This window comes from Callithrix jacchus, chromosome 7 (assembly GCF_049354715.1).
Source record: "Callithrix jacchus isolate 240 chromosome 7, calJac240_pri, whole genome shotgun sequence".
Taxonomy (NCBI): domain Eukaryota; kingdom Metazoa; phylum Chordata; class Mammalia; order Primates; family Cebidae; genus Callithrix; species Callithrix jacchus.
In genome coordinates this window covers 137,328,928-137,473,106 of record NC_133508.1, presented here as the reverse complement: position 1 = coordinate 137,473,106, position 144,179 = coordinate 137,328,928, and the positions used below count along the sequence as shown (strand labels likewise).

The window sequence follows — 144,179 nt, the reverse complement described above, 5'->3', positions numbered from 1 at the left end:
CCTTTCATAAATGAGATAGATTGCCCAATATCCTTGTTCATCTAATCATTTCATGCTTATGTATGGAATGACTCTGGACTGGGCTGCTTATCTTTCTTAGTTTGACTTTTGCTCTGACTTGTGAACCCTGTTTTGGATTCTAGTGTAAGTGTTATTGACCTCTTGTCTGCTAGTACTCACACGTGAACTATGCTCTGTAGCTAGATTTGATATTTGCTCTTCTCTGTTCAGAATTCTACTTTGTTTTCCCCTTTGATTTCAATCAGGCCTTCAAAAAGTATTTTAATTCCCTAAAGAGAATGATTTTCTGAATCACTGCTATTATGGAGTTGCAGCAATAATTATTTCAGCATTAAATTTTATTTTCTGTACAACAGCATTGCTACATGATCTAAAAGGACCACTTCTTGAAATGATCTTCAAGTCAACCCCATAGAAATGTGGAATCCAGTGGCCTTTACAAGGTGTTAGAATTGTGAAGAAATTTCATTTGTATATTGTTTTTTGAACCAATTCATCAAGCTGGATAAAATAAAGCACAATAATCCAGAAACAGTGTGTACCAAATACATTTTCCCTCCTATGAGTCTGGGAAATGAATATTAGTAAGACAATATTGGTAAAGTTTTACCAATACTGACCTCATCCAACTAGCGAGTAAGTAGTAAATAATTCACTTTTACAGGTAAAGGAATTCTTTCAGATAACTTTGGTGCCAGGGAGTATGCCAGAGACATTCGTTGCTAAATGAGTTTGGCAATTTATAAACAAATTTTCCTCAACTTCAAAAGCTCACACTGCTAAATACTAATCTAATCAAGTTCATTTCATGCTATAATGAATGAATTCAAATGCACCTTAGGTTAATTGGCTCGCACATGAGACATCTTTTGTAGTGCCCAGGGTCTGGAAATTTTTGTAGGCAGCTTTTGGGAGAGAAACTGTATGAAATTTGAACATATTTTAATATTAAAAGTTAGCTTTTACAACTAAAAATTTCCCTGGTCATTGACTTTATCTTCAGGTGATTACTCAATGTCACATCACTAGGCAAAAATTTCCCAGAGTTCAGCTACCTCTCGGTCACATTTATTTTGATAAGAATATTTAACTAAGGAATATATCAAATATTTGCTCTCTTGTTCTTTGAAATTTAAATTATATTTAAAAGCTTACCTAAAGCAATTGTAAGATACTTTTTGCTTTGGATTTTTGTAGGTTAATAAGCATCATATTCACAAATACTAAAGCTATATATATATATATATATTTGAAAAATGTCTGCTCATATCCTTTGCCCACTTTTGGATGGGTTTGTTTGTTTTTTTCTTGTAAATCTGTTTTAGTTCTTTGTAGATTCTGGATATTAGCCCTTTGTCAGATGGGTAGATTGAAAAATTCTTTTCCCATTCTGTTGGTTGCCAGTTCACTATAATGACTGTTTCTTTTGCTGTGCAGAAGCTCTGGAGTTTAATTAGATCCCATTTGTCTATTTTGGCTTTTGTTGCCAGTGCTTTTGGTGTTTTAGTCATGAAGTCCTTGCCTATGCCTATGTCCTGAATGGTTTTGCCTAGGTTTTCTTCTAGAGTTTTTATGGTGTTAGGTCTTCTGTTTAAGTCTTTAATCCATGTGCAGTTAATTTTAGTGTCAGGAAGGGGTCCAGTCGACTGCTGGCAACAGCTGGGTATGGGCGGGATGCTCCAGTACCATCCGTTTTCAGGGCTAGTTGATTTGGCAGGTGAGTTGTTTCTTTTAGTTAAAAGAGAATGACTTTCACAGTTTGCTCCTGAATTTGGGAGAATGGTAGTTAGGTTGCTTATACAATTCTTGGGCCATGACTGAGAATTCTATCATTTTATTTTATTCTGGCCTGGATTGTTGCAGAAAGTACTGCTAAAGCCAGCTGCTTTTTTATTCCTTTGAAAGAGGCTTTCTCTATAACTTTGAAATTCCTTCTTTCTGCCTCATTCACTTTTTGCTTTCCTTTGGGATTTCAAAATTTAGATTTCACAGTATCTTCTGTATCTGTTACTCTCTATTCTGTATTTTGCCTACTTTCATCTCTTCATGCTTCATTTTGATGATTTTATTCCAGTTTTGCTTCCAGTTCACTAATTTTCTCCTCAGCTATGTATGATCTAATTTTAGACTCATTCATTTAATTTCTAATATCAATTATTATATTGTTCATGTCCAGAAAATCTGTTAGGTTTTATTTTATAGTTTCTTTTTTCTTAGTTAAAATTCTTAGTATTTATAGCTCTAGAACTGTTCTCTCTTATTTCTCTTGGTTTTAAAAATACATTGTTGGGTTATTCTTGATTGTGCTGAACAATGAATATGAAAAACTATAAAATTAATTTGAACCACAAAATATGTCATCCTAGACCTTATTAATTGTATGTTTTCTTTTGGCTAGGAGCACCAGGATTCCCAGATTATCTTATTCTAATTATAGAAATTGATACAATATGAAGCTATACTTCAGCCCCTGCAAAGATTGAACCACTTCTGGTTTATGTTTACTCCTAAGGCTCAATCTTTGGAATCCTAATCCAAAATGTGGGGTATTTTACCAGAGCTAGTTTGTTTCTGTAGCCAAAAAGCCGTTTAAATATCTCTGGATAGGTTTCTAAAGATCAAAACATAGGATGAGTGATTTCTTCCAAGCAAGCTTTTTCAGGATTATCTGAAGGAGATTGAGTGTTGCTGGAAATTTGATAATCTTGGCAGGGAAGTCTAGAAACTGAAAATAAAAACAAACATAATAATTTATGATATCTATACACCAGGTCAGAGCTAGACAGAAGTGAAAAAATGTGTGTCTTGATCTATAACCTCTCTTCTTTTATCTTAAGGAAACAGACTATATATGTGATATAGATGTAGCTATAGTTCTGTGAGAATACACAAAATTTTATAGCTTTCTATCGGGTTAGGAGGGACTCACCTCTTACATTTGTCTCTGTTTTCCCACAAGTCTGTTAGTTCTGGAATCTGGAAGAAGGTATGGGATTGTTTTGTAACTGTCTGCTGATGCTAAGGCTATCTCCTTCCCAGCAGACAGTGACCTCACCTTGGCCTGACACTCATTAATTAATTTGAAGACCTTGATTGCTAGTTTTAAAGTCGTCTAGGGAAAGAAAAGTGAGGGTATAAAGTTGGCTCCACATTAGGCACAGATTTTACAAATTTTTTCTCTAAGTATTTATTAAATTCTGAATGATGTATGATTGCTTTCATATTAATTTTCAATAGTGAAATTGAATACAATTCAATGAATTTTAATTTGATGAACTACTTGATAAGCTAATTTAAAAATCAGCAATGCCTGGTGGCTAATGCTGAAGTAATGCCAGTACTTTGTAAGGCAGGAGTGGATGGATCACTTTGAGCTCAGGAGCTGAGACCAGCCTGAGCAACATGGCTAACCCCCGTTTCTACTAAAAATACAAAAATTTGCTGGGCATGGTGGCCTGTAATCCTAGCTACAGGGGAGTCTGTGTCTGGAGAATTGCTTGAAGAAGGGAAGTGGAGGTTGCAGTGAGCTAAGATCAAACCACTGTACTCCAGCCTGGATGACAGAGCAAGACTCCATCAAATATTTTTCTTCAATTTTTACTTTAAGTTCAGGGGTACATGTGCAGGATGTGCAGGTTTGTTACATAGGTAAACGTGTGCCATGGTGGTTTGATGCACAGATTAACCCATCACCTAGGTATTAAGCCCAGCATCCATTAGCTATTCTTCCTGCTGCTCTCCCTCTCCCCACTCCACCCTCTGACAGGCCCCAGTGTATGTTGTTCCGCACCATGTGTCTCTGTGTTCTCATCATTCAGCTCCCACTTGCAAGTGAGAACATGCGGTGTGCTTGGTTTTCTGTTCCTGCGTTGGTTTGCTGAGGATAACGGCTTCAGGCTCCATCCATGTCTCTGCAAAGAACATAATCTCATTCCCTTTTATGGCTGCATAGTATTCCATGGTGTATATGTACCACCTTTTCTTTATCCAGTCTATCATTGATGGGCATTTGGGTTGATTTAATGTCTTTGCTGTTATGAACAGAAGCACAGATTTTTTTGTAAGCAGGATAATAATTTTTTTTTCTTTTGCTAACCTAATAGAGAAATTAGATTACACGTATTTGTTAAGCATAGTTTTCTTTCTGAAACAGAGCTTCCTATGGTGTTCACGGAATGAAATTTTAGACTATTCTAAAATGTTGATGTGAGAAGAGCAACTTTTCTTCACGGCTTGAAGTGGCTTAGGAGAACAGGCATGCTGAGGGGATTTTGACAAATGTAAAATTGGCTTTTGATTTGTATATTGAAAGAATTCTATGTGCAAGAAATTATACCTTGCAAATAGTTAGAAAATAACTGTATAAAACTTTTCTCCAGTATATATTTTTCACAATGATTTACTTGTGATTTTGAAAGATGAGTTAGAGTTGAGTGGTCTTTTGTAGACTGTGGAGTATTAAAATGGCCTAATCCCCTCATTTTATAAATCTCAAGACTCATTCGTATTTGAGGAAATACAAAATTGTCCATGCCAAAAAGTAATCAGGGCCTGAAATGATCTTTGTAGTGAAGCCCAATTTAAAACTAAGCTGTAGGTTTTGCTAAATCTATTGGCTGATCTATTGATACCCACTTCACAGTGTTGCTGAGGCCAACACAGTATAAGAACATGATAACACAATATTGAGGATTAAATCTGATCCTATTCTTTTTGTTTGTTTGTGTTTTTGTTTTTCAATGACTCTCTAAAGGAAGATAATATAAGTTCACCTCATTTTATGCAATTGGAATGGTACTTGGTAATACACTTAAAATATGTTAAACATATTTTAAAGTACCTTTTGGAAATCTTTACAAGATTATGCTAATGTTTTGTAAAATAAAGGAATATATGAAAAACATTTCTCATGATTACTATAAGTTCAATTATTTTCTATTTCTTAAAATTTCTTTAATTTGGACATATCTGTGTAATAATGTGAATGTCACTGGAAGGGACTGTTAGGTAAGAGAAGGGCGAGGAGGTAGCTAATAGGGGAAGAAGGCAAGATAATATTTGGATGTAGAACTCTTCACTGCAGGCCTTTAGAAAAAGGAAGAACGTAGCTCACAAAGCAGTGATGAAGGCGAGCAATTTTAAGGTATGGCATAGAAAGTGAACAAACAATGCTGTTATGATAAAACCTTGTCCTTCGTGAGAGTGAGATTAGGAACTATGTCTATCTGGTAAGTCAGGTTTATCAGCCACTCTTCTTGTAGGTGTAAGCAAAACAAGTTTGCTAGTAATGCACAATTAACATTGCCCTTCTAGTACCACAAACAGCCATTGCTGATGGCACTTCATAGCAGTGTTTATTTTTTAAGAGTTCAAAGCACTTCATTAACATTTTCTCTATTTCTTTAGATCCCTTATCCTTTCAGATCAGCTCACACTGCATCTATACTGAGTCAGCCCACAATGGGAGTTTCACCAGAGTTTTTGACTAACAGACTCAGTCTATGAAGCTCCCTTAGCCCCGCCTAATGACGGATTTGTAGCTAGCAAGAGGTGCTTTTGGGTGTTCTGCTGAGATATTCCCACTCGTCTCTCTAGAGCCTGCCTTCATTTGCTCATACCACCTGCCAACATCTATGCTAAGCCACACAGCTGGAAAGGCTGAAATCAATTTCAGTTTTGTGCAAGACCCGTGATACACCTTACCCTTATCTCCTCCCTTCCCAGTCTCACTGGCTTCCTCGGAAGGCAGTGAAAATGTCTGTTTACAGGAGGAAACTGGAAGTCCTAGAGAGTATTTGCTATATCTCCTGGTCATTGAATAACTATGAAAGAAGAATCAGAATTCCCTCTGTCCTCCTTGTGTGTCCTAACTGCTAGATCACTCTCCTTCTTTATAGATGGCTAATTTTCAGGAAAAGCAGAAAGCGTTTTCTATGAAGACACTGAAAAAGCATGAAATACTGAAATGAACAAGGAATTTGGGTTCAGAGGTCTAATAGTTGAGTTACATAATACTTCCAGCATTGTTGCTTTCTTACACTTTGGTTTCTTAAACTTAAAAATAAGATTAATTTTAATCTTAATCTTAAATTTGAAATAATAAAGTCTAGCTCATGGAGGCTAGGCTTTATTGCAAGAATAATGAATAGTGGAAGTACTCTGTGTACCATGAAGATTCACAAAATTATTTGAATATTTGAATCTGTGAATGTATGTTCTTATAAAAATGCAGAAAATTTGGGATTTTCTAATTTTACAGTAATATTGAATGACTGAAAGATCAGACACTTTTTACCATTTGCCTTTGGAGCAGCGCAGGGTAGAAGAAATTTTGCTTTGCCCTAGTTTGTCATTCAAACGATTGCAATTGACAGCACCAAAAATTTAGATTATGGAAGAATACGGGTTTGACGAGCAGCTCCTGTTGATCTTGCTGCATTTCATTCTTGCATCGGTCCATAAGGAAGTTAAAAGCAGTGATAACATTAAAGGTCAGATGAATTATTGCTGTAATTTTGAGGCCAAAATTTCTGATGGAGCTTTCCAAAAGTGTATAAAGAATTATTCTTACAGGGCTGATCTCAATGAATTGTTCTTTATTTACCATGCAGAACTTTGTAAATTTTTAACTTTCTCCAGGGTTTGGGATGCACAAGAGTAATTTATTATTCTAATGATTGGAAACAGTCTTGGTATCTGCAAATAAAAGATATGAGTTGAAAGAGAAAGAAAATATATTTCGTTGTAGGTAGTAGGCGGAACAGCATATAAAGAGGAAAAAAAAAAAAGGAATGGCTTATCCCTCAGCAATGCACAGAGGTAGTCTTTAAAGTAATAGTAGCTTTTATTCATGGAGTGCTTAGTATGTATGTCCAGGATTCTATTTGGGCTAAGTGCTTTATGTGAGTTCTGTTTTTTGCAACAGAACACTTCCTAATAGAGAATGTGAATTCAGTTGTGTTGACAATGTTATTCGCCTGTGTTGGTATGTTATAATATTATTTTTAAATTCTTTTAAATAATAAATTCAAAGACCCTTGAGAAAGAGGAAGAGAGACAGATCACAGACAGTCACTCAGGAGAAACAGAGAGAGAGAGAGAGAGAGAGAGAGGAGAGAGAGAGAGATTGAGACACATTAGTTTCGAGATTCAGACCTTTTAGGAAAAACATGACTCATGACATGTAGTATAAACACAACTTCATTATTGTCTCCCCCAGCCCTATTTCAGACATCCAATGAAAGGAATGTTCTCTTGCTGCTGAGTCAGAACTTGGATAGGTTTCATAACTTTTCTGCTGACACTTAAGTATTAGCATCTCCTACTTTCTCTCTCTCTTTTTTTTAATTGTACTTTTAAGTTTTGGGGTACATATACAGATCTTGCAGGATTGTTGCACAGGTACACACATGGCAAGGTGGTTGGCTGCCTCCATCCCCCTGTCACCTACATCAGGCATTTCTCCCAGGAATCCCTCCCCAACCTCCCCACCCCACTCTGTCCCTCCCCAGCCCCCCACCCCCCAATAGACCCCAGTGTGTGATGTTCCCCTCCCTGTGCCCATGTGTTCTCATTGTTCAACACCCATCTATGAGTGAGAACATGTGGTGTTTGCTTTTCTGTTCTTGTGTCAGTTTGCTGAGAATAATGGTTTCCAGATTCATCCATGTCCCTCCAAAGACATGAACTCATCCTTTTTATGGCTGCATAGTATTCCATAGTATATATCTGCCACATTTTCTTTGTCCAGTCTATCATTGATGGGCATTTGGGTTGGTTCCAGGTCTTTGCTATTGTAAACAGTGCTGCAGTGAACATACATGTGCATGTGTCTTTATAATAGAATGATTTATAATCCTTTGGGTATATACCCAGTAATGGAATTGCTGGCTCCAGTGGAATTTCTATTTCTAGATCCTTGAGGAATTGCTGTACTGCTTTCCATAATGGTGGTACTAATCTACACTCCCACCAACAGTGTAAAAGTGTTCCCATTTCTCAACATCCTCTCCAGCATCTGTTGTTTCCAGATTTTTTCTTCTCTTTTAAGAAACAAACCTAGCCAGGCATGGTGGCTCATACCTGTAATCCTAGCACTTTGGGAGGCTGAGATGGGGGGAATCACTTAGGCTCAGGAGTTTGAGACCAGCCTAGGCAACATGATGAAACCCTGTCTCAACAAAAAATACAAAAGTAAGCTGAGTGTGGTGGCACGGGCCTGTAATGCCAGCTAATCAGGAGGCTGATGTTGGAAGATGGCTTGAGCCTGGGAGGTGGAGGTGAGCTGAGATCATGTCACTGCACTCCAGCTTGGGTGACAGAGTCAGACCCTGTGTCAAAAGAAAAAAAAAAATGAAACAGAAAGAAGCACAAAAACAAAAACAAATTTAGTTTCAATGAATAAATCAGAGTTGCCAAGAGTAAGATGTTAATATAAACTGAACTTGATTCAATGCCATATGCATTCATTTTCCTGACTCAGGCCTTCTTCTGGCTGATATGATTCATGGGGGCATCGCAAGAGTATTGAATAGAGGAAGTGCTCTGTATACCACAAAGATTCATAAAATTATGAATCATTATGTGGATGTTTGAATCTGTGAATGTATGTTCTCATAAAAATACAGAAAATTCAGGATTTTCTAATTCAATGGTAATATTGGTTGGCTGAAAAACTGGGCAATTTTTACCATTTGCCTTTGGAGCAGGGAAGGGCAGAAGAAAAACTCCACATGATGAGATTGCTATGGTTGGCTTCTGTTTTTCTATGCTTTGGGCTTTCATTCTCTTCAGCAATCTTCTCATCCCAGCTTTTGAGCATGTTTCTGATGCTGTTGAAGTTTGGAAGGGTAGGGGTGTAGAGAAGGTTATGAATTGGTTCTTATGGGTTGGGTTCATTCCTAAGGTGACTCTCTCTAGTGGGCATTTTGTGAGTTCTTTTGGCGTTTTCATTTCTGGACACCTCTGACCTTGAGGTTTGTTGACCTTGTCAGAGTCATCTCTATATTGCACAGTCACTATGACTCCCTTCCACAGTCCTCAGGAGGAATCCAATGTCTTCTAGTTTCTTGATCCTGGGATTCCTCTGTTATTCCAGGGAGCTCTACCTCACGGGACCCTATTCAACTCTCATGACAGTTTGCTCTACCAAGGGACCCAGGTCTGATCCACCAGACCCGCTCACACAACCCTTGTTCCCTAAAAGATCACTTTAGGTAGCCCAGGTTGCAGTCTTCCATGCCTATCAACCGCCTGCTCTTCAACTGGTGCCTTTGAAAGAAAGTCCAGTCACTACGGCAGAGAGAAGTGAGGTAATGCCAGAAACTCCTGTTCTGGGTAAGTGGGAGGAACTTAGAGCATGGCTCTTTCTGCAGAAATCTCAAATTATTTTTCATTTTCATTTTTTCTCTCCCTCTAACCCATTTATATGTCCAAAGTGAGTGAGATGACTTAGCCATTTCTCTAACTATTTGGTAGGGACAAATTCTGTATCTGGTGATCTGTCTCACACTCAATTTGGCATATGATATAGATCATACTGGGGCCTCAGGGGAAATTAAGGCAGGAGAAATCCCCCTATACTTTAGTAGCAATCTGCTTTGCAGTTCAAATAAGCATGACAAGGAAATAAACAAATCAAGTAATTCCAGTGGCCTTATTACTTATACTCTCAGAGCCTAGTACAGTTCTGGATACATGGAAAATAGCCAGCAAATGTTTATTTACAGTAGGAAGGGAAGAAGAATGGCAGACAGGTCACCTTTTATAATCTGGTGCGTGCACCCATATTCCAAAGCCCTGCTTCTGTTCCCTTAGCTTTTACCAGCTTTGATCTAGATTTTGCTCTTAGCCCCACTGGTCATGTTTATTGTGCTTGTTATCTGCTATTTCTCCTTTGGGTAACTCAATATCTGACCTTAATCATTTCTCTGAATACATTTTCTATGAAACCTGGTCGTGATGTAGGCTTGCACTTCTTTGATAATGAATATTATCTACTTTGTGGTCATTAATTCATCAAACAGTTATCTAGAACTGCCATAAGCCAAGCATTAAGTAGGCACTGGGAATACAAAGCTTAAAAAGATAGTCTTTGTGTATTAACACAAATAAATGATGTAAGTGGCAGACACTAAATGTTTTGTGAGGATTATCTCATTCAATCCTCACAATAGCCCTGCAAGTAGATGTCATTATCATCATTTCCATTTTTCAGATGGGAAAATCAAACACAAGAAGGCTAAACAAATGGCCCAGGTTTCCATAGCAGTAAAATGGAGCTGGCAGTCCAATTCTTAACCAACTTGCTATACAACTTCATCTACTTAGTTTTCTCTGTTATGTTCAATAACTTCTGTTTGCTTCTAGGGTAGAAGTAGTAGGCTGGCAATGGGGCTAAAACTGGGCTCGTGATGGAAGTGAAGTTCCCAATGAAAAAGATGGAGATGCGGCCGGGTGCGGTGGCTCACGCCTGTAATCCCAGCACTTTGGGAGGCCGAGGCAGGTGGATCACGAGGTCAACAGATCGAGACCAACCTGGTCAACATGGTGAAACCCTGTCTCTACTAAAAATGCAAAAAATTAGCTGGGCATGGTGGCATGTGCCTGTAATCCCAGCTACTCAGGAGGCTGAGGCGGGAGAACTGCCTGAACCCAGGAGGTGGAGGTTGCGGTGAGCTGAGATCGTGCCATTGCACTCCAGCCTGGGTAACAAGAGTGAAACTCCGTCTCAAAAAAAAAAAAAATGGAGATGCAATAGTATGTAATGATAAAGAGCATTGGATCAAATCATGACTTCAATATTCTCTAGTTTAATGTGTGTGTGTGTGTGTGTGTTTCCCAACTTTATTAATGCATAATTGTATGTATTTATAGTGTATAACATGATGTTTTGATCTAGGTATATGTTATGAAATAATTAAATCAAGCTAATTAACATATTCATCACCACATATATTTAACCTTTTTTGTGTGTGTGTGGTGAGACAGTTAAGATCTCTCCTGTCTTAGCAATTTTGTAGTATATAGTAAATTATTATTAACTGTATCTCCATGTTGTTCAATATAGCTCCAGAAATTACTCATCCTGTCTAACTGAAAGTTTTGACCCTTTGACCAACATTTCTCCATTACCAAACCCCCATGACATGTACTGTATATCTTCTTGATGCCTTAATTTTCTAATTTGTAAATACAGATAATAATAGTATCTACTCATAGTGCTGTAGAATGAATGAAACAACACATGTTTAGTAAATGACATTCAGCAAGCTTTCAATAATTTCTAACTTTTGTTGAAATAATTTTTTCTAGCTCCCACTTATAAGTGAGAGTATATGGTATATGCCATTCGTTTTTATGGCTGAATAGTATTCTATGGTATATATATCTCACATATTCATTATCCATTCATGGATTGATAGGCACTTAGGTTGGTTTAATATCTTTGCAGTTGTGAATTGTGCTGCAATAAACATACATGTGCAGGTGTCTTTCTGATGTAATGACTTCTTTTCCTTTGGGTAGATACCCAGTAGTAGGATTGGTGGATTGAATGATAGATTTACTTTTAGTTCTTCAAGAAATCTTCATACTGTTTTCCATAGTGTTTGTACTAATTTACACTTCCACTGGCAGTGAGTAAGCACTCCCCACCCCCACCGCCCCCTTTTTTTCCCATATCCACACCAAGGTCTATTGTTTTTTAACTTTTTAATCATGGCCATTCTGGCTGGGGTAAGGTGGTATCTCATTGTAGTTTAATTTGCATATCCCTGTTGATTAGTGATGTTGAGCATTTTTTTCATGTTTGTTGGCTATTTATATATCATCTTTAGAGAAATGTCTATTCATGTCATTTGCCCACTCTTTGATGGAATTATCATTATTATTCTTTCTTTCTGAATTTTTTGAGTTCCTTGTAGATTTTTGGATATTAGCTTTTGTCAGATGCATAGTTGGAGATATTTTCTACTATTCTGTGGGTTGTCTGTTGATTCTGATGATTATTTCTTTTGCTGTGCAGAAGCTTTTTAGTTTAATTAGGTTCCATTTATTTATTCTTGTTTTTGTTGCATTTGCTTTTGGAATCTTAGTCATAAATTCTTTGACTAGGCCAATGTCCACCAGATTTTTCCTTGGGTTCTCTTCTAGAATTGTTATGGTTTCAGGTCTTAGATTTGTCTTTTATCTATATTGAGTTGTTTTGTGTATATGGTGGGAGATAGGGATCCAGTTTTATTCTTCTACATGTGGCTATCTAGTTTTCCCAGCACCATTTATTGAATAGGATATCCTTTTCCCAATTTATGATTTTGTGTGCTTTGACAAAGATCAGTTGGTTATAAGTATTTGGCCTTATTTCTGGGTTCTCTATTCTGTTCCATTGGTCTATAAATGTATTTTCATACTAATATCATGCTGTTTTGGTAACCATAACCTTGTAGTATAATTTGAAGTCAGGTAATGAGATGCCTTTCGATTTGTTCTTTTTGTTTAGGATTACTTTGGCTATTTGGCCTCCTTTTTGGTTTTATTCAAATTTTAGAATTGTTTTTTCTAATTCTGTGAACAATTATGTTGGTAATTTGATAAGAATTACATTGAATCTGTAGATAGCTTTGGGCAGTGTGGCCATTTCTATGACATTTATGATTCTTCCAATGTATGAGCATTTTCATTTGTTTTGTGTCATCTGTGATTTCTTTCAGTAGTGTTTTTAGTTCTTATAGACATCTTTCACTTTCTTGGTTAAGTATATTGCTAGGTATTTTGTTTTTCTTTTTGCAGCTGTCACAAAAGGGATTGAGTTCTTGATTCGATTCTCATTTTGGTCATTGTTGGTGTATAGCAGTGCTACTGATTTGTGTGGATTGATTTTGTAACCTGAGACTTTACTGAATTCATCTAACAAATCTAGGCGTCTTTTGGAGGAGTGTTTAGGCTTTTCTAGGTATATGATCATATCACTGGCATACAGTGACAGCTTGATTTCCTCTTTTGCAATTTGGATGCCCTTTATTTCTTTGTCTTGCCTGATTGCTCTGGCTAGGACTTCTATTGTTTCTAATTCAGAAGAAGAGGAAAATAATGCACAAAAACTGCCAAAGATTTGATTAAATTTGCTTAATAATTTGATCTCCCAGAAAAGAGTTTGTTATCCCCAATCCCATAGCACTAGCAGACTTGTGAAATCCATGTACTTTGTACATAATTCGTAACTTTAAGATGGCAGGGCTGCTGCATAATGAGGCCTCGCTCCATGTGGGGCTATCAAAGGTGCTGATGAGAGATGACGACCTCCACAAAGATGTCAAGACATGTGTGGGATGTGAGGGGAAACTCACATGGGTGGTCCTTAAGCTCCTGAAAGACAGTAAGGTAATGGACGACATGGGCTTGTTTTGGCTGTGAATAAAAGTCTGTTTTAGGACTGAGTGGTCTATTTGGAATTATGCTTGGCTGTCTGTGATCATCTCATAGTGTAGCATTTTTTCTCAGTATAAGCATTGGCTAAGTAGAAGATTATGTCATCAAAATAAATAGAATGCTACTCTGTGATAATGAAGGACACAAAAAGTGTGCAAAAGCCTTTTTACAAAACGACATAAGGCCCAATTATCATTGTTTGGGGTTACATTAACTCTAAAAAGAAAGTCCGTAGCTTTGAATTTAAAACTATTTTGTCTAAATTAAAATCTTTTGTTTTAACTTTAGAAAATGAAAAATCATCTTTCAAAACATAGAACAAAGTTTAATTACCTAGATCTCTACTATTCAACTTAGCCAGTTTATTTTGAAATGTCCATAGGAAGTAAATCCTCAGACATGGAAACCTCCTTTAGCTTGATGGCTTCTTAGTGCTGTGAATCTTCGATAAAGTCTGTTGACTCTCAGGATATTCTTGATAAAGCAGAGTGGAGAGTTGTCTCTTCTTTCTTGTCTTCTGCAGTTGAATAAGGAAAAATTCAGTGGGGTAGAACTTTTCTTCCATTTATCCACACAAAGTAGTGTGGGAAAGACACACACACACACACACACACACACAAAGAGAGAGAGAGAGAGAGAGAGAGAGAGAGGCAGAGAGAGACAGGCAGAGAGAGAAAGGCAGTCTTAGAGATGGAAATAAAAGAGAATAAGGAATAAGCCACTTAACTGCTTCTGTATGTCTGAAACATGAAACTATATGTAGTTTATTCTAAAGCAAATTAAAATAATTTACCACACTTGATAATAGAAAATATCTGAACTCATCCATCAGAACTGCAGGCTCCAGGGAGCTAGATACTGTCCATTTTGATCATTGTATTTATAATGCCTGGCTTAGGGTTTGGCTTATAATAGATATGTTAAGATCACATTTCTTCCTCCTAAGATTACTTTCGGTATAAGATGCCGAGGGAATTTTGAATTTAGACATAGCTTCTCTTAGCATTAGGGCAAACCATGCAATCTATCTAACAGTTGTCGAGACTTACAAACCACTTTAGCAAGAGCATTCCTTAGAAAGGATATCTAAACAGTAATGATCCTTATTGTAAACAATTATTTTGAAAAACATTTTAGCTAATTTGAGTAGAGATGATTTCATCCTAGCATGCATATCTAACTAGATCCGCATATTTCTTGTGGTGACTGGTAGGTTTGGTTTAGGTAAGGCCACTCGAAGCAGGATCCTGAAGGTCATTGTTTGGTGTCTCTTCTTATAAGGGCATGTACTTAAATACTTCCAGTCTAAGGTAGATTAAGATATTTATGAAAGAGGTAAAGAGAATGTCTTATGTTAAAGGTAAATGTTGTGGGGGGAAAGGTTGATTTAATATTTGGAAAAATTCTACTTGGAAGAAGTAAGACTTGATATGGTCCTTAAAAAATAGTTGCATTCAACAGATAGAAATGGGAAGGTTATTCCAGAAAGAAGACATAGCATAAGCAAAGGTCTAGAGGTGAGAAAATACAGAAGGCCATAGTCGAGGAAGAAGAGCAAAAAGTTATGCATAGTTATAATGTAAAATTGGTATAGGTATCCTATATGGTTTGGATTTGTGTCCCCACCCAAATCTCATGTCAAATTGTAATTCCCAGTGTTAGAGGTGGTGCTTGGTTGCAAATGATTGGGGGCAGATGACTCCCTTGTTTTTCTGGTCGCAGTGAGTGAATTCTCATGAGATCTGGTTGTTTAAAAGTGTGTGGCACCTCCCTGTCTTCCTCTTACTCTGGCATGTAAGATGTGCTTGCTTCCCTTTTGCCTTCTACCATGATTGAAAGTATGGGCACGGTGGCTCACGCCTATAATCCCAGCACGTTGGGAGGCTGAGTTGGGTGGATCACGAGGTCAAGCGATCGAGACCATCCTGGTCAACATGGTGAAACCCTGTCTCTACTAAAAAACAAAAATTAGCTGGGCATGATGGTGCGCACCTGTAGTCCCAGCTACTCGGGAGGCTGAGGCAGGAGAATTGCTTGAACCCAGGAGGCAGAGGTTGCAGTGAGCCGAGATTGTGCCATTGCACTCCAGTCTGGGTAACAACAGCGAAACTCTGTCTCAAAAAAAAAAAAAAAGAAAATGTCCTGAGGCCTCTCCAGCCATGTTACCTGTACAGCTTGCAGAACTGCAAGCCAATTAAACCTCTTTTCTTTATAAATTACCTAGTCTCAGGACTGACCTTCCTTCCTTCCTTCCTTCCTTCCTTCCTTCCTTCCTTCCTTCCTTCCCTCCCTCCCTCCCTCTCTCTCTCTCTCTCTCTCTCTCTCTCTTTCTTTTTCCCAGGCTGGAGGGCAGTGGCTCAATCTCAGCTCACTGCAACTTTCTACTCCCTGGTTCAAGTGGTTCTCCTGCCTCAGCCTCCTGAGTAGCTGGGATTATAGGCAAGTGCCCAACTAAATTTTGTATTTTTATAGTAGAGTCGGGGTTTCACCATGTTAGCCAGGATGGTCTTGATCTCCTGACTTCAGGATCCACCTGCCTTGGCCTCCCAAAGTGCTGGGATTACAGGTGTGAGCCACCGTGCCCAGCCGCTATTTCTTTTACAGTAGTATAAGAGCAGACTACTACAGCATCTGACCTAAAGATCCTTTTTTTTTCTCACCAGGACAGTATTACCCACAAGAGAGCAAAATATGACTCTTACTTTTTTATGTATAAAGCATATACATATGTGTATATATAAAATAACTAATCAGGTACAAGTATATCCATGGTATTAAATTTGCATGGAAGGGCATTAGGAAAAAAAAATCTTAAAAAGATCCTTAAGGGGATGATGATGAAAAAAAAGTTGAGAAACACTGCTATAGGTGGGTTTGGCCAAACTGTGACTTTTATGGAGCTCCTGAAGAAGTAACTTGTCCCACCTCAGATCCGATTCTGGTTCATTTCACCGAGATAGAGTACTGAGTTGAGGTGAATCTAGGTAATTAGGCTGAAAATATGTTACAAACTCAAATTGGTTGATATAATTTTGAAACTATGTGTGAGGTAAATTACGTAGAAGTTAGTTTTTCCCTGACTCATGGAAAGAATGACTTCCAGGGTAATTTTCTTTCTCCTTGATTTTGGTGGGTTGGCATTGTAGGTCACATGAATTGCAGAATGCTTTCAGAGCCATTGCAGTGATTAAATAATGAACACTCTTCAATCTCTCACCAATTCCATTAAGAATGACATCATCAATTTCTGAATCCAAAGACATGAACCAGCCCTTTTTAATTACAGAACAGTTTGTTGGTAGAGCTGGAATCAGGCTATTATTTTTATTTTAGGAGATTCAGTTTCTTTTAATAATTTTATTAGCAGATTTTTGTGAAAGATGTAATGAATATAAATGTCAGGCCTATGAGGCAAAAGATTTAGGAGATAAGAAGAGAAATTCACTAGTCTACTAGGGAATGGAGAGACAATATAGAAATTCATCAGAATTTAATTTAGAATAAATTCATTTAGTAATCTGATAAGCTAACTTCAGTAAAAACAAAGCAAAACATCTGGTCTTTATATAATGTATATTCTCTTTGCGGCAGTAATATGTTCCATACTTCATAGAACTGGCTGGATGTGGTGGCTCATGCTTGTAATCCCAGGACTTTGGGAGGCCAAGGTGGGTGGATCCCTTGAGGTCAGGAGTTCGAGACCAGCCTGGCCAACATTGTGAAATGCCATCTCTACTAAAAATACAAAAATGATTAGCCGAGTGTCATAGTGCACACCTGTAGTCCCAGCTACTTGAGAGGCTGAGGCAAGATAATCACTTGGATCCAGGAAGTGGAGGTTGCAGTGAGCACAGATCATGCCACAGCACTCCAGCCTGAGTGACAGAGTGAGATTCCATCTAAAAAAAAAAAAACACACACACAGAACTAATCAGGAGTCTCACAGAATTAAGTAGGAAGCATGATCAAGACAATTTACATTTATTTTAGAAAAACAGAATCTACCGATACTCAGGGAAAGAAAGAATCAACAATAGTAGCGAGTAGAGATGTGTGACAAGGCTGGGCTTCATGGCTCACACCTATAATCCTAGAGCTTTAGGGGGCCTAGGCAGGTTGATTGATTGAGCCCAGAAGTTTGAGACAGCCGAGGAAACATAGCGAGACCCTGTTGCTACAAAAATAAAAAAGTAAAAATCAGCTAGGCATGGTGGCATATGCCTATAGTCCCAGCTTCTCAGGAGGCTGAGGCAGGAGGATCACTCGAGCCAAGGAGGTTGAGGCTGCAGTGAACCATGATCTCACCACTGTACTCCCACCTGAGTGGCAGAGTGAGATCCTTCCTCAAAGAAACAATAAAGTGATAGGTTGTATTACTATTGATCAATATCTACTTCCCCATCTTACCCGAGACAGACTTGGTCACGTAACTTGCTTTAGCTAATGAAAGTTGGAAGATCTGATATGAATCACACCCAGACAGAAGCTTGGACAGCAGGTTGAAACTTTCACACCCTCATTTCTTTGCAGCATTGCTCACAATTGTTTCAGAAGTAGGCCATTCCTTCAGGCTAGTCCCAGAATGAGAAGAGACACAGAGCTGCAGTGAACCATGGATGAGAAATGGACTTCAGCTCTTACAAACTAATTTTGTTTGTTACTACAGCCCAGTCTTAGCTGACTGTTACTGAAAGCTAGACTGGCAAGATATCAATGCATAAATGCAATTTTGATAAGGCTGATAAGTGAAACCTGTGGAGAATCCTTCCTTCTAGAGAAAACCAGCTGGATGGAACTCAACAGGAGAGGCAATGTTTATAATCTAATGGTCCTTCAATAGATAAAGCAGTGCAATTATTACTGGTTATATTTTATGTATATATATTTGTACATTCATCTATTTAAGGTAACGGAGGAATAGAACTAATTATTCAAAGGGGAAAAATAAGTAATGGAAAAGGCTGCTGATTGCTTTATTATTTTTTAATCTCTCAATGCAGTTCATATTAATTTGCTTCCCTCAGAAAGTGGGTGGTTTCAGTAGTTTCAGGGAAGAAAAAGCCTAGCAAAATTTGTTTGCCTGTGACCTCAGAGTTGGGTTTTTCTATTATTTTCTCATAAATTTTTCCAGTGCTCTAACTTACTTTTTCTGTTCTGCCACATGAATTATATTGCTTTTTGCCTTTTACCTTCCTTCCTTTGAGTGTGACTGCTATCACGACCCCAGTATCTCTTGAGTGTTCTTGATTCATGGAGGAGAAAGAACCTACCCAAGTAAAATGATGATTAATAGCTGACATTTTTAAAGCACTCGCAATGATCAGACACTCTTGTAACAGATTCCCATGGGTTATCTCATTTAAATCTTCATAACAAGCCTGTTAGTTAGATACTATTATTAGCCCCATTTATCACTATAGGAAATAGACACAGAGAGGTTAAGCAATTTGTTTAAAATTGTACAAGTGGAACAGCCTAGATTTATGAACCTAGAAAGTTGGAATTAAGAGCTATAAAGCACTTTTTACCAGCTCTGGGTCTGCCACTAAGTGGTGCAAATTTGAGCAATTAAAAAAATCTCTGGGCCTCAGTTTTTCATGGTTCTCATAAAAGGATTGACTAGGGAAGTCTTCCAGCTAGAAAATTCTATAAATTTATGGACCACTAAATGAGTACATTTAAATCATTTTTATGATTTTGGTATGACAAAAGCTCTGTGACCTCTGGCAAGTGTTTCAATCTCTCTGAATCTGTTTCCTTATGTGTAATTTGTCTGTAATACCTATCTCAGAGATTTGTTGTCATGTTTAAGTGAGATTATTATAAATTGGTTTTTTGCTCATTTTAAAGAACAATACAAATGTAAGCAATTATCACTGTGTAAAAGATACTATTTATCCATTCTTTCATTGAGCCATCCATTCATCTACCATCCAATAAATACATATTAATTAAATGCCATTTGCAAAGGTGAAAATTATAGTCCTGTCTCCTTAAGGAGATCACAATCTAAGTGGGAGACAGATACACAAATAAGCAACCAGCACACAATATGACACATGCACATGAGAGGCAGGTTTGGAACCGTTTTTCTGAATGACAGAAGGTAGGCTGATGCAGTGAGAGAGGCTTCACATAGGAGGCGGAAGTTAAAAGGAGATCCAAAGATGTAAATCATATAAATATATGTTCATGTGGGTGTCAGTTGATGGGGGATACTCCAGGAGAGAAACAGATTAGGCAAAGACACAGACCTGTGACATAGCAAAGCATATTTGAGGACTTATAAGTAGGTTGTGAAGCTTAAATGCACACTTCAAGGGTTGGGAAGGTGGAGCTAGAGCCTCAAGGGTCTTTTACTTTGTGTTGGGGAGGTTAGATTCTATCCCATAGGAGATGGGATTCTACAGGAAAGTTTTATTTTATTATTTATTATTTGAGACAGAGTCTTGTTCTGTTGCCCAGGGTGGAGTGCTGTGGCATGATCTCGGCTCACTGCAACCTCCGCCTCCCAGGTTCAGGTGTTTCTCCTGCTTCAGCTTCCTGAGTAGCTGGAATTACAGGTGCCCACAGGACGCCGGCTAATTTTTGTACTTTTAGTAGAGACAGGGTTTTGTCATGTTGGCCAGGCTGGTCTTGAACTCCTGACCTCAAGTGATCTGTACTCCTTGGCCTCCCGAAGTGCTGGGATTACAGGAATGAGCTATCATCAGACCCAGCCTACAGGATAATTTTAATGGGAGGAACGTGACTATATTCACAAATGGAAAATACCAGCCTAGCAGCGCTGTGAAGGATAGAGGGTTTGGGAATGAGATGATGAGAGGCAAATTGATGGCAGGGGGCTCCTCTCCTGCTCATTGTCTGAGGCCTCAAACAGTGAATTGGTCATGAGTACTTCTGAAACTGCAGCCATGAGAAAGCTCGAGTCTGTGTAGGGTACCAGCAGGGAAGAGAAAGAGACAACAGAAACAAGTGTCCGTCATCGGCGATTCCCTTGGTACCAGCTTAGAGCCGGACAGCGGAGGGTGCAGAAATTATGTATAGGTGAATTCCCATTAACAACACAATGACAACACAACCCAATAACAACCTTGCTGCCTGGCAAGGTTCACTCAGAGATGGCTAAAATTGTGATGTTATTGGGAATTCACCCATGCACGCACTCTGCACCCTCCACTGTTCAGCTGTAAGCTGGTACCAAGAGAAGCACCTGTGATGACTGGGTGGTTACATAAAACCGAAATTATTTTGACTATTATATTCAGTCTCTTGTTCCTTTAAAACCAACTCCAAGCAGATCTCACTTCAAACTGGAGCAAAATTGCCATGTTTGTGTTTTTCCTTTGTTCTCTTCTGTTTTTCTGATGGAAGCATCAGAAGGTGGGAAAGCCAGAGGCCTGGATAATCCAAGAATTGTTTAATTAATTTCTAATCCTCCCCCTTCATTGACCAGAATAAGTAGACAGATATCCAAGGGCACAATATTTCTATATCTTTATATATATATTTCCACATACATGAATTAAAATTAACACTTGTTCTCAAAATTTGTATTGTAGAATAACATAGACTATTATAAGTGTGCCAACTCTGGAACCAGACTGTCTGGTTTTTTCAAGTCTTGGCTCAACCTTGGATAAGCTACTTAACTCCTCTATGCCTCAGTTTCTTTAACTGTAAAATAGAGAAAATTATGGTTCTTATAAGTTCAAAGGGTTTTAAAGGGTTTGATGACTGTTAAAGGTTTAGAACAGGGTCTGGGGTATAGAAATAGCTTGATTGATGTTACTATTGTTACTAGCCATGATTAATTTTCCTGCTGCTGAGGAAGCAAGTTTGCCTGCTCAGGGGTATTTCTAAAGTCAGGAGAGTAGAATGTAAATATAAGACAAGCAAGAGGCTTGTCTTTACTTAGAAGAGAGGTGAATACAGCCAGAGAACAGTGAGAGAGAACCTTAGAATTGGAAGGTCATGAACTCCTTTCAGACTCATCCTTCTAATTACAACTTCTGCTTACTAGGCATTTGCAAACCACTCTCCTCCAGTAGAATGGGTTCTGGTGGTGGTGTCCTATTCTCTGTTCTCATCCTTCCCCAGGTTTCAGCTAGCCCTGAGCCTGACCCCTCTGACTTATATGTTCACTGGTACAGACCTGCTTTACAAGTGTTAGAACTTCTGGGTCCTCATCATTGGCTGAAAGCCACAGCATAGGAGGTATCTTTGCTGCCTATAAATAGAGCTATGTCTGGGTTGGTGCCAGTTCCTCCTGTACCAAAAATACTTAATAATCTACTGACTGATGGTTTCAAACTGGCTTCCTAGCAGAATAGCAATAATCAGCATACTCAGCCTTCACTTTATTCTAGATTGCCAAATCTTTGAACACAGGGGCCGGTTTTTACTAAAAGAATAAATTGATATATGGATGCAGTAGGAATTCCCTTTACTTAATTCACAAAACATAAAAAGAAAGCAATGGAAGAAAATTTGATTTCAATGGTAAATTTGATTTCAAAAAGCATAAATTTAAAACTCAATATCAAAACTCATGAGCAATGTTACAATGCAGATGGTGAATTTGAAAAATGTTATGAGGAACAATAAAGAAATTAATTTCACTGAAGTATAAATAACACATAAACCAATAAGGAAAATATTGAAATTGGAGCAAGAATGAGAAGAGATCATTCTAGGCAGAGATAATTAAAATCAATAAACATGACAAGTTTTAACTTTACTAATAATCACATATAAAAATAAGGATATATTATTTTTTGCCTGTGAAATTAGTAATGATTTAAATATGTAATAATTCTGACAAGGGTACTGTAATGATGATTCCATCTTACACTGTGTAACTAGTACAATGCTTCAGAAACAGAATTTGACAGTATGTTAGAAAGGAACTCAGAAAACTCCGTATCTTTTGATACAGTGATTTTAGTTTTAGACATTTCCCCTATAGAATCAGAGACTTTTGCATAGATACGTTTGCTACAGTATTGTTATATGGCAAATAAACCCAGAAGCAGCAGCATCATCATCATCATCATCATCATCATCAACAAATAAACCCAAAACAAAAACCTGAGAAAACTTGGGAAAAAGTATTCCTAATGAGTGAAAAATAGGGAATGATCAAATAAATTATAGTTAGCTTGTATGGTGGAATAAAAAATACAGTATATTTTTAAGGCAGCCATCATTAATCATGTTTAGAAATAATGTTTAACAACATGAAAATGCATATATGTAGACATCATACTTGATTATATATTATATATGATGGACTTATACTAAGCTGTTATATGGAAGAACTTTTATTAATCTAGGGTCATATACATACATATGTCATTATATATGCAAGTATAATACATAATTTTACCCTAATACATTATAAAATGTATAAAATGCTATGTGTGATATAAAACACATTTTGTGAAAGTATAATTATAATATATAATTGTATTACAATAAAATTGTTACATTTTAAAAAGTAAATATAGACATACATAAACACATACATATATACTCTAGAAACTAAAGACCAGAAGAAAATAAATGAAAATTTTAATGGTAGTTGTTGCTTGCTAATAGGAGAAAAAGGGCTGCAAGCAACTAAAAATAGCATGAAAAATCCTGCTACTGAGATGTGATTTACACAGCAGTTTTGCATACTTTTCATCTGGATCCTCATTAGAATCCTATGGGTAAGTGCAGGCAGATATTATTTCTTCTCTTTGTAGAAAAGATGCTGAGGCTCAGAGAGATGCTTGGTTTAGTCAAGGTCACAAGGCTAATAATGAAAGGCGGAGCTGAAATTTGAACATGGGTCATTTGACGCCATGTCTGGAGCTACCTTCACTCAACTAAGGTGACTGTAAGATCACGTGGCTAGAAAATCTATAGCTACAGAGAGCCAGGAAATGGTGGAACCTATAGTTCTAATTCCTGAAAGTCTCATGGGCGTTAGTAAGAAATAGATAATGTGTACTGAGATTCTAGATTGTAGTTATATGCAGATGAAATGTTCTGCAGGCATAAAGGAAATTATTTGTTATTGAAAACATTTTACTGTACTGGCTAAATTGAAGAACTTTTTTTACTTTTTACCAATTCACTTTATTTAGTTGACATTGTATTTGAGAAAAAATTTTATAGCAAAATCTTTCTAACTACATGCATGCAGTATTCTTTAAAAAGGCTCCCAAGTATTTCTTTCTACGAAAGTAAAATATAAATTATAACTAATTATTTTAATTAATTTTCTGAGTATTTTCCAGGCTTTTAGAGCTGGGGTTTGGAGCTTCCACTCTCTGATTTGAAAGTTATACCACTTTCTAGTACATGACATTATATCTAACCCTTTTTTATGAGTCATTCCTGAGACCTTCAATGGACAGTAAATGGGATGACCTCATTCTACACAAGGGAAACAAATTCATAAATAAGGGAAGAATACTCTTTATACTCTCACACATTCAAACAGTAGACAAGAGTGAGATAAAGATCACATTTCTGTCTTCCTGTGTTATGTGCTGGCTTCATATTCCTAATGTGCTGAAGAGGGTGTGTTACTGAGGAGGTACTCTCGACCGGTTTAGGGGTGAGTGCACACACGCTGCTTGCTGAGATGCCTGCCTCTCTACTTCAACTCATTTATTTCCATATTCTATTTTATGGTCCCAATTAAGAGCTTGAACATTCTTAGTCAAGAGTTTTGGAATCAGAAAAATGAGCATCAGAGTAATTTCATACACAGTAGGAAGCCACAGTGCCTAACCTTTATTCCTCTATCTGAAAAAAATGATGCTCTGGTTGGTACAGGAAGCTTTGTGGGGTCAGTATCTCCTGCATGCCAACTATTCTTATCTCTTAGAATCAGGTTTGTTTTATTTCATCAATAAGTTCTCATTTATATAATTTACTCTTTCTTCTTAAGGAATTTTCTACTTAAGCAAGCTCTAAAAGTTTTCCCCCTGTTTTCTAAGTTTGTCTTGCAAGGGTGTTTTTCTTTCTGACTTTTCTAAATATTTTTCTTAATTTACCAAATCATGTTGCATAGAAAATTCTTGTGTTCATTATTATTATTACTTTTTGGATTGTATTTTTTGAGATGGAGTCTCACTTTGTTGCCCAGGCTCGTGTGCATTGGCACAATCTCAGCTCACTGCAACCTCTGCCTCCTGGGTTCAAGCGATTCTCCTGTCTTAGCTTCCTAAGTAGCTGAGATTACAGGTGTGTGGCACCACATCCAGCTAATTTTTGTATTTTTAATAGAGACAGAGTTTTGCCATGTTGGCCAGTCTTGTCTTGAACTCCTGACATCAAGTGATTCGCCTGCCTCGGCCTCTCAAAGTGCTGGGATTACAGGCGTGAGCCACCGCATCTGCCTGATTATTTGCGTTCCTAAAGAATGTAAGTGCATTATGTTAGGCACTTTAAATAGTTCTGTGGCTTTAATAGGCTTGTAATATACTTAGGGAAAGAAACAAAACATGTTCATTTTAAATAAGTCACAATATAAAATAGTGATCAAGACTATGTAGCATGTAAAAACATATTTCGGAGGGCAATTTGATTCCAACTGGAGAGAAATTGCTGAACGGTAGAGTCATCAAGAAAGTTTTTGCCCTTCTATGGGAAGAATGACAATGCAGTGCAGTGCATAATAGAATCAGCTTTGGATCAAGATAGGCCTGGGCTTGAATCTCGGTTTTGTGATCTTGGGCAAGTTACTTTACCTCTTTGAGTTTTGATTGTCTTTGACTCAACTTAATGAAACGTATTTTGTAGATATCTTAGAAGAATTATGTAAATGAATACATGAAAAGCATTCAGCTAAGTTCCTGGAATGTGGCAAATCCTGATTAAAGTAGTTGCTATTAATTAAACAGGAACTTGAATGATTTCTGTAATGAGGAGTAGGGATGGAGGGAGAGGGGAGACAGGGAAGAAAAATAAAGGCAGAAGATTTTGCTGGTGAAGCAAAGGCGTGCTCAAGGTTGAGAAGGCCTTATTATGCAGCTATATTTTAGGAGAATATAAGTGAACCACATTGATGGTTTTCTTAAGGGCTGTGGATATTATGTCATTTGTCTTTAACAGAGGCAATTTGCTTCAGATGACAAACCGCTTGACCTTAGCAGGTGGCTTGGCATTTTCTGAGATGTTGCGTTTTGGCAAGGTAAAGATCCTTTCGTTTCTTGTTTCGCAGTACCTTGGAGTGTGTTACCCATTATATAGCCCTTTAATATCACATCTGTGAGGTAGAAAGAGCGTGGAAAAAAATGCCTGACATGAACGGAATGACTCACAGCAGGTGAGTGTGCCATGCAGATGGGCCCGACTTCCAGGTTTTCTCCTTCTCAGAGCCTCTCTGTGAAAGCTCATGTGGCCAATCTCGGCTTTTCTCATCAGGCATCTCTTCTACGGGAGAGAGAAAGGAAAAGAAGAGAGCATTGTCAGGTCTTAAGCAAGAGACTTCAAAGTCTTTTCCAAATGAGTCATGCAAACAGCTTTGCTTAACATATACGGAATATGAATCTATAATTATGAAAACACGTACACAAAACTTCCGCAATAGCGAAGCGTCAATAAGCAGATGTTTCCCGTGTTTACAAAAAAGGCTCATCCCACTTGTAAAGTGTTTATTTTTATAATATGTTTCATGTTAGACTTATGCTTTTCTTTGGACAGCTAAGAGCTGTTTCTCCCTTTCCTCTGATGAATGTCTAGGTGAGCAGAGATGGAAAACATCTTATGAAACAACAGAAACTCTGGAGAACATTTTTATTTACCCAAGTCACAAAGCCAAAGCATAAAAAGAACTCAGTGGATTTGCTTCACAGTTTTATGAGCAGCAAAACAACACTGATGAAAGGGAATTTTTTCATGCAGAATTGAAGAACCTGGATTGGAAGGAATGCTCAGGAATTGTCTAGCTGATGCTCTGATGCTTTATTGTTATGAAAGAGCTGAAGCCAAGAGAACATGTCAGTGATTCGAAAGCTTGGCTACATATGGGAGTCACCTGTGGAGATTTAAAAACCGCTGCTGCCTGGGCCTCATCTCTAGGGTCTCTAATCTAATTGGGTTGGGGTAGGACATCTGGAGATATAAAATCTCTGTAGGTGATTCCGTGCAGCTCAAGACTGAAGACGGTTTTAAATGCAATGTATAATCCCACTTGTACTAATGTACCACTATGCAATCAATGAGATGATAATGCAGACATGAAGATATGTAAACAGGAGTCCAAACTGCTAAATCTGAAGCTGTTTTCTCAAGCCTCCAAGCTTCTTTCTGCAAATTCCTTTGCTCCTCTTCCTCTTTACCTTTCACAACCCACAGTTAAGAGATTCTACTCTCTCAACTATCAAAATAAGTTATCAGAAAAGGAGTCAATAGAAACATCATTCTGAAATGTAACTGACTAATCTGTAATAGCTCTCCTAGATGTACTCTATTTGTATTTTAACCAGAAACAAAGGTCCTGCTAGAAAAAGCCTTCATAGGCCGGGTGCGGTGGCTCATGCCTATAATCCCAGCACTTTGGGAGGCTGAGGCAGGTGAGGGCAGGAGATCGAGACCACCCTGGCCAATATAGTGAAACCCCATCTCTACTAAAAATCCAAAAATTAGCCAGGGGTGGTGGGCACCCGTAATCCCAGCTGCTCGGGAGGCTGAGGCAGGAGAATTGCTTGAACCCGGGAGGCGGAGGTTGCGGTGAGCCCAGATCATGCCACGACACCTCAGCCTGGTGACAGAGTGAGACTTCGTTTAAAAAAAAAAAAAGCCTTCATTAAAAGCTTGAAATAACCTGTAGGCAGTTACTTACTGCCTGTGAAGAGACAACATGGTTTTCTTTATCAGATAGACTAGTTGGCTCATCCAGGAGCATGTCACCGTTTTTAGTTGAAAACAGATGGCTATTCAAACTTACTGGGCAACTGGTATCTGAGAGTAGATGCCAATGACACTCTGATTGCAAATAATAAGACTCTTTCTACACATTGTGGATGTTTCCTCCCTATTCCCAGCCCATCTGTAAATATTAGAAGACAGGAAGTCAGAGTTCATTTCCTCAAACAAAACTGAAGTATGTCTGGTTGTGCTTGGACAAAATGTCTCTTCATGGGATAGGGAATCTGGGAAACACTGTGAATTCTGCTAGCCCCTACCTGCATCTTAATCTCAGAACTCTGTTTATGTCTCCACTGTGTGTTGTTCTTAATGTTTGTCATTAGCCTGATTCTGTCTTTCCATAAAGTTGAATTTAAGAAATTAGACAATTATGAATACACATTTGTTTCATGAGCCTTACAGAAGGAAAGAAGTCTAAACATCAATTTGTTATTAGTTGGAATTCCTATTGGTGCTATGTTATAGATTTTTCTTCTCTAGAATGATAGCATGTCAGTTTTTAAAATAGTGGCATTATAGTTATTTGTGGAAATTATCTGTTAGAAACATGATTTTATTATGTTACAGTTAGTAAGGTGTGGAAAGAGCGGCGTGAGAAGGATATGAAAGAGCAAATAAATGGATCATGAGGACTTCATTCTGTGCATCAGAACTTTATGGGCTTGTGTGGTGGCTCATGTCTGTAATCCCAGCACTTTGGGAGGCTTAGGCAGGTGGATCACTTAAGGGCAGAAGTTTGAGACCAGCCTGGGGAACATATGGAGACCTTGTCTCTACAAAATGTTGAAAAATTTGCTGCATGTCATGGTGCCTGCCTGTAGTCCCAGTTATTCAGGAGGCTGAAGCAGAAGAATCACTTGCACACAGGAGTTCAAAGCTGCAGTGTGCTATGATATGCCACTGCACTCCAGCCTGGGTGACAGAGTTAGACCTTGTCAGTAATAAATAAACAATTAAATAAAATAAAAACACTTTCCACCTGACTTTAAGTTTTGGTCATGATTGAGTAGCTTGTGTTAGACTTCCTGCTCACCAAAACATAGATAAAATATGAAAACAATGTTAACAAATGTTTGCAGAAAGTGAGCAGCAATCAATGCAAGGCTGAGATCCCTGAGATAAGGAAAGCATACGACCTTCACCCTGCATTCACTCTGGATTTCTCCCAAAGTGATATTTTCAAAGCACTGTATGGCAGCATAGAGCCCTAGCAGAAAGCAGAATTCTTGCTCCTGGGAAAAAGAGAGACTGGTGTTAGGAGTTACAATGGTGACTGGGATTTGAGGGATACGGTATTAAGAGAGAGGTCCAGAATCTGCATAAAGATTCACATTGAGTCTTTGATTAATGCATAAAGGTGTGTATTCACATAATGGGATTTCAGAAGCTATAGCAGAGAAAGGATGAGGGGGAGCTGAGAGATAAGCAGAGAGTTCAGAAATTGTACAACTCTGGGGAGACACTGATGTTTGGGTCCAGCTGCTGAAGACCTTGGGCCTGTTGTTGATGTTCTCATGGAAAGATCACATCTCAGAAGGACGGAGCATGCTAGGAGTAAGGGCTAGACTCTAGGAATAAGGGTAAAAGTGAAATAGACCCACTCTAACAAAGACTAAAATCAAGGTTTGGCAGGATAAAGGTGATTTTCTATTATTTAATTTCCTGCTAGATAAAAACTTAATCTCTAGAAGAAGATAACAGCATTTATGATGTATCATTTATAATATCAAGCATATAATAAGCAAGTATTAGATATGCAAACAAGCAGGAAAAGCAACTAATAAGAGAGAGAACAGTAAATAAAGGCAAACTCAGATGATACAAATATGTGACTTGGTAAATAGAGTTCAAAACTAACTGATTAATATGTTGAAAAGAAAGTCAAAATGAATAAAAACATGGAGCACTTCTATAGAAAATTGAAATTTATTAAAATAATATAGATATATAATATGTAAAATAATATTAAGCTCTTTGTGCTTGATAAATGACTCAAAGGTCTGGACTCTCATTGCCATAATATTTATCTGCCACAGAGAATAGAATCCAGGATGTGAATAGAGAAAAGAATAAGTACGAGCTAATGACAATGAAAAAGAAGAGACTGAAGTTGCATATGCAAAAGAGAAAGTTCTTTTTCTGAAGTATACTGATTTGACCAATAAGATGAGAAAATTACAAAAACGACCTAATTGTACATATTTAGTCTATGAATTAGTTTGCTAGGGCTTCTTTAAAAAAGTAACACAAACTGGATAGCTTAAACCAGGAGTCCCCAATCCTTGGGCTATAGACTGGTACCTGTTGGTGGCCTGTTAGGAACTGGGCAGCACAGCAGGAGGTGAGCAGCAGGTGAGTGAGTAAAGCTTCATTTGTATATACAGCTGCTCCCCATCACTTGCATTACTGCCTGAGCTCTGCCTCCTGTCAGACCAGCAGTGGTATTAGATACTCATAGGAGTGTGAACCCTATTGTGAACTGTGCATGGAAGGGATCAAGTTGGGTGATCCCTTATGAGAATCTAATGCCTGATGATCCGTCACTGTCCCCCCATCACCCACAGATGGGACTGAATAGTTGCATGAAGCCAAGTTCAGGACTCTCACTGATTCCACATTATGGTGAGTTGTGTAATTATTTCATTACATATTACAATGTAATAATAATAGAAATAAAGTGCACAATAAACGTAATGTGCTTGAATCATCCCCAAACCAACTCCCATGCCTGGCCGTGGAAAAATTATCTTCTATGAAACATGTCCCTGGTGCCAAAAAGGTTGGGAATGAATTGGCTTAAACAACAGAAATTTAAGCTGGCTTAAATAACAGAAATTTATTGTCTAACAGTTCTGGAGGTATCAGGTATCAGTAGGGTTGGCTACTTCCCAGGTGAGGTAGAAATCAGTTCCATGCATCCCTCTGGTTTCTGGCAGGTTTTGGCAATCTGTCGGCATTCTTTGGCTCTGCTGCATTACCCTGATCCCTGTCTTCATCTTCACATGGAGTTCTCCTGTGTGCATGTCAATGTCTTTTTTTTTTTTGACCATGTTTACTGGAATCAGGTTACTGTCACTTTCGACGAAAAGTCCTAGGCCTTTGAGACTTCAGTAGGTTTGCTAATACAGTTGATAATTGAACAACATGGGTTTAAACTGTGCAGGTCCACTTATATGTGGATTTCTTTTCACCTCTGCTATCTCTGAGGCAGCAAGACCAACCCCTTCTCTTCCTCCATTTCCTCAGGCTACTCAACATGAAGATGATTAGGATGAAGACCTTTATGAAGATCCATTTCCACTTAATGAACAGTAAATGTACTCTCTCTTCCTTATGATTTCCTTAATAACCTTTTCTTTCCTTTAGATTGCTTTATTGTAAAAATATAGCACATAATACATGGAACATACAAAATATGTGTTAACTGTTCATGTTCTTGGCAAGACTTTCTGTCAACAGTAAGCTATTAGTAGGTAAGTTTTTGGGGGGGTCAAAAGTTGTATGTGAATTTTTGACTGTATGGAAGGTCAGCATGCCTAGCTTCATGTTGTTCAAAGATCAACTGTAGTCGGAATGCAGTGAAACTTGGAGATCCAGATCGATAAATCATCTATTTACTTATTTGAGACAGGTTCTCATTCTACTGCCCAGGTTGGAGTATAGTGGCATTATCATGGCTCACTCTCACTTTACCCTTGACCTTCTGAGATCAAAAAGTCCTCCTGCCTCAGCCTCCCCAGTAGGTAGGACTACAAGTGGGCACCAACATGCCCAGCTAATTTTTGTATTTTTTCTGGAGATGGAGTCTCCCTGTGTTGCCCAGGCTGGTCTCAAATCCCTGGGCTCAGGTGATTTCCTCACCTTGGCCTCTCAAAGTGCTGGGATTACAGATGTGAGTCACTGCTCCTGGTCTATTTATTTATCTTCTTGGTAGTCAAAGAAATGAAGAGCAAGGATTCTAGAATGGGCTGTAGGAAAAGATGGTGGAATTAAGATGAGGACTGATTTTCGGAATAACAATGCAGTATAGGCCTGGCTTCAAAGTCTAGTTATTGTGTTGGATGCTAAATTAAGGACACTTTAAAATCTTTCTTCTTATTTAGATTCCCTAATTTGGTCACATGAATTAGCTATAATTGCAGGTTGGTCTCTACTGTAGTTTGATGCTAATCTATTCTTATACTTGTAGAGACACTGAAATAACAGCATGCAAAGAAGATGATGTTCACATTCACATCCTGACCCTGGAGCTATAACCAGACCTCTAGATCTCCTACTTCGGAAAGTATAACAAAATGCAAGTGAAAAGAATGTTTTTGAAAAAAACCTTGGATTTGTTTACATTCTTTGTGGAATAAAGAATTTAATTTTTTCCAAAGAGAGATCTAGCCTTTGCCCTCAGAAGCTTCTGGGAGGTAAGCTCTATGTTCTTGCAATGTCATGCTTGATAGGAGTGTCTTGTTTGGGAATATAGGCTGTGCCAGACAGTCTAACAATGTGATTTACAATGGAAGTTTTCAGTCATGTCAACCAAAATTAAGGCTGTGGAGGCAGAAATAATTTGACAAAGGTTTATTGGAAGCCAATTGTGAGGACTGACTTGGGAAAACATACCCACAGAGTTGGGCATGTTCCAGAGTCCACTACCGGTTGCAAGGCTTTTATGGGAAAGTTTAGAAGAAGGAAGGAGAACACCTCATGCCAGAGTTGTCCTTTTCACTGTGGGGTGTAATACAGAGGTTATAATCATTGGCTACAGATTACAACATACAGGCTAAAATGTTCTACATGCAAGACAGTCAGTAGAAGTTCGTGACTCAGAAACAAATTAGTGTTCTTTTCAGTGTTGGTAGGTTACATATTAATTAGTATGTCAACAATTTGGAGACTCCCAACAAGACCTGAGGAACTCACGACAGGATTCTTTAGTCGGAATCAGAATATAAGCCTTTTAACCTAAACTAACCTGCATCCTAAACTCTCATCGTAAGTATAACAGCATCTGGAGAGTTCTGTGAGTCTTTCTACTGCATTATTAAACCTAAGTATGGTCTTAGAGATCCTAAACTTGAAATGGTGTCAGAAGTGGGGGTAGTGTTGCGGACTACATTTTAACGTAACAACCAAAAAAGTAATCTGTAAATTATATTTCTGTAATTACTAATCATGCTAAATTAACAGTTCTGTGAAGAACTGTTAATGTGAACAGCTGATGTAAGAATAATGCTGATGGTTGTTTGTGGAAAAGAAGAGGATATGGGGTTTAAAGACCTAGCAAGCCCTCTGAGTACTGAAGTATTCTATTCATTCATTCATTCAACAAATATTTGCCCAGTGCCTCACTACATTCCTTAAAGACACAGTCCCTTCAATTGGGATGATCCCTAGTAAAGAAAAATGATAATGACTGACAGAGATATCTGATTCAATTCAAACAAGAGTCAAACAATTCTAACAGAAATAGAGACATAAAAACTGTTGGGTCTGTTTTGTTGTAATAGTTAGAAACGTGATATTTGGAGTCAAGTAAAACTGGGTTGGCTACCTGACTGGTGATGTTCAGTACCGCATGTACTGTGACATTCGTTGTAACTTTAAGCTCTTTCTCACTTTTCTTATTTGTGAAATGGGGATAACGACACCTACTTCATAGAATTGTCATGAGGATTAAATGAGATGATGTATTAAAGGTACTTAAGGTCAGTTATATAATCAATACGTGTTATATATATAATAATTATTAATATGCTCAGATTTATCTTCTAATCAATCTTTTTTAGCTGAATGTGAGAGGGCATTGCTTCCCACCATACCTATGCTAATTTTAGTGGCTACTTATTTCCTTGGTCCCAGGAACTATTATGGCATCAAGAGAGTAGACCCAGTTTTGAACTGTATAGTTTAGCAGAAAATGGCAAATGAACAGGTTTGGGATTTATTTAGTAGCAGTGACTTCAATTACACCTTCTTTTGCTGCCTTTTGTTTTGTCAGTAAAATACCAGAGGGATTTGGGTATTGTATATACAGGGTATAAAAAGCCCCAGAGAAGGTGAAATTAGACTTTGTAATCTCATGGCTTTTAGGCAGGAGAAGGATTATGAAGCAGCTGGTGAGAGTAAAATATTCATTAATTCAGTCTGTAGCAATATGCAAGTGTTTAGATGGTTTCTCGTCTGGGGTAACTCAAGCTCTGCCCCTAAGACATTTTAATTGTGCAGAATATATTGAGCAGGGAGGACTAGCACAAAACCCTGGCAAATTGGTTATTTCTGAGATTTTATTCATTCTCAGGAAAATATGTATTAGACTTTATCTTATCAAATTTACAGGATAAAGGGAAGAGACTACACAACATGAAAACCTAAGCCAACATTTTATAAAATTAAAATGTTTTGTCTTGAGTACGTTAATTTTTAAGGCAGTGTTGTCAAACATGATGCTTTCGGCACAACCCCGTTTTCAAGAGTCTAGCCATTGTTGTTCAGCGTGCATGTTCATCTTCTAGGTAATTATACCTTACACTACTATCACACCTTGGGCTTTGCTCTCTTAATTCTCAAAATTTATTAATCTTGTTGGCTAACTCTTAGATTGTACTCATTTTTAAATAAATTGTTCAAAGTCACAGTGCTAGAGTGTGGCAGAGCTAAAAGATTTTCTGCTAGTTCTGTCAGAAGCATTTGAACCAGAGCTGCTCCATCTTGAATAGGGGCTGGGAAAGATAAGGGAGACATACTGGGCTGCATTCCAGAGATTAGGTGTCCTTAGTCACAGGATGAGATAGGAAGTCAGCACACAGGTAACAAAGACCTCGCTGATAAAATAAGATGCGGTAAAGAAGCTAACCAAGACCCACTAAGATCAATATGGCGACAAAAGTGACCGCTGTTCATCCTCACTGCTCATTCTACACTAATTATAAAATATTAGCATACTCACAGACACTCCCACCGGTGCCATGAGAGTTTACAAATGCCATAGCTACATCAGAAACTTACCCTATATAGTCTAAAAAGGGGAGAAGCCCTCAGTTCTGGGAATTGCCCACCCCTTTCCCAGAAAACTCATGAATAACCCACCCTTTGTTTAGCATATAATCAAGAGATAACTCTAAGTATATGCAGTCTAGCAGCCCGTGCTGCTGCTTTGCCTATGGAGTCGCCATTCTTTATTCCTTTGCTTTCTTAATAAACTTGCTTTCATTGTACTCTATGGACTTGGCTTGAATTCTTTCTTGTACCAGATGCAAGAAGCTCTCTTGTGGTGTGGATCAGGATCCCTTTCCCATAACGATTTCCTCTTCAGTAGACCTATGGTTCCCAAACTCTCATATGTATTAGAATAACATGGGAAACTTGTTGAAAATATATATGCCTGGGCGTGATACACATAAGTGCTGAATCACAATGCCTGGTACAGGGACCAGAAATCTGCATTTTAAACAAGCACACCTAGTGATTCTGAATTAGGTGACTGTAGGACAACACCATAGGGATCACGTATGAAGGCTCTGAGAACAAAGACTGTTAGTTATTTCTGCATCTTTTAAACATAGTGTGCAATTGAGGGTTAATGCCACTCCTATAGGAGAGAAGAAAATAGAACTGGTTTCTGCAAAAGGGAAATGCTATTTTCTTTTTCTCTGCCTGCCTGATGCCACTGCTAGAAGAGGTACGCATCTAACTCTTTGAAGTGTTAAGCTGAAGCTAAGCTTTACTAATGGGAGTCCCAGAAGTGGCTTCTATTTGTGATATTCATATTGCATTAGGGAATGAATGTGAAAATAATAGAAGCAAATCAAAGCCTCAACCATGAAATGTTTCCCTTTCTGGAAAATCCACTGATATCCTCCATAGCCACTATTGAATGCCACGGACCCACCCTATTCCTGCTTTTTGTTTGGTCTCATTGACTCCTATCAACCTCTGCAAGTAGTTACCAGGAAACAAATAACATTCTAACCTTTCCTAAGACCTACTGCTGCTTCCCAGAAATATCTAAGCAAGCCATCTCATGAGAATAAAAAAATTGCCTCTAGGTTCATTCGGGTCGTCAGTCTCTGGAGGATGGCAGTTTCTGTAGCAATTTGACACTCCTACTTTCGGCTGAAATTGGAAACTGCCTCCTTTCTTTATATTAAGTAAAATTCAGCTTTTGGCATGAGCTTATACTGTCTTTTTTTAGCCTCAGGTTTTGCTGTTCCTAATGGGAATTCCTTCCCTTTTTACAGTGCAAGTGCTAGATACATAGTGTCGAATAAAACACCACATTCTGTGGGGCTCCCAGGAACTATAACTGTACCATAGAAACAACAAAACAAACGAATGAAGCAGGTTTTATTTATATCAGTTAATAATCCCCATACACATAAGTCTTCCTGTAAACTAACAAAGATGATACATTAGACAATTTTTTTAGCAGGGTTCTGAATTAAATGGTTGTATTTAATTTTCTCATCAGTAAAATGAAGTGGTTAGACTAGATTAGGGGCCAGATTTGATTAGGCTTTGCAGACCATATGGTCTTTTTCACAGTTACCCAATGCTGCTGTTAAGGAACAAAGGCAACCATGGAGAATACATAGATGAATGGGTGTGGTTCTGTTCCAGTGACTATTTATGAAAACAGGAGGCGGGTTGTATTTATTCTGCGGCGTATAACTTGATGACCGTGGATGCAAAGGTATTTTCTAGCTCCTTGATTTTGTAATTTTATTCAAACAAATTGAAATCCAGCTGTCATTTGGTTACTCTTTGGTTAAGATCTCCAGTTTTGTCTACCAAAGTCTACTGAAATCAGAAAGAATAATGAAAACAGTGTTTCTTAGTGAAACATGAAGGCATTGTAAATCTGGTAAACAGTATTTAGTTGAATCCTCTCAAACAAACCTAAAAAATGGTAATATTATCATCAGTGTTCACAGAGGAGGGAAACTGAGGCTCAGAGAAATTAAAGTAACATGCGGACAGTAAGTGATCGATTGTCTTAGTTCGTTCAGGCTGTTGTGACAAAATATCTTAGACTGAGTAATTTATAAACAACCGAAATTTATTTCTCACAGTTCTAGAGACTGGGAAGTCCAAGCTCAGGTTACCAGCAGATTCGATGTGTGACAAGAGGTCTCTGCTTCATAAATGGTGCCTTGTTGCTGTGTCCTTACGTGATGAAAGAGGCAAGGGGCCTCTGGAGCCTCTTTTATCAGAACATTAATCCCATCTCTGAGGGTGGAGCCCACATGACCAAATCACCTCCCAAAGGCCCCACCTCTTAATACCATCACTGTGGGGGTTAGGTTTCAAGACAAGAATTTTGGTGGGACACACACATTCAGACCATAGCAGTGGTACAGTGGGAGTCAGGTTCAGATACGTCAACTTTGCGAACATTCTTTGAGAGCCTATTTGATTCTTAAATACCATCCTCTCTACTGATTTCATGAAGGTAGAATATTTTTGTGTCCCAAAGAATTAGCTTTTGTGCTAATCCTTTATTGGGGAATGAATGTAAAGCAGGAATGAGAGGAAAGGGAAAAGAACAAGGAGAGGGCAGCCTTGAAACAGAGGGATTTTTAAAGGTATATTGTCAAACATGTCAGAGCCTGAGGCAGATGAGAACTGGGAAGAAACCACTGGATCTGAAAAGTAGAAAGTGTCTGATAACTCTTGGGGTAATGGTTGGGGCCAGAAGCCAGACTACAAAAGGAATAATAAGTGAAAGTAAATGTAGACCTGTCATGTCAGAAAACTGGCAATATAGAGGAGAGAGATGAATGGTTATTTCTAGCTCTCCTAATCTTTTCATTCTCTCTAAATGGAGCATTTAGGAAAAAAACAAACGAACAAACAAACACATAACCTTTCATCAGCTGATTGCTATGCTGCTTGGCAAGGTTGTCACAATTTAAAGATCAGGACTTAGTCTGATATGGGAGCAAACATTTCTTCGTGGCAGAAATTCATTAGTCTTGCTCCCAGTCGGCTGGTGACAGAATGGGCACTAAGGTTTTCTTCTCGGTGGCTGGGAGTGTTGCTTCAGCATCACTGAGCTCATTATTCTTTTACTTTCAGAGCAAGATGAAATCAAGAGGCCAGCTTGTTAGGAAGTCAGTTCACTGTGTCCTGCAGATCTAAGAGGAATGGTGGAGCAAGTGCAACTCCTAAAACACATACATGGTTATTGGAGTAACAAGCAGAATTTTGTTAATTTTTGCTTTCCTTAGAAAGTAGGAGAATTGGATCAGTTATGGCAGGGTTCAAAGCTCCCCATAGCTGAAGGGAACTATCTCCAAAGGCCGTAAAAATAAAAAGACAGTTGTAGGGACATGGATGAATCTGGAGAACATCATTCTCAGCAAACTGACACAAGAACAGAAAATGAAACACCGCATATTCTCACTCATAGGCGGGTGATGAAAAATGAGAACACATGGACACAGGGAGGGGAGTACTAAACACTGGGGTCTATTGGGGGGAAAAGGGGAGGGCCAGTGGGAGGGGGAGGTGGGGAGGAATAGGCTGGGGAGAAATGCCAAATGTGGGTGAAGGGGAGAAAGGAAGCAAAACACACTGCCATGTGTGTACCTATGCAACTGTCTTGCATGTTCTGCACATGTACCCCAAAACCTAAAATGCAATAAAAAATTAAAAAAAAAAAAAAAAGACAGTTTGTTCATATCAATCCCTAACAGAGAAAAATATCACTGGCTGCATTTCTAAACTGTCTATTTCTACCACAGCCTTCAAAGTGGGGATTGGAAATCTCCTGCTTACCTGGAAGAGGATTGAAATGATTGCCTTCTTTTGTAAAAATCTTTAAATTGAACAATTATTTTCAAGACAGATTGTCTATATTGAGTCATTCTGCAGAAATAAAAAACAATATTTTAAATGCATTGTCATTTGGAGAACTTTCAGATTAAATAAGTAATTATCTTGGGTGATGCAATATGAAACCTTGAGTAGAGGTCAAAGAAGTTCTATGACATTTATAGATCTTTAAAAATAGTACTTAAAATAGAGAAAACTATGAATCATCTTTATTAACCATATTGATAAAATGAATAATGGCATCTACCAATAATCAATCTCAAGCCTTAATTAGTCATGATCCAAGGTACAATCTCTCACTAAGAGCAAATATTTTACCAGAGTGGCTAACAACAAATTGATATAGTTCCACATTATAAAAATTATATTTCCATTTTGATAAGGATGATTTGTAACCTTCTTAAAGAATTGTTATAGAAGGTAAGAGGTGGAGAAAAAGATTTGAATAAGTTTTCAGTATAACTGAGGCTTGGCTAAAATAGCATGTAATGTAATTAAATTATTTAGTGAACACATTGGTGGTGGTGTACAGCTTTCAGTATTTTAAGGGATATGAAATTTTTCATTTTCCCTTAGTTATAATTATTCTTGTACTTTTATTTCTATTAATTTATCTTTAAAAAGGAATTTAAAAGCCTTTATATAATACTGTAGAAAGTCATTAATTCATTATTGAAGAATAGGAATTTAATTATCATTTATCTTTCTCATCCTTTTATTTATCTTTACAATATTTGTTTAGCTGTGAATTTAAAAGACCTTTAACTGGTTCTGCTGTTTGCTCTAAGAGATGCAGCTTAAGTTATTTATCACAGTGGAATTAAATGTTGCCTAATTAGATTCTCTTGATTTTCTCCATGGGCCATTCTTAGAAGACTGAAGACCTGTTGTTTGAGGACACACTGGCTGAGCATGCGTGTCTGCCACAGTGCCCAACACAAAGAGTGGGCACGAGTGTGGTTTTGAGTTTATATTCTTTTGAATGGACTTTTTTTTTTCATTCACTATTTTTTTTCCAAGTTAAATCTAATTTCACCTAATTGTATGGACAAACAAGTTTCCTATGCTACTTACCATTTATGTTTGAGTATTAACCAACTTTGCGTGGTGTTGTTGAAATAGACTCTAAAGGTGAGCAAATCACCCCAGAGTTCCATCAGGTGCTATTGTTTTTTGGGCGCCATTGGAAGAAATAAAAACAAACTCTAAAACACGAGCCATGTCTGCATACAGCTCTAGAATAAGAAGGTATCTCTGTTATTTCAATTCTTAGGGCAAAATGTACTTTTTGAGAATCTGTTTGTTATTATTTTGAGTATTAGTCATAAACTTAAAATATAAGTATAGTAGGCTTATAATTCTACCTACTAGCAATTTCTTTTATATTGAGACAGTTTCATTTATACTGAATGTATAAAATTAATAATGATAAACTTAGTTAAAAACTGATTACTGAGTTATTTTTATTTATTTTGACAAACAGGAATTTATTCCAAGGCTTCGAATATGTGGAAACATGGATCTCCTCAGGTGTTGTTAGGGTAGCGTAGCCATAATAATGATGTAACTTGTTTGAGAAACCTTGTTCTTGCTATGGGCAATCAAATACAGGATTACTGAAGAAATGAAGTATTTAGAATTCAGTTTGTATTGAAAAAAACCCTCTATAGTCCCAATTTACAGATACATTAAAATTGTGAGTCACAGAGTCCAACTGTATTTTTTACTGGAAAGTTTAAACCCCAGACCCATGATAAGAATTTTCATAGAAAGAAGCAGAACTTTATTTCTGGAAATATTAGAGATTGCAGTTTATTTATTTATTTATTTTGGTGAGGCAGCAGAGTAAAAGGGAGTCATTTCTCAGAATGAATGTTGAAAAATTTCTGAATCTTATTTTGTCTTTGTATTAAAGGTATTTATCTTACTTGGTTGCAGAGATAAAAGATAAAAAGGGCAGTTTTAAACATTGTTGATTTCAATATTTACTTGACCTAGTCAATTTGCATTGATGTCACTAAGAATTAAGCATACCCGTCTGAGCATAATTAATTTATGAACTGTTAGAATGTCGTTTTTTATAGAGTAGTTGTTAGGAGTTGAATTGTATACCTCTAGATTCACATGTTGATTTCTTAACACCCAGTACTTCAGAACAGAATGTGATTGTGTTTGGAGACAGGGTCTTTAAGGAGATAATTAAGTTAAAATGAGGTCATTAGGGTGGGTCCTAATCCAAAATGACTGTTGTCTTTCTAAGAAGAGGAGATTAGGACACAGAGGTGAACAGAGGAAAAAACCTTGTGAAAACACGGGGAGAAGATGGCCATCTCCAAGACAGGGAGAGAGGCCTCAAAAGAAAACAACCTTGCCAACACCTTGATCCCAGACTTCTATCTTCCAGGGTTGTGAGAAAACAATTTCTTATTCAAGCCACCCAGTCTGTGGCACTTTCTTATGGTAACCTGGGCAAACTATTATAATACAGTCACAGCTATAGCCACGGAAATGGCAAACTATTATAATACAGTCACAGCTATAGCCACGGAAATGGCAAACTATTATAATACAGTCACAGCTATAGCCGCGGAAATTCAAAGACCAATGTCCGTCCTCTAAGAGGCTTTATGAATTCCAGGCCCTGGCAGTTGTAAATGTTATTGTAGTCAGCCTCTCTGTCACCTGGTTTATTTCCTCTGACTCCTTGTCAGGTAGATAGGGAGAGTTGCAGTGGATACTGAGCGTCTGATGCGTCCCAGTTCATCTGAACTCTGAATCTACTTTCCCAATGGCTCCAGGTGGTGGTTGTGTAAGAAGTCAGTTTGCATGGGCATGTGTGCGAACTGGTATGTGAGGGTGTATGTGTGTATTGAAGAGATGTTAGAGAATTGTACTGGGTAAGAGCATGGACTCTGGAACCAGATGGAGCCTAACAGCTCCACATTTTCTGTGTAATTTTGGATAAGTTATTCAAACTCTCAGGGCCGCAGATCTCTCATCTGGAAAATGGGATCAGTGATAGTCCCTACTCTTGTAGGGTTGTGGTGAATGTTAATTGATTAAAGTATTTAGAATAGGGCCTGACACATAGTAAGTGCCAGGGCAGGCATAACAATCTGTATTTCAGAGAGTTACCATGAAAAATCATTAAATGACACAATGGGTCGAAGTACCTTACATGGTGCCTGAAAAGTTGTAGGCACTAAACACCTGTTGTCTTATTTTTCTTCTTGATATTCCCATAATCTCAATATGGTGTTAAGGTTATACTCTCAACAAGGGCATGAAGGTGTGGGAACTGCAAAGACACTTTGAAATCAATTGATTTAACTATTTACAAACAGGTGGAGGAGGCTGAGGCATATCAGATCACAGAACTGCAGTCTCCCTGTTTCTCTCTCCTTCCACATTGATATAGTTTGGATGTTTGTCCCCCCCAAATCTCATGTTGTCACGTGCTCCCCAGTGTTGGAGGTAGGGTCTGGTGGGAGGTGTTTGGATCATGGGGGTGGATCCCTCTTGAATGGCTTGGTGCCCTCCTCATGGTAGCAAATGAGTTCTTGCTCTATTAGCTCATGTGGGAGCTGGTTTTTGGAAGGAGCCAGTTTCTTGATTACTTTCAGTGAAAAAAATAAAGAATAAAAATAAAATAAAGGAGCCCAGCACCTCCTCCTCTCTCCATTGCTCTTTCACCTGTGACATGCCTGCTTCCCCTTTGCCGTCCACCATGATTGGAAAGCTTCCTGAGGCCTCACTAGAAGCTGAGCAGATGCAGGTGGCACGTATGTACAGCCTGCAGAAACATGAGCCAAATCAACTTCTAAGTTACCCAGTCTCAGGTATTCCTTAATAGGAATGCAAGATAGATAAATACATACATCAACATGTTGTCCTCCTGTCATGCATCCTTTTTTTTCCTCTCCCCTGCCTCTCACATGAGGGAGAGTCACATTTAATACAGTCAGTGGTTGGTAGTATACAGAAACTGGCAGAAGAAACCAGATGATGGTTAAGACTTGGCAAGGATTTTGTTGTCCTCCTTCCTACAAATGTGAACATGTTTTATTTTTCACAGGATTATGGCCATCAGCCTTTTAGAAACTGATGACTTAAGCACTAAATCTCTCCTGGTTCCTTCCCTGCCCTTTGAGTCTCTTCTATATGGCCTAATTGATTTGCTCCTATTTGCCTACCTTTCTTTACTTATTTATGCAAGGCTTTCACAGTTAGCCAAGGGAAAAGTGCATCAAACTCACTTTGTACTCTGAATCTGGAATTGAGACATCACCTCAGCAGCATTTTTGCACAGTGGCTGATTTGCTATGAATTTCTGTTTTGTGTGATTTCATAGTCAATCAATTCCCATTTTAATCTTTTATGACCCTTACACATTGCAGAGGAGTAAATGGGAATATATTGAAAAGATGAGGAATTTTCAAGCTGTATAAATCCAGTCCACACCAGTTTCAGCCCTCTCAAGGGAATGCAAAACTCTGACGACTGAGAATGACCCCAGAAGACAAGCTTGAAAGTTTTGTAAGCGACCAGATGGTGGCAGCATAGAACGTGTGAGAAAAACTCCCTGAGCAATGTTAAAAACGTGTTACAAATAAATAGTAGCAAAACTACTAATTATTGATGAGAATTAAGATAGAGAAACTGGTTATAGACATGCAATGCAGTACCGGAAATACCTGAATTTGACTCTGTGTTCCTACGTGTGGGCTGTGTGAACTTGGGCAAGCCAATTAGCTTCTTTCTCTAAGCTCTGCTTCTTCATTTATGAAGTGGGGACATTAATAGTTACAGGATTGTTTTAGGATTAAGGGAGATAATGTTAAAGACTTAGCCCCTCCTAACAAGGATATTGTAAGTACTGAGAGAAAGAGAGAGAGAGAGAGAGCGAGAGCGAGAGAGAGTGAGAGAGAGAGAGATTGAGAGAGAGAGAGAGATTTAATCATGTCAAATACAAACATATTTCAAAAGAAAGTTTTTGTAACTTTTTCTGAATCAGTAGGATATCAAGAGGAAGATGGGAGCAGTAGTTAGCTCCTGTATGCAGGTAAAATGGAGATGCTTTGTCTGCAGAGAGTTTAAAAATACTAACAGTGTCAACTGAAATCAGTCTTCTTTTTATAATCACATGGACCAGCAACTCTAAACAATGTTAGTGATAAAAAACAAAAACAAAACAAAAAAAACTCTTATTCGTGGGAACTTTACTGTTCTTAGCAAATTGAAGTTTTCATTATCATTCTAAGCATTTTAAGACCCTTTACCCTCTGCTTCTGACTTATGTGCCTTTTACGCTTCTTGCTTTCTGAATCCTTTCCAGTTCAACGGGACAGATTGTTCAACGGAGATGCTCTCCATTTCCTGCTTCTCCATTTTGATCACACAATTCCTACCACCTAAAATGCCTTGTAATCTTCTTTTCATTTATTTACCTCTTACGTTTCCTTCGAAGGTGCAGCTTAAGAGCTACTACACACTCTGGGAAGCTTTCCGCGTCTGCTGGATCCTGCAAGGACATGTCTCCCTTTTTGTGTATATAGTTATTTTGGCCCTTAGCATCCCTTAGCATCTGCTGTCACTTTTTTTTTCCTGTACTTTAGGTTCTGAGGTACATGTGCAGATCATGCAGGATTGTTGCATAGGTACATACATGACAAGGTGGTTTGCTGCCTCCACACCCCCCGCCATCACCTATATCTGGCATTTCTCCCCATGTTATCCTCCCACCCTCCCCACCCCTGCTGTCCCTCCCCTAGTCTCACCCAACAGATCCCAGTGTGTGATGCTTCCCTTCCTGTGTCCATGTGTTCCCATTGTTCAACACCCGCCTATGAGTGAGAACAGGCAGCATTCGCTGTCGTCTGTTCAAACATATTGCCCCTTCCTTCCAATGTAAAGGAGGAGCTAATTCACAGAGTTGATATTATTTCTGTAATCTAGTGCAGCTTTAGGTTTTGATATCATCTGTACACTTGGTGCTTACAATTGTGTTTGCAGTTCAAGACATTCTGTCACAGAATGAACATAACTAGTGGGTATCTTCAATTTCGAACTTCCTTTGGGATGTGTATGCTACCTTGAATAGTGTACACAATGTAATATTAATTAACATTAGGCATTTTAAAAGGAAGAAACTATTACGTTGTGGGTTTAAGGGCAAATGATTGAAGCCTTCTATATGATATTCAAACCACTGTCTGAGAAAGAATAACGTGTAATTGTATCAGCCTGTGTTCAATCAGGAAACAGAAACTGCACAGTGATAATTTGAATTTCCCACAGCACAGATTAATATGCAAGGTCTCATCTGGGAGCTCTAAATTCCACATTCAACTGATGCTGTTTTTCAGTCATTTTCCATGAGACCCGAAATCTTTTCATCTCTTCTTGGCTGGTGTAAAACTCAATGTATATTTTAGCATGTGGTGGCCACTCCCTTGGTGAAAAACTACTGGGTCTATGAAAAGTACTGGGCCTTTGAACTTGAGCTTTACCCTTGTGTCTGTAACCTAACCAGATACTGTGAACAGAATGCTGTCAGCATTTATCTGTCATTAGAGAAAGTAAGTATAAAACCTCTCCCTTCACATCTCATATTCAACAAGATAGCCATATACTGCCAAGTCCTTTGTGAAAAAATTGGCCAGATCCTGGGATCAGAGGCTCAATCTCCAGAAGTGCAGAGATCTCACAGGTTCTGGTACTCTAAGGTAATGCTCTGGGAAAAAGGGAGTACTTCTGAGCTGAGGCGGCTCCTGGTAAGAAGAAATTCTGGACAGGTAGTTTAGTTTTACTTCTCTCAGACTCTTGTGAAGTTGGACCTAGGTGTTTAGCCACTTTAATAGTCTTTCGTGATTACATGGAGGTTGGTGAGGAAATCTTTGTCTCATATCATTGTTGATTAGAATTACTATCTTTGTTGTTTCAGGAATCTAGTTTAGAGAGTAAGCTAAAATTCTGCATCACCAAACCTGCAGAGTGTAGCGGGGGTGACATGGCAGAGGTCTAGCTGTTTGAAACACTTGCTGTAGCACATACCCCATGAACCCAAGGAACAAAACTAGAAATGATGCTAATAGAGCAACATAATAGTTCAACATAAATAGGACTTTCTAACCGTGAGTTGTCTATATATAGGATGAACCGTCATGTTGATGCTATAAATTGATTCAAATTCTTTTTCTTATCTGGAGTTTATATTTTAGGGATTTTACCATTTCTTCTTCCAAAGAAGTTGATTAGCCTGTTAGAAATTTTCAGACATGTCAAAATCAAATGAATAAACACATCAAAAGCAAATTATTGTATCCTTTTTTTTACTCTTTTAATTATTGTAGATGGTGGTCTCATCTCCTAACATATACTAAATAGAGATATGGAAGTAATAAGCCTACAAGTAGAAAAGTATATGATATTAAAATATTAGGAGTATGAAAAATTACATGGGATTTTGGAAATGCACAGAGTTTTACTTGTTTGCTTTTTATTTTTTTTTAAATTGGAGAGAAATGCAGTCTTGTAATGAAGTCTTAGGTGGCATGTGAAATGAGAAATCTAGATTTTGGCTCTCCTGTTGGGCTTTTCTATCAATGGAAGCTTTGTTCCTGTATTGAACAATTCTTTCCTCCTAGCTGGCTCATCTCATGGGAGAGATTTAATGAATAATTGATGGAAGGCACACATGCTCTGTCTATTGTATCTTCCATTCAAGGAGAGAAAGATACAAACCTCTTTGGGTGTCTGACTCACGTATTAGATGCAGGTGCTGTGTTGGCAATTTCCTGTATGACAAAGAAATTAAAATAGACTCCCCACTTCTTTAAAGTGGGGCTGAACATAGACACTGCGATGATGTGGTTCGAAGATCTTTAGAAGGAGGGTAGTTAAACGCTTTCTATATGATATTCAAACCACTGAGTCTGAGAAAGAATAATGTGTAATTGTATCAGTCTATGTCCAATCAGTAAACAGAAACTGCACAGTGATAATTTGAACAGAGAAAGTGAAATATAAAGAATTGTTAAGTATAATAATTTGGAGTAATGGGGTTTGGAGTAATAAAGGACTAATTAATATAAAACAAAAAGAAGTTTAAAGACTACAGAATAGCACATATAAGAAGCAGCGACTACTTCCAGGGCCGAGATGGAGCATCTAAAGAAGAGCCTGTCCTCTGCCCCAACCCTTGGGGGTGAGATACCAACCTTGTTGGAGGACACAGTTATCAGTAACTCGATGGTGAAGAACTCACTAAGGGTGCAGCACAGGTGGAACTTGCTGGAAATCCAAATCTAGGATTCCAAGAAAAGCTGCTAATGAGGAGGTATCTTATTAGAAGTATTTCGCTGAAATCACAAAATGGAGTGCCAGGAGAATATGCTAGCTATTGGGTCCTGCTAATCACTTTTTGTTTTATCTATTTTATCTTTTTGCTGTTGGTGTTGTTCTCAATTCCATTGATTTCTGCTCTTTTTCTTATTATTTTCTTATGTTTGGTTTGAGATTATTTTGGTCTACTTTTTCTAGTTTCCAAAATTGAAAGTGTGGATCACTGATTTGAGGATTTCTTCTTTTTTAATTAAGTATTTAGTGCTTGTTCACAATAACAAAGACATGGAATCAACCCAAATGCCCATCAATGGTAGACTGGATAGAGAAAATGTAGTTGATATACACATGGAATACTATGCAGCCATAAAAAAGAATAAGATAATGTCCTTTGCAGGAACATGGATGGAGATGGAGACTATTATCCTTAGTAAACTAGCCTAGAAACAGAAAACGAAGTGCTATATGTTCTCACTTATAAGTAGAAGCTAAATGATGAGAACATGTGGACACAAAGAGGGAAACAACAGACATTGTGGCATGCCAGAGGGTGGAGGGTGGGAGGAAGGAGAGGAGCAGAAAAAATAACGGTTGAGTATTAGGCTTAGTACCTACGTGACAAAATAATTTGTACAACAAACCCCTGTAACATGAATTAACCTATATAACAAACCTACACATGTACCACTGAACCTAAAATAAAAGTTTAAAAAAGCATGAGCCTTTTAAGTGAGAGAAAGTAAAGTTGAGGTGGCTATAATAATATTATGTAAAATCTCTATTTCTTATAGAATGTCTTCTTGAGAAGTCCACTTTGTCTAATATTATTACAAGCTACCTCAACTTTCCTTTGATGAGTGTTTTCAAGGTATATCGTTTCCATCCTTTTACTTTTAACCTATTTATATCTGCTGTGTAAATGATCTTGCTTCTGTTATTCAATCCAACATGTCCATTTAATTTGTGTGTTTAAACTGTTTGCAATAATTGTTGACATGCTTCTATTAAAATCTGTTATTTTGCTAGATGTTTTCTTTTCTTCCCCCAACCTTTTTTACTTCCTTTGGATTGAGTATTTCTTATGACTTCATAAAAAGTTTATATGCTCTTTATATTTAGTTTATTTCCTTTACCGTTTGAATGTGTCACTTAAACTGCATGTTAAAAGCCTAATCCCCAATGCAACAGTGTTGAAAGGTGGAGCCTAACAAAAGGTGATTAGGTTATAAGGGCTTTGCCCTCATGAATAGATTAATGTTGTTATCACAGGATTGGGTTAGTTACTGTGAGAGTGAACGTGCTATAAATGTGAATTTGGCCCCCTCTTGCCCTTTTCCTCTCTCTCACCTTCTCTTATCCTCTCATCTTCCATGTAATGATGTAACAAGAAGGCCCTCACCAGATACTGGCACCTTGATACTGGACTTCCCCATCTCTAGAACCGTGAAAATAAATCTTTTTCTTTATAAATTACCCAGTCTGTAGTATTCAATTTTTGCAATACAAATTGAACTAAGACACTCTAGTATTTACTATACATATTTAATCTATTATACACTACCTTTAAATTATATTTTACAGGTTAAAATAGTATAAAGACCTTAAATAGTATATTCTCATTTTTTTCTAATCCTTTGTGCTATTGTTAACATATATTTTGCTTTACATGCACCATAAATGCATAATTCAGTTACTATTTTTTCTTGCCTTAGAGAGCCAATTGTCTTCCAGAACTTTTAAAAATAAGAAAAAATTAAATTGAATATTCATCCTTATTTGTCTCAACTTCAGCATTCTTTATTTCTTTTTGTAGCTCCCGGTTTTTGTCTGGCTTCCTGAGGAGCCATCTTTAATGCTTTATTATAGTACTTGTCTGATAGTAACAATTTGTCTCTTTTTACATGTCAGAAAAAATATTTTTGCTTTAGTGTTGAAAGCTATTTTAATTAGGTCTAGAATATTTGGTTGACAGGTTTTCTCCTTTTCTTTTTCTTTCAATACTTTAAATGCATCAGTCCACCGCATTCTGGCTTGCATGATTTCTGACCCAAAGTCTACTATAATTTTTGTTTTTACTGTTCCATAGGTAGTATTTTTTTCTCTGCATTTCTTCAAAATGTCCTCTTTGTTTTTTTGACGGTTTTAATATGATAACTTCATGGATGTGTAAGTGTCTCTATAATTTTGTATATATCATTAGTTTTGGAAAATTCACAGCCATTACCTTTGCATATGGCCCCGTTCTCTCTATTTTCCTACTAGGATTTAAATTACATGTATTTTAGATTGATTTTTTTCCCCTGCTCTTGAACATTCTGTTCGTTTTTTACACTCACCTTTTTTCTTCGTGTTTCAATTTGGGTGATTTCTATTGACCTCTTTAAAATTCACTGATTTTTTGTTTTTCCATCAGCTGTGTTGAGTCTACCAATCAACTTGTTAAAAGCATTATTCATCTGTTACTGTATTTTTAACTTCTATTATTTCCTTTTATTTTTTTCTTATAGTTTCCATCTCTCTGCTGAAATTCTCATGAGTTCAGGCAGTGTTCCCACTTTTTCCATTAGCATCTTTGACAGTTTAAACATAGTTATTTTCAATTCCCTGCCAAATATTTACACACCTGGGTCATGCCTGAACCTGATTTTGCTGATTGTTTTGTCTCTTGACACAGCGTTTTTGTTTATTGCTTCTTCATGTATTTTGTAGGTTTTGCATGCATGCCATTTATCTTGTGTAGGAATGTAGAGACTGAAGTAAATAGAATAGGAGCATGAAATTTGTAATACCACTTGCTAAACCTTTTACATGGGGATTAAGTCAATGTTTTTGGGGTACATAGTTATGTTTAGATTCATGCAATGTAAAGTGATAAACTCAGGGTAATTATTATACCCATAATCTCAAAATTTTATGATTTACTTGTGTTGGGAACATTCAAAATCCTCCTTTCTAGCTGTAATTTTTGTGTGCTTTAACAAGTCTATCCCTATCCCCACAACCCTTTGCAGTCTCTGATAACCACTGTTCTACTCTTTCCTATGAGATCAACTTTGTTAATTTCTGTGTATGAGTGAGAACTCGTGGCGTTTATTTTTGTGTTCCTGGCTTCTTCCACTTAAGTGAAAGAGGGCTGATCCTTCTCATGGAACTAGGGTCATCCATGTTGCTGCAAATGAAAGGATTTTATATTTTTTTAAAGGCTGAATAGTTTTCCATGTGTATATATGCTACGTTTTCTTCATCCATTCATCTGTCAAAGGATACTAGGGTTGATTCCATGTCTTGGCTCTGTGTGTAGTGCTGCAGTAAGCAGGTGGGTGCATATATATCTTTGATATATTGGTTTCCTTTCCTTTAATATATAGTCAGCAGTGGGATTACTGTTACTATATAGTAGTTCTATTTGTAATTTTTTCTAAGAACCTTCATAATGTTCTTCATAATCGCTGTACTAGTTTACATTTCCACCAACAGTGTATAAGAGTTTCCTTTTCTCCACATCCTCACTAGCATTTTTTATTTTTTGTATGTTTAATAAAAGTCATTCAAGCTGGAGTGTGATGCTATCTCAGTATGGTTTTGACTTGCATTTCCCTGATGATTAGTTATTTCAGACATTTTTTCATATGTTTGTTGGTCACTTGCATGGATTAATTTGAGAAATGTCTATTCAGATAATTTGCCCAATTTTAATCAGATAATTTGTTTTGTTGCTGAGTTGTCTGAGTTTCTTGTATATTCTGGATATTAATCTTTTTCCAGATGAATAGTTTGCAAATATTTTTTTAATAGGTTGTGTTTTTACTTTGTTGTTTCCTTTGCTGTGCAGAAGCTTTTTAGTTTGATACCATCCCATTTGTCTATTTTTGCTTTTATTACCTCTGCTTTGAGGTCTTGTTCATAAAATCTTTTCCCAGACCAATGTACTGAAGCATTTCCCCTATGGTTTCTTTTAGAAGTTTTATAGTTTTGGGTTTTACATATAAATCTTTAATCTGTTTTAATTTTTTCATATAAGATGAGCAATAGGAGTCTAGTTTCATTTTTCTGCTTATGGTTACCCAGTTCTCCCAGGTTCATTTATTAAACTGTCCTTTCCCTAATGAATGATTTTAGCACCATTGTTGAAAATCATTTGGCTAAAAATACATGGATTTATTTCTGTGTTCTATTCTCTTCCATTTTTTTTTCTTTTTAGATGGAATTTTGCTCTGTTGCCCAGACTGTAGTGCAGTGGCATAATCTGGGCTCACTGCAACCTTTGCCTCCCAGGTTCAAGCTATTCTTCTGCCTCAGCCTCCTGAGTAGCTGGGATTACAGGTACACACCACAATGCCCAGCTAATTTTTGTATTTTTAGTAGAGATGGAATTTCACCATGTTGGTCAGGCTGGTCTCAAACTCCTGACTTCAGGTGATATGCCCAGCTTGGCCTCCCAAAATACTGGGATTACAGGTGTGAGTCACTGTGCCCAGCCTGACTGGTCTTTTTAAATGCCAGTAACATGCCATTTTGGTTACTATAGTTTTTTAGTATATTTTAAAGTCAGGCAGTTTGATGCCTCCAGCTTTGTTCTTTTCTCTCAGGATTTATTTGGCTATTAGAGGTGTTTTGTGGTTCTATAGAATTCTAAGATTGTTTTTCTATTTTTGTGAAGAATGTCACTGGTATTTTGGTAAGGATTGCACTAAATCTTGTTTTGGGCAGGATGACAATTTTAACAGCATTAATTCTTCTGGGTGTATTTTAGCACCCCTATTTCTGTGGCTCTTTTTTCTTTTTTTTGAGGTTCCTCTTTGTTTTATTTCATTATTTATTTGTTTATTTTGAGGTGGAGTCTCACTACGTTACCCATGCTGGAGAGCAGTGGCATGATCTCAACTTGTGGCTCTTTTTTCAGCAGTTATCTTCAAAACCAAATGGAGAGAAAATATTTTCTAAACCTCTGAGTAAGAAAAGGATAAAACACTAACATTATAAGAAAGGGTACAATTAACCCCTCTAACATGAATTAAAAATAAATAAAATAAAACACTAGAAATTACTGGTAAGCAACTTGTTCTTTGAAATATATGCTTTAATAGCTCAGAGGCAAAAAAAGAAAAAAAAAGCAAAAAAGCAACTGAATGAATTGTCTGTTAAGAGAAGTTGTTTCACTTAAACCAGTTTAGAGTGAATGACCCCAACTGTCTCTTCAAATGTGGGAAGGGCCCACCAGCCAGATAGTGGCTCCCAATTGAAAATAGACAGACTTCTAATGAATGAATTATGTTAGTTAAGGAAGACTCCATGGTGAGAAAAGTTTGAGCTGTTCTCTAAGCAGGAATGTTCCACTGAAGAAGTAGCATGGGAGAGCATTCTGGGTGAAAGCAAATGGCATGAGTGCAAATTGAAGATGTGAGCACAGAGGACATGTGTAAGAAGTAGAAATTACTTTCGTATAATTACAACAGCATGGAAGAGTGTAAAATCTGTAATGCAAAAGGAGAGTAATTGTCTAAAACTTCGTGACCCTTAATTAGCTGCTTCATTTTGATCCTATAAAAATTTCTAAGAAGAAAAGTATGTAGTAATATTGCTGAAGTGAAAAAGGATTGATTGGTGTCTTGTCCTAGCTCTCCTGCTAACTTAGTTCTTTGGTCATTCACTTTTCTCACCTATAAAATATGGGGTAATTGTACAGCTCCTTTTCAGCTTAAAAATATCCACAAGTCAGTAGTGAATAAATAGAAAGGACTGTTAAAAACCTGAGATGTAAGAAATAGTACACCTTTTCTTCTAGATGGAATTAAATCTGGTTAATTTATTTATTCCACAAATAGTTATTGCATGGATTCTGTATGTCAGACATGCTCAATTCCACAGATATTCTTAGAAAAGAAGGCAGAGAAGTTTCTACCCTCCTGAAGCTGAAACTAGCTCTCATTTCCACAGGATGAAGTTCCACAGCACTCATTTTTCATAAAGTCTGCTCTATCTCTTGGGTTATTTTAGAACCTTGGGATTTTACACACTCCAGGAAAAACGAGCAATCCCTGCCTCTGTCTGTGTCTGGCCATCATCAGAGTTACCATTGCTTTGTGTCTGGTCCTATAAGATACTTTTGAAGTGTCTAGCTCTACCAGACATGTGAAAATAATTAATAATAATTTAAGTAATAAACACTGATAATTTTTATCGCTTTTATTATTGTTATTTTATTATTACTGACTTGGCCATCATAGGCATTTCAATGAGATCAATTGACTAGATACTTCAACACAGAGATATTAGTGGGGATTTTCGTCAAAGTAGTTCCAATTCCACTCATACCCCAGCAACATTTTTGGCCCTCAACAACAACAAAATACTTAACTGTCTCCTTAGGAATAGAAAAAAAAATGGTCTAATTTTGTGTGTGTGTGTGTGTTTGTGTAGCACCTCCCCTCTGGTACTCACTTTTATTCTAGAAACTTTTTCCAGGAATCTGTTGGCCTCCATTTCCACAAGAACTCATGTAGCTGTCAATGTCCTGTGCATTATATGGTGCTGTGAACAAGGAGGCTGGTGTCTGGCACTTCACAAAAGCCCACACTTACCCACCTCTCCAGTCTTTGGGGATCAATTTGGGCCTTGAACTATGACTCTACTCAGTTTTCAGGGCCACACTGTCATTCATCATGTTCCACTTTGGGCAATATAGTCACTGTCTTTTTCAGGCATAAAGCTGTAAACCTATAGTCCAAAGATTAAATTTGCTGTCAGACAGCTTTGTTATCCAACTTACTGTAGTCTCCATCACTCCTTTTTGATTCCCAGTATTGAAACTGAGCATCTGTGCTATCATTCTTTCACTGTTGCTTCTATCCAAGACTGATTCTGAGCTCCACTCCATACTAGCTGTGTGGCTTGGTCAAGTTATGTAAACTTTCTGTATCTCAGTTTTTCCATGTGTAAATTGCAAGTAATATAAGACACCTATCTCATAAGAATGTTGTAAAGAGTAGCCAAATTTGTGTATGTGTGCCACGCATCACTCTACCTGACACACAGTAAGTGCTTTGTAGGTGTTATTATTATTATTACTGCTTTTTAAAGTGTTATTTTCTTATTATTGACTTGGCTGTCACAGGCATTTTGATAAGATCAATTGACTAGATATTTCAGCATAGAGATCATTAGTGAGGATTGTTTTCGAAGTAGTTCTACTACCACTCATACCCTAGCAACATTTTTGGCCCTCAATGACAATGAAATGCTTAACTGTCTCCTTAGCAGTGGGAAAAAAGTCTAATTTTGTGTGTGTGTGTGTGTGTGTGTGTGTGTGTGTGTGTGTAAGGAGTGAAGGAGCATCCTTCTTTCCTGTGATACTGATAATTTTCTGGTCACTCTTTCAAATTTTAACAGGTCAAAGACATTTTTTTCCAATTTCTAACTCTGAAGACTGCACAGATTTCCTCACTCTGCTCTTTACTTAAAGCATCACCAAGAAGCTATCTCTCCTACATTGAGAAATTGGCTGAATTTTTTCCCATCTGCTTCTTAGAATTAAATTGTGACTTTTCATTTTTATCACTTATAACTGAAGGTAATTTAAGTTACTTCTTAAAGTCTCAAGCTTAACATGTTAGCTAGATTTGTCTGTTAATCTGTTAGTTAGGTTTGTCAGTCTTCCATTTTCTGTGGTGACTCAAAAATATTTTTCATTTGGTCAATAAAATATAGATATTTCCATTTTATTGAACCATTTCACATTTCTAGGTCTAGGATTGTCGATGTTTTCAGATGGCTTGCACCTGCTATTTCTTGATTTGTGACCTTTATATTGCATCAAAAGTCAAAGTTTCAATGGAGAAAATTTTAATATACACATTGGCATGTTTCATAGGTTCATAAGCTCTTTCTCTTTTGTGCAGTGAATGAAAATAAATGATCCTTTGACAGACTGGCAGCCAGAGTTTTATTACCTATGTCTGACCATGTCCCTTGGGTGGAAGCGTCAGCTCAGAGCAGCTGGGTTTTATTTATTATCAGGGAGTTTTGTACACATTTAAAAGGAACTGTGGTTGTGGATCTGGGAACAGATTTTATGTAGAGACCCGGAGACCTAACTTCAGAAGCTGGTTGAATGATCCTATGATAAAATGGGCAGATCCTAATCTTGTTTTCTGTTGTATTACCTCTTAGATAAATAAATTTCTGCCATTCTCTGGGGAGGTAGGAAGGGCCTTTCACTAAAACTGTACTTTTAGCATTTGCAGTCCTTCTTGTATGCTGGTCCTGCAGGTTGATTTAGAAATGTGGGTGTTCGAGACCAGTCTGGCCAATATAATGAAGGCCTGTCTTTACTAAAATGACAAAAAAAAAAAAGAAAGAAAAATTAGCCAGGCATGGTGGCAGGTGCCTATAATCCCAGCTACTGAGGAGGCTGAGGCAGGAGAATCTCTTGAACCTGGAAGGCGGAGGCTGTGGTGAGTTGAGATCATACCACTGCACTCTAGCCTGGGCAACAAGAGTGAAACTGTCTCAAAAATAAAACAAAACAAATATACATATATATACGAGATCAGAATGGGAAAATTGAAGAGTTCAGGTAAAAGGAACCCTTTCTTTTCATGTGTTTCCAAATGATAACTTCAGATATTTCAGAGGACACATTTTTCATGGTGGTGGTTATGTAAACTAGGAAGGGAAAAGGAAAAAGTAAATTAATTATATTCTAAGAATTGTTTCCAGTGCTTTACACGGTAGGCACTTGGATACCTCCTTAATAAAGCTCAAATTCATATTGTCGTAACAGCTATAAAATATAGAAATGACAAAAATAAGATTGTATTAAAATCATTAGAATTTAGATTGGGAAGAAATAATACAGTTCCAGCTTCTAGTTGAAAATAGAGATTGAAGGTGTTAAAAAATTTAGTAATTTCTTCCCACTTAGGTAATTTCTAGGTGTACCCACTGCTTTATAAGAATCAAGAAAGCCTCAACTCTGACTTTCGCATCAAGTATTTCATTAAATCTATAGACTTTTCACCTGAAATTTGTCTATAACATAATGTATTTATGTTAAATATAAATAATTTGATATATTTATATATTAATTATAGAAGTAAGGGTAGGGGGTCCAGAATAATTTTGTCTTCTTAGCTGCCTGATCTCATGTAAGTTTACTTATATTTTCAGAGTCAGATTTCCTATGGTATTTAAACTTGAAAAACATACTGTATTTCAATCATCTATCAAGCAGTGTCTTGAATAGAGAAGGAATTAATTGAATTAATGAGTTTAATTTAATTTAATTTACAGTGATTGGAGAATGATTTTTTTTCTTTAATACTTCGCTTTTGAGATCCTTAGCCATTAGAGACTTCTGAAAACTCTAGTTCAATTAGATTTAGTTAGGCATAAGGGAGAAAGGAATTATCAAAAGCAGTGACAGGCAATTCTCTTTTTCTTACCTGGCCTCTAAAAGTTCTCCTGAGAGTGAGACTGTGGCCTTCAATAGATTCCTTGAGGGGCCCTGCATCAATTGATACCAACGCTTGTGCTCCAGCAGACTTGCCAGCAGTGACAATCACGTTAGTGTTTGTGGAGGCAAAGCAAGCCACTGGTATATGAAGGCACATTCTTTTGCTTTGAGCAGTTTCTGCTGAGAAAAATATGCATGTATATTGGCTTCTTTTAGAAAGAACCCGCCACCCGTTTTTAAAGACCACAGATTTTTCTACACATTGTACAGACAAGGGTGGAAATTGGAGAGGTATACAATGCTCTGTGGGTGAGCACTACTTCACACCTGTGATTATTACTCAGGCTGAAGTCTGTTAAGGACACGGAGTGTTCTTTAGCCTGGGTGTATGTGGGCTGCAGTATTCAACAGGAATACGTTAACAATCTGCTGGTAACAAACTATTTGAAAATAAATACTTTATAATGTACCAGCAGAAATATTAAAACCCAGCCTCATCAAAGGAGCATAGAGATTGAGCTTTTTTCATTCTTTCTATGATTTTATTCAAAGAAGGATTATCTTTCCTTTGTTTCAGACAGTGGTGATCGGGCCCCTATGCAGCTCCATAGAGAAGGGGGCTGAGATGTAGGGAGATTGCTGGGAGGGAGAGGTACTGTGAGTTGGCACACGGTGTTTCTGAACAGATTTAAAGGTATTTTAAACATAGGCCTCTAATGCTATCTTAGAATGTGTGTGCATGGCCTGCCTTCTGCTCCAGCTGCTGAGAATAGGCAAATTGCTCCCAGAAAGACAGATACAGTGTATTTATGGACCATGCATTCTTGATCTCAAGTGCTGTGAGCAAGAGAATTCCTAAAAACATATGCCTATGAAAGTACTCCTGTGATTAGAGAGCTTCATCTTTGGGAAATCGTGGGGTAGGGTGAAGGGAGACCTCCTTCTTTATATGAATTTAGCTTTAGAAGTCCATAGCAGGAAGCAACTTGTGGAAGTTCAGCCCACAGATCCACCATTTCCTTTATTCTCCTGGAATATGTATTTCTATTCATGCCATTATTGTATCTATTCTACCCTGTAATTTGTGCAAAAGAAAAGTATCAGATGTGCCTGCATAACCATCTCTATTGACATTTTGTAGAACAGAACATATTGGACCTATTTTCTTTCTGCAATCAGTTTCAAGTGTTTGAACCATCCTAGAAGCTGGGAGACAGTATTTATTTTTAATCAGCAACTGATTTTGTGAGTCTGATGGCATGTAATATATGTGACTGTGTATCAAAACATGCAGAGATGCCTAAATGATGAGGCAAAATTTCAGCAGGAAGAGATCAAGTGTGCTATGTCAGGAATGCTTTGGGATTTTGGAGTGGGTCAAACTCCATTCTAGAAATATAATGAAATGGTTATCATTATATTATAATGATAACTGGGAAGTTCAGGAGGGGGCCAAGGATTGTCATTTCCAGGAAAGCCAGCCAAATTCACAGGCAGGAGGAAGATTAACAGAGCTTTACCTGGACAGGGTGGGGATGGAGTTAATGCAGCAGAAAAGCTGGGGAAGGGTGATTTGTGTGGGACCATTTGTGGGGGAATTTCTCAGGATACCAAATAAATCTCAACAACTTCTATTTGTTTTTATATTATTATTAGGGAGCTACAGGGAAGGGCTTGGGTTATGTGCTTTTAGAATGTGTGTGCAACAAGCATCTTGGGAGCTTATTAAAAATGCAGATTCTAGAATTTCTGATTCAGAAGGTCTAAGGTGGAGCACAGAACTTGCATTTTAGATAATTACCACAAAAATTCTGATGCATGCAATTTAAGAAAAATTTTAAAATATTTCAGAAGGAGAATAAAGAATCTAGCATTCTTATTGCTCATGATTAAAACCCATCACGAATCCACAAGTATCAAGAATAGAAAGCAGGAAATAAAGACAACTCTGAAATATTTTTGTGCAACTTGACTGTAAGTGACAGGGAAGATAATTAGCATTTTTAGCCTCTACTATTCATCAAACGACTGAACTCTTTATTATAGCCTCACCAAGTCAATTCACATTACACCATTTATAAGTGTAAAACAGACTCAGAAATGTTGAGTAACTTGTCTGCAGTTACATATGTAGTAATAATCAGGGAATTTCGGGCTTTTCAGTCTCCCAATTTTCCTTAGGGAAGTTTATCTATGACTGCAATTACACAAAGTCTATTCCAACAAATCTCATCTGTGTCCACAGCCTGGGTTTTTGCTGTGTGTCTTCTAGCCATTGATCTAATGACCTATTTGACATCTTTGCTTAGATATTTCTCAGCCACTTCAAGTTCTACATATTCTCAATTGTACTTATTGTCTTCCTCCAACATATTTTTCTTCTCCCCTATCCCTGGATTCAGGGATAGGGGAGAAGAAAGTAGGCCCTACCATCTATCTATTGGTTCAATTCAAAAATAATCATTTTTTTTTTTAAATTGAAGCACCTAGTTTTGTGTGCTTCTCTCATACCTCATCGCTAACCTGCTAGTTCAGGCCAACATCGTCTCCTACTGGGCGCATCGGTTAGTGTTTGCTGCACAACACAAATCTCTCCAAAAATGAATGGCTTAAAATGGAAATCGTTTTACTTAACTCACAATTTTGTTCATCAGCCAGGCAGTTCTCTGGGTCTGGACCAGCTTGGCTAATCTCTGCAGGACTTTTTCTTATGCCTGTTATTTGCCAGTGAGTTGGCTGATGGCTTAATGATCTGCCATGGCCTCTCTTGTGTCTATCTAGCGATGGGTAGGCTATCAGCTGAGGGCTGGATGGCTTTTGGCTAGGATGCCTAAGTTCTTTTCCTTGTGGTTTCTCATCCTTCAGCAGGCTAGCCTGGGCTCATTCACATGGAGGTCTCAGGATTTCAAGTGCAGTAAGAGTGAACAGGCCGCAATGTGCAAGTATATTTCAAACCTTTTTGCCATGTTTGTTAATGCCAGCCGGCCAAAGAGTCAGTAGAGGAAGAGGAACATTTTATGGCCATTTTTTTTAGTGTATTATGCTAGGCCTCTGTAATAACCTAGCATTGTTGGTTTTCCTTATCACCATTCTTGCTCTGTCCAATCCATTTTTTCACACAGCACTCAATGGATGGTCTATTATGTAACCACCCTGCTTAAAACTTCAGTGACATATCATTGCTCTGAGAATAAAGTCCTAACCCTTTAATGTGATTAATATGATACCTCAGGATTTGTATTCTCTCCACTTCTCTGGGCTTTGACTCTCTTCCTATTAATTTATTTATCTTGGTTACTCAAATAGCCCTTTTAATTCTCACCAGGGCCGAGGGAACATACGGCAGTGAATTCTCATTGGCAGTGAATTCTCTGTTTACCTGAAAAACTCTTCATTTTCCTATCTATCTTTTCTTCCTTTGCCTAACTCACCTATTTATCCCTCAGTATCAGCTAAAACATCCTTTCCTCAGGCCTCCCTTAAGTGAAATATAAGTGAACCTTAGCACTTACACTTCATTGTAATTACACGTTCAAAATCTGACTTTCCCATGAGACTAAAAGCTTTGTGAGATCAGGGACCATATCTGTTTCACCTAGTACTGAATCTCTGACATGTAACACAGTGCCTATGCTATGACAGGTCCTTAGTCAATACTGGTTAAAAGAACAGGCACCCCTGGCTTGTCTGAGTTTTGAATTTTTCTTACTATAGCACATTGCAGTTTAGATTCAGTTTGCTGATCTTGTTTCTTTTGCCCATCTATTTAATTAATTTGATGTTCATGAGCTAAAAATTATTTTAGTAGTACAGATATACATATATAAATTTAAATCACTTGCCTTGTTCAGAGGTTAAATATAAATGATATTTTATGTTAATGCATTTTTCCTCCAGTCTGACCTCCTTAGAAAAAAAATAAGCAGATAATATAGGGTGAAAGGGTCTGGACTACACCAGAGGACACTCAGGCAATGTTTCAGTGGCCTGAGAGCAGTCCTGCCCACATTACTTCAGCTGTGGCCTGCTGCCACATGGAAATTTCCTGGTGGGCCACCATGATAAAAATTAGCTAAGATCTATTCTGTGGAGGCAGGTTTACCCTGGGGGCCATTCTAAAAGTAATAATGGAAAACCTACTCAGGAAATGTAATTTCAAGGCCTATCTTCTTTGACTTGTGCAATTTTGAAAGTTCAGACTGTGTCATGCACATTTTGTACTGGATGAAGTTTTCACAGCAAAGCTCATAGTAGTTCTGCTAACTGTTACTATAAAGAAAAACCAGAAACACAATTTCCAGAAGCTTCTCTGGACGCTAGAAAAAATTGTCAAATAAAATAGTTCTTCTCAAATCAAAATGATTGTTACTGCCCTTGAAGACTAAAATGATGTATTATTTAAATAAATCTAATTAGTTAGGAACCTACACAGTGGTTTATACCCCTCTTCCAATACCATTTACCTTCTGGGATTTCTCAGTTTTTCCATCTATGAAATGGAGATGTTCATAATGTTATATTTCATAAGTCTAACCAACATAATCTCATACTTCATAATATTGCTATAGAGCTAGGATGAGCTAATAGGCTTGAAATAACTTTGTATACTATACAATGCTATTCATTCTTCAAACATTTATTAAGTACATATATACCGGACCTTGTGCTAGACCCAAGGGAGGGATAAAAAACCAAATTCTTGCTCTGTGATTGAGCTCACAACTGAGGGAAGTGACAGATGAGGGTAAAATCATGATATAGGATAAACAAAACTGCAGCATCACAGATGGTGTACCAATTAGTCCTGTCTTGAGGGTTCACAGAAGAGAAGATATTTAATGTGGGCTAGGAATGATGGGTGATATATCACCAGAGGGAGAAGGTGCAAAGGGCATTCCAGTCAGATGTCTACTTATAATCAGCATCAAGAGAGTCACTCCATTTTTGAAACAATGATAAGTGGAAGGAAGGTTCCCAGAAGGCATACAAAGGAGATGTAATTGTTTCTTTTCTTTCTTCTACTTCTTTTTTTTTCTTGGATTGAGCAAAGACAAGCTAAATTCATAAAACAAAGAAACATCAAACACAGCTGAACCAGGACAAGAAATGGTGACAGTATAGAAAGGAAAATAATCTGTTACTTTATACATACCCTAAAAAATTCACGAAAGCTTTGAAACCTCAATGAAACCTCAAGGAAACCTTATGAATAAAAATAGGATGCTCCTCTTTCAATGATCCAGCAAGTGAATATATCGATTTAGAGATTACAAAGAAATGAAAAGTAACTGATGGTATGTTTATCAAAGATACATTCAAATTAATTTTGCAAAGTAACTTCAACACTAGTTCATGAACTAAGCAGAACAATGGGAGAATAAGCTAAGTTCTAGTTAGACTTGTTACCATGACTTTGTGTCATTGGCATAAAGGCCTGTTACTCCTTTATACCCCCTCAACCCTTTTGCTAGGTGACTACTGAGATGAGTGAATATTCTGATATTATTTTAAAGATAGAAGAAAATGTAGCAAAGCATTTTGAAGGTAAATGATAAAAAAATCTCAGGGGGCAGCATACACAAATACACACTACAAACTCATTTCTCACATTCAGAAATATTAAGTTAAAGATCAGACATATAATTTATGTTACTGTTGAAGGTGAAGGGGGTGCTATTTATAATTTTCACTAGGGAAACAGGTACAAACCTGGACTGTCCCAGGCAGAATTAGATGTATGGTGACCCTAGTTATAGGAAGCACACAGTTAGACTTTGTTGAACAGGACAAAGCCAACGCTCTTTGTGCTTCTTTAAGGAGCTCCTGGAGCTTCTAGGCTTGACATACCAGAAATTTTAGTATAGGCATAATTTTTTTAAATTGTATTTTAGGTTCTGGGGTACATGTGCAGATCATGCAGGATTGTTGCATAGGTACACACATAACAATGTGGTTTGCTGCCTCCATCCCCCCGTCACCCACATCTGGCATTTCTCCCCATGTTATCCCTCCCAGACCTCTCCACCCCTCTGCTGTCCCTCCCTTGGCCCCCGCAACAGACTCCAACGTGTGATGCTCCCCTCCCTGTGTCCAGGTGTTCTCATTGTTCAACACCCGCCTATGAGTGAGAACATGCGTTGTTTGATTTTCTGAGTGCTGAAGGGATGGAGTAGGGACAAGTATAATATTGTGGTTAAGAGCATTACTAGTTTCAAATCCTGGCTAATTAATTTTGTGATGTTGGGCAAGATGTATCTATATGAACAGTAACTCTGTGCCTTAGCTTCCCCATTTGTAAATTGAGAACAACAATTGGTTATAGTGAGAATTAAATGTGTTAATATATGGAAATTGTTTGCAGCACGATCTGGCTCACAGCATTATATATTATTATATACTGTCATTTTGCATAATGATCCCCATTTTGTAGATTTCAAAAGAAATACGCCCAAAAGAAACAAATTATATTTCAGGGTTTATCTGATATCTTTTAGGTCCACTTTAGAATATTCAAGAAGTGTTCCAGGCATTAGATTGAGCTGCAAACTTGGGTCTCCTACAGAAAGAACTATCTTTCTGGCTTTCTCTGGAAATGAGTGGAGAGAATGAAGAGGTACTATTAGCCCTTATTTTATTGGTTTGGTTTCAAGTCTCTGAGATGTCCCATGTTGATCAGACCTATGGTGGAGATGCTACTTATAGATGTATTTTCAAGGCAAATGAGGTTTAAAAAATACTAAAAAATCCGGAACAACCATAGTGGGGTCCGCATTTTTATGTCTCACATGCCAGGTTAAAGTCTTTATTTAAGTCTCACATGCCAGGTTAAAACTTCCTCAATACTGTAAATAATAAAAATTGCAGCTAACATTCTTGAACACTTACTAATTGCCAAGCTCATCCTTAAGTGTTCATACATGTTAACTCATTTAATCCTTACAACACATACTTGAGCTAAGTATTATTATTATTACCATTTTGCAGATGAAGATACTGCGGGCCAGAGAGGTTGAGGATTTATTTATCTCTGCATTTTACCAGTGCCATACATAGCCGGCACCTAGTATTTACTGAATCAAAATTTTAAGGCAGATTTATGAATATCTTTTAGCAGAACTCATTTGCATGGCTGATTTCTTTTAGTAAAAAGAACTTTTGAGAAGCTGCTTAGAGGAAAAACATTTACAGCTGCCTTGTTACCCTTGCCTATATTCGTCTGTGGTATTTTGATTTCTGCAAGACCAAGACCGTAGTAATCACAAATAACATTTCAAATAACCTTTTAAGTAGCATTTTAGGTAAGGCTAGAAATATTAAATGAGATTTTAAGTTCTGGAAATCAGTCTGACAAATGGATATAGATTATTTTTAAGGAATCATTTATTTGTGGCTTAAAATTATTGTGGATTTTTTTCTCTAATGATTTGATTCCTAATTATGTTTACCTCAGGACAGTATCATAATTGCTTGTATTTTCCAAGCACACACCAGCTGATGAGGAGCGAGGAGGGACACTATTGGACAGTTGTGTAAATGCCAGGAGGCCAGTTTGGGGTTAATGGTGAATCTCTGACTACTCCACAGGGTGGAAAATCTCTGTGGGAACATCCTTCAGTGGATTGCATGCTGGTGGTAAAATGCATGAAGTACAGAGAGAAAGCCAAGCAGCAAAAGAGGCAGCAGGAAAGACATAAACAGCAGAGAACATGGGGAAGATAACACAGGGTAGCCATTAGAGGCGATTGGTCAGGGAGGCCAAAAGAAGACGGTAGTAAATTTTTATTTTACTCCTCAATGGGCTATTTTACAATGGTATTTTGTATTTTTAACGATTTGCTGAAAAAGCAGATACCACATTTTAATGTTCCATGTCAGTTACAGAAAACAATAACAGGGTGAAAATAGTGTTCCCAAGGACAAGGTAATATCATTGTGTGTTTATTTGCTATATTTAAATTTTAAAGGGCCAGGCTCTTGAAATGAATTATGGTTAGATTAAATGCTTTTCTAAATGCCAAAGTGATAATGGCCTCTTTCTGTTTCTTCCTATTATGCCTCAGTTTGGTAATGGAAATCTGGGCACGACAATAAGCTCATCAGACTTGTTTGTTTCATAAAAGATGTTACCCACAAGGATCCATTCATTCAAAAAACACTTATTGAGTGGTAATCATGGGCAGGCAAATAGTCTAGGAGGAGAGAGAAACACTAAAAAACAATAATACAGATCACCCTAAAATTACGATCATTTCAAATGCCATAAAGGACAAGAAAAATTAGGATGTTTCTCAGAACATGGTATAGAAGGACCCGATCTAGACAGGTGTGTGTTGGGAGAGGAAGGAGGGTCGGGAGAAAGTCTCCCTGAGTAAGTTATGCTTGAGGAGACCAAGAATAGTGAGGAATTGGCAGAGTGAAGTCAGTGATGTGAAGAGTCAGGTGCACATGACTGATCTTACTCTGTTCTTTATAATAACTGGTTTTGTGTCTATGAAGTTAGTACAAAAGAAGCTTAGTGCTGGGTGCATTATTGGCTCATGCTTGTAATCCCAGCACTTTGGGAGGCCCAGATGGGCGGATGACGAGGTCAAGAGATCGAGACCATCCTGGCCAACATGGTGAAACACCGACTCTACTAAAAATACAAAAATTAGCTAGGTGTGGTGGTGTGCACCTGTAGTCCCAGCTACTTGGGAGGCTGAGGCAGGGGATTGCTTGAACCTGGGAGGCGGAGGTTGCAGTGAGCTGAGATGACGCTACTGCCCTCCAGCCTGGAGACAGATCGAGAAAAATAAAGGCAGCTTAATTGATTATGTCTGGTGTGGCCACCTGGAAGAATGCAATGGAAATATAAAAACATTACAAAATGACAATAGGGTACTGGATTGACACAGTGTGTGTCTTCTAAAATACCTTTTTCATCCTGGCAAGCAAAAATGTGTGGTAGAACTACAGAAATAGGGGTGGAGAGTTTGCCTACTTTTTGTCTTTGAAGCTGCTGGAAGAGGCATGAAGAGTCCATGAATTCGGAAGGGGCAGATGATAGCAATGAGGTAATGCTGATTGCTCTCCTCATGGTAGTGAGGTTACCACAGGCTAATGCGGACTTCTTGCTGGACAGATAGGTAATGCATAAAATGCCTTCTAAGGAGGCGGATATAAAAAACTCAGATGGTGACATAAAAAATCCGCCTCTAAAGACATTCTGAGGGGAATTCAGTGCTGCTGTCAGAGCAAGGGTTTTACATCTATGCAACTTAAAACTATGTGTTATGGATAATTTTAGATATTTATTTTTATTTCAATATGAGGAAGAGGAAACTCAAATGACGTTTTCTGTGCTGATGCTGGATTCTGTAAATAGCCTCAGAATAAGTCTGACATTAAGAGTAAAAGTCAGTTAAAATCTCATGTTTTTGTTTTTGTTTTTGAAAACCAAACCAAACCAAAACAAAACAAAACAGAAAACAAACCAGAACCCAAACTGTGTGGGAGGCAGTGCTCTGTCTGGGAGAATGGAGGGGAAACTTTCAGAATGCTCACAGCCTACATTTTCACATGCCGTGAATTCTTGGGGAGGGAATTCTTTGGCAGCCTGATGTATAAAATTTCCCTCAGAGCAGAAGACTTTATGTAAAAGATTTAAAATCATAATAAGATTTAAAGGGTTGCTCTTTAATGAAGAAAATGGCTGGATATTTTCCTATAGTTTCCTTTCCGAAAATAGGTTTCTTAATTATTTAATGCAATGGTTACAGTAATGACAGAAAAGCACCGACTCATCACATACTCATATAGTGTTGGTTTAGGTGTGAACCCCAACTGGAAATATGCATAAAATTATTCTATTTTTATTCAGTTATGTGGCTTAAATGATGAAATCTCACCAGGATAGTTCTGTAAAAATCATGGCTAAATTGACGGTTCTCAAGTTCAGATATCTCCACTTGAAATGGAAGTAACCAAACGTAACAGTTCTTCTGTCAACTCTTGGTTATTAGTGTGTAAATGATGCACGAATGTTACATTGACTGGCGAGGGTCAATAACAACACTTCATCAGGGAGCCCAGGTGATTGAGTTATGCCAGCTTGATGGTGAGGGAGATATAAAAAGTTTAATCATGGTCATAGTTAATATGTATTGAGCATTCTCTATATGTCAGGCAATATTCTAAGTGATTTCGTGTTTTATCTCACTGATTCTTCAAAACAACCCTTTGAAATCTGTGTTATTTTTATCCCCTTTTTACAAATTAGTGAAAAGGAAAGTAGCAAAAATTGTTCGAGGCCTGTAATTGTACTCAGGCTAGCAAACCACAAATGTGCTATGTGAGAAGGGAAACATATTTTATGGATTCTTTTATTTTCAAGACATACCTAATAAAACATTTAGCCCAATTTGTCCCCATTCAAGCACTTTTTTTCTTAGCGAAACAAAAGTTAGTGCTATGAGGAACTAAACTTTATCGGTCAATACTCGCAGAGCAGTCCCAGGTTACTTCTCTTATCTTGTCTTGACATTGTCAGTTTGTAAGCAAATAATACTTTTCCTTTTTCCTTTTCTTATCTCCCAAGGTGAGAAATTACAAATAGATTTTTAAAAATCCCCTTACAGGCATACGGTATGCAGTAGCATGTCTCAAATGTATTCAACAGTCAACGCCCTCCATCTTTCTGGGGAGAATTTTGTGCAGCAAATGTTTTCCAAAACACGCTTTGATAAATGCTACTGTGTGTTTACTATAAGCATATTTGGTCTCCTTTTTGTCTTCCAATCACTATATCTGAATATTATCTTTAAAGTTTTTATAATTTTGAATCCCTGATCTCTTTTCAGATCATGGCTTCCCAACAATTGACATTACAGACAATTTCTGACTCCTCTTGGAATGTTTTCCTTTCCTTTCGAGGTTTCTGGAATACCATTTCTTTCTGGTTTTCTTTCTGCTCCTAGGTCTTCTCTTCTCAGTTTTCTTTATTAACTTGTCTTTCTCTAATTCTTGGACGTTAGTGTTCCCCAAGCTTCCATCCCTGACTCTCTCTTTCTTCTCTCTCAGTGTTGTTTCCAGTTGCTTCATTAAACTGCCACACTCATTCTGAATTTATGATACCTTCCCCAATATCTTTAGAAATAATGAATTACTTTTCATTTTCTCTGCCAAAGGCACTTTATTTATCCACAGTGAAGTGCATACCATATTGCATATGTCTGCTTTCTAACTAGTCTCTTTGTCACAATGTGACCAGCTCTGTTGTAGTTAATACTAGTTATCAGAAAAAAAGTTTACATATCACTCATGCAAGAATCTGCGGCAGATCTGGACAACTCTCAAGGACAACTGTCTGCTGGTCTGTTCAGTGAGTCAGAGGTCTAGGCAGCCTCAAATGTGACACTCTACCTTCTCAATACAAGGACTGTTTTCAGATTTCTGTGGCAGAAGAGAGGCAGAGTAGAAACTCAGTAGGGGCTTCGGCTGCCTGAGTGTGAAGTGACACAGATGTGTGCTATTCACATTTCATTGAGCAGAACTAATGATAGGGTTTTGTCTTTTGACAGTAAGATTGGAAGTTTAGTTATACATGTGCCCAGGAAAGAAAGAACTGTTGTTGAAAAGCTTAACGCAGGGATTGTATCATAAATATATCCCAAGTACTTGGCAGAGTTTAACAATAGATGTTCAATAAATGTTTCGTAAATTGGATCTAATCTAGTTCAAACTTGAGTCATTTTACTGATGGATGAACTAAAGCCCTCCAAAGAAAAGTGACTTTTCTCAAATTATTCAGATATTTGCACAGCTAGAGCAAGAATCTGGGTTTTTTTGTTTCTGGGTTGAGGGGTTCGGGGTGCCCTCAGCTCCCCTGAGAGGATGTCTCTCCAGGTTCTTGGTATCCTGCTCTCTCAAGAATGAGAGAGAGGACCACGGCCCAGTGCGCTCGTGAAAAAATACCAGACTCCAAAAGGGTTTGCAGAAAGTGACTTATTTAGAGACAAAGAGAGAAACAGGAGAAGAAGAGAGAAAGGTTCCACACTGGAAGGGGATCCCAGGGGGGGAAAATCCAGGAGGGGAAAGAGAGTTCGCACTATGTGGGAGGGGATTCCAGAGAGCTGGAAACCTGGTATGGGTGAAGGAGCAGGGGAATTTATCCTGGGAGAAATTCCCACCTCCTCAAGTTCCCTGGCCAATGAAAGGAGTTCCTTTAAGCTTCCTCTGGGGTGTCTGACCCGTAGTTTCTTCCTGTGCCTGCAAAATTCAAACATAAACTGTTAAATGTCCCAGATGAAGATGGATGTGAGGGGGAGAAAACATGGTGCTGGGAACTTCTTGCCCTAGAAACTATGCCCCTTTGTGGACCAAGAAAGAGAACACATTCCCTCATTTTGTTCTTTTTACTGTATGAGATATTCATGGAAGAGTTTGTTCTGTAAGAATTGTATGATTCTGTTGGGTTGCACAGTATTACCATTAAGGCTATGAGTTTTGTTGGTTGGTATTTGTTAGCTTGTTTTACATTTTTGCTTACACAGAGATATGGCATGTGCATGTATTAGAAAAATAATTCACATACAATAGAAAAAGTCAGTGTGATTACCAGCTTCTTGGCAGGCAGCACCAATAATTCTTTTTTTGGTTACTAAATAGCCCACATAATATTGTCTCATATTGACCAATATTGTCTCAATTGCTAGATGGTGTTTAGTTGCATAGCAAATAATTTTACTGATAAAAAATAAAAGAAGACTGGAAAAAAAAAAACACCACACAGTATTACCATCCATTCTTACTACTTATTTTTATTTATTTATTTTTTTGTGAGATGGGGTCTTGCTCTGTCACCCAGGCTGGAGTGCAATGGCACGATCTTGGCTCATTGCAACCTCTGCCTCCCAGGTTCAAGTGATTCTCCTGCCTCAGCCTCCTGATTAGCTGGGATTACAGGCACCTGCCACCATGCCCAGCTATTTTTTTTTTTTTTTTTGTATTTTTAATAGAGATGGGGTTTCTCCAGGTTGGCCAGGCTGGTCTCAAACTCTTGACCTCAGGTGATCCAACCACCTTGGCCTCCCTCAGTGCTGGAATTACAGGGGTGAGCCACCATGCCCGCCCCCCATTCTTACTTCTTATTTCCTTACTGTGGTTTTTGGAATGGTAATTCTGTGTGTTTGCTTAGCAATTTGGGCCTCTGTTTTCCTATTTTATCTTTACTAACGTTTTAAGTAGTAGGTAGGGATTCTCTTAGTGCTGTCTGTGGAAATGTTGCAGTCCTATGGCTACTATAACATCTTTTTTGGAAAATTTATTTGCTTAATACTCAGGGTTCTCCTGAAAACTCCATTGAGGTTCTTTTTTTTTTTTGAGACAGAGTTTCACTCTAGTTACCCAGGCTGGAGTGCAATGGTGCGATCTTGGCTCACCGCAACCTCCGCCTCCTGGGTTCAGGCAATTCTCCTGCCTCAGCCTCCCGAGTAGCTGGGACTACAGGCATGCGCCACCATGCCCAGCTAATTTTTTGTATTTTTACTAGAGACGGGGTTTCACCATGTTGACCAGGATGGTCTCGATCCCTTGACCTCGTGATCCACCCGCCTCGGCCTCCCAAAGTGCTGGGATTACAGGCGTGAGGAGGTTCTTTATTAACATGTACCTCTATAGGTAATATTCCACTTGAACATGTAAACTTTAATGTAATATTTCTAAAATAAACTCATGATCTTCTTCCCTGCTCTAAAGCTTCCTCAAACAAATAAACACTGGCAGAGACTGTTACCTGTAGCATGTAGTTAATTTCTAGTCAGAGAATATGAATAGGACTTGTGGGGATTTCTTCCCCGTCTGGCCTCTGTCATTTTACTGGCCAACAAACAAACAAATAAACAAGCCAAATACAACAACAAAGATTAAAAAGCAAAACAAAACAATAAACCCTTCCTAGTTTCCAGTTGGCTGGAGCAGACTGTGCCAAGCTTGGAAACCATATTGTTGAAAGCGGCAAAGCATTTTATCAACTTGACTTCTTCAATGACTATGGGAAAGAGTCCTATGACTCTCCTAGACTGTTTGGAGAGCAAGAAATAAACTTATTCAATGTTGAGTCATTGTTTCAGTATATTGTACCTCAGAATATTTTGATACAGAAACCTTAGTTTTGATATCTGTGAAATGGGAATAACAACTACCTTACTTTGAGAGCTAAATGAGATAATATAAATAAACAAAGCACTTATTTTAACACATGACATAAACAGGTATGACAAATTTTAGGCCAGTCCCCTCCTTCCTTCTTCATATAGATATGATAAAATACAATCCTTTTAATTCCATTCAGAAACTTCTGAATCCACGACCCCTCTTTCTTGACAGAGAGATAGTGGTTATGAGATTGAAACTCTGTAAATTTCCCATTGCCAAATCTACACGTAGACAGGGATCCAAATCCACATTCTCTTCCCTTTCTCCTGTTTCAGTACTATTCTTTCTGCTGCTTTATATTAGCCAGTATTTATTTAAGTGATTAGCACATGCCAGGTAATATGCAAAGCTCTGCATGGATTATACAATTAGATCTCATGATGTAGGCATTGTTTCATAGTCCCATATTTCAGATTATATAACTGGGAGTAGAAAAATTAAGCAGTTTGCTCAAAAAGCAAGTATATTTTCAAACTCACTGTTTTCGCCTTTTACCTGCATCTAAACATGCACATATCCCTACAATCTTGAGAAAAACCATGCTGTGAAACTTCACTTCCTTCTTCATTATCTTCATTTTCTGTCTCAACTTCCTGACCCTCACTCTTCAACCCTTTGCTCTCACCACTACAATGAAATGCCTTTATTTTCTAGTAACATCTAGTGTAGCCCTCCTAGTTTTGATTATCATTCAGCCTTTCTGAAATATTTACTTCTGTTGACCACTCCCTCTCCCCCAAAACACTAGAGGAGAGTTCTTTACACACCACTCTACTTTTCTAGCCACTCTTCCTCAGTCTAACTCGGGGGACTCTTTCTTCTAATGGTTTCTTTAATGCTAAAATTTTCTTTCTTTTTTTAGATTAAATATTCTGCTTATAATATTATTTACCCCTATAGTTTCAATTGCGATATATGCTACTCATTCCTAGTTTTTAAAAATCTCATTTACACATCTCTTTTGAATTCCATATTCATTTCATCAATTTCAAGTTGAGATTCTAAATTTAGATCCCACATAAGCACCTCAAATTTAGCATATCTAAAACTGAACTTACAATCTCTCTGTTTCTCTAAAATCTTTCCTTCTAACATTTTTCCCTCTGAACTCTGTCTCAGGAATTTGTCTATTTGTCCAAATTGGAAATTGCACATCATCTTGGGATCTGCTTCTTCATTCATCCCCTAAACGAAGTCAAGTTCTAAGTCTTGTTAATTAATGTGAAATATTATTTCCTAAATATGCTTCCTAAATGTATGTGATAGCCGTTTGTTTTTCAATCATCATTTACTACCAATTGCCATTATCCATGCCTTCTGTGCATCAGAAGCTGATGCAACATTATTTGTCATTCTCAGAAAACAGCATGCCCTTTCATGCTTTGAGAAGTAACGTGTCTCTTTCTTCCTTTTCTATTTGGAAAACTCTTTCTGATAATCAGCTATATTATTATTACCAGTGTGAATCTTGGGAAGTGTTTCTTGAGGTCAAGCTGGCTGCTCACCTACTCTCCCTCCTATGCTACTATAGAGCTCTGCACCTGCCTCCTTTCTAATATTTATAAACAGTTTCTAAGCCTTTGCCTATTCATTTCTCCTTCTAGACTCTGAGAGCCTTGAGAAAGGAAAGCATGTTTTTATGGCAGTGAATTGAATCCTTCCTAATTTGAAAATACATCTGCTAAAGGACCAGTTCATCAAATGGTCATTTGCCAAATGATCAGATTCACCAGATTTACCAAATTCCTCAATTCATCCCAAATAGTTGTAATAGTTAAAGTGATTAGGATGTTTAAATTTGGTCCCCAATGATGAAATATGATTTTCTGGATATTAGCTTTTAAAGGTTAAAACGTGAGAAGCTGGCAAAAAAAATCTACAAATGCTAAAGAATCAGTATTGATTTTTAAAATTTCTCAAAGGAAAAGCTGTTTTTCAGCTTTTTTTTTGGAGGGGGTTATTTTATATGTAATGGGACTGCTTGTCTACCTCAGATATAGTTTCAGTTATCTCTGAATGTCATTTTCTATTTTGGTAAACTTTATGCAGTTTCCTTATTCTTCTGCCATTTCCTCAAATGGCATACCAGCTTTCCTTTTATATCTCTAGCATTTATAGTTTAAGATTAAATTAAGCATTAATTAGGAGATTGAACTTTAAATTTAAATTCACAGGCACTAAAATAAATCAGAATTTTAAGTTAAAGTTTAATGAAAGAAAAATTTTCAATTAAATAAAATTTAGAATTACAATGTAAATTCATTCAAAAGAATCAGAATTAGTTTAAACCATTACATTTCACATGAAACTAAAAATATGGTTTCTATCAAGGAATGATTAAGGTATCTTGACCTGGTTGGTAGTAATTTGTAAAATGATTCTCTCTGAAAGCACACACACACCAAAATAACCACAATGGACCAAATGAAAAAGATGCAAAAAGCGGATAAAACATAAATAGATTGAAAATACTATAAATAAAAACAGATGGGAGAGAGATCCAAGATGGCTGATTAGCAACGGCTCAGGATTATAGCTCCCAGTGAAAGCAGACAGTGAGTGGACGCCACACTTCCAGATGAATTTTTGTTGCCCACAGACCAGGAGATTTCCAGCGGAGGAGCCCCATGGGTCACCAGCATGACTCTTTGGGCCAGTGTGGCTGTTTTGCTGGTGCCTCAGCACGGTGGTTCTCAGTGAGGAGTATACGGGACTGGGTGCCCTTTTAATTGGTGTTTGGAGCCCCAGGAAGGCAGAGATACCCATTCAGCTGATTGAAAAGGGAACTGAAGCAAGGGGACTGAAGCAGGGAGCCAGATTGGGAGATTCCAAGGCAGAAAAGCACCACGAATCTCAACACTGCTGTTTCAGCATTCAACTAAAATAAAAAAAAGAAGAAGAGGCTCTGAGACAGGGAGCCAGCTGATCTGGCTCGGCTGGTCCCACCCCCACAAAAAAACCAGCAATTGGAAGCACTGAGGATCGAGAGTTTCACAGCAAGCACAGCTGAACCAAGGAAGGTCCAGCTCTGTCGGGGAGGGACATCTGCCGAAGGAAAACTAAGAAACAAAAAACTTCATCACCAACAAGCTGGACGTCCACTCAGAGACCCAATCTGAAAGTCAGCAATCACAAAAATGACAGGTGGATAAATCCACAAAGAGGGGAAGAAACCAGTGCAAAAGGCTGAAAACACCCAAAATCAGAATGTCTCTCCCCCTACAGGGACTCGCAGCTTCTCATCAGCAATGGAACAAGGTCTGATGGAGAATGAGTGTGATGAATTGACAGAATCTGGCTTCAGAAGGTGGATAATAAGAAACTTCTGTGAGCTAAAAGAACATGTTCTAACCCAATGCAAAGAAACTAAGAACCTTGAAAAAAGGGTTGATGAAATGCTAATGAGAATAGATAATTTAGAGAGGAATATAAGTGCATTAATGGAGCTGAGTAACACAATACAGGAACATCGCGAAGTATGCACAAGTTTTAACAGTCGAATTGATCAAGCAGAAGAAAGGATATCAGAGGTCGAAGACTAACTCAATGAAATAAAATGAGAAGACAAGGTTAGAGAAAAAAGGGTAAAAAGGAATGAGCAAAGTCTCCAAGTAATATGGGACTATGTGAAAAGAACTAATCTACTTTTGATGGGTGTACCTGAACGTATCAAAGAGAATGAATCCAAGCTGGAAAATATTCTTCAGGACATTATCCAGGAAAATTTTCCCAATCTAGCAAGGCAGGACAATACTCAACTCCAGGTAATACAGAGAACACCACAAAGATATTCTTCAAGAGCAACCCCAAGGCCATAATCATTAGATTCACCAGGGTTGAAATGAAGGAGAAAATACTAAGGGCAGCCAGAGAGAAAGATCAGATTACCCATAAAGGGAAGCCTATCAGACTCACAGCAGATCTCTCAGCAGAAACCCTACAAGCCAGAAGAGAGTGGGGGCCAATATTCAACATCCTTAAATAAAAGAACTTTCAACCCAGAATTTTATATCCAGCCAAACTAAGCTTCATAAGTGAAGGAAAAATAAAGTTTTTGTGAACAAGCAAGTACTCAGAGATCTCATCAGCACCAGGCCTGCTTTACAAGAGCTTCTGAAAGAAGCATTACACATAGAAAGGAACAACCAGTATCAGCCGTTTCAAAAACATACCAAAAGGTAAAGAGCATCACCATAATGAAGAAGTTACATCAACTAATGGGCAAAATAGCCAGCTAGCATTAAATGACAGGATTAAACTCACATATATCAATATCAATCCTAAATTTAAATGGACTAAATGCCCCAATCAAAAGACACAGGCTTTTTTGGATAAAAAGCCAAAACCCATCGGTATGCTGCATCTCACATGCAAGGATACACAAAGTCTTAAAACAAAAGGATGGAGGAAGATTTACCAACCAAATGGAGAGAAAAAAAAAGCAGGAGTTGCAATTCTCATCTCTGATAAAATAGACTTTAAAGCAACAAAAGAAGGACATTACATAATGGTAAAAGGATCAATGCAACAAGAAGAACTAATGATCCTAAATATATACATACCCAATACAGGAGCACCCAGATACATAAGGCAAGTTTTTAATGACTTACAAAGAGACTTAGACTTCCACACAATAATAGTGGGAGACTTTAACACTACATTGTTAATATTAGATCAACCAGACAGAAAATTAACAAGGATATCCAGGACTTGAACTCAGACCTGGAACAAGTAAACTTAATAAACATTTATAGAACTCTCCACCCCAAATCCATGAAACATACATTCTTATCAGTATCACATCACACCTACTCTAAAAGTGACTACATAATTGGAAGTAAATCACTCCTCAGCAATTGCATAGCATTTCACAGGTTTAAATGAAATATTGGTTGGCTGCCTGTTTGTTATTTTCCTTCCTTATTCCTTCCTGTCTCCATTGTTAAGCACATTTATTGGCATAAAAGAGGTTTTTAATACCCATTTTTAGACTGCATTCTTGCCTGGGCAATAGAGCAAGATTCCCATTCTCTCTCCCTCTTTCTCTTCCTCTTTCTTTCTCTCTTTCATTCTTTTTTTTTCTTTCTCTCTTTTTTCTTTCCTCTTTTCTTTCTTTTTCTTTCTTTTTTTCTCTTAAAAATAAAGAAAAAAACAGATGAATGCTGAAAGGTTGGCTCAATACAAAATTGTATTTTAAAAGGAATAAAAATCAGTATAAATGAGTAATTTCTACATGACACTTAATTTTACCTATGACATACTATTTTACATTGTCATCAAATCAATATATTTCTCTTAAATTTTGTAACATTATTTTTATTAAATCATTATGTTTGATGGGTTGGTTTTCAGGGAATAAGCTGTGTGGTGAATTGATTTTTAGTGATATTTATGTACTCATTTGCCACCAGCAAATTTCCCAAACTCCCAACTTCTCTAATTTCCGTAACTTCTTCTGTGAAATTAAAGTTTTCTTCCCCTTGAGATTCTCAGCAGTGTTAAGTGATGGCAATTCATTCTTTTATAACTGAGGTTTTTTAAGCTTCTCTGGTTGGACGTTTTTCTTCTCTCCTAGACCTGGCCCCTGTCTCCATGGGCATAGCCTACATCTGCTCTCAGATGTCTCAGAAACTCTTCAAATTCAGTGTTTCCAAGACTGAATGTAGGCATATTCTTCTCTTCTGTTCCCTGCCAGCCCAACTCTCCAAACTTGTTCGTTAGAATTCTCTCTCTCTTTTTTTTTCTTGAGACAGAGTGTCACTCTGTTGCCCAGGTTGGAGTATGTTGGTGAGATCTCGGCTCATTGCAACCTCCACCTCCAGGTTCAGGCAGTTCTCCTGCCTTAGCCTCCCAAGTAGCTGGGACTACAGGTGTGTGCCAACACACCTGGCTGATTTTTGTACTTTGAGATGGGGTTTCACCATATTGGCCAGGCTGGTCTTGAACTCCTGATCTCAAATGATCCACCCACTTCAGCCTCCCAAAGTGCTAAGATTACAGACATGAGGCATAGAATTCTATTTTTAGGATATCGTCACCATCCATCCAGTAGCATAAGCCAGAAACAAGGAATGAACCTGTCACTGGTTATTCTAGACATTTAAAAAATGCCCATTCATTTCAATTGCCCTGGTTCTAGTCCAAGCTACCATTATTTTTCGTTGAAACCCCTATAATAGTCTATTGCCTACATTATAGAATTGAGAGCATTACGTTTTTAAACTTAAAAGCTTAGAACAAAGACTTTCACCTAGTAAGCATTCACTACAGGTATGAATGGACACTGTATTAGTCCATTTTCACACTGCTGTTAAAGGCATACCTAAGACTGGGAAATTTACAAAGAAAAGAAGTTTAATGGAGAGCTCACAGTTCCGTGTGGTTGGGGAAGCCTCACAATTCTGGCAGAAGGCAAGGAGGAGCAAGTCACATCTTACATGGATGGCAGCCATCCATACCACTTCCATGTGATTTGCTTTCATACCTTCTAGTGCGTCCCTCCTCTTGTCTATCTCAGCACCCTGAGCCTCTTTTTCCCTCTTGTTCTTCTTTCTTTGTTAAAAATAGACTTATTTTTTTTTAGAGCAGGTTTTGATTCACAGAAAAATTGAGCAGAAAGTACAGGCAATTCCCATATACTCTCTACCCCCATATATTCACAGCCCCTTTCACTCTTTCCTTGGTGTTAGCCTCCCATGCTAGATCTATTTTTTATTATTAGCTATAATAAATATGTTAATATTAATACAATATTATTAATATAATACTAAATATTAGTTATATGTAAGACAACCATATTTTCTTCCTTCACATATTACTTTGAGATTATACTTTTTTATTGTGATTATCTATAGCTTGTCTTCTTTTCCTCATGAAGCACAGAGTTCATGAGGGCGAGGACTGTACTATTTTTTCTCTGGGCTCTAATCAAGTGCACATCATACAGAAGGTCTTCAATTCACGTTCATCATTGTGGTTGAATGACATATGTAATATAGTTCTACATAATTTCCGGGTGAAACGTATTTCTATATAATTACCATTAGAACTCTTAGAAGATGTAAAATAAAAATTAACCATAATTTTGCTATTTGTTTCTGTCTCAGACTAATTTAGCATTTCAAATTTATAACTATTCTGGTCCAATAGCTCTTAAAATTTAATGACAGATATTATATTAAGTATACTCACACCAATGGAAGTAGTTATTCTGTTACATGTTAAATATAATAATTTACTTCTATTTTTACTTTTCCTTATGTCTGTTTTGAAACCTGAAGTGTTGGATTTCCTTCTGCAAAAATTGGCTTACCTTACCTCAGAGGCACATACCACCACAAGGGGGCAGAGATAGACAAATATTCAGTTCTGTCGACTGCATTCTGTATCCTGAGAATATTCTTTGACAGAATAAATTTGAGCCATTATTTTTTCCACTAGTTTCTTTTTTCATTTGCCATTCAATTTAAAATCTAAAAGTACTATTATGCTCTTTATACGGTGTATGCCTTTTAAAAGATGACCAGACCTCCACTATATAAATTGTAGACATTATGTAACTTATCTCTGTAGTACATTAAGTAATTTTAAAGTTGTAAGAATGATATGCTCGACATCGCAGTAAATTGTTCACTGGCAATTTCATAGCTAGTTTCTACTGTCTTATCTTTAGCCTACACCCACATACACACACACACATACATAGATATGTTGGTGAAGGAAAAGGAGACTTTCTTTTTTTTTTTTCATAATCATTCAGGGAATAGTTAGGTATTTGTATCATTGAAACTATAAATTAAACATTTGAAGGGAACAGAATTTTATAGTATAGTTTTATTATTCTATCTTTTGTGCACTAAATACATATTCATCTTTACTTGGAGTAAGAAAAACACATGCTGAGCTATATGTGTCTATCTTAACATAGTTCTCATAAACAGCTTGGGTAAGACTTTATGTCAGCAATCTAATTACATAACTGACCTTGTTTTATTGGTTATTCTAAAATTTAGTTCTCTGTAAATGTAGAGCCCATCCAATTTAGAGTTGAATTTTAAGAATGTTAGCTTTAATGATAATGAGATAATTTATGTGTGAACAGATGCCTTGGTTAAAAGGAAGTTTAGAGGAGAAAGAAAGCTTTTTTATTATAGAAAAACCAACGGCAGAAAGAATATGACTTTGATTCAGATTGGGAATCACCAAAGATTGGTAACCACATGACTAGTTCACAGACACATCATCTAAACTTGATGCTGAGCATTCAAGGTTATCCGTAGACTGGGTCCACACGTCCTTGCTGGTCCTTTTCTCTTATCTCCACCAACCTTGACTTCTATTCACCTGGACCACTTGCTTTTCTGGTAACAAGTCATGCTTTTCCATGCTTCTATGTCTTGGCCCTTGCCTGCTTTCCTAATCTGGAATAACTCCTCTCCACATCCCCCTTGAGTTTCCCCCAGGTAATATAAATTACTGAGCATATCTGTCATACTCTAATTTCTTGAGCTCATGGAAGATAACACTAATAGAGCACAATATTTGCTCCAGTCTTACTAAATGTAGCCTCAGTATCCTCCTCAGTACAGCTTCTCAGAATAACTCAGATACCTATACTAATTAATTACTGATGGCTTATAGGATATTTGCTATCTTGGTATGACTTAGCCCAAATTGGTGGCTAGTTAAGTAAGACCAGGATTGGGTGGCTTTGATGAATGTAATTTCGACTTGAACATGAAGATGCTTGTAGAACAGTGTTCCTTCCTGTGAACATGGCTATAGAAGAACAAAACAGTTAGTCTGAAGGTAAGAATAAAAAGCAACTTAAAATGTTATGTAATTTTATTTATCTAAGTCAAACTGAATTATTATATTCATCCATAAGCACCATAGAAGAAGGGTCATCTTTATTTTGTTTATCACCATATCCCCAGCATTTAGCCAAGGGTCTGGTATGTATCAGGTACTCAATAATATTTGCTGGTTGAATGAACTAGTAGCGACTAATGGCCAATATTATATTTCATGCCACACCATTTTCTCCTTTAAATGAGGTAGATTTGCACTCTAAACTGGTGACTGCTCTGGAGAAAGGGTTCCCAGAGAAGTGAAAGGGAGAGGTTTTTGAAGGTCAATACATGACCTTTTGGAAGGTAGCAACAGAAAGACACCAGTAGTAAAAGTTGGGAAATCCCTGTGAGTGCTTTATCTACTCTGCTTCATTTCAAAGTATCAAAGAATCATATAATTTAAGGAGTTTGGAACAAAGAGAGATTTATCCTGAGTCAATATGGATTCTATTAAATTGGATCTAAAGTATTAGACATTGGCACTGTTCTGAGACCCAATCGTTGGGAAGATTTAGTTTCACTCTTAAATTTTTGAGGGGAAATATTTGAAAATCTTCCAAGAACATTTAATGTGATTTACATTTCTAAAGGTCGGTTAAGTCCCACATTAATTCCTCTTATACACTGGTTTCCTAAACTGAGAATAGAAAACTGAAAACTTATCATTCATATGACCACAGGAAGGACGAACAACTTTAGGTTTAAAAACTTGAGTTGTAGAAGCAGATGGCCTCTGGACCATCTGTCTCATTTTTAAAAATGTAACTTTTATTTTAGATACAGGGGGTATATGTGCAGGTCTGTTATGTGTGTATCTTGCACTCAAGTCGTGAGCATGGTAACCAATAGGAAGGTTTTTCAATCCTTGCCCCCTCTGTCCCTCCTCTCTTTAGTAGTCCATAGTTTGTTATTCCCTTGTTTATGTCCATGTGTGCTCAATGTTTAGTTCCCACATGTAAGCGAAAATATGTAGTATTTGGTTTTCTGCTCCTGCATTAGTTCACTTAGGTTTTGGCTTCCAGCTCCATCCATGGTGCTGCAAAGGACATGATTTCATTCCTTTTTATTCCTGCATAGTATTCCATAGTGTATATGTACATTTTCTTCATCCAATCCACCACTGTGGGACACCTAGGTTGATCCTATGTCTTTGCTATTGTAAACAGTGCATTGATGAACATATGAATGTATATGTCTTTTTGGCATGATGATCTATTTTCCTTTGGGTATACCTCAGTAATGAGATTGATGGGTCTAATGGTAGCTACCATAAGCTCTTTGAGAAATATCTAAACTGCTTTCCACAATGGCTGAAATAATATACAATTCAACCAATAATATAAACATTCCCTTTTCTCCACAGGCTCACTAGCATCTGTTTTTTTACTTTTTGATAATAGACATTTTGACTGGTGTGAGATGGTAGCTCATTGTGGTTTTGATTTACACTTCTCTGATGATTAGTGATAATGAGCATTTTTTCATAAGTTTGTTGGACACTTTTGAGAAGTGTCTGTTTATGTCCTTCATCCTTTTTTTAAAAAATGGGGTTATTTGATTTCTTCTTAAGTTCCTTATAGATTCTGGATTTTAGGCTGTTGTTGGATGCATAGTTTGCATATATTTTCTCCCATTCTGTAGCTTGTCTGTTTATGCTATTGATAGTTTATTTTGCTGTTGAGAATTTCTTAACTGGATTTCACCTGTATTTTTTGTTTTTATTACAATTGCTTTTGGTAACTTAGCCAAAAATTATTTGCCAAGAGTGATGCTCAGAAGGGTATTTCCTAGGTTTTCTTTTAGGATTTTTATAGTTTGATGTCTTACATCCAAATGTGGGTGAAGGGGAGAAAGGAAGCAAAACACACTGCCATGTGTGTACCTATGCAACTGTCTTGCATGTTCTGCACATGTACCCCCAAACCTAAAATGCAATAAAAAATTAAAAATAAATCTTTAATCCACCTTTAGTTAAATTCTGTATATAGTTAAAGTGAAGGTCAAATTTCACTCTTCTACATGTGGCTAACCAGTTATTTCATCACTGTTTATTGAATAAGAAGGACTTCTCCCATTGCTTGTTTTTGTTTGCCTCATTAAAGATCAGATGGCTATAAGTGTATGGCTTTGTTTCTAAGTTTTCTATTCTGTTCCATTGGTTTAAGTGTCTGTTTTGTACCAATGCTGTTCTAGGTTATTTTATCATTTTAGTATTGTTTGAAGTCAAGCAGTGTGATGCCTCTGGCTTTGCACATTTTGCTTAGGATTGCTTTGGCTATTGAGGCTTTTATTTGGTTCCATATGGATTTTAGAATAGTTATTTCTAATTCTATTAAAAATGATATTGGTAATTTGATAAGAATAGTGTTGAATGTCTAAATCTCTCTCCAGTGTTGTTTTGTGCAATATTACCATTTTAATGACATTGGTATTTTCAATCCACGAGCATGACATGTTCTTCCATTTATTTGTGTCATCTGATTTCTGTCAGCAGTTGTTTGCAGTTCTCTTTATAGAGAACGTTCACCTCCTTGGGTAGCTTTATTCCTAGGTATTTCATTTTCTTCGTGGTTACTGTAAATGTGGTCATGTTTTTGATTTGACCTTCAACCTGGACATTATTGGTGTATGGACGTGCCTCAGGGATTTTGTGCTCTGAGATTGTACTAAAATCATTTACCAGTTCTAGTGTACTTTTGGCAGAATCTTTTGGGTTTTCTAGATATAGAATCATATCATCAGCGAAGAGAGATAGTTGACTTTCTTTTCCCAGTGAAGGCTGTTTATTTCTTTCTCTTGCCTGATTGCTCTGGCTAGAGCTTCCTGTCTCGTTTGTTGATGCATTAAGGAAAAAGGAACTAAATGCTTCAGAGTAAAGTAATAGCAAATTCCTTAGATTTCGTCTTTTCCAGAGCTGTCCAAACAGAACTTTTGCCGTGATAACAATGTTCTGTACTTATTTTATCCTATATAATAGCCACTGGCCACACATGTCCACTGGGCACTTGAAATGTGCCTAGTACAATGGAGGAACTGAATTTCTATATGTTATTTAAAATAAGCAATTACAATTTATATTTAAATAGCCACATGTGCCTACTGGCTACTGTATTAGAGCGCAGGTCAAAAAGAATATATACTTAATTAAAAATTAGATTTAAATTAAAATTTATAAAAATTAAAATTATAATTTTTGAGATAATGTCAACAAATTAGATATCAGACTGAAAGCAGCAGAATAAACTCGAGTTGTAGTATGGGAATTTTAAAAGGCAGCAAGCTTAGCACTGACCGTGTGTTAGACTCTATGCTAGACCCATTCACATTTATCATCTCAGTGAACACTCACAACAACTCTGCAAGCAAATATTTTATCTCCACTTTATAGGCAAGAAGTCAGATATGACAATTTCCTCAGTGAAAACAAGTTTAGAACATATACCCATCTGGTTTAAAAAGCCATACTGTACAATTTGAGTGAGCAAAAGAAAAATATCCAGGTGCAATTATGAATGTGCATCTTAGGAGGTGAGGTCAGGCCTGGAGTGAGTGTCACATGCAAATATTGCTCAGAAATTTCTTTAATTCCTCATTGCTGAGGCCAGGCTTGGTTTCTGATGATGTAATTAATAGTCCTGAAGCTAAAGGTGGGATCATGTGGTCCAAGTTGGGTAGAAGAAGGTGAGTTTGGAGACCAGCCAATGAAAGAGAGCACTGATGTTCTGGGTGACCATCACTCTCACAGACATTGCCTCCCAGGCACCTGAGCAACAGTTGCTGGCCTTGCTATTTCCATTAGAAGGGCTGACTTATGACAGCATTCTCAGCTATAATTTTATGGTTGGATACTTTGATGTTATTTTTCTCTCCAATAATGCTCTGTGACCTGATTTTCCCCTCATTTGTCAGTTAGTTTATGTGATGCGGCATTCACTTGGCAATTGCAATTCAGGGGCATTTCCCTGCAGTAATGTGAAGAGAAACAGCTTCTGTAACACCAGAAAGCATGCTTCCCTATCATGAGGTGAATGGAGATACGCCACCAAGTGTTGACGGTGTCATTAGATCTAATGCTAATGCATACATATGTCTTGCTGAGCCTTTCAATAACCTGTATTTGATATCCTTAGAATAAAAAGATATCAGCATTTTTCCTGGCTGGTTGTTGGAGTTCATGCTACAGATGAATGATACTTCGCTAGCTCAACTATTAAATGAAGGAGTCTGCTTACCGAAGGCTGAATATCTCGGTTTAAGAACTTGGCTTTCCCAATGATTGAAAAGAATTAGATAGGAATGATGGCCTGGGTATCTATATTGGGCTAGTCTTGTGTCTTGCTATCCTGGGATTCTTTTAGAACTTGAAATACAATACCAGAATTCTTTGATAAAGAATTCAAATTCTGAGACAAAGCAATCTGATCCAGCCAGTTTAGGATTGGGGATAAGGCTCATTTAAAATGGGGCCATGAGTGGTCAGAGGTATCTGTGACAGCCAAATATGAGTCTGTTGCAAGATGGGGAACCTTTTAATAGATTAACAGTCCATGGAAGTAGTGGTCTAGGAGGCAGCATGCTAGCCAGAAATGGGATATGAAATGGATTTCTGGAGGGGAGATAAAATGATGCTTCAATCTTCAGGGCCAAAGCAGGAGGGGAGCTGGAGAAGGAACACAGAATCAGAAACAAGATTGTTACAAGGTGGTTAGGGAGCAAATTGCTTGAATTGCAGCCCGCTTATATTTGAGCAAATGTGCTTCCTGGAGCTGGGGGCTTTTTCTTTAAAAGAGACAGTTCTGTAGGACAGGTAACTTGCCAAAGTCCAGATTGACTTTAGTGCTGGGAGACATAGACGCATCTGGCAAAATCCAAATGTCCAAGCTGAAAGAGAGCCCAGTTCCCAGGAAATGATTTTTCTTTATTTGATATTCTCAAGTATCAACCACGTATTAGACAATATGTGGCTTTAGAGAGTTGCATGAAATTTCTGCAAGCACAGCAAAATTGCTGGATGTCTCCAAAAATAAGAAGAAATCTAGCTGGAAATCTTTTGCTCTCCTCCTCTTCCCTTTATAAAGAAGGCTAATAAATCTCTCACTTTTTAAAATGTATCTCAGCTTTGAAATGGAGAAGTGAAATGTTTTTCTATTCGAAAGGAAGGCTATCTAAACACTGTAGTGTGTGATTCTATTAAAGCCTGCTTGATTTAAACTCTGAGTGTACCTAAAACTCTCAATTCTACTTCACATGTGGCAAAAGGTCAAATACAGTCTTGTTCTACCTTCCAATCATTTACACTCCCTGTCTACCTTATAGGGGAAGACAGACTATTATTAGTCTGTGGAAAAGGCATACCAGGATTCATGTAATATATAGAGATATTTTTCTCATATTTTTTGCTAAGACGATGGTGGTGGTGTCCGCAGTACACAGTGACATAGAGCTGAAGCTAGATGTGGTCCTATAATAGGCAGGACAAGAAGCCGAAAGGCTGCTCTTCTTGTCCATACATATCATCTCACATTTCTTTTTCTCCTTTTCTCTAAAATTCTCTATACGTGTATGAAGGCGTGTCAACATATGCAAATACATGTAAAATACATAATAGGGTTGTGAGTTAATTCAAATTCATTCATTCTTTCAATATACATGTATGTTGGACACATTATTTGAGCAAATGCTGCCACGTGATTGTCTCTAGACATTCATTTATTTTTTTTTCCTGCTTATTTTTCTGTTCCTTCTTAGTTTAAGCAGATAACTTTTGTTTTTCGCTTCAAAGATGTTTGCAGAATGGAAGGTAGAAACTTTTTGAAAGCAAACTTTCTGCTGTTCCAAAAGATTGTACTCACTGCAAGTGGAGAAGTGAGGACAGGAGTGTCATCTTCAGAGTCACCAAGTCAGGTTGGAGATGCCTTAGACTGGGGTGAGGGCAGAGGCTGCTGGGTTCACAAGTAGAATAGCCCTGCGCTTGGCAGCATCCTTGGGCAATGGCAAACTAGAGATGCACCCAGAGAGGCTGCTCCCAAACCATGGAGTTCCCACTCCTAGTAAACATTCCCAGACCCCAAGCATACTACAGAGCTGACAGGGGCTAGGAAAGCCCATGTGAAATTGAAAAATGGGCTTCTCTGGTGTAACCAGTGAGAACCACAAATAGGATGGACCTCGTAGTGCGTGCTTTAGGACAGAATAAGGCACACCACTCAGATTTTTCATGACACTAAGTAAATGGGAGGGTGGAGCCCAGTAATCACTGGGATTAAAACTCTCTTGAGATTGGTGGGATTTAGATTTAAACTGATTAAGCCGGGATTAGATTTAAGATAATTTTGAAAAAAAAAAAAACAAAAAAAAACTAGTGCCTTATTTCTTACACATCTGGATTGGTGGATTAAATTTACTTGCTATCATTATAGCAAGAAACACAAATATTAAACAAATAACTACCATTGTGCATTGACCTATAAAGGAATCATTGTGGGTACTTTGGAAGCAGAACTGTGGGGCCTGATTAAAAGTATGTTGATGGATAGAATGGATGGGGAGGAAATTATTCCCTGAACGAATAACATTTTAGCTGTTATCTATTGGATAAATTAAAGTTAGTTAGCTTAGTTAAAATTAAAGGGTGATTCAGGCAATTAACAATGGGTGGAATATCCAGACATGAAAAAGAACTTGTGTGGCCAAGAAATGAGAGCAAGGGGATAAATGGCAGGTCAAGAGACAAAGAGGAGGCTGGCTTCAGGTCACATCGGGCCTACCAGCTCACGTTAAACACTGATCATAAGTGATAGAGAAAACCATAAAAGGATTTTAAGTAAGGAGTGAAATAAAAGATTTCAGATTTCTCAAGATAAACTTTTCTTGCAGGTTACTGAATAAATTAGACAAGTGACAAAGAGGACTTGGAGGACTGGCTAGTAGGTCTTGTGATTATAACTGATTGAACAAGCTTGTGGCAGGAAGGATGGTGAGAAGTTTATAATGAAGAGACTTTGGACGATTTTATCAATGGACCCCAATGACTAATGTTGTGGTGAGGAGTGTGAGATAGAGGGGGGGAAAAGTGAGGATGCTTCATAAACTGCCAGCATAAGCAATTAAGTTAGAGGAGGTGAAATTACGGATTAAGAAACACTAGTTGATTTTGGGTTTGCTTTTGACTACAATGAATTTGATCTGCTTGGGAGATATTTAAGGTTTTACATGCATGTTGTAAGATATATACTATTGAACATAATAATAATTAATTTTTATACTAAAGGTACTTGTAATGAATACTGTTATAATAATTTAGAGGCAGATGATTTTATTTCATTAGATATATGAAGAAAACATTTTAAAAAGGAATTAAAATGGACATGAACTGGTATTTTTGATACAGTTAACAACTTTGACCAAGAAACTGGCCAAAGGTAAATGTTGAGAAAAATAAAATTTCTTTTGATTTCCAGGTGAAAACAAGAAGCTGACGGAAGACACATTCTGAACTGACCAACACACCACTCTGAAACTGGAGGATATCAGCCGATAAGGTATTAAGTTCTCCCTTAGTTTCAAATACACTGGGCTCATAAATTATTAATATAAACAGTGGATATCCCGTCAAATTACCATGAAGATAGCTAGATGTGCACCCCTCCACAAGTGCCGACGCCTCCAAGCACATCCTTCACCTGGAACTGTGAACTGAATAGATAAATGTGTTGGTTAAAAAGGTCTTTCCATCTTTGAATTGTAATGATCATGATTAGTTGCTGAGCTTGCCACTTCCCTGCTCTCCACCTTCCAAGAGTTATCATTACAAAAATAGCCATTTGGTTTCTGGCATCAGCTTTATCTTAAAGCTTGACCCATATTGAAGGATCCAGGCAATTTCTAGCCAGACTTTTATTTCCTTCATTCACAGGATCATGGTTGAGGCTTAGTATTTATCAAACCATAGCTTTTCCCCAAAGGAAAGGGAAATGGGAATAGACTAGCTGCTTCAGTAAGCAAAATAGGTGGATAACAAATAAGAGATGATTGGGAATTTATCAGGGTCTCTTTGCTAAAACTCCTTGTCCAAAGGCTAAGGAAAGACATTGAGAGAAGGCAGGTATGGATGCTTTGAGAGTCTGTTAGATCTGTGTTCTTGAGGCATCTTGTACTTTTCTTAATGATGCTTATCTTACTCTACCTTGTAGTATAATTAAAAGGCAAGTTTTCTTCTTCTGTGGTAGTAAGTACAAACTTCAAATAGCAGACAGTAAAGAGGTAAAGGGCTTCTATGTGCCTACCCCAGCTAGCAGCATTTTGTCATGATTGACTGCAAGGCTAGTTGCAACCCTTGGGAGGCATTTGGCCAGGAGGACCTTTTGAAATGGAAACAAGAAAAGACTATAGAGAAGGAAGCCTATTGTTCCCTACAGCATGGTCTTTTTTGTGGCCTTGTTCCTGGCAACTCCTCTTTCCAATATAACACCAGTGGAGCAAAAGGCCTCAAATTGGGTGTAATGGGTAGTAAAGTTCAGTCAGGGGGCAGTTCAACTCTGCCAGACTGCACATGTGTAATGGGCTTTGTGATCCAGGAAGTGATGGAGAGACTAGACTGCTTCATAATTATTGTCAGGGATGTTCTAGAAGAACAATGTGCTGGTCACAATGGGAGCCATAAGGTTAGATCACTTGTCCGGGTGTATCTACTCAACGGGTGATTATAAGGATGAATTGAGACAATATGTTCAGGATCATTGTAAATACTCAGTAAGTGTTAGCTGTTACCATGATAAATCAGGCTGGTTAACAGGGCCGGAGAGGAGATATGACTGATAAGATAACTTAAACTAGCTATATATAGGACAGTAATCCCATCTATTACACTCAGGCATTTGGCTAGGCATTTTACGTATCTCCCTTCCCTCTCATATCAAGTATATGCAGCATTAGCAACATCTCCACATGATGGAGGGAGAAATTATAGAATCAGGGAAGCTAAAACCATTTTCTCAAGGACACACAACTTGTCAATGCTGGGGCCAGACTTAGAAGTCTGTCTGATTATGTGCTTCTTCCAAGGGCTAGTTTTTTACAGTACTAAGAGATCTGTGTTAGAGAGAAATGGGTTACAAGGAGAAAGGCTGAACTTTGGAACATAAGGAGAGAGAAACATAAAAATACAAGTGCAGGGGCCCCTCTTTGGTGCTCCCACACGGAGCTTCCGTGGCCCATTACATACAGCGTTATACTTACGGATTTATCTGGATGGCCTCGTCTAGACTGTATACATCTGAAGAGTAGGGAGATAACTTTCTATCCCCAGTGCCTTGTACAGTACCTGACACTTAGTAGGTGCACATATATGTTGAATGAGCTAATTTATTAAACCAAGCCCAGAATTGTGTAATGGTATAGCACGCAAACAAAACGCAAGTTGAATTAATGGCATTGCAGCAGAGATCTTTGTACAGAAAAGTAGCCTGTACAAAGCACAGTATAAAGAAATCAGTTTGGGTCAACCCAGTTAAAGAGAGTGATACACACAGTAAGTCGAATGCAGATTCATTTGTGCTCATCTTTGAATTCCATGAATTCTCAGAAAAATGCCTTTCACATTGTAGATAATTGCAATTTTAAAAATTGATTTCTAAAACTAAGATAACAGTTTAATGTATGATATTTGTATATTGGTAGGAATTAATATTTCCATAGTTGTTGAAATTTAATGTCTTTAAATCTTACTATATGAAATGTATATGCTATTTGTCATTTCAAGATTCAAGTTCATCTCAAAACCAAATCTAGGCTCTGGATAAAAAGGGAAAAATGGAAAAAAATTCTAGGCCAAATGTTTAGATATTGGAGGAATATTTTGCATGATATAGAAATAGCTTAAAGTATAATATTTGATTTTTAAACCCTAAACTCAGTGCTACCATGAACATTATATCTACCTTTGCAAATGGGCAAAACCAGGTACCCAGCATTCCTCTGATAATCTCGGTTCGTTTAGATTTGCAAATACAAATTGAAACAAGACCCAAAGCACTTGGGATGCTGAGTAATGGTATTGACAGTACTAAGACTCTGGTACTTTTACTGTGCTGGCAAAAAATACTAATGAGGTCAAGCAACTGAGAACTCAATGAGATGAAAACAGCCAGGAGTAGGAAGGAGCAGACAGGGGTGAGGGTAGCTGGGAAGTTAGTATCAACTTCCATCTAATTTAGGATTTGGATTAAAAAGCAAAGAAGCTCAAACCTACTTAAATCATGCTGCCATCTGTGGTTCTGATGTGGCATTTGGAAGAGTAAAAACATGCTGGAAAATGACCAAGACAAAGAGAAATTCTGGAATCTCAGTACAGGATTTTCCTGTGTGGCTAAAAGGCTGAGCTGCTTTAGAAACATTTGGATTTCTTTTCTGCTTCATCTGTGCTGCAAGGCATCTCTTTTTAAGCATAGATTTTGCATTCTATATCAGAAGGAACCTCTGTGGATTAATCGGATATCATTTTCCAGGCTTGTCCAGAAGTTACATCATTAAGGAATATAAATACTAGTAGTCATTGATTATCTAACAAGGGAAATTTAAGAAGTCTTGTTTAAGTAGCATATTATTTAATGAGCTGTCAAGTGTTCTCTTTAGCCCCAGTTTCCATGGAAATTATTTAATTCCAAGAAAGAGTTCAAAGCATTGAGAGAGATTGCATGTTTTCAGAGCATCTAAGCAGAGAAGCAAAGCAAGAAGGATCTGCATCTTTGAATAGAACATTTTTTTGTGTTACATGCACATCTGCATTTACACCTTAAAAAAGGTTTCCAAGAAGCTGGCTAAAATGAAAGACAATTTTAATCGAAAGAACTAATTTTTTATTTTCTATATGCATGATTCTATTAGGAATCAAAGTGGACTTTTTTTAGACATCAAAGGGAAATTATGTGATACAAAAATATCATAATGCAATACTATTTTCCGTGAACTCCCTGTATTATAAGAAGTCTTTCTTTCAATTCTAAGGAGTTAAAAAAAATTCTCCTTGGACCAGGCTAGTGGCGGCAGGCATGGTTTAGAAGGTGACAGATATCAATGAAAGTACAGTGCCCTCAACTCACAAGCAGCTTAATACCTTTCCTGTGTCATCTACAGTCCATTTTACTATATTCTTTATCACCTGCATTTCCTTACCATCTCCTAAACGCAGCAGTGCTGAGCCTCATGGTGAGGGAAAATAACTTGAACTTCAGAGCCTGAAGCGCTGGGTTCCACAACTGGCATTGTTTCTCATTAGTTAGGAGGTTGTTGGCAAGTTACTGAATATCTTCAAACCTCAGTTTTCGCATTTGTAGAATAAAAACAGCATCAGCTACCACAAAGTTGTAAAAATTAAATAAGATACTTAGCAATGCTAATTCCATTCATCCTTTTCCATCAGATAGCTACACATACCATCCTTTACAAAATAGCGCTGTCACCAGAGAACATTCAACATCACCATGAAACAGTGACGTGGATAATAAACCACTACATTTCCTTTACTGTATTAATATTCCACAAGTATGCAGGAAAAAAAGATGATGTCCCTCATGAATTGTCTGAAGTGAGGAGTTGACATGGCAAATGTGTATGGCTTCTTTGTCAATGACACTTTGTCACAGTGTCAACAATGTTCAAATAAACACTTATTTTTTTAATGAAAAAAAAACCCACACCCACACACACACACACACACACACACACACACACACAAAATAGCATTGTCATAATACAAAGACCTCTTTAGATTTGGGGTCCAAATTCTCTTTTCACTCTTTGTTTTTTCAGTAACAGCATGCTGATTTTTGGGTGTTCACTGTTTACTGTTATCATTTGAGATGGATCCAGGCCTAAGAACATTACATACCTAGTCCCCCAGGTCACAGTTTTTAGTTTGGGTGACCCAATTTGGTCTTTCAGCTGGGGCTGCAGGCAGGCAGGATGGTGTAGGCCTAGAGTCTTGCCCCTCTGAGGAGCCTGAACGTGAAGGCCATGGAGGAAAGAAAAGTTAAACATCATGGGTCTTGACTTTTCTTGAGCTCTTGAAGCCTGCATGTGCAAAGCTAAGCCCCGCATGTTTTAAACTTTCCATTGTATGCGCCAAGAAATGATCTTTTTGCTTCAGCAAGTCTGAATTAGTTTGCATTACCTCTAACTGGAAGGGTTTTGACTAACACTTCCAGAGATGTAGACCAACTTGGGGTTGAGGTAAAATTTAAATTTGGGATAAGATCATTTTTTTATTTGCAACCTATTTATGTAGCTATTCCATGCATTGTGTTATTTCTTTAATGCATTTAGGGCAAAATAATCTAGGCTATTACCTTATTTTCGTATTAGAGTTTCAATCTAAGAAGCACAGTAGGGTCTTTCATTATAAGGATAGAAACAGTACAGAGAATTTTATTTGAAGCATGTACAAAATAATTCTGCATCTGCACCAAGAGAAAGCACCATAGCTGCGTGGGTGTGGTATAAATTAGAATGTAATGACTGTGTAATTCCAACATGAACTTGAACAATTTGGCAGTCCATATTGGAGGACTAGAAGATTCCTCCCGGACTAGAACGGGTACACAGTGGTAAAGAGGACAGATCACAGCAGAATGGGGACAACAAATTGATGGAATTTGTTATCCTATGGGTCCTATAAGATAAATTAATAATGTGGAAAGACTTAAATTTATTCTTGTGAGATAAATAGTGAACTCTTGAAGGATAGAAGACAACTGGAGAAAAACCTGTAATCTTAAATGTCCACAGAGTGCATGAGGGGAGAGAAAAGACCGTCTTGACTCACAGAGTCCTGAGTCTGATTTAGCCTCTTCAAAACTTGTGTGGTCTTGAGGCCACTGCCCAATTTAGGGTCATGATCCTGCTCCTGACGTCAGTGTGGGAATCATTATTTTACTGCCTTTAAAAGACAATGAGCAAAGTTGGAAGTAAAGTTCTAATATACGTCAAAGTCTGCTCCTATCATGGTCACCAGGGATGTTCCTGAGGTCAACCCCCACGGTCATCTCATTCCTGTCTTTACTTGACAAGTTATTGCTCTCGTTGAAACACTCCACTTCACTACCTGGATGCTGCCCTCACTAGATGTTTGTTTTCTTTTACTGCATCTTCCTTTTCAGTCTCTTTGTGGGTTCTTCCTTGTCTTTTCAAAACCTAAAAGCTGGAGATGCCTCAATGCTGAGTTCTCTCTTCTTTTTAATCTAATATGTCTCCACAAGGGTAATTCCACTCAGATCAATGGCTTCTATTCTGTCTGTACACCCATGACACCCCAGTTGATATCTCCTGGTGGAATTTCCCCCTGAAACTGGGGATCCTTGTTTCTAGTTGCCTACCTGACCTCTCCCCTAAGATGTCTGACAGATACCTTAAGTTTACCATGTTCAAAGCTGAGCTCCTGATATTTTCCCGCAAGCCTGTTCTTCCTGAAATTTTCTTGCTAGTTAATGTCCTCTTAATTTTTTTAGCTGCTAAGTCCAAAATGCTGGTGTCATGATTGACTCCTGCCTTTCTCTCCTGTATTGTATTAAATCAACTCTACCAAGTCTTTGAAATGTATCCAAAATTTGACCACTTCGTCATGATATTCATTGCTCCCATCTTGGCCCAAACCACCACCATCACTTACTTTGGATTACTAAAATGACTTTCTGGCTGCCATTGAGATCTTGCTTTTGTCCTTCCTAACACAACACGTAGTCAGAATAGTTTCATGTAAATCGGGTCTTGTCTCTTAGCTCAAAACTCACCAATGGCTCCCAACTCAGAATAAAAGCTGGTGTCCTTGACTTTACATGATCTGACCCAGTTACCTCTCAATAGCGATCTCCTTTTTAGTTGGTATGCTGTTCATCCTACTCCAGCTACACTGGCCTCCTCGCTATTCCTCTAATAGGGCAGGCATATTTCTTCCTCAAGACCCTGGTATGTTCTGTTTCTGCTGCCTGGAATGTTCTCCTGTCAGATATTCACAGGGGAGTTCCTTTGACAACCTCAGATATTTACTAAAAAGTGGCCCTAGTGAGTTTCTTTCCTGATGACTTTAAAATTTCATTACCTTACACAGTCCTTCGTAGCCCTTTCTCTTACATAGGTACTTTTTTTCCTTAAAGATAACAAATTTTTAATTCTAAAATAATTTTAGGCCTCAATAGGACATTAGAGAAATAAGGTCCCAGGTAACAGACATTCCAAGTGGTGGATTTGCTGGTGTAAAGGCATGATCACCTTCTGATGACCTGGCCATGCACTAATATCCGTGTCCACTGTCTGCTGGGGCGAGGAGGGGTCTTCAGACCCAGAAAGCCTGGCCCATGTCAGGTAGAGGGCTTGGCTGCCATGTTAGTGTGCTGAGACTGCTGCACAAAAGTACCTCAAACTGGGTGATTTAAACAACAGAAATGTACTGTCTCATACTTTAGGGGGCTAGAAGTCTAAGGTCAAGGTGTTGGCAGGGTTAATTCTTTCTGAGGGCTGAGGAAGAATCTAGATTCTGGTGGTTTGCTGGTAATCTTTGGCATTCTTTGGCTTGTAGAAGCATCACCCATCTCTGTTTTCATCTTCACAGACATTCTCCCTGTGTGTGTATTTCCAAAAATCTCCTTTTGATAAGGCTGTGAGTCACTCTGGAATTGGGGCTCACTCCATGGTAGTATGACCTCATTTTAGCTAGCTACATCTGCAACCACCCCGTTTTCAAATAAGGTCACATTCTGAAGTACTGGAGGTTAGGACTTCAGCATATGAATTTTGGGAGATGACAGCTACTGTCTTCACATCTCCACAGGGATGTCCAAGTGTTCCTTCAGGGGAGCAAACGAAGAACAGCAGGAGGAGCTGTATGGAGCATAGAGATTGACTTAGCATTAGGAAGAATTTGCATACTGGATCCCTTGAGGGGAGGGGAGCACCCATTACAGGAAAACAGCAGACACCAGATGACCATCTGGCAAGAAGTTTGTGGAGCAGATTTGTGTCAGGAGGAGAGCTATAAAATCCTTTTAGCTCTGGGATCTGAAGTGACACCAGCTAGCAGAGATGCCTGGGTTTACCTGCAAGCCAAGCTAGTCTACAAAGTATCTTGGCTCAAGATTATTAGGCTCATGGCCTCATTTCACAGGCTCAGTTGTCCTTGTGCCATTGGCCTTGACAACTTTGGTCCTCTGGGCTGACTTGCCTGATCCCCCAAATCTGGAGAGCCCTAAGAAGCTGTGTCCTCCTGCATATTTTGCAAATATCAAGCATGGAATTTTAAACAGTGGGATGCCAGGAGGCAGTCAAAGGCCTCCAGTGTGAATTCTTATTTGTGGAAGGAGTGGCTGCCACCTGACCTACCTTCATAAACCAGTGGTGCATAAATAGGGGCTTTATTGGTGGGGCCTGGGAAGCTGAGCCCAGCCTGCAGACTGAGGGCTTGGTGCAGCTACCAGGAGAAGGGGATGAGGGAACCAGCCTCCATGGGCCCTGCTGCTTGGGGCATTTTTAGGGGCAAGTGTACATGAAGAGGGCTCAGAACTTAAAAACTGTTGCATGACCTCATAGATTCCCACAGACTCCCTGGACCTTTCTGTCATAGTCAGTGCAGTCTTTCTCCTGCAGAATGTCACTGAAGACTTTCCCTGACTTCAGGCCCTCAGCAGCAAACCCAGCCTGGGGCTGGAATCACATGGTTTGAAGCCCTGACACTCAAACTCTACCATGGTTCTGAACTTCTCTCCGTCTTTGGCATTGTAAGATTTGATGGAGCCACTCAGAATCTCAGTGGAGCTTTCTGTGTGCACAGCTTGCACTTCTGGACCATGGAGGAGCTGCCATGGCCTCTATTTAGTGCCACACTGTCCATCGGTGGATGTACTGCCACTTCTCTGAAATCTCACTACCATTACCACATCTCATTTTCAGGCACCACTGGAAGTCTTCAGCCACAGGCTAGAGGCAGGTGACATTCTCCAGAGCAGCTTTGAGCTGTGGTCCAATTTTCCCTATCAGGGTCTGGCTCAGCCCAGTGCTGGCTGCAGTCACTTATTTATGCTTTATCCTTTGTGAGTAACACTAATATATTGCATATTTTATTTTATCATGTTTATTATCTGCTATATTATAAACTCCACAGAGAAAACAGTTTTTATCTCTTCTGTTTTGACTGTTCCCTTTTACTGCTATACTCCTGGCACTTAGAGGAGTACTTGGCCCATGCTTAGCACATTTTTATAAGTGAATACTGAGCAGCATTTGGAGGCTTCTGTCTGTGACATGTGAGCCCTGTAGTTGCTGGGTGTCACTGTGACTGGGACGTGGAAACTTGTTGGGCAGTGGTACAAGCAGCCGGGTTGGTGGTGGGGACGCTGGCATTATATATTCGTCAACTGGGATAGAAGTAGTGGTGTAAATTGGCCAAAAATCAGCTCTGGGGGCTTCAATAACTCCTGAATTTTCCTACCTCTGTACCTTTGCTTAGGCTGTGCCTTTTGTAATGATATGACTGTACCTTCTCCATAGGTTCCTAATAAAATTTTACTTATTATTAAGATGTAGTTTACAATTAATTTACCTTCTCATATCACCCAAATCAGAATAAACTTAAAGTTTTCTCCCAGCCTTTTTTTTTTTTTAAGATGGAGTTTTGCTCTTGTTACCTAGGCTGGAGTGCAATGGCACGATCTCGGCTCACCACAACCTCCGACTCCTGGGTTCAGGCAATTCTCCTGCCTCAGCTTCCTGAGTAGCTGGGATTACAGGCACGCGCCACCATGCCCAGCTATTTTTTTGTATTTTTAGTAGAGACGGGGTTTCACCATGTTGACCAGGGTGGCCTCGATCCCTTGACCTCGTGATCCACCCGCCTTGGCCTCCCAAAGTGCTGGGATTACAGGCGTGAGCCACTGCGCCTGGCCTTCTCCCAGCTTTATTAGGGCATATTTGACAAAGATTGTTTATATTTATGGCAAACAACTAGATGTTTTGATAAATGTATACATTGTGAAATTATTAATTGAAGCTAATTAACATATCAGTCACCTCACATTCTTAACATTTTTTTGTGGGGAGAGCATTTGAGATCTAATCTCTTAACAACTTTCATGTGTGCAATACGTTATTATTAACTGCAGTCACTATGCTTTACAATAGATCTCCAGAACTTATTTATCCTGTCTAACCAAAACTTTGTACCCTTTATACCCACCAGACCATGCTATATTTAACAAAGGAGACAATATTCATTTATTTTTATTTAGTTAGTTATTTATTTTTTGAGACGGAGTTTCGCTCTTGTTACCCAGGCTGGAGTGCAATGGCGCGATCTTGGCTCACCGCAACCTCCACCTCCTGGGTTCAGGCAATTCTCCTGCCTCAGCCTCCTGAGTAGCTGGGATTACAGGCACGTGCCACCATGCCTAGCTAATTTTTTGTATTTTTAGTAGAGACTGGGTTTCACCATGTTGACCAGGATGGTCTTGATCTCTTGACCTCCTGATCCACCCGCCTTGGCCTCCGAAAGTGCTGGGATTACAGGCTTGAGCCACCGTGCCCGGCCGACAATATTCATTTAGCTGTTAATTCAATAATTAATTAATGTATTCACCGAACAAATATTTTCCAATTGTTTGGAATATGCCAAGCACTAGACTATATGCATTCTACTTCTGAAGGTTCTTTTTTTAACTGTTCAAAGGAAAAAAAAACAAAGCAAAATTGAAGGCTCTAACTCATCCTCCCTTGTTATCTTCCCTGAGCAGGACTAGGTCCATTTTATGACATACACTCTCTGGAACAGGGAAACTCCTGGGGAGAAAAAAACCCCACAAATAACTTGAACCATTTTTTCAATGCCATTTGGACAGAATAAAAACACCTTTTGAGGAGGTAAATTTAAATCATTCAGCTTCCAAAGCACAAACTGTGAGAAACTGAGTAAGACTTACTTCATGTTCTCTTAGTATTTTATTTGTTCTTTATTTGTGTACATCCCAGTCCATAGTAACTTGAGGGAACATTTGAAATATATATGATATAGAAGTGAAAGGCAAAAATAGAACAAGAAAACAGATTAAATAGGCGGTTAAAATTGGAAAAAAAGCTAATTAAAAATACAGGACATACAGGTGAACAAAATTGTTATAACTGAACACTGACTTTGGGATTGAGTTGCCTAATAGACAAAGTGAAAAAGTTTCTTTCCACAATTTTATACCTATAGGAAACTAATGATATCTGAGAAACTCAGTGCAAATAAGATCCCCATAGAATAATTCATCCTTTCTTTTTCTCAGGCGGAAATATGTACCTTTTTTTGGGAGAAGTTTCCCTGGCCATTAAATATATTAAAAAAGTTGAGTACTTTGAAAATAAAACTGGACCAATTATGGTTAACTATTAACCTATTTATATTAAACTATTTAAATCTTTGGATGATTTCTTTTAGTCTGTAAGCATTTAGAAAATACATTTTTATTGGTTTTTGGTTATAATATGAATAGATATTTTAGTAATCCAATATGCAGTTCCTCATTATTTGATATTATACAGTCAGATTTACACAATTTTCATGGTTGTGATGACTAATTTTGGGTATTGACATTACTGAATTACAGGATAATTAGAGAGCTGGTAAAGCATTCTTTCTGGGCATGTCTATAAGTTTCCAGAGGAATTTGATGTGTGAGTTGGTGAACTGAGTGGGCAAGACCCATCCTCATGTGGACAAGCACCGTTAAATTAGCTGGGGGCCCAGATAGGACAAAAAGTCAGAGAACCTCTCCCTTCTCCTCTGGTCCTTGGACATTAGAACTCTAGGTTCTCTGATCTTCAGGTGCTGGGACTTGTGCCAGTTGCTCCCTGGTTCCCAGGCTGTTCAGCCTCAGGCATAAGAGTTACACCATCAACTTCTTGGTTTGGAGGCATTTGGACTTGTACTGAGCCCTGCTACCAGGTTCTCTGGGTCTCCAGCTTGCAGGTGGCCTATCCTCAGCCTCCATAATCCCCTGACTTAATTCTGCTAATACATCCTCTCTCCTCTCATATATTTATCTAACTCTATATCCTATTGGTTCTGTTTCTTTGGAGAGCCCTGACCAATGCAGATTTTAAAATCAAGAATGAGGACTCTTGGCAGCATTCACATGGTGCTAATTTTGCAGGCACACTGAGTGCATGAGCTATGGAGGCAAGCCTGCCTCCCTCTAGATTTCAAAGGATGCTGCAGAGACCTGCCACAGCGGCAGAGCCACTGCAGAGAGTTACACTAGAGGGCAATGCCTAGTGGAGCCATTGAGTAGGTTCCACCTCTGAGATCCCAGAATTGTAGAGCAACCAGCTTACCACACCAGCCTGGGAGGACTGCAGGCTTGAGGCTCCAACCCATGAAAACAGCTGCATGAGTGGAGCCCAGCAAACCAGGGAGATGGGTTGGGGCCAAGGCCTTGGGGAACCAACCCCCACACCAGTGTTCTTAGAAGTCACTACATGGAATCAAAGGAGATTATTTTCAAGACTTAGAATTTAGTGTTGTTTTTCCTGTTGGATTTTGTACTTACTTGGAATCTGTTTCTCCCTTCTTCTTTGCTGTTGCTTTCTCCTGGAATGGGAATCCTGTGCCTGTCTGCCATTTTGGGACGTATCATTGTTGAAGTGAACTTAAATTACCTGACTGAGGTAGTGTTTATCAGTTTTCTCTGTTGTAAAGTTATCCTTTTTTTCTCCATGTTCATTTCCTTTTTCCTTATTGACTTCTCTTTGAAAGGAAGTCAGTATGTGAAGCCCACACAGAAGCCCACGCTGAGAGTGGGGAGTTACGAAGCATCTCCCTGACAAAAGAGTATTTACATAAATTATTTGGAATACTTTCATGTGGGATGTTTGTCTCTTACCTCCCATTTATTCATGTATTCAGTCAATTGCTTATCAATATCAGTTTGAACTCGTGGATATTTACTTTATGCTTCAGGTTATAATCCAGCACTACTCTACTTGTTTTGTTGCTCAATTTTTTTTCAGCTTTGGCCACTGGGAGCACTTTCAGTTGACTCTTGTGTCCCTTTGACATACTCCCATCATTGTGTACATGTGCGTGTGTGTGTATGTGTGTGTATGTGCACATATGCTTCACGCTTTCTTACTTTTTGACACAATAATGTACTCCAGGCTCATGTTGTATTTATCCTGCCCCAGTTCTAGAATCAGCCACTTCTCTAAAGAATACTGTTCCTTTTGTTACAAGTATTAAAAACCCAAATCAAAATGCTAGGTGTGGTTTTTGCTACTGGGTGTCATTAGTTCTAAGCCCTCTCAGCAGATAGAACAAGGATATATGTGTGTATACTAACTCATGTACATATAGGTAACTATAAATGTTTATGTAACCATCTAATCTATGTAAAGCTATCGTAAGTACTGATATCTTCAACTGTAATCCACTAGCACATAAACCATTCTCGCTTCTTCTTATTTTTTGTTTTCTAAATTTATTTTTATTTCATTTTGGTTTATTATATTTACCAGTTTCTGCATTCTTGTTTATTTCCAAACTTGCACTCCAACAGTGAGAAAACTGGGTCGGCCCCCATATCCACTTATTTAATTGTTCAGTGCCACTATGCGTGTATAGCAGTATTAGAATTGCTAACCAGTACTTCTCTGTGAAACAAATGTATTAATTAGAATGCTGTATTTTGGCATAGTTTTTTTCCCCATTAATCTTACAGACGCTGCTCATTTTCAAAGTTTCTTTGGTCAATAATGCACCCCCACCTTTTCCTTTAGTAAGGTTGTTTCATCCACTTGCCATACAGTTAGATTGTCTTGCCATGTTCTATATTTCATCCTGTCATCTCCCAATATCCTAAAGATCTTTAAAAATTTACATCCATGTCCACTCTTTGTGCTGTAAAATTCTGTGTGTTTCCACAAATGCATGGTGTCACATGTCCATCATTACAGTATGAAACAGAATAGTTTCAGCTATAAAAATTCCATTATACTTCATCTATTTAATCCTTCCTACCTCATGCTCCTCCCCAATTCCTCCCCCTTATAGTCTGGCAATCACTTTTAAAAGATACTTTCTATAGATTTTTTAAATGACTTAAACTGCTGTAAATATTTATATATATCTTAAATGTCTAGAAGTGTGATTGCCAGATTTCATAGTAAGATTACATTTAGCTTTGTGGGAAACTGACACACTGTCTTCCAAAACAGATGCAGTATTTTGAATAGTGCATGAGTGCATGAGAGTTCCTGTTGCTCTGCCTCCATGACAGGAATTTGTATTGTCATTTCGTTTTGGATTTTAGCCATTCTAATAGGTGTGCAGGGTATGCATGGTTTCTGACTAGAAGTCTAAGGTAATTCTTATTCTTGTTCTTCTATAGGTAAGGTATTTATCCTCTCTTCTAGGTTCTTTCAAGATTTTCTCTTTGTCTTTGGTTTTCCGAAGTTGAATGTGATATATCTAGGTATACTGAAGTTTTATTTGTTTGTTGCCTTAGTATTTATCCTGGTCGGTGTTTTTGAGCTTCCTAGATCTGTGGCTTTCTGTCTGTCACGAATTTTGCAAAGTTCTCAGCCATTATTACTTACACACTTCATTCACTCTCTTCTTTCTTCTTCTGCTATTCCAATCCATTTGTTATACATTTTGAGATTTTCCACAGTTTTTGGATAGTCTGTTATATGGTTTCTTCATTATTTTTAATTTTGTTCCTTTTGTCTTGCCTTTCAGTTTAGGAAGTTTCTGTTATCATGTCTTCAAGCTCACTGATGCTTTCCTTGGCTGTGGTTAGTCCTGTAAAATGCTCATCAAAAACATTCATCTTTTCTGTTGTAATTTTTAAAAATTTTACCATTTTCATTTGATTCCTTCCTAGAATTTTCATCTTTTTACTTACATTGTCCATTTTTTTCCTTAACAATGTTATTTTAAACAAAATTTTTAATGTACAATGCAGTTTAACTGCAGGCACGGTGTGACCTACCTGTTTTGGCATATTGCTTACTTTTGCCATTAGCGCCCTTAACATTAAATCATAGTTATTTTAAATTCCTTATCTGGTAATTCCAAAATCTATGTTATATCTGAGTCTTCTGATGCTTGCTTTGCCTATTCATACTGTGTTTTTTCATAGAATGCTTTGTAGTATTTTGTTGAATAGAAATATGATGTATTGAGTGGTAGGAATGGAGGTAAATACTGCACTTTTACTCTGAGTAGTTTATATAAATCTGGCCAGGACTTGTGCCATGTTTAATGTCTGCTATGGTAGTAGGTGCCAGAGGCTTTAAATTCCTTTATTATCCGAATTTTTGTTTGTCTTGTTGACTTTGGGCCTCCCTATGTACTTCTTCTAGGGGAAAATCTGAGTCTTGCGGTTGTTTCAGTTTGAATCTTCTGTTATACTGGAGCCCTACTGCAGTGGTAGTAAGCTATGAGAGAGGGAATATATTTTATAATCTGATGATTAAATTTCAGCTTTTGGTGGGCCTGAGTTCCTGTGCTCTGACCTGAATAAATGTTTCTTAGCCTTTTTACTTCCCTTAGGTGAGACAGTAATGCCAAAAAGGGCTAGAGTAGGAGAAATGCCTTACTCCAAATAAGCAAATATATTTGTAAACAAATAGTTATTATTTGAAACATATTAAATTCTTACTAAAGAGGAATAAATTTTCTAGCAAATACTAAACTGTTTGAAACTACCCAACTGTTGTTGGCTCCTGCTTTCAACCTTCTCCCCGTGGTTTTTAATAAAGGACAGAAAGGTGAGGGCAAATTTTGGGGCTACTCAGGGTTTGTTTGGCTTGGTGTTGACTCCTTTTCCTTGGTTGAGACACTCTGGTATAACAAAAAGATCAACAGAATGCTTTGTGTAGGTCCTAATGTTATCCTAGAGTAAACCTGAAGATAGGATATGTCAACTGATATGCCCCAAACTACATGGTTAATCTATGGCGCAGTAAACTCCAAGTTTTAAAATTCCAGCTAGGACGATCAGCCATCTGGTTTGCAGGCGACTGAGGGTTTTCCTGGGACACAGGTTCTTAAAGCAGGAAGGCCCCAGGAAAACCAGGAAATGCCAGTTACCATCAAGGGAAATTAAAAACTCTTATTTGAAACCAATTTAAAAAGATAATACAAGTGATGAATTTTCCCCTTTGCACTTATTATCTGTGTGCTGATAATAAAACTTGCTTAGAGCATGCTTATAGATGTAACATGGCAGATTACAGGAGAATCAGTTTCCTGGCAAATAGTTTATACATTACTTCGTTACTCGTATCAGAGTCATCTGAGATTTCTATCTGTCTGACTAAACAATAAAACAGACAGAAGCTTCTCTTTTCATGGGAGCTGCAGAAATGCTAAGCCTATCTGCCTACTGGCAACCTACGCTTGGGTGGGAGTTTGATGGCAGCTCTGAGTAAATCTTTCTCTACTTGAGATTTTAGCACCAGAATCAGGAGTGGGAGGAAACAGGATGGGGCTGAAGGGGAAGATATTTGCACAGCCAGACTTGGGAACAGCTCATCCTGTCTCTACTGTAACCTCCACTGCAACTGGATTGTGTTTTCCTGAATGTAGTAATGGATTAAGGTCACTGACATGTTCTGGTAGCACCAAAGTCCAGTTGATCATCAAAATGCTTATATTCCCAGCACCCTGAAGAGGGGTCTGGGAGTGGAATTAAGGGTAGAGTTTCTAGTTGTCCTAAGCTGGTTATGTGAACCAGGTGCCCTGATCTGAGACACCATCACAACTACCACCGTGGACCCGTGTGCCCCAATTCTTACAACTGGGATTAAAGCCTCAATCTCAATACTCAGTTACAGTCATTGTAATCACCTTGTCTCTTACTTTCCTCCAACCTGGGACTGAGGCACAGTGTTTTCCTAGACAGTTCCCTTTTCCAAGGACAAAAATCTTGCCAGCAACCCCCACAAAATTGCTTAGGACCTTGTGTACGAAGACTGATACTACCTATCACTTGTAGACTGCAGCCTGAAATTCACCATCTCTTTGAGCCCTTGTGGTCACAGACAATCTGCTTTAAATCTAGTTGGAGATGAGTCTATCTCTTAGGCACTGTTTTGTACCTTGCCTGCTGAAATTGCAATGTTTGAAACTTCCTTCCCACTCTCCTAGTCAGAAGGTCAGGTTTGTGTCAGGCTAAACCTGGACAGGTGCTACATGGGTGAGTGCACTGTCTGGGAAACTAGAGCACAGAAGAATGAAGTGGTGTCCTGGAATTCTGTCAAAGGTTGGTTACTTGGGCATCAATCCAAGGGCTTTAATGGAGAATCTGACCCAACAGATGGAGGCAAAATGGGAGCCAGGGAATCAGGGAAGTGTTGGTAATAGGACTAGTGGATCTGCCAAATGAGAGACAACTAGGAGGAATTGTGGAAGGGTTGGGGAGCAGACAGGCACTAAAGTTTTGATCCTGGGATGGCTCAGACTCGAGGGGCATGTGGAATTTAGTTAAAGGGGATGTAATGAAATGACCACTGACCTGACCTAATAGGCACGTCTATTGCCATATCTTGCATGTTTGTGGCAAATAGTCTTACCTGAGGGAATAGCAGCATCTCCCCAGCAATTACAAAATAGTGATTTTAATATTCTCTTTGTAACCTGCCAATACTCTGATCTTTGTTTCATCTAAATAGAGTTCTATTTTTGGCCTCTATCTATGCGGATTTGAAATCTTTAGGGAGTACCTATTTAGATAAATTTTTCCTCTGAGGGTAGATTCTGAGTAATTATTTAATGATCATGCAACTGACAGTGAGAAATATTCTAAAATAATAGTTGCCATGTTAGAAAAAGAGAAACTGAGACTGCCTTAGGCAAGAACCCCTGAGATTTCATCTTTTTACTTTTTGATGCTATAGTAACCATGGAAAATTTTGCTTGAATATTTTCCATCCTTGGAAAAGGAGTTTCCAACTTTTTAGGAGGTAAAGTAGAGCCTTTGCCTCACAGCCATTAGAGTTTGGGGGAGGTATTTGTTGATAAGAAAATTTTTTACTAAAAGATCATGTATCTTGTGGCAACCTCTGTTCAGATGAAAATGTCACAAGGGTGTGCCTCTGGGGTGTGTGTTTGTTGGGGGAGAAAGTCTGGCCGAAGACTTTTCCCCAGTGAGCCATAATTTTAGGGACTAATCTCTCCCACTTTGGAGAGAATATTCTGCTTATGTGGTCCCTGTTATTTTGAAAAAATTCCTCTGGGAGTCTCTGCTATACCAGAGGAAGGAAGCTCTGATACAACACCTTCATTTATTGTTTAGAACTTTGCTAAAAAGTACCAAAGCATGGCCAGGCATGGTGGCTCATGCCTGTAATCCCAGCATTTTGGGAGGCTGAGGTGGGCAGATCACGAGTTCAGGAGTTTGAGACCTGCCTGGCGAACACGGTGAAATCCCGCCTCTACTAAAGATACAAAAAATTAGCCAGGCATGGTGGCAAGCGCCTATAATCCTAGCTACTTGGGATGCTGAGGCAGGAGAATTGCTTGAACTAGGGAGGCAGAGGTTGCAGTGAGCCAAGATGGCACCATTGTACTCCAGTCTGGGCTGCAGGGCGAGACTTTGTCTCAAACAAACAAACAAACAACAAAAACAAACAAAAATAAAGTACCAAAGCATAGATTTTCAAAGTTCTCTCGTTCAGAAACCCATTTTTTTGTTCTGAGATGCCGTTAATATGTTAACATAAACTTAAGTCTTTTATGTGAAGGTCTTCTTAACTGACTTGGGGAATATGGAAAATGGGATAGTGTTTATGAACGTTGTTTTGATGACTTAGGGGTGACGATCATATCTGGGCACTTCTGGGAACTGTTGTCAAGGCTCAGTACCTTGCCTCCCTTCCTGTCATTTTAATTTATTTTTGAAAACAAATAAAATAATTATTTAGATAAAGGAATTTAATTTCATTTTAAAATACATTATCGCATAACTAAGAGTTAATAGAATGAATCTAATTAGTCATTTTGAAAGGGAGCTAACATCCCCTACAAAAATTATGCCAGTGCACACTTATATGGTGTTTATGTTGAGCTTGGTGCTGGTCTGAGCACTTTACATGTGTTTACTCATCTAATTTTTACAACAGTCATATGAAATAGTTGCTCTTATTATTCTAACATCACAGATGAGGGAACTGAGGCTTGGAGGAGTTAAGCAGGGTTGGAGGTTGCACATGCAGAGCTGACACCAGCCCATAGGGTCTTACTCTGTAAGCCTTTAGACGGTGTTAGAGGAACAAAATTGTCATTGGATCACAATGAGCTCAGGCCTTGATACTCTGATTTGTGTAAATCAACTCTGCATTTCCTCTGCACGTTTAAAGTCACGTGATCAATCTTGGACAGGTTGTCTGTTAAAATCCACACCAGTGGGAGTCATTAAAACAAATGACATTAGGATGATGACATTTACTGACTAAATATGCTTGGGGCTTTAATAGCGCCAGTTTTGTTTAGTTCCCATCAACTTCTTGATCATGTGAATGTGCTTTTGTCAATCATTTTTGCACTTATTTTCCTCGGTGACTCTGATTACCTCTTTGTTAATCAGCTTCTCGTATTCACATGACCTTAACAGAGTGCTGACGCTTGCAGCTGCAAGAACAGAATGTGCTTCTAAATTATAATTCACCCAACCCTGGACGCTGAATCTTCTCTTTTTCCTGTCAACAGTTTGTCCCCTCTACAAAGGCCCTGGTGTTTATTCTTCACTGGCACGTGCCCTTTGCCACCTGAAATACATTGCTGGCCTTTTCACACTGTCTTCTTTCAACTTTAAGATCTTTCCTGTTTGTCCTTTCTGCCTGTCCTTTGTTATTACTTATCACATTTCTCCTGGTCACCTTCACCTTTTCTTTGTTTGGGTCTCCTTCCTTATTTCTGGGCATCTTTCTTTCCATAAGACTTTCTTCATGCATCCTACTTAGGAACTAATCTGCCACCTTTTCTTTTGTTAAAGTAAATTCTTAACCTTTTGAAAAATCCCATTCACTAAAATAAGCTCATGAGTATTAATGTTTCCAAACGTTTAGGCCTTTCCTTTTCTTACTCTTCTCTTCAAAATACCCAGCCTATTAAGAAGGGAGGCATTTCCAATATTATAAAAATAATAGCTAACATTATCTGTGCCAGATGTAGTAGTTCACAAGAGTCTTTACAACTCTGTGGGGTAAGTGTCATTATTATCTTCACTTTACAGATGAGAAAGCTGAAGACCAGAGAGGGAAAGTAACTTGCTCAAGCCACACAAAATAGTTGAGTGGTGGAGCTAGGTTCTGAACATGGGTAAGGTGATTCCAAAGTCCATGATTTTAACCCTTGCACTCTACTGCTCTTTAAAGATAGTAATCTGGCTACATAGCCTCTGTCATTTCATTGCAATAAATATTTGAGTCTCCACATCTCTTACGTAGATTGATCTGTATTGCCAAGTATGGAATTTTCTGCTTCTAAATAATGAAGAGGCCTCTCAGCCATTGAGTTTCCTAGTGATAGTTTCTGTGCAATGTACTAACTTGCCCTTTATTTTGAGGGGAATGTTCCAACATGCCTGAGACCAGTGAGCTCCAAAGAACTTCATGAGTAGAGCAGGCTCCAATATCTTTATCATGTTTATTTCCCTCACCCTGGGGAGTATGTTTCTTATTAAGACATCTAGAATACTTGCCACTTTTTACTCATTGGGTCCAATTTATATGATGTCATCAATAGAGTATGTGATTTTCTGCAGAGTGTAAAGATTGTTGATGCCCCTTCATATTGTGACAGAGGGTGTAGTTCTGCAGCAATACCATTAATGTTTACTTGTCCACATCAAGTGAATGCAAAGTGCTTCTGATCTCCTATCCTGATGGATATTGACGAGAACACATTTACCAAATCAATAGGCACACTTGACATCCTTGAGACTTCATTCACATGCTTTAGTGAAAATGCCAAATCTGGTATGGAAGCTGTGACTAGGGCTGGCGCTGGTTATGTTTGTGTTAGTCCACTGTCATTTGTCAGGATCCACCTGTTTTTTCCACAGGCCAACCTAATGAATTAAACGGGTATAAACAGGGACCACCGCTTTCGTGTCCTTCAAGCCTTTTACTGTGGCAGTAGCCCATTCTCCTCAGATTTTGTTTTGATTCACTATTTCAACTAAATGACTTCTGATATCAAACACTCAGAGAGTCTCTGTATTTTAATGGAAAATTGCTTAAGTACTAAATTAGTATTTAAAGACTGAACAGAAGATGTCAAATTTATACATTCTTTAAACAAATTGTTTTTGTATACCTATTAAGGCCTGGTGAAGAATTTTAAGAATTAACAATACTTAGAGGTAAGAGATCAATGAAAAATAGAAGATATAAACAGAGACCAAGCAAATATATTACTATTCCTACTATTATTATAATGATCATGTTTAACATTAATGAGCGCTTATTATGGGCTATGCACTTTATTTACATTTTCTCAATTAATCTTTACTTAATCCACTGAATTGAATTCCATTACAGATCTCAGTTTACAACCAAGAATACTGAAGAAATGTTAAGTAACTTCTTCTAATTTAAATCCATTTACTGGTGCCAACGGGGTTCAAATGCTGTAAACTGAGAGCTGTGACTCCATGCTCACTACATCTCTATTGATGTGTTCTGTTGGAGACTAGTAATCTAAGTTTGTGGTGACTGGAGTGGGAAGGTGGGTTATTAAATGAGGGAAGAAGAAAGATGTAGAAACACATGTTAATACAGCCCCTTGAATGCCTGGGGAAATAGGCAATTAGCCTCCACCTGAAGGCTGTAAATGAGGAGTGAATAATTTTAGTGTTGAACCTGCTGAAGAAGATAAAGGCATAAGAGGAATTTGGTTACTAGAATTCCCATGTCCTACAAGTGATGTCAACATAACAATATTTTGTACACTTTGTAGATATGGTGCAAAGAAATAAAAGGTATTTATGAGGATAACCTCTTAAGAAGGCAGAGAAGGCTTATTACCATCTCTTTTTTCTGTTAGGTATGTTATAATCCCTCTGTTCCTTGCCCATGCTACAAATTAATAATCTAACAGGGTTTTAACTTAATGCTTACTTGTTCAACAATATGGTACCATTTTTCTTTTGAAATAGGGATGGTTGAGGTGGTGTTTAAATGCAAACGCACTGGTTAAAAATGTGGTTTTTCACATAATATAAACATATGCTACTGTTCTCTTTTTATAAAAATAATTTTAAGAAGGCTACTTTAAATAACAATAATGGAAATTAAATATATTACCCACAAACACCATGAAATACATTGCTTAATATTTTACTCCCTTCCAGTTCTTGTTAATATGTACATTATTTCTACATAATTATAATCAAAGGAGAAATACAATTTTGTTTTCTTTTTTCATCAACCTCTGAGCAATTTCTCATATAGCTATTTAGTTTTTTAAATTAACATTTTAATGGCCGTATTAACTCCATAGAATTACTGTAGCAAAATGCATTTAACCATTTTCATATCATTGAACGTTTAGTTTTTTCAAATTTAAAAAAAAAATGTATTTTTTGAGTATGTAGTAGCTCTATATATTTATAGGGTACATAAGATATTTTGATACAGGCATGCAATGCATAATAATCACATTAGGGTAAATGGAGTATCCATTACCTCAAGCATTTATCCTCTGTGTTAGAAACAATTCAATCATACTCTTTTAGTTATTTTAAAATGTATAACTAAATAAATTATTATTGACTATAATCACCCTGTTGTGCTACCAAATACTAGTTCTTATTCATTCAATTTTTTTTGTACACTTTAACCACCTCTACTTCCTCCCCAGCCCCACTACCCTTCCTAGCTGCTGGAAACACCCTTCCACTCTTTATCTCCATGAGTTCCATTGTTTTGATTTTTAGCCCCCACAAATCAGTGATAACATGCGAGGTTTGTCTTTCTGTGCCTGGCTTATTTCACTTAACATCTCCAGTTCCAACCATGTTGTGACAAATGACTGAATCTCATTCTTCTTGTGACTAAATAGTACTTCCCTGTGTATAGGTATCACACTTTCTTTATCCATTCTTCGTTGGTGGACACTTAGGTTGCTTCCACATCTTGGAAGCTGTGAATAGTGCTGCAATGAACATGGGAGTGCAGTTATCACTTCAATATACTGATTTCTTTTCTTTGGGATATATACCTAGCAGTGGGATTGCTGGACCATATGGTAGCTTTATTTTTAGTTTTTTGAGGGACCTCCTAATTGTTCCCCATAGCGGTTGTACTAATTTACATTTCTGTCAACAGTGTATGAGGGTTCCCTTTTCTCCACATTCTCATCAGCATTTGTTATTGCCTGTCTTTTGGATATAAGCCATTTTAACCTAGTTGAGATGATATCTCATTGTAGTTTTGATTTGCATTTCTCCGATAATCAATGATGTTGAGCATCTTTTCCTATGCCTGTTTGTCATTTACATGTCTTCTTTTGAGAAATGTCTATTCAGATTTTTTGCCCATTTTAAAAATTGAATTATTAGATTTTTTTCCCTATAGAGTTGTTTGAGCTCCTTATATATTCTGGTTATTAATCCCTTGTTATATGGGTAGTTTGCAACTATCTTCTCCCATTCTGTGCTTTGTCTCTTTAGTTTGTTTATCCTTTGCTGTGAAGGTGTTTTTTAACTTGATGTGATCCAGTTTGTCTATTTTTGCTTTGGTTGCTTGTGCTTGTGGGGTATTACCCAAGAAATCTTTCCCTGCTCCAATGTCCTGAGGAGTTTCTCCAATGTTTTCTTATAGTAGTTTCATAGTTTGAAGCCTTAGATTTAAGTCTTTAATCCATTTTAATTTGATTTTTATATATGGTGAGAGATAGAGGTCTAGTTTTATTCTATTGCATATAGTTATCCAGTTTTCTTAGCACCATTTGTTGAAGAGAATATTTCTCCCAAATACATGTTCTTGACATCTTTGTCAAAGATGAGTTCACCGTAGATGTACAGATTTGTTTTTGTGTTCTCTATTCTGTTACATTGGTCTGTTTTTATGCCAGTACCATGTTTTGGTTACTATAGCTCGATATATAATTTGAAGTCAGGTAATGTGATTCTGCTATTCTTTTTGCTTAGCATAGATTTGGCTATCTGGGTTTTTTGTGGTTTCATATAAATTTTAGGATTGTTTTTTCTATTTCTGTGAAGAATGTCATTGGCGATTTGATAAGGATTGCATTAAATCTGCAGATTGCTTTGGGTATTATGGACATTTTAACAATATTGGTTCTTCTAATCCATGAACATGGAACATCTTTCTATTTTTTGTGTCCCTTCAATTTCTTTCATCAATGTTTTGTACTTTTCATTGTAGAGATCTTTCATCTCTGGCTAATTCCTAGGCAGTTTTTAAAAAATTTGTATATTATAAATGGGATTACTTTCTTGGTTTATTTTTCATACTCTCCACTGTTGGCATATAGAAATGCTACTGATTTTTGTATGTTGATTTTATATTTTACAACTTTACTAAATTTATTAGTTCTAATAGTGTTTTGGTAAAGTTTTCAGGTTTTCACAAATATAAGATCATTGTGTCTAGTTTTTTACCTGCATAAATAATGAACAACAAGCAAATGGAATTTGAAGTCTGAATGCTCCGAGTTTGAGTCCTGACTTTGCTATTTACTAGGCCTGGAATGCTGGGTCAGGTACTTAGGTTCAGTAGCCAACAGTATAATGTACTCACAGGTGTCTGTTATGTTAGAAGCCATGCTTGGTGATGGGTACATAGTGGAGCACAAGAAAGATGTGGTTCTTGTTCTGCTCAAATATGTAGGTAATAGGTTAGTACAGTCTAAAGTGATGATAACAATGACATCTATCTCTCATGATTCTTGTGAGAAGTAAAGGAAATAACAACTAAAGTGCTTAGCATAGTGCCTGACACAGTGTTTATATTACTTTTATTACTATAAGTATTACTATCACTATAGTGCTCTTATTACTATATTATTTATGCTTAATACTTTCTTCAAAACTACTGGTTTTCAAATATTATGAACCTACTGGTTGCTCTTATTGTGCATAACTTAGCAGTTCATGAAGCTGCCTTAAGGTAGATTGGTTTAAAGCCCAGTATGGTACAGTTTAAGTGACGGTTGTAAAGGAGACAGCTGTGTTCATATATTGAGCCTCATTTATGCACTGTCAGGAACTGTGCCTGGCACTAGGGGATCCAGGAGTAGAGTCTGACCTTTGTCCTTACCCACCCACAAGCTAGGTGTTTCTTCGAGAAAACAAACAGAATTACAATGGTCCCTGTTGTGTTTTACATAAAACTACATGATCAGTTTTCAGTGTTTATATTCACAGGATATGGGAACCTTGACCTTGGGCAGAAAAACATAAAATCTGTTGTACTAGGACATCACACCTCTAATAAAACAAATAAATTCAGTTTCTGAAGTTTACTTAAGTCTACATGACTCAATTATGATGATCATTTTGATGATGATGACTCCCTTGGGTCACTCAGCATTATTATAATGTTAGTTTTAACTCCTAAATTGTGAGTCAACATTGCCACTATTTAAAACCCTTAGAAAATTCAGCCTTTTGGTATAACCAAGGTGGCATTTAAATAGAACAATTTTATTACAATATAAATTTTGTTCATTGGCTTTATTTCCTAATATGAGACTATATTCAAAAAAATAGTTAATAAGGGCCTGTGTAATTAATTTTTGCTTATGAATTTAATAACTTTTACAAATTAAATCTGAACACTGATATCTGGGTAGTTTAGTAGAGATACTTAAGCAGTGGGTTTATAGCATAAGTCATAGTCTGCGTGGGTCTCCTTTGCAGTCAAATGTAGTCTGATCCATGTGCCATTTGATGAAAATAATCTCTCTGTACCATTCTTCTTTTACCTCTCAGCCCATAGTTGTTTTTGTGCATATCTAAAGTGTTACAGTGTCATGTTTTGATATAATATGAACCTGGGAAACCGTCATCGCAGTCAAGATAATGAACATTTCCATCACTCTCAGATGTTTCCTTACATCCTTTTATAATCCTTCCTCCACAGTCGCCTTGCCTCTACCTTCGTCTTCAGGCAACCACTGATGTGCTTTTTGTCATTCTAGATTCATGTTTTGCTTTTAGAATTTTACATAAATTGAATCATACGGTATGTACTCTCATTGCTTGGCATCTTTCACTCTGCAGTTATTTTGAGATGCATCCATAATGCATGTGTATCAACAATCTATTCTTTAGATTCTTAAGATTTAGTCTATTATGTGAATATGCTGAAATTTCCTTATTTTCTCTTGATGGATGTTTCATTTGTTTCCAATTTCTGATTATTGAACATAAAGTCACTCTAAACATCATGCGTAAGCCTTGTATTTTCATTTCTCTTGGGTAAACACCTAGGAGAGGAAGGACTAGGTCATGTGGTAGGTGAGCTTTAAAAATACTGCGGAACTGTTTCCTAAAATGGGTGTACCATTTTACATTCCCATCAACAGTATATTTTCATATTGAGGTTCAAATATATGGCCCCTGCTTTAGAAAATACTAGATATCTGAAATGAGAAATTTAGAATCTGTTATGAAATTTCTATCTGCTAAATGCACATTAATCTTATGAGACTAAAACTTGCTGAAAAAAAAGTGAGGATATTCCTGTACCCCCAACACGAGAAAGATTTTCTTGATATCTTAATATTTAGGCTTATGTGAATTGATCTGTATAAGGCCATTTATGGAAGATCTAACTATGCTTTCTTTTTTAACTTATTGAGAGATGAAATAAGTGGATTTCCTCACATTTATTTTATTTGATGCTTCCTCAGGCATTCCTAAGGGGTATTCAACAGAGGAGGAGCATCAAAGTTGGTGATTAGTGTTTTGATCAAGCCAGTATGCCACATTTTATTATTCAACTTGCATCAGATACTTTAGCCTTTGAAAGGATTTTTTTTTTCTATGTAAAGACCAAAGGATTTGCTTTCATGTATAATAAACTTACTCAACCAATAAGTTATTTTGTTGATGGCTTTTTGTAAAGAACAATGGATAAGACACTTGACAAAGGTCAACTAAGTTGAACGTCCCTGAAAGCTCTTGGAACACTTTGATTCTGTGCTTCTGATCAAGCTTTCTCCAGTGCCTAGAACAATGCTTGACATGCAATAGGACTTTGGAAGCTAGTTACTGAATGAATATTATACATTTACGAGAGTCCTTGTATCATATCCTTGTCTCCTGCCCCTAAAACAAAGATACATCTTTTTTAAAGAAAACAGAGCACCTTCATTTCCGTGTTTGCCAAAAACATTTGTTTTAAGATACTAAGAATAAAGAGAACTTATCTTATTGAGATGGAGCTATATGGCAATACTGTTTGAAGTTGTTGCATGAACACTGCATCCCATTTTTGATGTGGTCAGAAATAATGTATTCCCCTTTCCTTCATTTAAAAGAACTGATAGACAAGCAAAATGTGGTCATCCAAGTTTCCTTTTGAAAATTCAATGAGCACACTGGGAATAACCACAAGAGATACTTCAGAGAAAAACTATGGTGATGGTTGTCATTTCCAGTAATACTGTGAGATAAAGAATGTAATGGAAATCTAAGCCCTAAAGGACAAAAAGTTTAATTTTCTCTGTTGTTTTTATAAGCCTTGAATGTAATAATAGTTTTAGTTAGGTTCTCTCACCCGCTTCCTCTAAGCTTTAAATAGATTACAAAGACAGGAAAGCCTATTATTTGGTCGTCTTAATGCATTCAGTACTTTTGTTTATGCTAAATATTACAGTAGATGCCAAGAAGAACATCTGGTCTTAAAAATTACCAACATTCCTCAGATTGTAGAGCTGTCAAGTACAGTAGAATTTTCACTCAACAGTGAGCCACCCACTCAATTTTTTCAAGTGTATGTCTTATAATAAAAATTCTCAGAATATAATTGTTCATGAGAGCTTCTAAAATAAAACAAATTGACATTATATATTTACATATGAATTGCTGTGTTTTGAGATTATAGACCATAATTTCATAAATAAAACTCTCATCCAAAATATTATCAGATTATATAAGAACAATATTTCAAAGTCTCTCTGTTAAAAATTCCCATGCTAATTACATAAACTTTAACAGTTCAGCCTAGTTTCTTTACTTTCTTATATCTCTTGAAAAGATGGTGTAACTATACTTGTATAGGTGGCTATATATATAAAAGGATAAAATGATGATTTTCCTCTTCTATCTCTGTGTTTTATATTTTCTAGAATGCTAGTACATAAAACTGAAAAGGAATATGATTTCTGTATAAATGCTTGTTTTGAAGATATAGTGTTTGAAATAATTTTTAAAAAGTTTTTTTAACTTGGTAAGTTAATTTAAAAATCAAGCATTAATTACCTACAGTAAATAACTTATAAAAATAATATAAGACAAATCTAAATATAAGATTTTTGTGGGAATTTATCTCAGCCCTACAGTAGGAAACACTTTGAAAGCACTTCTGAAATGAGTCTTCAAAACTGCTTTTTACTGCATCATTCTTTACTCACTTTAGATTCGATGTTTAGGGATTAAAAAAGAGACTGGGCGCCGTGGCTCATTCCTGTAATCCCAGCACTTTGGGAGGCGGAGTCAGGTGAATAACTTGAGTTTAGAAGTTTGAGACCAGCCCGGGCAACTTGACAAAACCCCATCTCTACAAAAAAATACAAAAATTAGCAGGGCATGGTAGTGTGCACCTGTAGTCACAGCTAATTGGGAGGCTGAAGTGGAAGAATGGCTGGAGCCTGGGAAGTTGAGGCTGCAGTGAGTCGTGACTGTGCCACTGCACTCCAGCCTGGGTGACAGAGCAAGAGCCTGTTTCAAAAATAAATGAATAAATAAAAAAGAAAACACAAAAACAAAGGAACAACAAAAAATTTATTGGTCTCTAGGTCTCTAGGGGCACTTGGTTCTATCTTTTGTTCCCTTGACAATGACTCGAAGATAATTCTTGGATTTGTAATCCAGTTATGTTTCTGTTTTTTCCTAGCAATGAGGTTGAATGCATAAAATATCCTTGAAAATATATTTTGAGATTTCAAACACAATTAGAATATTTGACTGAATGAAATCTCTCTTTTTCTTTTAAGTTGAATGATGTAAATATTTATATTTATTTGTTTTCCTGCTCTTTATCTATTCTTGAATAAGTAAGAGTGTATCTAGCATGAAAAGTCACAAAGTTATAATTGAAATGGTAAAATGTGTGATTTGGTTTGCCATCTTGAAGTAAAATGGCTGTTCCTAAAAGTTTTCAAATGCGCAATAACAGTTTTCTGTTATTGTTCACAAATTTTGGTAAAAACGAAAGCGGCACAGTGGCTCACACCTGTAATCCCAGCGCTTTGGGACGCTGAAGTGGGTGAATCACCTGAGGTCAGGAATTTGAGACCAGCTTGGTCGACATGGTGAAACCCTGTCTCTACTAAAAACACACACACAAAAATGAGCCGGGTGTGGTGATGCACTTCCATAATCCCAGCTACTAGGAAGCTGAGGCTGGAGAATCACTTGAACCTAGGAGGCAGAGGTTGCACTGAGCCAAGATCGCACCACTGCACTCCAGCCTGGGCTGGGCAACAGAGAGAAATTCCGTCTCAACAAAACAAAACAAAACAAAACAAACCCAACAGAAAAGACAAGTGGCTATACCAATCCACCTCTCAAAAACACTAGTTAAACTTCTCATAACTGTCAGTCACGCATGCTATTGTGGGGTACTGAAATTCTCCAATTATTGAACAACTCATGTTCTTAATGCATTTCATTAGGAAAAGCATCCAGTTGTGGCATTTGAGAACATTAACTGTGACTGGAAGGCTGAATCCAAAGTGAGCATAAGAAGAAAGCTACTGGAAAATTAGAGTAACAGTAAAGATCAAAAGCTTCGGAGAAAAACAGAATCCACTTAAAATCCTCTCTCTGTTATTGATTAGCACTGTGACTACCATCTGGAAAGTGGGAGCAATCATAGTAATCTTATAGGGTTATCATAAGAAGTAAAGAAGATAATGCATATAAAGAGTCAGTGCTATACCTGCATAAGGATGATAATAAAATATGTCTTATTTTATAACCAGATACATGCCACAGGTTTTTTAACTAAGGGTCCATCTCACAACCAGTCAACAGGCAGTGTACAATTTCTTTTCCTAAGACTATGTTCTTGGGGCTCTTTAAGTTTTAACATGCCTTTATCATGAGATGCCTTCAACACATTCATACCTTTAACCAGGCAGTCAGAGGTCAAAGACACTCTAGTACCATAATAAAAATGGACCCGCCACCCCTAGCACACACTGCACACAATGTGAAAGACGGTGGCTGATGCATTTCCAAGACCCACTTAGAAGTAGCTTCTCTGAACCATCTTTTCTTTCCTGGAGGGAGAGCCCCAGTTAGCTCCTCTGAACTGGCCTGTGCACTTCCCACATAAAAGATGCAATACTTCAGAGTAAAAATTGTTGTAAAAACCCACGTGAGTCATTCTCAGGAAAACAGAACTATTTTAAAAGGAAGACTAATGTAGCAGTTTAGAGTATGGAGATTTGGATCCTGGCTTTGGCATTTCTAGCTATGTGACACCAGGTGCATGATGTACTCTGTGCCTCAGCTTTCTTCATTGTCTGACAGGGAAAATAATGTTGTTAGTGAGGACTAAACAAATGTTAGTGAGGACTAAACAAATGATCATGTGTGAAGCACTTAGAATGGTGTCTGGCATCTAGTGATCACTTTGTGAATATTAACTGTTATTATTCTGCTGAGGCCAGCAGGAACAGTTTATGATGATTATTTTAGACGACCTCTATCTCCAGATTTATTTCTTGTTTCCTGTAAGTTTTGGAAACATTAGGAAGTACATTGACTATCTTCAGAGGTAATGAGCCACCTGAAAGGTTCTCAGTGCTATTCGAGGAGGTTAATATTATGTGGTATTTCACTTGGAGCAATTGCATTGGAGGGAAGTTTTCTCATTTCAGGGCTTAAGAGCAGTATGTTCCCATGTTTAGTGAGGAAAGTTTTCAAAGCTACTTTAGTGAACTGTTGGAAACCTGAAGTTTAATTCTTTTAAGGGGAGAGTCTCTGTCTTAAACTAAGGTTTGAAGGTATTTCAAGGACCACTTTGTTGCAATCTTTTTGAGATTTTGTTAAACAAGCATCCAAAAATAATTTAATTTAGCTTAACTATCATCACCAAATCTAACCATTTTTTGTTAGTTCACCAGCCATAAGTGACAGAGTTTAATTTGTGGAGATGTTCTGACCTATCATAACAATAATGTCCCATTGTTGAAATCTACTGGACCTGCAATGTTGCATTTGGGACTTTCGATCGCTTTAAAAATAGAAGAAAGCAGAATATAGTGAAACTCCATTTTTAGGTATTTCTGGTAAGTAAATCTTAGGAGAGACTTGTTTCAAAATGGTCACTCTAGATTTATTTAGTTTGACACCGGCCGCTCTTCTGGAGATCCTTGGTGAAGAAGTCTCATCCATGTTGAAGCAAAATGGTCCGACACAATGCCTGCGCCATCACTGCCTTATCCTTTGGCCAAGACCAATGGCATAGTAAGTTTCTCCTAGTCACCTACATCAACGTTCAGAGTGTGTGAAGAAATTAAAAACTGGAGATAGACTTTAAATATTCATTCCCAAAATTTTAAAGCTTGAACTTGGTGAAAAAAAACCATCTTATGTTCTATAGATTATATAATGATGACAATGAAATAAGCAAGCATAATCTATAAACTATACAGCAGATATTAATCACTGAATATCAAAACTTTTCAAATAAAATATATTCAAAAAAATTAATGAAAAAACAGCTTTCCTACAGGAATGTAATCTTTGTGAACTTTTTATTTCAGTAAAACATACTTGTAGAAAAGTATGCAAATTGTAAGTGTATAGCTTGAAATTTTACAAAGTCAATTTTCCTATGTAACCACTACCAGATCAAGATGTAACAAGTTGCTTCATGCTCTTCCTAGTCAGAACCGCTGCACCAAACTCGGTGAACAGAGTTCTAAAGATGGTCCTCCAGGCTTCTCATTACCTGATTATCTTATCAAACACTAATCTAGGCATTGTCCTGAAGGGAGCTTGCAAATGTCAGTTGACCTTAAGATAAGGAGATTATTTAGGAGAGTCTGCAGAGCATCATCTCTGCTTGATGTCAGAGAGAAGCCAGAGATTTGAAGTGAAAGGGGAATTCAAAGTATCTTTGCTGCCTTTGAAGATGGAGGTGGCCTTTAAGAACTGAGAGCTTATACGCAGCGAGCAACTGAATTTAGCCATTAACTTGAATGAGCTTGGGAAGTCTATTCTTCCCCAGAGCCTCCAGATAAGAGCCCAGCCTAGCCAACCCCTTGATTTAGGCCCTGTGAGACCCTCATTGGTGAGCTCAGCTGACTGTGAAGACTTCTGACCTCTGGTACTGTGAGCTCACACTGATTTAATCTCAGAAAGAAGGGAGGGACATATTATTAGAAACTGGAGGAAAGGGGATTCTTGTTAATCGAAGGCAAGTTTAGCAAAATTAATTCTTGCAGATATGTGGAAAGCGGAACTTGTAGACAACAAAGATTTCCAAGTGTTGAACCTGTGGCCTAAGTTTTTCTTGTCGCTTATAGCAAAATTAGAGAAGTGAGATATAATTTGTGAAAAGAATTACACAAAAGAGAACCAAACCTTGATGATTTGGAATATTTTCAAGCTATCCAGGTGGTGAAAGAGGCTAAAATTCAGAAATGACTGCCAAAAGCATGGCTAGAGAAAGGGCTGAGAGTGTGGCTGTATAAATTTTTGTGGAAATCTTTGAAAGATCAAAGATTAGAGTATTCAATTGCAAGAGATCAAGGGTGCAGCTCACAGATTTCAAGTTTGAGAGCGTTGAATGGTGTGATCCCTTAGCCACCTCAGCAGAAGCCGAAAACAGAGAAGAGATTAGCTGAGAAAGATCTGTTGGTGAGACTTTTGTCTGATGGAGTGAACCCTCATGAAACTCATGCAAAATTCACAAGATTCTAGAGAAAATGATATTGGCAGAGACATTGCAAGCTAGACTGAAAGCAACAGAAAGTATACAAAATAAAAGGAGACCTTCAACCCCCGTAAACCTACTTGTCTTCAAACACAAGCTACATTTCATGCATAAAGGAAAGATGAATGAAGAACCAAGAGCTGGGAGAGCAGAGCCTAGAGCCCACAGTGTGGGGCTGAGAACTGAGTATGAAGCCCACAGCACAGGGGGCAGAGCTAAGAGCCATGGAGATTATTAAGGGTCTTAAATCTGGTACTCACTATTTAGATGCTGTTTTCTTTTTTTTTTTTTTTGAGACAGAGTTTTGCTGTTGTTACCCAGAATGGAGTGCAATGGCACGATCTTGGCTCACCACAACTTCTGCCTCCTGGGTTCAAGCAATTCTCCTGCCTCAGCCTCCTGAGCAGCTGGGACTACAGGCACACACCACCATGCCCAGCTAATTTTTGTATTTTTAGTAGAGACGGGGTTTCATCTTGTTGACCAGGATGGTCTCCATCTCTTGACCTTGTGATCCACCTGCCTCGGCCTCCCAAAGTTCTGGGATTATAGGCGTGAGCAACCGCGCCCGGCCTTAGATGCTGGGTTTTTTGGTTTTTTGTTTGTTTGTTTGTTTTTGAGACAGAGTTTCGCTCTTGTTACCCAGGCTGGAGTGCAATGGCGCGATCTCGGCTCACCGCAACCTCCGCCTCCTGGGTTCAGGCAATTCTCCTGCCTCAGCCTCCTGAGTAGCTGGGATTACGGGCACCCACCCAGACACCTGGCTAATTTTTAATACTTTTTTTTCTATGCATTAGCCTATAAACATTTTTTTGAATATAACTTTAGCTGTATTTCACAATAGTGTTTTAATTGCATTTATTTCAACATAGTTGCTAGTTTCTATTTTAATATTTCCTTGATTGTGAGTTATGTAGAAATACAACTATATTTATTTGATATAAAAAAAGTATTTAGTTTTCACTTTGAAACTTTTTGATTTTGTTTATGTTCAGTTATATTTTTGACAACTGATCTGATATTTGTAACATACATATATTAAATATTATGCTATCAACAAGAAGAATCAGCACCAAAGTCCTTAGTATACATTTTGTTCATGATGTGGAACGAATGTTCCACATTTATTGAGCATGTGCTGGATACAAGCACTGTGCATGCTAGTGACAAGTGAGGGATTAAAAGGAAATGTATGGACCCTGCCCTTGCCCTAGAGGAACTCACAACCTCCTGAAGTGATAATGCCCGGCAAGACAGTGTTTGTTGGTTCCTTTTAGCTTTGTTCTTGTCAACTATAGCCACAAAATTAAAATGTTAATGAATAAAACCTTACAATCTTTGAGCGAAGTGAAAGTTCTCATAGTACTAAATGTTGACCGCCTTACGGTTCCTCTATAGTCTCACAGATAATACTGTAGTGGGGATAAGCTGCTGTCTACAGACTTAAATGTGCAACAGTGTTTTTTTCTGTAACTGAAACTTATTTGTATTCAAAGCCCCCATTTTACTGCGGTGACAAAAATCTTATCAATGGGAAGCCTCTCTACCAGAAAGTCAGATACACTGAGTGAAGCATAGTCATCAGGGGGCTGCAGATTCTCCAAGGTGCCTCTGCATAGCCTGCCCGGGAAGCAGTGCGAGGTTATTCCCAAACTGTCTCTCCTTCCCCTGGAGGGGAGAAGGAGGGAGCATGAGTCTCAGTCTTCCTCCTCTGTTAATCTTGATTTTGTTTTTCTTTTTTGCCTTTGATGACGACACTCCTTCTAGTCCAGGGTTTTTGCTTCGGAGGCACCTGCCACAACTCATTTTTGCGGATGAAGAGTTTGAGGCTTCAGCTTAAGTGACCGGTTTGGAAAACCACGGGGAGACAGAACACAGCAAGAACCTGGCACAGTAAATGTCTAACAAACGTTTGGCTGTCAGTACCGATGCTCCCCCGCTGGTGTTATGTTTCATATGTGAGCAGGTTAATTCAGAGTACTATTTCGAGGAACAAATACTTGAATACCTGTATGTCCAAGGTGCCAGGGTTACAGGGAATTAACTAAATGAAGTCTCTGGCCTTACTAGGTTTACATTATATAGAAGGGGAAGTAAGAGATAATAAATGGGTTTAAAAAAAGAAAAGAGAAAAACAAGGTAATTTCAAACACAACCGGTGTTGTATTTCGGGTAACCTACGTTGTCCTCCATGGCAGGACATGTTCCCTCTCAGGTGCCCCAGGAATCTCTTTGGCCTCTGCCATTGGACTTCACGGGAAGCAACTGTGGTGGCTGGCTCTTCCCTCTCTTCCTACAAAACCTGCCATGCCATTTATGTTTTCCTTTGACATCCCTTTCTTTCCTCTTGTCCTGGGAGCATTTACCAGGCCTTGGCACCACACCCAGCACCCTCTAATTACTTTTTATCAATTTCCTACTTAATTTCTTACATTGAAAGAATATGCTCTATAATTTTCATTTTTAGAAATGTGGTTTGTTTTATGGCCAGCATATGGTTTATTTTGGTAAATAATCCTTGTGAACTTGAGAAGAATGAGTATTTTTCAGTAGTTAGGTGAAATATTTTTTATATCTATCAGTGAGGTTGCTTTTGTACATGGTGGTGTCCAAATATTTGCAAATACCTCCACTGAATTTTTCTTTCTTTTTTTTTTTTTTTGAGGCAGAGTCTTACTCTTTAACCCCGGCTGAAGTGCAGTGGTGCAATCTTAGCTCACAGCAACCTCCGTCTCCCGGGGTCAAGTGATTCTTCTGCCTCAGCCTCCTGAGTAGCTGGGATTACAGGTGCATGCTGCCAAGCCCAGCTAATTTTTGAATTTTTTTTTCAGATGGAATCTCTATCACCAGGCTTGAGTGCAGTGGTGCCATCTCGGCTCACTGCAACCTCTGCCTTCTGGGTTCAAGCGATTTCCCTGCTTCAGCTTCCCAAGTAGCTGAGACTACAGCTGTGTACTACCACGCCCAGCTAAATTTTTGTATTTTAGTAGAGACAGAGTTTCACCATGTTGACCAGGATGGGCTCAATTTCCGGACCCCAAGTGATCTACCCACCTTGGCCTCCCAAAGTGCTGGGGTTATAGGCATGAGCCACTGCCCCTAGCCTCTTCTATCATTTTCTAAGTTGAGTTAAATCCAAATATTTTCTTGGATTTTCATATTTCTCTTCTTAGTTTTTCCAATTTTGCCTCTATTTTAAGTGCATGTTATTAAGAGCATACACACATGGAACTCCCATACATTTCTGTTGAATTATTAAAATCTGCTGTATCAGTTTGCTATACCACATTTCTTTAGCTGAGTTTTATGTGAAGTGTGTGTGTGTATAATATTCTTTTAATGTTTTCTGTGTCCTCATTTTAAAAGCATGTCTCTTGTAAGATAACCAAATTATAAACACACACACACACACACACACACACACACACACATACACATACACGCACACGACTTTCTTGGTATTTTTCCACTTAATAAATAAAAGGAAAAGTTTCTCAGAAGAAGCTACTCTACTGATTTCTAAAACAATCCGTGTGGCTTCCTATCATCTACTTAACTGCCCTGTACTCTTAGCCACCATGCTGACCCTGCCACTTTGGGAAATGTAGGTGGGAGAGGAGGGGCTGGGGAAGAATGAGAAGATGGAGATGTCAAAAAAGGTAACAGGTGAAGAGAAGATGGAAGGAGCAGGTGCCATTATGTTTTTTTTTAAAAAAATGTACCTCTACACTCTGTCTCCTGTCCTTTTGCTACTTCAGTTACACATGTTTGGCCTTCTTGTGAATGCTTTACATTTCTCACCCTCTCCATTATTTTTCTATCTTTTTGTCTCAGACTCCCTCTGGGTACGTTCTTCCTCAAGAGAGTCACTTGAGGACTCCCCATCAGCCCTTTGGTTAACACAGTCATATCATCTTCTGGAGTACAGACTTCCTCCTCCTCCTCCTCTTCCTCCTCCTCCTCCTTCTCCTCCTCCTCCTCCTCCTCTTCCTCCTCCTCCTCCTTTACACTTTTCTGGATGTTGGTTTTCATTTAGCTCACTGGATGGACATTCACAGCAATAGGCTAAACCATAAAATATAACACATGACCAATATTTAACAGAAAAAATAATTTTGTATCTCAATTCTGTGGGGGTTTCTTTTCTTAATTAGGAAGGCGACTGTGCTTAAATGGTGTCAGAACATCAGAGCAGGTTGTCCAACTGGGTCAAATTTACTTGGAAAAAAAAAAAAGAAAAATGTCAAAGGATTTAAGCTTTTCTGTTTAGTGGATATGAATACTTTCTTAGTCTTCTGTAGCTATCACATTATTTTCTCCTCGGGTGTAGATAGATAGTAATTGCTTTATTTGTCCACAGTTTCACTTTCTAACTTTTACAAGAAATGCTTCTATTCTGAGTCCTCCCAAAGGTCTGAAATTTGAAGCAGATGTTGATTCTCTGGTATTAATGATCTCTTTAAAGGTGTGTGTGACTAAAGCTGGGCCAAGCAGAGCTTTTTCCTGGGATTTTATAATTTTGGTTTGGAGAGATAGGTTGCAGGCTTCCTTTGATAATAGATATTAGAGATTCTGGCACTGATGGATGGACATCTGCCCTGAAAAAAAAGCTAGTTCATAGCAGATGCAAATGAAACCAATAAACAGAAAGAGAGTCACTTGAGGACTCCCCATCAGCCCTTTGGTTACCACAGCCAATAAATTCCTCTTTGCCTAATTTGGATTTTTGTCAGACACAGCCGAAAGAGTTCTGATGAAGGTGTCCTCTTTTTGTTTTGCTGAAGCCTAAAAATTACAGGGTGGATATTATAGTTTGATCATTACAGCTTAATCTAAGGGTACTTACACATTTGAAAGGCCTTTTTAAATTTCACATCTATTCTTACAAAAGAAGCAGCTTGGCATATTGAAGGAATATTGTTGAAGAGGTTTGAAGATCCAGAAAACTATTTTTTCTCTCAGATCCTATAAAATGGGGATGAATCTTTTCTTACGACTCAATGTGTGGCAAGGATTAATTGAATTAATACAACTGAAGAAATCCTGAAAGAAAATCAAGGGAAGTGTTACCTCTACTTGCTTGAAGAGAAAATTCAGCTTCAGAGAATTCGATCAATCAAATGTCCACAGTACTGTGGACATTGTCAGTACCTGTCTTAGTTGTACATTATGAGCATCTCTATGAGTTCCCTAACCCATAGTAGACATGCGGCTCCTGTGAAGAGGCGCAGGAGTGAAGTGAGGGAGAAGTTATCCCCTGAGGCAAATGTCAAGCTTCCTAGTCCTTCAAGAATCTAAATCTGAGGCATGTTTCACACAGTTTCTCAGAGGTTTCCCACCATGATTTGAACCCCAGTGGTCCTAAGTGGTAACCAGCTAAATAAGGCACACTTCAGTGCCTTTCCATGTGTCACTCCCCCAACTCGCTTCTGCTTCCCCCATTTTTCTGCCAGATGAACTACTTTCACTCAAGATGACATTGTCTCAGGCTCTGCTTTCAGGGGACGCCAAAATAAGATAGAATTATTGACTTCTCAAATCAATAAAAACGAGAAAAAGCACTGACAACACTCATTTTTATCAATCTTGACTACTCATTGGTCTCAAAACTAAGACTTGAACCCCCAGGAAACTTAGGATTTTATTTGCATAAGCCATAGTTACTAAGAAATTCAGTTTGGTTTTGGAATAGAGATTGATGTACAGAGACACAGCCTCACACACACGTTCTCACACTCTGTGGGAAGGGTTTCCAGATCATTCTTTTTTGTGGTATTTGTTGGGTGGTCCAAGTGGGGAAGAAGTAAAGAGTCTTTGTTCACTTCAGACAGACTTATAAACTACCTGAATAGATGGCTGGCCAAGAGACGGACTTTGTTTACAAGTCTGTTTATAAGTAAAATGATGTTCTAATTTTTATTAAATAATGGGCAGTTAAGCAGCAATGAAAATAAGTATATTAGAATTAAACAAAGAAGGAGGTTCATATCTCACTTTAAAGTGGTCAGCTCTTTTCCCCTAAACCCCAAACAATCCTCTGTCTCCTCACACCATCTTGCTTCAGAACTGACTACCAGCTGTTGCAGGAAATTTAACCGTTTTTGACCTACATTTGTGATGAGTTTGCCATAATGTAATTCTGATTGCGCTGTCAAAGAAAATTACACATCCCCCCCAAAAATAATTATGTGTAAAACAAACGTGATTGTCATTGTTAGTGTGGAAGGGTACTATTTAAAATCATGAATGAATATTTTTCCTTTCACATTTGCTGTTCCTTTTTGACCCTTCCTCATTTCAAGCAGCTAAGCAGTTTCATGGAGAAAACACAGAGCAAAAACTAGAGAAAAAATAAAGAAGTCTTTTTCTGAATGTTGTTCCTTTGAGAACTATGTTTAAGTCTCTTTACAGATAAAGTGATTTTCTGATTTTTATTAAGTAATAGCAAACAGTGAAATACTATGAAGAATAGTTATAATTGAATTAAACATGGGAGGAGGTTCAGAGTTGGTTTTTTAAGCAGCCAACTGTTTTTCCACCAAGTCCCAAACTAAATGTAACAGATCCATTTCCCTTCCTTAGAGAAACAAAAGTTACTCCTAATTTTGATGGAAGATGTAGAAGAAAATACTATATGAGAAAGAACAACCCTCCTACGCCACATACCCTGGCAGGAAGGCTTGTTGGGCAAGTGAGAGGAAACAGAACTGCTAAGAAGGTGGATGTTGGCCGGGCGAGGTGGCTCACATCTGTAATCCCAGCAATTTGGTGGACCGAGGCAGGCGGATCACGAGGTTAAGAGATCGAGATCATCCTGGCCAACACGGTGAAACTCCATCTCTACTAAAAATACAAAAAAATTAGCTGGGCATGGTGGCATGAGCCTGTAGTCCCAGCTACTTGGGAGGCTGAGGTGGAAGAATTGCTTGAACCCAGGAGGCAGAGGTTGCAGTGGGCCGAGATTGCGCCACTGCACTCCAGCCTGACCACAGAACAAGACTCCGTCTCAAAAAAGAAAAAAAAGAATGTTGGATGTCAGTAGTTCAGGGTGAAAAGTCCTTTATCCTACTTCCATGACAGAACCGGCCCCCAGAGGCAGGAACACAAAACCAAAACCAAACCGAGTTGGCCTGGGGCTGGGGGTACATCCCAAAACAGAAAAGACACTTGCCTCCTTTCCTAGTTAAGAATCTTTTTTTTTTTTAATTGTACTTTAAGTTCTGGGGTACATATGCAGATCTTGCAGGATTGTTGCATAGATACACACATAGCATGGTGGTCTCTATTCCCCCTTCACCTACATCAGGCATTTCTCTCAATGTTATCCCTCTCCAACCTCCCCAACCCCCATTGTCCCTCCCCAGTCCCCCACCCTGTAACAGACCCCAGTGTGTGATGTTCACCTCCCTGTGCCCATGTGTTTTCATTGTTCAATACCCGCCTATAAGTGAGGACATGCAGTGTTTAGTTTTCTGTTCTTGTGTCAGTTTACTGAGGATGATAGTTTCCAGATTCATCTATATCCCTACAGAGGACATGAACTCATCCTTTTTTATGGCTGCATGGTATTCCATGGTGTATATGTGCCACATTTTCTTTATCCAGTCTATCACTGATGGGCATTTGGGTTGGTTCCAAAACACCAAACATGGAAAGGAACAACTAGTACTGGCCACTAGTTAAGAATCTGAGCAATGGCAAGACTCCCTCAAAACTGAATTGGCTGAGTGATATATCTAAGCACATGAGACCTTAAAACAGACAGCTAGAATTTCCACACTCTGTGACTAGAAAAATAAACAATTCTTTAGCACTGAATAGCAACATGGAAGTCATACAGATAGTTGCTGGACCTGAGGGGTCTTGTGACAGAAACCAAGCATAGTTAATGCAATACAGGAATGAATGACTGAGGCCCAGGTGGCATACTGGACATCTCTTTGGATTCCAGGGTTCATAGCTGCTGACAGCAAGGCCACATACCCATTTGTGCCCTGAATACCTTGGCACTATGTAAGCTCCCGAGCTTCTATACAACTCAGAGGAAAAATGGAGGCTCAACTAAGTTGGCTAACATGAAGTTTTCACCTCTTGGAAAAGTTAGGACACAAAGTCGCAATTACATTTAATTAGAGAAAATAAGGGATTTTTTTCATATACTTGAATATACGTGAACACATACGGTGTACACTAATCATAAGTTTGTTTTTAATAGAAATTTTGCTTTGTTAAATTCCATATTTATTCTTCCTTCTAAACTTAAAAGCAAAAAAAATCTCCTTACAAAGAACATTAATGTGACTTTTTAATTCTATTTAACAATTGTCAAATAAAAAAAAAAACTTATGTTGCAGGTTTAAAAGAAAATGACATCTGCTTGCCTTTCTTTGAGTTTTGCTTCTGCTGTGTTGTAATCATGAAAGTTCTGTTTTGTACACTTAGGCCTAAAGCTCACTTATTGTCTCCATGTTACTAAAAGCTTTGGGTTTGATTCTTTAGTGTCACGACGTAGAAAGATGATTGCATTTTGCCTGATTCTCACATACTGTTAGACAGCCTCCTACTCAGAGAGAAATGGCAGACTAGGCTCAGTAGTTATTTTGCTGTACAAAGGGAATTAATACAAAGAAATATTCGTACAACAGGAAAGGAAAAATGAAACTCACGGATTTCGGCACAACATGAACTGATTTACTTCAGACAATGAATGTCTTCATGTTAAGGTTATGTAATTAAAATCCTTCTATTTAAACTCTTTCAAATGTTCTTTTAAAAAGTGAATTTTCTTTCATTAAGAAAATTAGAATAATCTCTGTACTTCCACACCTCTGTATGTATAAGTATTACTTAAATTATGATAATTATGCCTAAGAAATGTCAGCCCTAATTTATTCCCTTATGAGGCACCCCCCCACCTCCATTCCCACACATAGATTCATTTTGTAAATTGCTTTTTCAGGTCCTCTAATGTAAATCAACAGCATTGAAGACCACAATTAATGGCCTCCCTGTATCCATATCCTTTGCAAAGTGACCTTTCAGATTCTTCCAACAAGAGTAAGTCTATTGCCTTACTCCCTTAATCTGGGCTAAGCCTTGTGCCTTGTTTTGGATAATAGAATGTGACAGAAGTGCTAAGGTGTCACTTTTGAGCTTAGGCTTTAGGCAGTCATAAATGCTTCTGCTTTTTCTCTTGAAACCATGCCACTGCCCTATGAATAAGCCTAGGCCAACTTGCGACACATGAGAAGGATAAGAGACTATGTGGAAGAGAGCCCCATTATTCCAACTGAAGCCAGCCTAGAGTTAGATGATCCTTAAATGTGTGAGACAGTCCACCCCAAACCAGAAAAGTGGCCTACTAGACCTATGGTTGATTCAGATGCATGGGTGAATCTAGCAAGAATCCAAGAGCTACCCTGATGACTCCTAATATGTGCTTTTGTTTGAAGCCACTTAGTATTGGGGCTTGTTTGTTATGCAGCAGAGCTAACTAATGCATCTAATAATTAGCATTTTCTTCCAACATTACATTTTACCCTAGGATTTCTTAAAAGCCCTTGGACATTTGGATGGAGATTTATAATTTGTGTAATATTTTATAACATTGCATTGAGATTTTTCATGTGAACTGGGCGTGTAGGGTATTCATTTCAGTATTTATTTATGTTGTATGTATGTGGCATTTGTATTAGTCATCTTGGGGTGCCATAACAAAATATCATAGGCTATTTGGGTAGACATAGGTTGGCTTAAATAAAAAATATTTATGTCTCAGATTTCTGAAGTTAGGGAAGTACATGATCAAGGTACAGTCCGGGTTGGTTCCTGGGGAGGGCTCTCCTCTTGGCTTGCTGACAGCCACCTTCTTACTATGTCCTCTTCAATGTAGTGGGGAAAGAGAGGGAGAGAGGGAGAAAGGAAGAGTAGGAGAGAAGAGGGGGGAGAGAGAGAGAGAGACAGAAAGAAAGAGAGTTCTGACACTAATTCTACAAGATTAGAATCCCAACTTTATGACTGTATTTAACATTAATTACTCTCTTAATCTGAATACAGCCACATTAAAGATGAGAAATTCAACATACACATTTATACATTTAGGAGGACACAATTCTGTCTGTAACAGAGGCCATATGGTTCAATCTCAGAGTATGATGTATCTATATCTAGATTTTCCTAACAAAGGAAATAAAAAAACTTATTTAAAATATTCCTGGGACTGGCAATTTGACAACCATCCTGGTAATAGTATACTTCTCTTACAATCAGTAAATGCTTGCTTATATCTACTTATAAATTTTCAATTTCATGAAATTGAACACTTTCAACACAATTTAATAGTTATACTCTTCTTTTGTACAGTTAGGGAATAAGTGATTGGCATATTATTAAACTTTTATTGCTTGAAGGCAGAATGGTCATAGCATTATTTCCTTTCCTTATTGTGTTTGTTGATATAGTTTATGATTATGAATTTCAGGACTATTTCTAAAACTGCTAGTGATACCAGTTAGGGGCTCCCAAGATTGTTTCTTTCAAACAGCATTTGAAAGTTTCTAAAATTTGTAAACTGATTACATAAAGCACACTGTTTCCATAGCACCACCAAGATAATATTCAGAATGACCTAAACATCTTTCTCCACAGAAGGAAAAGGCACATACAAGGAATTTATTTTAAGATCACCAAAAAGATATTAATTTTTAGTTGATATAATTAATGTTTATATTAGTATGGATGCTGATCTGTCTTGTTCATCTTTGCATATGGCTTTAGTCACTTTCTACTGAGTACATTGTACTGACTTCTGCAGCTTATTACTGCCACCCTTGAAACAATCTCACTGCTTTACGTATTCAATGTGTTAAATACCACTCTAAGTTCTGGGAAGACAAATCTAGTAAACAAATGAAGAAAAGGCAGTATCCTAGGAATCTTACTATCTAGTTGGGGAGAGGGCAACACACAAATGAATATAAAATATACTATCTAGTACTACAATGTGTTATGAGGAAAAATAAATCAAAATAAGTGAATGGAGAGTGGAGGGGGATCATTTTAGACAGAAGGGTCAGGGATAGTATCTCTGAGGACATGAGATTTGAGTGGACATCTAACTAGAGTAAGGGAACAAGTCATACATGTATCTGGTGGAAGAAAATTCCAGCTGGAAGAAGCAGCAAATGTCAAGGCCTGAAACAGTGAAAACTTGGTTTTAAAATTTGTAACTCAAGTAGTATTTTCTATTCCTTCAATCAGTCTACTTAAGTTTCATTTGTTTTGTTTTGTTTTATTTGGAAGTGAGATTTCAAAATATAGCAAGGGAAGGCTTTATATAAAGAGACTGAAGAATGTTCTCTTTGGAGATTGCTAAGATTAGGTTGCTTAAGTATTTGAAAGAATTTTTATGGCTTTGCCAAACCCATCACATTGTCCCAGCTGATGTTAATTTGGGATTTGTAAGCCTCTTGGTCATTCTCTGCCTCTATGCCTATCATTAATTTATTAAGAGTATTTATCAACACCTAAGATATTTCAGGGGCCTGTATTAAAGGCTGACGATATATAATTGACAGGTAAATCATGGTCCTTGTTACCATAAAGTTGCTTATTCCTACTAGAGATAAGCTGTAGTAATGGTAAAGAGATGAGCTTTATCTCTTTACTACAAGTGTTTATAGTCTGCTGCTGTCATTTACTAAATTTAGATATTTTACAATTTATCCTTGTTTATGCTTCAGATTTCCAGTTTGCAAAATGGAAATTCATTTACTCCACAAATGTTTTTTGGTAGCTTACTAGGTGCCAGACACTATTATAGGGGGTTTGGGATACAATAATCAACAAAACAGACAAAATTAACATAATACCTAATGGGAATGTTTTAAGATTTACCTTGACAATATATATAGTTCCCAGAACACAGTGCCTACTAGATAAATGTTAGGTATATACTCTTTATATTTGCAGAACTAGTGCTGGTAAATATAAAGCCCTGATAAAACATGGTTGAGTTGAATTTTGTTATTTTACGGAGCAGGAAGCAACCTGTGTTACAGATTGAAAATACAAATATGGTGATAAAGTTATAGATAATGAAGTGAAAATAGACTAATGAAGAGAAAAACGTCTGAATGGGTGAGGTCTGTCCCTAACTTTTGGAGCTGACATTGAGAGGCGGCCATGGCATTCCTCTTCAGGTCTGTGGCAAAACTGCAAGTTGCCTTCCCAGTGTCCATAGTCTCCCTTTCTGTTTTTTTGTTGTCTGTTTTGCACGGGTTATCATGCTTTGTCTAAATCAAAAGGATTATACTGCCAAGCATTCCTCACAGTCAGGACGGCCAATGAGATGAAATGAGAATTTACTTGGTGAGATTCCTAAAAAAGGTCTTTAAAAGAGGAAGGAACTCAGCTTGCATATGCCTTCCAGCTTTCAGTGTTCACCCCTTCCTTGGTCTAGGACATGAACACAATGCAGGTTGTAAACAACCATGTTATGAGAATGAGCTAACAAGCAAAAGCAAACATGAAGATGATGAAACAGAAGACTGGAATGAGCCTGGCTCCCCAGTGCTGTTGTAAAGTTGCCAAATTAGCCCCAGATTTCCTACTCAGAACCTTGTTACATATGCAATAGATATTCAAATTTGTTTAAGGCACTGTTAGATTTTTTGGGAGGCGAGGGGTAGTTTCTGTTATGCGTAGTTGAATGCATCCTTCAACCAATATAAAGTTTTTGGATATCACTGTCTACCAAATGTTCTCATGGACCATTAGTGGTGACTCTTGAGTTTTTACGTGTTTAGGTAGTTGCCCACATTACAAGCCCTGCTTTACTGACCAATAAAATGTGTGATTGTTTCAACCTCATAATTCAGTCCTCTCACCAGTTATTTCAATCCTAATTAATTTGAACACACAGGTGTAAGATGAATATGAGGGGTTGGCCAAACCTCTTCTTGTGGAGTGTGGAAAAGTCTTTCTGGTAAGGAATGCCCAGTATATTGATGGATGCTCAGTGGGTGCCACAGGGATACACGGAGTTGAGGTTGCTGATGTCATTCATTCATTCATATCAAAACCAGCTTCCTGCCACTGCTTTAGTGGCATCCATGTGTCATTTAAATGTAGAATTGTGGCCGGGCATAGTGGCTCAAGCCTGTAATCCCAGCACTTTGGGAGGCTGAGGCGGGTGGATCACGAGGTCAAGAGATCGAGACCATCCTGGTCAACATGGTGAAACCCCGTCTCTACTAAAAACACAAAAAATTAGCTGGGCATGGTGGTGCGTGCCTGTAATCCCAGCTACTCAGGAGGCTGAGGCAGGAGAATTGCCTGAACCCAGGGGGCGGAGGTCGCGGTGAGCCAAGATCGCACCATTGCACTCCAGCCTGGGTAACAAGAGCGAAACTCCGTCTCAAAAATAAAAAAGTTAAATGTAGAATTGTGGCTTTTTCACACCTATGCTTTTCCTATTTTCAAGAAGTCTTGGTTACAAAACTAGAGAATCAGTTGGCCTTTCCATATATGACTGAAAGCTTTAATCTTTTACTAATTAGAAGATAACCTAGATTCATTATTTTTATTCATCTTTATTTTTAGTTATTAAAAATTGATCTTTTTATTTATAGCTGCATGAAAAATTCTTTTGCAGTTTCTCCAAAGGTGTTCTCTCCCCATTTCTTTATCTTTCTTTCATTCTAAAATGAAACTTGAGATAAGCACATGGGAAAAATCTGTTTGTACATATGTTTGGTGGGAAATAAAATGCGGAAGGGAAAAGCCAGCTATCAGTTGCACAGCCATATTTTAAATTTGGACTGTACCAATATGTCATAGTTCAGGAACATACCACTTCATTTAAATTGGCTTTTTGTCTACAGGTACCATACTGAATTTTCCATCATCTCTGGAGACGATTTGTCAGAAATCATGAGGCTGCATCATAAATTCTCCTAATGGCTCTTAGCTCCGGTGTCTCAGTGTGCTAGCCAGCCTTTGCCCTTTTGACTTCTGCATCAGAGTGGCATCCCTTAGGCATTTCTTATTACTTGCAGGGCTGAAGTCAGCACTTTCCTAGAGTGGGAAGCTCAGGGTTTTTTCCTGGGAGTTGCATTAAAAATTTAAATAGTTATGGGCAGTGAATTTGTGTAGACTGCCTTTCTCCAGGTCAACTGAAAATCAGTAATAAGCCCTGACATTTCTCTTCAGACTATTCAGTAAGTATTTTATTTCCAGAGCTGAAAGCATAAGTACACCATGAATGTCTGACTTATCCTATCCTGTCTATTCATGGGTGTCTATTTAAGAAGTATGTTCTAGTAGCAATGTTATGGTTTTGGAGGCAAAAGACTCTCAGCTCTGCCAGTGTTTGACAAATGTAACTTAAAACAAGTAGCCTAAGTCCCAGGAGTCTGTTCTTTATCTGTGGATGGAATTAGCAAGGCCTGTGCTGTCTTGTCTCATATCACTGTTGTGAGGTTTCACAGTGAGACAGTGTGTGGGGATGATTTGTGCACTATAAAGTAGTATAAACATGTATTTATAAAATCTCTCCACTGTACCAGATCTTATCACTTCTCTTCATAGGCATGGCTCTTGGATTGGAAGTAACTTTACTTCCAGGCCAATCCCTGTAAATACTATCCATTCCTGCCAAGGTAAATCTCAACCTAAACTTGACCACTTTGCTAGGTTCAAATCCAGACTTCCTTGTTCACTAATTATGGAATCTTGAATTATTTACTCAACCTTCCCATTTTATATATATATATATATACATATACATAACTTTTTTTTATCCACTTGATTGATGGGCATTTGGACTGGTTTTATATTTTTGTAATTGCGAATTATGCTGCTCTGAACATACTTGTGTGAGTACCTTTTTCATATAATGACTTCTTTTCCTCTGAGTAGATACCCAGTAGTGGGATAGCTGGATCAAATGGTAGATCTACTTTTAGTTATTTAAGGAATACCTGCCTGTTTTCCATAGTGGTTGCACTAGTTTACATATACACCAACAGTGTAAAAGTGTTCCCCTTTTACCACATCCATGCCAATATCTACTATTTTTTGATTTTTTGATTACGTCCATTTTTGCAGGAGTAAGGTGATATTGCATTGTGGTTTTGATTTAAATTTCCCTGATAGTGATGTTGAGCATTTTTCCATATGCTTGTTGACCATTTGTATATCTTTTTTCAGAATTGTCTATTCATGTCCTTTGGCCACTTTTTCATGGCATTGTTAGTTTTTCCTTGCTGATTTGTTTGAATTCTCTGTAGATTCTGGATTTTAGTCCTTTTCTGGATGTATAGATTGCTCTGATTTTCTCCCACTCTGTGGGTTGTCTGTTAATTCTGATGATTTCTTTTGCTGTGCAGAAGCTTTTTAGTTTAATTAAGTCCCATCTATTTATCTTGGTTTTTGTTGCATTTGCTTTTAGGTGTGTGATTATGAAGTCTTTTCCTAAGCCAGTGTCTAGAAAGATGTTTTTATTTGTTTTGTCAAAGATCAGTTGGCTATATTTGGCTTTATTTCAGGGTCCTCTATTCTGTTCCATTGGTCTACATGCCTATTTTGATACCAGTACCATGCTGTTTTGGTGACTATGGCCTTATAGTATAGTTTGAAGTTGGGTAATGGTAACAAACCTCCAGGTATGTTCTTTATGCTTAGTTTTGCTTTGGCTATGCAGGTTCGTTTTTGGTTTCATATGAAGTTTAGGGTTTTTTTTTTTCTGGTTCTGTGAATAATGATGGTAGTATTTTGATGGGAATTGCATTGAACTTTTGGCAGTATGGTCATTTTCACCATATTGATTCTACCCATCTATGAAAATGAGGTGTGTTTCCATTTGTTTATGTCGTCTATGATTCTTTCTGTAGTGTTTCATAGTTTTCTTTGTAGAGCTCTTTCACCTCCTTAGTTAGGCATGTTCCTAAGTATTTCGTTTTATTTTTTGCAGCTACTGTAAAAGCAATTGAGTTCTTTATTTGATCCTCAGCTTAATTGCTTTTGGTGTATAGCAGAGCTACTGATTTGTGCACATTAATTTTCCATCCTGAAACTTTGCTGAATTCTTTTATCAGTTCTAGGAGCTTTTTGGAGGAGTCTTTGGGGTTTTCTAGATATACAATTATATTATCAGCAAACAGTGACAGTTTGACTTCCTCTTTACTTCCTCATTTGGACGCCCTTGATTTCTTTCTCTCGTCTGATTACTCTTGGCAGGACTATATTGAATAGAAGTGGTGAAAGTGGGTATCCTTGTCGTGTTCCAGTTATCAGTGGGAATGCTTTCAACTTTTCCCTGTTCAGTATAATGTTGGCTGTGGGTTTGTCACCTCTGGTTTTCAGTACCTTAAGCTACGTCCTTTCTATGCCGATTTTGCTGAGGGTTTTCATCATAAAGCAATGCTGGATTTTGTCAAATGCTGTTTCTGCATCTATTGAGGTGATCATGCGATTTTTGTTTTTAATTCTATTTATGTGATTTATCACATTTATTGGCTTGTGTGAGTTAAATCATTCCTGCATCCCTGATATGAAACCCACTTGATCATGGTGGATTATCTTTTTGATATACTGTTGGATATGGTTAGCTAGTATTTTGTTGAGGATTTTTACATTTCTGTTTATTAGAAATATTGATCTATAGTTTTCTTTTTTTGTTATGTCCTTCCCTGGTTTTGGTATTAAGGTGATACTGGTTTCATAGAATGATTTAGGGAAGTTTCCCTCTTTCTCTATCCTGTGGAATAGTGTCAGCAGTATTGGTAGCAATTCTTTTTTGAATATCTGATAGAATTTAGCTGTGAATCTGTCTTGTCCTGAACTTTTTTTTGGTGAGAAATTACCATTTCAATCTTGCTGCTCGTTATTGGTCTATTCAGAGTTTCTCTATCTTAATGGCTTAATCTAGGAGGATTGTATATTTCCAGGAATTTATCCACTTTTCCTGGGGTTTTTAATTTATGTGTTTTGTTCACAGTGACCTTGAATAATCTTCTGTATTTCTGTGGCATAAGTAATAATGTCTCCTATTTTGTCTCCATTTGAGCGTCTTTGGATTTTCTCTCTTCTTTTCTTGGTTTATCTTGCTAGTGCTTTATCAATTTTATTTATCTTTTCAAGGAACCAGGCTTTTGTTCCATTTATCATTTGTATATATATATTTTTTTGTTTCAATTTCATTTAGTTCTGCTCTGATCTTTGTTATTTTATTCTGCTGAGTTTGGGTTTGGATTTTTCTTGTTTCTCCAGTTCTGTAAGGTGTCACCTTAGCTTGTCTATTTGTGCTTTTTCAGACTTTTTGATGTAGCCGTTTAATGCTATGAACTTTACTCTTAGCACCATTTTTGCTGTATCCCAGAGGTTTTATAGGTTGTGTCACTATTATCATTCAGTTCAAATAACTTTTCACTTCCATCTTGATTTCACTGTTAACCCAACAATATTCAGGAGCAGGTTATTTAATTTTCATGTATTTGCATGGTTTTTGAGGGATCTTTTGGGAGATGATTTGCAATATTTTTCTACTGTGGTCTGAGAGAGTGCATGATATAATTTCAATTTTCTTAAATTTACCGATACTTGTTTTGTGGCCTACCATATGGTCTATCCTGGAGAATGTTCCACATGCTGATGAATAGAATGCATGTTCTGCAGTTGTTGGGTAGACTGTTCTGTAAATATTTGTTAAGTTCATTTGTTGTGGGGTATAGCTTAAGTTCACTATTTCTTTGTTGACTTTCTCTCTTGATGACCTGTCTAGTGCTGTCAATGGAGTATTAATGTCCCTCACTATTATTGTGGTGCCATCTATCTCATTTCTTAGGTTTAGTAGTAATTGTTTTATAAGTTTGGGAGCTCCAGTGTTAGGTGCATAGAGATTCAGGATTGTGATATTAATATTTTCCTGTTGACCTAGTCCTTTTATCATTATATAATTTCCCTTTTAGTCTTTTTTAAATGCTGTTGCCTTAAAGTTTCTTTATATGCTACAACAACAGCTACTCCTGCTCACTTTTGGTGTCCATTTGCATGAGATATTGTTTTCCACCCCTTTTCCTTAAGTTTATGTGAGTCCTCATATGTTAGATGAGTCTCCTGAAGACAGCAGAATCTTGGTTGGTGAATTCTTATCCATTCTACCATTCTATATCTTTTAAGTGGAGTATTTAGGTCTTTTACGTCCAATGTTAGTGTTGGGATGTGAGATACTATTCTATTCATTGTGCTATTTGTTGACTGAATACATTTTTAAAATTTGTTTACTGTGTTTTTGTTTCATAGGTCTTGTGTAATTTATGCTTTAAGAAGTTTCTATTTTGGTGTATTTTGAGGATTTATTTTAAAATTTAGAGCTCCTTTTAGCAGTTCTTGTAGTCACAAATTCTCTCAAGATTTGTTTGTCTGGAATAGACTGTATCTTTCCTTCATTTTTGAAGCTTAGTTTTGCTGGATACAAAATTCTTGTCTGATAATTGTTTTAAGGAGGCTAAAAACAGGAACCCAATTCCTTCTAGCTTATAAAGTTTCTGCTGAGAAATCTGCTGTTACTCTGATAGGTTTTCCTTCATAGGTTACCTGATAGTTTTGCCTCACAGTTCTTAAGATTCTTTCCTTCATCTTGACTTTACTTAACTTGATGACTGTGTGCCTAGGTGATGATCCTTTTGTGATAAGTCTCCCAGGTGTTCTTTGAGCTTCTTGTATTTGGATGTCTAGATCTCTAGCAAGGCTGGGGAAATTTTCCTGAATTACTTCATCAAATATGCTTTCCATACTTTTAGATTACTCTTCTTCTCCAGGAACACTAATTATTTTTAGATTTGGGCACTTAACAGAGTCCTAAACTTCTTGGAGACTTTGTTCACTTTTTAAAAATTCCTTTTTCTTTGTCTTTGATGGATTGGGCAAATTTCAAAGCCTTGGCTTCAAGCTCTGAAATTTTTTCTTCTGCTTGTTTGATTCTATTGCTGAGACTTTCCAGTGCATTTTGCATTTCTCTAAGTGTGTCCTTGATTTCCAGAAGTTGTGATTGTTTTTAATTTATGCTATCTATTTCACTTTCATATCCTGAATCAGGTTTTTGAATTCTTTAAGTTGGACTTCACCTTTCTTTGATGCCTCCTTGATTGGCTTAAAAATTAACCTTCTGAATTCTTTTTCTGGCAATTCACAGATTTTGTCTTGGTGTGGAGCTATTACTGGCAAGATAGTGTGATCTTTTGGGGTTGTTAAAGAACCTTACTTTGTTTTGTTATATTACCAGAATTGTTTTTCTGGTCCCCTCTCATTTGGGTAGACTGTGTCAGAGGGAAGATCTGGTACTCAAGGGCCATTGTTCAGATTCTGTGTCCCACAGGGTGCTTCCTTAATGTGGTGTTCTCCCCTTTCCCCTAGGGATGGGCCTTCCTAAGAGCAAAACTGCAGTGATTGTTTTTGTTCTTTTGGGTTTAGCCACCTAGCAGAACTACCGGCCTCTGAGCTGGCACTGGGGAGTGTCTGCAGAGTCCTGTGATGTGATCCATCTTTAGGTCTTTCAGCTGTGGATACCAGCACCTGCTCTGGTGGAGGTAGCAGCGGGAAGAAGTGGACTCTGTGAGGGCACTTGGTTGTATTTTTGTTTAGTGTGATAGTTTCGTGTTGGTTGGGCTCCAGCCAGGAGGTAGTGCTTTTGAGAGTTCATCAGCTATGATACTATAGGGGGAAACAAACTTGACCTAGAGATGCCTGGTTAAATATTCAGGTTTCTCAGGCGGTGGGCAGGGCCATGGGACTCCCTGGAGATTATGTCCCTTGTCTTCAGCAACCAGGGAGGGTAGAGAAAGACCAACAGGTGGGGGCAGGGATAAGCATATCTGAATTCAGACTCTCCTTGGGCAGGACTTGCTATGACTGTTGTGGGGGATGGAGGTGTGGTTCCCAGGCCAATGACGGCGTAGTTCCCAGGCCTATGGACTTGTGTTCCCAGGGATATTATGGCTGCCTCTGCTTCATCATATAGGTCATCAGGGAAGTGGGAGAAAGCTGGCAATCACAGGCCTCACCCTGCTCCCATGCACCCCACTGTCCTAGAGGCTGGTCTCACTCCCACTGTGCCCCTCAACAGCACTGAGTCTGTTTTTAGGCAGCTGGTGACCTGGGCTAAGAACTTGCCCCAGACTAGAAGCCTCCCCACTGAGAAAGCAAGCAGACTCTCATTTCTTTCTTTTTTTTTTGAGTCTCAGGAATCCAGCATCGATCCAGTTCCTTTAAAGGCCCTGTGTATTCTCTCAGCGTTCCTGTTATCTTCCTGTGGTAATACTTGGAACAAAACCTCATGATGTGAGTCTCCACATGCTTCTCTGTCCGCCTGAGTGGGAGCTGCCAGCTAGTCTTGCCTCCTATCTGCCATCTTCCCTATTACCTGTTGTTAGCATTCTATTTTCGTTCCCTTTAAATGACTAGCAGTTTGCCATAGACTCTAGGGTACCTCTTCAAAAATTTCTTTCTTTTTCTTTTTATCCCTGTCAGCCAGAATAGGGTGCCCTCTAAGAGCTCATATCAGTGAAAGCAGCTAGGTAGGGCTCTGTGTGTGTGTGCCTGTGTGTGTATGAGCGTTTTACCTTTTTTTGAGGCTATTAGTTTGAATTTGTCCTCTTGACCTGTACCTTCTCTTTATTTCACATTCTGACAGAAATGAAGAGTGATCAATATTATATAGTTACCATAACTTTATTTTCTGCCAAATATCTGACAGTTTACATTTTTGATTTGAACATTTATCTATATAATCTTATAAAGGAGAAATAATATATCAAATTATATATTTATTTAACTTTAATTTTGGAAAAAGGATAAAAAGGTGAAATATATTCTTTTCTGGAAACTCTTTTATATATGATGATAGTACTCATGGATTTATGACTTGGATTAATTAAATTAATCTCCTTAAACTTTCAGAAATATAATTAGAAATCCTCTTTCCTGTAAGGCAAATAAAAGTGGTTCTGAGATATGAAACTCAACACCTAAAAAGCTTAGGGTAGAATATCAAGTAAGAGGTCTAAAAGAGAGAGATTCATTTCATGGAAATCTATTCCTATTTCTGTGGAGATTTTCAATGCTTTTTCTGCTAATCTATTAACAGGGAAGCTACCAATGACCTGATGTGGATGGGCACAATGGAGATTTTAGGACAAAGAGGATGAAGATTAACAAGGAAATAAATCTATTTCACCGATCGACTTGCTCCTGTGTGAACTTGGAATGGGCTGACTTACAAGACAAAGCTCACATCTATATAACTTGATTTTTGTTATATGTATAATCACTGATCTTGGCAAGATGTATAAGACATTAACAGGTGCCACACACAGGACCCCCTTCCGCCAGTGCATGTAATTCAACTGTCTTCTCTTGATCACTGAAGAGCTAGGAAAATTTATAAGAATACAGCCATGTGTTGGAAGCCTTCCCAACTCTCCAGTATCTTCAGCCTTTCCCTATTAATTTTAGCTTTATTTCCTTAAACTTAAAATATGTCTAAGGCTCTCTCACATATGTAAGTAAGCAATGACAAGAAACAAACAAAAAACAAAAATGCTTTTTCTATGCTTTAGGGAATTATCTTAAGTTTTTTTGTCTCTTTCTTTTTTTCCTACTCACTCATTAATCTGGTTTCTCCTTCTGCTATGGTCCAGCACGCACATTCTAGTAATGCTACCCACTCCGAGGTCTTTAGAGACCTTTAGTATTGTGAATTCAATGGACAATGCTCAGATATCTTCATAATTCGCTTTTCTGTGGAACTTGATACTATTTAAAATTTGTAACTATTCTATTTCTTTTGTAGAATCCTTTTCTTCCATCTGCCTCTTAAATGCTGAATTCTGTGGTGTAATCTTTGGTTCTTTTTCCTTACTTCCCGAAGCTTTCTTGAGCGATCTAATAGATACCCTTCTATATGCCAGTGACTCTTACAGTGTGTCTATCCCAGGGTCCAAGCCTATGTTTCTTACTACCTATTAAGTTGCCCTCTATGGATATCTAATAGCTTAATTCAATATAATAGGTCTAAAATGAAAATATTTTTCTCCCTAAGTTTGTTTCTTCTCAAAACTTTTTTTCATATTTTTTTAAGAAAGAAAGAAAGAAAAAAAAAGGAATGAAGAAGAGAAAAAAAGAGGAAGAGGAGGAGGGAGAGAGAATGGAAGTGTTGCTTAATTGCCCAGGCTAGAATGCAGTCTAAAAATGGGTATTGAAAACCTCCCTTATACCATCAATCGTGCTTAATAATGGCCAACCAATATTTCATTTAAACCTGTGAGTAGGTGTGATGTGGTACTGATAAGAGTGCATATCTTGTGTGTTTTAAGTGGAGAGTTCTAGAAATGTTTATTAAGTTTACTTGTTTCAGATCTGAGTTCAAGTCCTGGATATCCTTGTTAATTTTCTGTCTCATTGATCTATCTAATATTGTTGTTGAAATCTCCCACTACTACTGTGTGGGAGTCCAAGTCTCTTTACAAGTCTTATGTATCCTGTATTGGGTGCGTACACATCCAGGATCATCAGCTTTTCTTGTTGTGTTGATCCTTTTACCATTATGTCCTCTTTTGATCTTTGTTGCTTTAAAATCCATTCCATCAGAGGTGATAATTGCAACCCCTGCTTTTTATTTATTTATTTATTTTTGCTCTCCATTTGGTTGACAAATCTTTCTCCATCCCTTTGTTTTGACTCTTTATGTATCCTTGCTTGTAAGATGGGTCTGGATGCAGCCTACGGATGGGTTTTGGCTGTATCTTTTGATTGGGGGATTTAGTCAATTTAAATTTAAACTTCTATAATATATTGCTTAGTAATAATACTGTTCATTCAGTAACCCATGAAAATTCAGAATCTTACTTTTAGATTTCTGGCCGACCATCAACTAATCATCAACTACTCCCTCTATTACTGCACATATCCACTCCTGATCTCCTCCCATCTGTTTGTGTTGGGGATCCCCAAGACCACCCTCCAAGCCATTTATTATTATTATTTTTTAATTGAGATGGAGTTTCGCTCTTGTTACCCAGGCTGGAGTGCAATGGTGTGATCTTGGCTCACCGCAACCTCCGCCTCCTGGGTTCAAGCAATTCTCCCGCCTCAGCCTCCTGAGTAGCTGGGATTACAGGCACGCGCCACCATGCCCAGCTAATTTTTTTGTATTTTTAGTAGAGACGGGGTTTCTCCATGTTGACCAGGATGGTCTTGATCTCTTGACCTTGTGATCCACCTGCCTTGGCCTCCCAAAGTGCTGGGATTACTGGCGTGAGCCACCGCGCCTGGCCCAAGCTCATTGATTTGCTAGAATGACGTGCAGGACTCAGCACATTGTTGCCCTCACAAATAAGATTTATTATGGTTAAAAGATACAAAGCAAAATCTGCAAAGGGAAAATATGCATGAAGTGAAGTCTGAGAGAAAGCCAAGTACAAGATTCCAGGAATCCTCTCCCTGTGGAGACACAAGGGACATGGTTAATCTTTCGGCATTGAATTCAGATAACAAATATGAAATGCTGTTTGCCAGGCAAGCTCATTAGAGATCCAATGCGCAATATTTTTGTAGTTGACTGGTCACGCAGACGTCCTCTGTCTTTCATTTACCAAAATTCCAAGTTCGCAAAAGGAGAGTAGCTGTTCAGGACAATCACATTGTTTGTATAAAGAATTTAGGCAGAGACATTTTAATAAGTTGGGGAATGCTGAGAACCTTCTTGAAATCCAATTTCCCAGACACAAGCCAAAATGTAATCTTATAAGCAGGTCTTTCTGAAAATAGCAGTCTCAGGCTTGCTATGTAAACCCTCTTCTGCACACTACCATTTGTATTGAATGTCTTCGTAAGAAACCTATCAATTCTCTGGCTGTTTTTAGTCTTCATTAACTATGCTACACAGTCCAATCTCCCATTCAGTGATGTGTCTCAAAGGTCTATAATGGAGCCCAGAGCATTGCAGATACTCGATATTTTTCACAATTGATTTGAAAACATACAGATTCATCACAGTTTTGTCATGTTCCACATTTCCAATGTCATCTCTTATCTCTCCCCAAAGAATGTTCTATATTGCAGACTTTCCAAAGACTGCTCTTCCCAAGTTTTCTCACGTGTGTCAGCTCTTTGCAAAGGAAGTTTCTTCTTTCTAGAGTACTCTTTCCTCCCTTAGCTACTGGGCAAAGTCAAGCCTCAGCTGAAGGGTTAGCTCCTACTCTTTCATCCTTTATGATGTGCTCCAGGTAGAGTTAGGTATGTTGTCTGCACATCTATGATATGCCCTTCATCATTTTAGAAGATTTAAGAACACATGTAATGCGGATGAATAGGTGTTTTCATGTGGTAGGTCAACAGGTCACCTATATACAGTGCCTCAGGATGGTATTCATTTATTTGCCTGGTGACCTTGCCACAGTGCAGAGTTGGACTCTTAGCTGTGTGGGCTCAGAATACAGCCTCAACCATGTCTCTGTTAATAAGAACAATTGGACATAAAGATGCCAACTCACACTAAGAGACCTCACAGAGGCCATTCTGTCAACTTAAAATGAGAAATATCTGTGAAACTGACTTGACATTCACATTTGTCTGTTAAGTACATTTGCTATCTGTATTTAAGCTGTAATGAAAACCAAATTATAAGGGAGATGCTTGATGAGCATGGTATCAGAACGAGGAGATTTATATCCATTGTGTAATTTCAATATTTTATGACATCAAGCTCCAATAACTGGACACAACTATCTCAGCAACAGGGATGTGCTTTCAGGCAGAGCAGATAGTCCTGTAAACCTGATAAAATACTTCCTCTGGGTAGTTCCTCTGGTAGTTGGAATAAAACTACTGACCTTTCCCCCTGTATATTATTCTCTTTTTCTCTGTATTTAAATGGCTGAACTAGCCCCTGTCTTATTAGCATATTC

General features: G+C 37.9%; 2 long non-coding RNA genes and 1 pseudogene across 2 annotated transcripts; 2 read left to right on the top strand and 1 right to left on the bottom strand.

Moving 5' to 3' along the window:
• Positions 1 to 31,572: 31,572 nt before the first annotated feature.
• On the top strand, positions 31,573 to 128,293 carry LOC144577060 (uncharacterized). Its single transcript, XR_013520281.1, has 3 exons — positions 31,573 to 31,793; positions 86,508 to 86,588; positions 128,174 to 128,293. It is a non-coding gene; the product is annotated as an uncharacterized LOC144577060 (long non-coding RNA).
• LOC100400776 (CXXC motif containing zinc binding protein pseudogene) lies at positions 94,449 to 95,433 on the bottom strand (annotated as a pseudogene).
• An 11,158-nt stretch (positions 128,294 to 139,451) lies between the features above and the next one.
• LOC144577059 (uncharacterized) lies at positions 139,452 to 140,838 on the top strand. The gene is made up of 2 exons (XR_013520280.1): positions 139,452 to 139,554; positions 140,360 to 140,838. It is a non-coding gene; the product is annotated as an uncharacterized LOC144577059 (long non-coding RNA).
• The last annotated feature ends 3,341 nt before the right edge of the window (positions 140,839 to 144,179 follow it).